The sequence below is a fragment of the Trichosurus vulpecula genome, chromosome 8, assembly GCF_011100635.1.
Source record: "Trichosurus vulpecula isolate mTriVul1 chromosome 8, mTriVul1.pri, whole genome shotgun sequence".
In the NCBI taxonomy this organism is placed as follows: domain Eukaryota; kingdom Metazoa; phylum Chordata; class Mammalia; order Diprotodontia; family Phalangeridae; genus Trichosurus; species Trichosurus vulpecula.
The window spans coordinates 147,648,987-147,776,799 of NC_050580.1; the positions used below are offsets into that span (position 1 = coordinate 147,648,987).

Here is a 127,813-nt window from a genome sequence, read left to right on the forward strand (position 1 = left end):
CATTCAGAAGTTAACCTGATGGGGTGATCCCTTGTAATAACAATGTTAAGTTTGAGCCCACTATCCCCAAGGGGATAGAGCAGTGGACCTGGAGTCAGGAAGACCAGAGTTCAAATCCAGCCTCCGATACTTACTAGCTCTGTGATCCTGGGCAAGTCATTTAATCCTATTTGCCTTAGTTTACATTGGATTATTTACTGTCTCAGGGAGGGGGCGGGAAGAATTTGGAATTCAAAACTTTCTTTTAAAATGTTAAAAATTATTTTAACATGTAATAGGGAAAAAAATTAAAATATTTATAAGAAATGAGCTGGAGAAGGAAATGACAAACCACTACAGTATCTTTGCTAAGAAAACTCTGAATGGGGTCCTGAAGAGTTGGATAGAAGTGAAACGACTGAACAACAAACAATCCCCACAGACTGAAGTAATGAAATGGAGAGTGTGCCCCTAGCTCAGGGGAACATTCTTGTACTTTGTTTTTTGCTATATCTGCTCAGTAATTATCTCTTGGTAAAAGCTAATTGATATTGAGGTGGTACTTAATAGTAGCAAGAATATCAAAGAGATATCTGGGGATTGATATTAGGGATAACTCACCAGAATGGAGCCTCAAGCTGATAGCTCTAGAACAACTCAACAACTCCTAACTCCTTAGGTGTCCCCCTAGAATCATGAGGAGAAAAGTAGCCTTGCTAAGCTCTGGGAACTTGACATGCCAGTGTGATGTGGAGTTGGGATAAAGACCTCTAGAGTTTATAAAACAGGCCATAGCAAGAAAAAAAAAAAAAAGCATTGTAAATGGCCCTGCACTCATATTCTATCTTTAATCTAATAGATATGTGCTTGCAATGATGCATTAAAGTCATCAGCATGAAAAAATGGTGAAGATAAAAATATTGAACTTGATTATTATAGTTTCCTGCAAATAAATGTAGCTGCAATGAATAAGTCAAAAGAGCCTAGAAATTGCTCTAACCAGCAAACCCTTAGTCTTTTCACCAACTAAAGACATGGCAGCCAATGCAAAACTGACAACTCATTTGTTAACTACTACAGAGAAGGATGATGGAAGATTCCAGACAATAGCACTTTCTGTAACAGCGAAGAAGAGTGGAATTAAAAATAGATTTATAGAAGGCTTAGCAAGAGTCCCACCTGAGCCAAATCATCCCAAGGATGTCCAAAAATGAAACTGGCCGGAGCAAAACAGATAGAAATAAAACGGAATAACTTTTCATTATTTGCAGTAAGGGAGCCACCAGATTTGGGCCCTTACATCTCAGTCCCTGATGTGTAATACACACTAAAAGTAAAAAGGGTGAAATTAGAAGGAGCAGCTGGGCCTGGCAGACATGTGAAGGAATCCATGCTGGAGACAGTACAATCCTAAAAGCACTGAAGGATCATTTTACAAGATATCTCAAGGAAGAGAAGATTCAAGAAGAATAGAAACAATCACAGATAGTATTACTATCCCCCAAAAGGCAATAGAGAGAACAGTTACTCCTGACCTATCAATTGATGATCATTGACCAATAAGCCTATTACCTCATCTATATAAAACCTTTCTGAAAATGATCTGTATAACCTCGTCAGGATTTGTTGTTGTTCATTCATTTCAGTCATGTCCAATTCTTTGTGAGTCCTTTTGGGGTTTTCTTGGCAAGGGGTTTGCCATTTCCTTCTCCAACTTATTTGACAGATTAGGAAACTGAGGCAAACAGGGTTAAATTGCTTGCCTGGCACTCTATCCACTGTACCACCTAGCAGCCCCTTTTCAGGATGTCATTGATTAAAATGTGAGAAAAGAACATACAGATTCTTATGAATAATTTTCTTCTGAGGATCAAATCTACTTCATCACAGTATTGACTGAAAAGCTCCAACAGTAATCTGTTGTTTTCTGCTTTTACAAAAAGCATTTGACTTATTAGAACAAAAGGTGGCTTAAAATTTTCTTCCTCCAGGAAGTAGTCTCTGATGCATATGTTTAGCTCATTCAAGATTCCTTGATGAATTGATGATAGACATAACTCTTTTCAATGACCGTATGATTATTAACAACAAGGAAGGCACAAATTTAGGGAGATCTATGCTCAACAACATATGTACCACATCCTACTTAGTGCCCATTTTGAAGGATTTGTTGAGGAGGAACATCCTCCAAAGGGGTCCATGAACTTACTTTTAAGAGATATCTTAATAACTGTACTTCAAAATAATCAGTTTCCTTTGTAATCCTATGAATTTTATTTTGTGCATTTCAAAGAATTTTCCTGTTGTAGGGTCCATAAGCTTCACTAGCCTGCCAAAGGGGAATGCTTAAATACCTCCACTTGCAAATGATTTTGTGCTGATTATATCAATCCCCTAAACATTGTAAGTCCTCCTCAAGAATATACTAAGAGAGAAGCCTACCCATCCATTCAGAAAAATTAAATGGATGAAAAAATGCCTCTTTTCCCAAATATAAGTCCAATAGTACAAAGAAGTTAACATGATCTTAAACTACAGTGAGAGAAGATTAGTGTCAGTAAAAAAAGGAGGTGATAACCCCACTGTACTCTTCCCAGGTCAGACCACATCAAGACTACTGTGTTCATTTTAAGGAGGACATTGATAAATCAGAGAATAAAGAAGATGGTGAAGGGCTTCCTCATTAATCTACATGCGAATTGATTGGAGGAAATTATTTAGTCTAGAGACTTAGGGAGGCTATGACAGGTATTATCAAATATTCAGAGGGCTGTCATGTGGAAGAGGGGTTAAATTTGTACTGCTTGGACCCAGAGGACAGAACTAGGAACAATGAGAGGAAGTCCAAGAGAGGAAGATTTAGGAATGATGCAAGAATAAGCTTCCTATCCAAAAGTGGCATGGGTAGCCTCAGGAGATAATGAACAGTAGAGGCTTTCAAGTGAAGGCTAAATGGCCGCTTGTTGGAGATGTGGTAGGGATGGGGTGCTTGGGTGCTGTGCTGGACCCCAATTCCAAAACCACATCAAGTTCTAAAATGACATCTCTCCCTAGCCTCAAAATACTGTCTCAGGCAGTCTCTCTCCAGTTTAAGGGCAGCATGCCCTAGCAACACACTTATCTCTTCTCCTGATAGGCCAGCTGTGCCTACCTATAGGATTTATTGGTCTGACTCCCTGTGTATTGCTAATTGGCTGTGCACTGGGCCATAACAATATTTACAGCTTACTGACCTTACTGATATGTATCCTAAATATAGTCAAATGTATACTCCCTTACATCCATCTTGTCTCACAAGACATTTGATGGAAGCAACCTGGATATCTCCAGTCAGCCCTGACAGTTAATTGACTTAGTGATATTTCACGGTCAAAATCACACCTCCTCCTAGCCCCCTCTTGGGCTATTTCCCAGTGAACTCTGGGTAATATGCCTGCATAGTAGATACTAAATGTGCATGTTCCTTTAAGAACTAACCACTCCTTAACCACGCCTTAACCACTCCCTAATCCTACCCCAAGACAACTAATCAAGACACTTGGTACATGTTTCCCCCCAAAATGACCTATATAAAATATAATTGTGTCCACTTTTAGACTGCAGGTTCCCTAAGAACTCTTGCCTGCTGTAAAGCATAACAATAAACTTTTGCCAACTTGACTTAAAGATTGCTTGGGTCCGTGAATTCATTCCAGGTGACCTTGCCCTGGGAACTTTAGTTTTGGGATTCCTGAATCCCTGGGTTTTTCTCCCTCAACAGCAGAGCAGTGGTATCAAAGTCAAATAGAAATGGGGGCCACCAAAACATATTGAGAATCCCCGTGAGCTGCATATTGACGTAGAAAACCCTTAGTTGTTGTTCAGTAGTGTCTGACTCTTTGTGACCCCATCTGGGGTTTTCTTGGCAGAGATACTGGAGTGGTTTGCCATTTCCTTCTCCAGCTCATTTTACAGATGAGAAAACTGAGGCAAACAGAGTTAAGTGACTTGCCCAGGGTCACACAGCTAGTAAGTAGCTGAGGCCAGATTTGAACTCAGGAAGATCAGTCATCCCGACTTCAGGCCAGGGAAGGGGGGCAGGGAGCCTCTATCTACTGCACCACCTAGCTGCACCTAGAATACCATATGTTAATATTATACATGTTCTATTGTATTTTTATTTATTTAGTTAAATATTCCCCAATTATTTTTTAATCTAGTTCCAGCTAGGAGTCTTGTAGGCCAGTGTTTGACACCTCCATTGTAAAATGGTCAATGAAATCAAGTATGTAAATTGCAATGCAAATCTTAGAGCTTTGTGCAAAGGTTACTACTATTCTTTTCAACTCTCAGATTCTGTGATTCTCTAAGACAGCCAATTTACCAGTAATTAGATGTTGTTGTTGTTGGATTGGGTAAAATGACAGCACTGAGCACAGAGAAGGTCTCCAAAAATATGAGCTGTCTGATTGGACAAAGGAAAGTGCATCTGTAATTATCTCTTTGGAGCCAATATGCAGGACCTTAGTGTTGATAACAATGGGCAGTAAGGTGGACCCAAAAGTCTACAGTCATCCTGATTATTTAACTATTTAACAAATCTTCTTTCAAACTTTGCCTAATCTTACCCTTAGCCCCCAGTTGTAAATATTTTTCCTTCCTCAAATTATCTGGTATATATGTAGGGATATATACATATATATATATATATATGATATATGTATGTATGTATATTTGTCTGTGTATATATCACATCCTTACTCTTTCCCTCTATGATGCCCCAGGAGAATATCCTCCAAGGCAGGGATGATTCTGTTTTGGGTTAGTATCACCAGAATACTATCTGAATATCAGAATATCACTGTCTCTCACAGTTGGTAGATGCTGAACTAATACTTATTTTCAGACTCCAAAGGCTGAAATGGAAAACATTATATTTGTAATCTTTTGTATTTACAATGTACATTTTCATTAAAATTACTCATAATACAAAGGTAGTAAATATTTGACAATGGAAATGATAGGGTTTTTTTTTTTATCGTTTCCATCAGTTATCATTAGAGAAACTGGGAAGAGAGACCTAGATTTTTGTTGTAATCAGTGGGCAGCATAAGGGGAATGAAATCTTGGGAAGCTGCTTTGGACACACTGAACCCCAGTGATAGTTTCAGGGTAAAAGTAAAATACATCATCTTCATTCATCATCACATTTTTTTCCTTGGACCTAAAGAAATTGGTATTTTAAGAAATAAACCATTCCTAAGTTTGTTGCCTACCTGCAGGAGGGATTTAATGGATAGGAAGGGAGATTTTGACTTTTTGCAACCTGATTTCCATTTCCTTAGGTTTATCACTGCTGTGGGGTTTGCTCTCTTTTGGGGCCATGCATTTGGAGTTTTTGGAAAGAAAACGAAGAAGAAAAATGCTGCTATGTCTCCACCAAACAGTAAGTTTTCTATTTTATGAATAGTCCTTATGCCAGATACAATGATTGATATTCTGTTCCCTGGCATAAAACATATTTATAAAGTGTGTAAAGAATATTTTAAAGGGCCCTCACTCTGCTGCAGAATAATTGTGCTCACTTCTGATGGGCTGCCTTGGGACAAGGCAAGCACATCTCATTAGTTTCACACTGCTCATTAAAAAAGACTGTAACTGCTATTCCTCCAGAACAGGGTAAAAAGGGTCGAATTGCAAGATTAAGAGTCTACTAAACTGCTAAATAATAGTCCTTGGATCCCTATAGCTTCAATTCCTGGGTGGTTCTTAATTAAGAATGTGGTGGTATCCAAAGCAGCTAGGTGTCCAAGCCCTATGGAGAGTGACAGGTTATTTGCAAGTCTTCCTGGCAAGACTGGGGTACCAACTCCTGAGAAGTCCCACTGGTCAGCAAGAACCCCTTCAGCTTTGTGCAGGCAGCCAAGTGAGGAGGAAGTGGGAGAAAGGAGGTCTTAGGAATCACCTATGTTGGGGTGGAGAGTCAGCCTAAATGTAGGTTTCTGTGACCGAATTCCTGTCATATGCTGTCACTGTCACTACTCTGAGGGAAAAAATGAGAGGGGATGACCCCTTCAGAAAGAACCTTGTGAACTGGACAAGTGCGATAGCTGTGTTTGGTTGGTGCACTCAAGAAAATGCCCACAGATGTATTAACTGACTGGAGTCTAGGAACACAACTAAAGGAGATTCATATTTCTTGTGAGTGTGTTTGTTGCAGATACATTTATCTCTCAATAAAACAGAATGATGATACCTGACATCTGGCTCTGGTCATAAAAATCTATCAATTCTTTGCTTTTGCCTTTTTCTCATTTCTGCTCTAGTATGGATAACAGCAATGGTAAATTACATCCCATTCTGATGTTAGAACAAATATTTTTGGTTGGTTGTTTTTTGTTTTTGCTCAAGACTTTTGAGTCCATCAGTGTAAGGAACTTCTAGTGAGGATATCCTCTCCCACTGCAGATAGCAAGCACTCTGAAGTCTTAGAGAGTTGTCTAGGGATACTTACCCCTCCTCATCAAACAACTCATCTGTAACAGATGCAGAATTGGACCTCCAGTCATCCTGCCTGATACCACCTCTCTATCTACTATCCCAAACTGTCTTTCTAGAGTCCAGTGTATATATCTATTTTTTAAGTCTGAAAAATAGAAAACATCATTGTCTTACCAGAAAGTATCCTGGGTAGGGCAGTCCCTAACTAATCTTTAGTTTTCAGGGACTTGGAAAATGGCTTTGAATAACTGAGTACTCAGAAATTGCATGAAAATTTGCATGCAACCTAAAATTTCCAGGTTGAGCACCACTATCTATCACAAGTTCACCTACCCCCTCTCACATGCAGAAACACTTAGATCCTGGCCACATCATTGTCAAAATCCAGGATCAGCGCCCCTAACTCAGTGCTTCTACTCTGAAAGTCTACAGCTAATTAGGATGCAGACATTAACACCCAAGGTCAACCCTAACTTGCCTCTTGCACAAGAGAGCAGAACTTTTCTTGCCCCACTTCTTCTTTTTGCTATGATACGTGTGAATATTTAGCCATTGTTCAAAAGTAGTGGAATGGAGGACAACTCTTTCTAACCAGAGAGGAAATGATTCCCACGAACCAAACCAATTCATTTTAGCCTAACAGGAACACAGGGGAATGAGAACTAGCTCTTGAGTTGGAGGACCTGGGTTCAAATCCTGCCTAGAACTATTACTGCCTGGGTAACTTTGTGTGTCACCTCATCTCCCTGGGCCTCCATTTCTTCACCTGTAAAGTGGTGGGGGGGACCAGATGGCCTCTGTGGTTTCTCGATTTATGACAACAAGAGGGTCACAGACCTTTCAAGTGAGGTTTAAGGGATAAACGCATTCCCTAAAAAATACATTCTTTGTCGTGAGATTTAGAAGGTTTTGAAAATGAGAGCTGTTACTGAAAATGTCAAGTCTGTGATTAAAGTTGGAGGTCTATCCTCTACCTCTTCTAGGGCTTTAATTTTAATACTCTTTAATGCTATGCAGGTAATTAAAGGAAAAGATAGTAAAAAAAAAACCAACAGAATATAACTGCGCTCTATTTTTAAAAGTAGGTGGCAAGAGCATAGCATGATATGTAAATCCCTGATACGTGGTCTAGTGACCCTATAGTTATCCTTAAGGTATTGTAGAGGTTCCTTAGCAGAATGTGGTCGGGCTAATCTAGCTGGAAAGGTAGAAAGCTCTGCTCTGGGCACCAGGGTGTGCCTGGATGTGTGCCTCCAGAATCCGGATCATTGCAATATCAACGGCTCAGTGTTCATGCTTCCTGATAGGAAAACTCTTCCTATTGAAGCTACCAAGAGTGAAAACTTAAGGGATGACTTTTGACGCCTGACTCAGTACTTAAGTCACATCAAGATAACAAGACCAATGGAAGTGTCTGGTGGATCTGCTCTGGAGGATGCCCAGCGGCCCCAAACTGTCCAAGGCCAAGGATCCTCCCTTGGATGAGGGCCTCAGAGGAGTCAAAGGTTCTCAGGGGTTGATATCAGCCTCCTTCTTGACAGCAGGTTTGTAAATGACTCCTTTGTTTTCTTCTTTCTTGCTGCTGCAACAAGGAAAACACACAAGTCAAGTCAGCTAAGAGAAGGAGAGCTGCAAGCACTAGGCCGATGTAAGAATGAGGCCAGCATTCTGGGGGAGGCAATGCCCTCTCGTGGGCTTTTTCCACTCCATGACTGGAATGGCTAAGCTTGGCACAGGATGCCCTAAAGCAGGAATGGCCAAGCCCAATCATTACTTTTTACAGGCACCATCATTGTCTCCTGTCAGAGAGGCAGTGGGACAGTTTAAAGTGGGTCAGATTTGTAGTAAGAGGTCTTGGGCCATTTTCACCTGAAAGAACCCAGTGGAATGAGCACTGGAGTCAGAGGACGTGGGTTCAAATCCTGACTCTGCTGCTTACTTCCCCTGCTACACTGGATATAATACCAAACCTTGGGGTCTTAGTTCCTCCTCTGAAGAATGAGGGGTTTGAACTGGATGGCTCTGGGGTTCTTTTCGACCTGAATCTGTTATCTTTTAAGAAATCTGCAGAAGTCTCCTTTATCCCACCCTGTACCTAACCTTCCCTGGACTTCACAGGATTTCTTACATATATTGTAGTGCCAAGATAAGGAGGCTTTGTGGTGTAAGTACCATCTGTGGAAAACAGAATCTGTTTTAGCCTTTCCACAGTATCGGAGCATGATGACACCAAACCAGCTCACCTCTTCTTTCGTCGGAGAAGCCAGATTGATAGTGCAAGGATGACAGAGACTCCTAAAACACCAGCTATTGCCACAGATACGATGACTCCTGGTGATGAGAGAATCAACACACAGCATTTAAACTTTGTCCTTCCCTTCCCCTCCACTTAATCTTATTGTAAATAGATGTGAAGATGAATCACAATTGTAAAATCACTCACAGAGAAATAAATTGGGAAAATAACATCTGATTCCAGTGCCTTGTTTTAGCAAGACATAATTAGATATCCTCTAGTGAGGCATTTGAAAGGAGGCAACTACGAATTTAATGATACTATAGAATTATGCATTGTATCTTTTTTACTTTGGCATATTTGCCAGATTCAATAATCTGCAATTTCCATGTCTGATTATTAATAAAAATTACAAAGCAGAATTTCAAGCATCCACAGAACAAGGAGTAGCCCATTCCCAAGGTTATACACCCAATCAACAATTTATCTTTGGCTCACCCAACCGTCACCAGCACATCTTTAGGAGATGGCTTCGCATCCCAGCCAACAGTGAGCCTAGGAGAGAGACTCTTTGGAAATATACTACTGATTAAAACTTTCATTCGGTGAATGTCTGATTGGTAAGTTGATTTTGATTTAAAATGAGAGAATTACTCCACACATAAGATTCAATGCAAAGACATGGAAAGTACCCGTAGCGACAGCACAGAAAAGCAGGTAGAAAAGATAAAAGTTACCACAGACACAAATCACAAACAGAATCACAAAGATCACTCTGCTGGAACATGCACAGTTGGCCAGCCAGCCACATACCCATATTGAGTCCTGCGTGGTCTTGGTCTTAAAAAAGGAGGGAAAAAAGTGGAAATTAACCCAGAGTCAAATCTTTCCTGGTTGGACTCCATGTGTTGAATAAGGCTCTGTCCCACCTTATTTGTGGGGAAGTATTGAGGTCATGCAGATCTCCTAGGAATGTTTCAGACTTAGAGAGGGTTTTACCACTGGTGGGGATAAACATTCTTCCAGGAAGGGGAGAGAGATTATCATTCTTTGTAGAGACTCCACAAGCAATCCCTTCTATTGAGAAATTGCTGTATTACCTTGTTAGAACTATTCTTCAGAGGAAGCTCCCTGCTACTGTCATAAACAGTGCTGTCCAAGAAGGGAAGAGAGATGCTTGTTTGAGATCTAAGAAGAGCAAAGTTAGGAAGCAGGCTAATTTGGAAAGGTCAATTGTCTACTTGTCTAGACTCAACCCCAGGGCTTTGATTTTCTGCTCTCTAGAGATTTTTACACTCTCTCCCTTGCCAGTTTCATCCACTCCTAAGGCCTCTGTGATCACTTTTAGGTAGATGATCACAAGATCTGCAACCCTTCCCCTTCCCCTCAGTTCCTATGCTGGATTAGAGTCCGAAAGGTCAGACTACGACCCTAAGCAAACCTCTTAATCTCTGGGGAGCTGTTTCCTTGTGTATAAGTTGAAGAAGTCTAACTCAATGATACCCAAGGGCCCTCCCAGTTCTAAATAGATGATTGGTCCTATGATCAATGAGGGCCCAGGGCATTTCTACCTGATATTCTGTTAGCAGCTTAAACTCACAATGTCCCCAAACCGAACTCCTGTCTTTTCCCAAACCAATGGAAAGAGCACTGCCCCTACACAGGACCTGGTTTGAAGTGCTACTTCAGATGCTTACTCTCTGTGTGACCTTGCACAAATCCTTTGGCTTCCCCAGACCTATTTCTTCATCTGTAAAATGATGGAGTTGGACTAAGTGGCCTCTGGGGCCCCATCTAGCTCTGCATCTATGATCCCATCACCCTTTCCCCAATACCTGCCTTTTTCTTTTGGTGACACTGCTACTCTTCAGGTCAGTTTTGAAACTTTGGCTCTCCCTCTACTCTTCTCTCCCTCACATCTGATCAACCCATAAGTTCCGCCTATTCTGGCCCTGAAATCTCATAAACACCTCGGACCTTCTCTGCTTCTATGGTCACCACCCTAGGTTAGGTTCTTATCACCTTTCACCTGGGCTACTGTGATGACCTCCCTTTCTCCCTACCTCGAGCCTCTCCAGAATTGCAATCCACACTTCATAGGATTGATTTCAATGACTACATAATTTTCTCTCTGTACACAGAGAGTGTTCACCTTGCATAGTGCTTTGCATATAGTTGGTGTTTCATAACTATCTGAATGAAAGTCTTCTAGACTTTTTCTACTATGACTGCCCCAGAAGCCTCTTCACCCTGGGAGCTCACTCTACCCTGGTCTTCTCACACTGGAAGTTCCTTCTTCCTCTTGATTACCTGGTTCCTCCCAGAATCCTCAATCTAAGGAGGATGCCCAGGCCAGCCACATCTTCACTCCTCTCCAGGCTGCACTCCTGAATCTCCCTGATTTTCTCTACTCACCTCACCTCTCTTCCTTTTTAGCTCCTGAAGGCAAGGTGTATTTTTCTGCTTATATTTGTATTCCTGGTGCGTAGCACAGTGGTTGGCACATAGTAAGCACTTACCAATTGCTTTCTGACTTGACTTGAATGAATTGAATATCCAAGAAAGACAAATGTCCATTTCAGTATCATTTCCCTGGCTTTGTTTTCTTTCCTGATTTCCTTTCTTAGGCTTACTTCAATAACTCAATGGATTTGTGATGTCATTGGGTCAGGGGTGAAGATTGCAATCCATTCCTGCTCATCCTATAATTCCTCTCTATATCCTCTCATAAATCCTCTGAGGATCATCTAACACTTGGAGGCTTTTCTCTCAATCTTTTTTAACATTGCGTGAGTATGGTGTAGCACATGAATTAGTCATCCAATATCACTCTATGAGCAGCCCACCTCATTTTCTTTTTATACATCTCCCAGATTGTATCTTTTATGCCACTTCTTTCATACAAGTCATTGTTAGTAATATGCTACAGCCTTGTTATGCCCACCATAAACCTCCAGACCCATGAAGGAAAGAAGGAAGGAACAAGCATTTATTAAGCACCTACCATGTTCCAAACGCTCTGCTAAGTATTTTACAAATATTATTTACAGATATTTTACAAATATTATCTCATTTGATCCTCACAACAACCCTAGGAAGTAGGTCCTGTTATTGTCCCATTTTACAGCTGAGGGAACTAAAGCAGACAGAGGTTATGTGACTTGCCCCAGAGTCACACAGCTAGTGTCTGAAGTCAACCTCAGGTTTCTTTGACTCAAGGGCCAGTGCTCTGTGCAGTATTGCCTCAAGATGAAACAATATTCATTCTCAAACAAACTGGAGACACACCTTTCACCCTCTAGAGAAATCTGAGAGGTAGTCAGTGACTTTGGATTCAATTATGTACACAAATACTTTACTCTTTTGCTTGGCCTAATCAAACCTCCACAGATTATGACTTTTCCCTTGAGAACTTTTTGCTACGGGGCTAAAAAATCCTAAGGGACCACATTCCTCTTCTCCCTGAAGCCAAGTTATCAAGATGAATATCATAATACTCAAAATAGCATGGATCCCTTTAGTGAGGATCCGTGAAGCAGACTGATTCATTAATCCAACTGAGTATCAGTTCTGTCTGCTGCAGGGATCATAGTCATAAAACTCACCTAGGGCCACCCTGATTCCTCCTGTCATACTCAGCCAAGCTCTGAGACAAAGTCATCTATTTAAGAAATATGGAGGCTTCAATTCAAGTCAAGCACACACTAAAGCGAGGCCCTAAAGAGAGGGGCTTCCTCCCTTCTCTTCCCAACACTGGAGTCTGACTGTCCTGTCTTTACCAGTGTCCTCCTCCCAGAGCTGTATCTCTTTTAATCTATGAATTCTCCCTTGTCCTAGCCTATTCTATGTGATCTCCTGGCCAGTTTGTGTTCCTCTAACCCAGTGTTTGGCTTTTCATTATGATAAGCAGAGATGCTGGAGAGAGATGGTATCTAAGGGACAGCCTGGCTCGTTTACCATTCAGTCCACATCTGCCACAGCTAATATTCCTATGTAACAGGCAAGAGAGAGTCAGCTCCTTTGCCCAGATCTGCTGCCCCTAGGAGTTCTTCCCACCCCTGGACACAAAGACCTCACTATGGCTTAAGGAGATGCTGTTCCTTATGGGGGTTTTATGCTATTTGTATCACCTGTGCTCTGACCCTTTGTGGCTTGTGGCCCTGAGGTAGTATAATTTGGGTTTTAGACTTGTTTTAGGGTATCCAGAGGTTTCTAGTCATAAGTCATTCTGGGGGGAAAAAAAACCTTACTTGTGGTTTCCATTTCCCATTTCTTTGATGAAATAGCCCTTGTTCTTTGTTCCTCAATCCCAGGATCACTATTATTGCCAACCCTCTTCTCTCCACATACAACTATTATTGGCAAGTCTGACTGCTCAGCCAAGTCTTCCAAACTGGAGAATTTCTAAAGCTGTCACTCTAATAATCACCTCAAATGCCACAGAAAGTAGAGCAAACAGCTGAGAAATCCCAATCTTGGCTGAACAACATAGTGCTTTCCATCCTGTCACCATGGGGGCATTAAATGATCTCTTTTCAATGGGAATCAAGCTTTTTTTTTCATATGTGAAGAAACCAAGCCCCTGGGAGATGAGGGGATTTTCGTCAAGAACACACAGTCAAGACTCCATGGCTTATCAAGAAGAAGAGTCCCTCTTTATTAATCCTCCATAAGGAGATCTTTACCCTCAAGAGTTATAATCAACCAGGTGATACATGGATAGAGCGCTGGACTTGGAGTCAAGAAAATGTGAGTTCAAATCCTGCCTCAAATACTTATTAGCTGTGTAATCCTAGGCAAATTACTTAAATTCTCTCTGTCCCTGTTTTCCCTTTTGTAAAATGGGGATAGTAATGGCACCTATCTCCCTGGGTTGTTTTGAGGATTAAGTGAGATAATATTTGTAAAGCACTTTGCAAACTTAGAGCACTATATAAAAGCAAGCTATTATTATTGATAGCAGTATTATTACTACAACTACAACTACAACAACAACTACTACTACTACTAGCACCATTACTATTACTACCACTGGTATGTAGCATGTGTATGAATACCTGACAAAGCTGCCCAACCTTAGCCTACAGCAGAACTGTCCAACCTTAGGTTTTTATTGAAACAACAGACAATATATTTTGATTTGCCATTTTAGTGAGAGCTCTGCTGTAGCTCAGCTTCATTTACTAAAGCATCTATGTAAATTTCTATGTTGGTAGGCAGGCCACATAAACCGCACTTCGGCAGCATTTTGGACAGCCCTGGCCTACAGGAAGCATTTAGAATGTAAGTCCCAGAGAAGATATAAGGAATATCAATAGAGAGACAGAGCTAAAAACATAAATTTTCAAATTATAGCAATATTTTCTCCCTCTCCAGGCTCAAAGCTAAGCAATACTCGCGGCAATCTGGATTCAGGAATGATGCCAGATCATTTCCTGTCAAAAACCTTGAGATAGAAGACCAATCTGTGATTCTAAGACTTTGGCTCCTTCTAAGATTCCAAGAAGCAAGGAGAGGAGACAAGCAGTTGTTTTTTTTTTGAGGAAAATAGGGTAGCTGGAAAGAAAAAAAAAGCTAATTCAAGAGCTGGTTTACTTATATGACCTATGAAATTAGGGAGTTTGGAAAGGAAAGAACACTCTCAATTCAGCAGAAGGGCATGGTAGAGTTGGTTGGTCAAAGCATCAATGTCTTGAAGATGCAGTACGGTGGGAGAGTTGAGGCTAAGCATCCTTAAAAGGCTACAGGGCACAACAGAGACGGGACCATACAACACACAAAAAAGGAAAGCTGTACACTGAAAAATACATGACCAGCTTCAGAAAAGCTGCAATCTCAAGCAAGCTGCAGAACTTTTAGGAGTTTGGATGGGCCTACCACTTTCCACAAGAGCACACTGCTCACTGCTGTGTAAAACTGGCTCCATGGTTACAAGAGCTGAGTTCTTCCACTGGCGTCTTACTGGACCAAGAGAAACTGGTTAATTGGTTTTTAAGGATCTTCTACAACTTCCAAGTGCAAACACAGAAAAATCCAAAAGGAGGGACACGCACCTCATTTACACAGCATGTAGTTCCTGGATCAATCTGGAATTCTCTAAGAAGATCTTGTATTTGGTTTAAAGGCAAAACATGGTCCTTTTGCTTTCAGAGAAATGTCATAAACCCTTCTACAGATAATGTGTGACATAGTGATGATGGGATATGATGAAAACAACAGGATAATTCTCAGTGACTTCCAGACATATCACAGAATTGGATGAACTGAAGTCTGAGATTTTCAAACATACCTTTTGCCAACTTAGTCTGCAAAACCTTTGGAGAAATAGATCAGACATAAACCATGGCTACCAAATGCCTAAAATATTGGTTCTCTCTTTGGATGAATTTTTGCCAGAGCTAAGTCCATCTCAAGGAAAATTAGACTGGGTGAATATGGAATGCACAGAACAGAACTGACTTTAGAATTTATATTGGGGAGCAGTAAGGTCTTAGTCACATGCTGCTCCTTCACCATAATTCCACTGTGATGCCCTATTTGACCCTGGCCTCTTGAAGCCATGTGAACAGAGTACAAGCTCTATAAGTTCTTTACCAAATTGGCAAAGCTTTGCAAACAGCACCAATAGTGGATTGTACGTCTGCCATTATAGAACCAGGCTTGCTAAGTTTGGAGAGACTCATCACCATAAGACTGGCCACCTGTTGAATTTTTCTTCAGCTGCAGGAATTCATGAAGAATGAGGCATATATAAGCTGTGGTTTGCATCAGTGGACAGATACCTCCACCCATGAGGGCATGGATCCTTGAAGTAGTGACATGTTGACCATTTTGCTACTTTTCAGGTAAACTATTCTATAGCATGCTACGTCAAAAAGGTTCCTAATTCAGTCCCAGACTAACTCATTTGCTTCCAAATTTTAGGAAAACAGACCCAGAATGGGACTAACACTTCTAAAAAGAAATTCTCCCTATTGGAAATTTTTTTTAAAAAAGAAAGTGAATGCCATGTTATTCTGTGGGACTTAGTTCAAACTAGAAGCACTTTAGAATTCCCAACAAGCTTGGGTCTCTGAGGGTCGATGATCTCTATAGACACTAAGATGTTTGTGGTGGGAGGATTGATGGATGACAGCATTACAGTCCTTTTTTTCCCTCTTTCCAAGTCAAAGCAACAGTAAAACATTATAATGTTAGTAGGAAAATATCTCAAATCTGTAAATCCAATAAAAGAGGATTATGTAAATATAAGAGCCTTATGGAGTTTCCACCTATTTAGATCTTTAATTTTTCTAAATGAATGGGTCATTTTAACACCATTAGCAAATTAATACTCCTACAAAACAACACTTATATAAAGACTAAAGTTTGAATATTGAAAAAAAATTGCATTTAAGATCAATTTTCCTCAAGGATACAGATTAGGGAGTTGGGTGGCTCTTGGAATTTAGTCTACAATGTTTATCCACCTGTCTCTGCTATTCAGTACCTACTTTGACAATACAGAGCAAGATGGCCAACAATTGAATGGCTGTCTCAGGGCATCGTCTCCACTCACTGAGTTTCATTTCCCTGGAAGTGCTAGTATGCATAATAGGTGCTCAGGAAGTAAATGTAACATTCATTTACATGAACTGATTCTTCCTTTGCCTCTGGGAGCATTTGTCCAATGCTCCCTGACTTTTGACATTCTACTTCCTGGTTTAAGTATCTGTAATGTGATGATTACTACATGGAATATCAAGGACTTTGAAGTAGATCCTAACTTCTGTCTAATTTATAATCTCAGGGAGTTCCCTGAGGCTTAGGTGACTTCTCTATGGACACACAGCTAGTGAGTATCAGAGATGGGACTGGAGCCCTGGTCTTACTTATTCTGGGCAAAGTTAAGAAGTTATATATATTTATAATGGACCATGCCACATTGCCTCTCTAGTTTGAACTAATCCAGAAAAAAACTGTGATGTATTAAATACCATCAAGTGTTCTTTATTTACAAATGATGAAGCTTCAAGGCACACAGCTTCAAAAAAGTATTTAACTCCACAGACAAAATACGATAACATTGATTAAGGTGATTAAGTTCCCTGACAATTCCAAAATTAGCCATCTTAGCTTTTTTAGGCTTTTGGGGGAATTTTTTTGTGGTTAGATTTTTAAGGAACTGCAAGATTGGTTAGAGCTAAGCAAGACTGAACTTTACTAACTTTTACTAGGCCAAGCTGCAAACTAGTTCACTCTGAAACCATCTCTCACCTCATTTTCATTCTCCCCAAAAGTTTCATCCCTGAGAACTATGTTGAGAATGAATTCCTCTTTTAGCAAGGTTTTGTGACTTCTCTCATAAACTCCAGAACACTGAGTGTAGAATGGTTGGCCGAAGTCCACTGGGTAATTTGAGCATTAACATTCTAACTGCTGTTTCACAGTTTTGGTTTTGGGAAGAAATGGGTTCAAATGCAGCTGTGAGACTGTGAGTGTGATAAAGCTGGGCACTAGCCTCAGCTGTAGATTACATTTACCAGCAATACCCAGTAAGCAAGCTTAAGAATATGGTTATAGAAACTATTGGGCCCACTCAATCATGTTAGCTCATCTACTTAATATTTTGCCTGCTCCTGACATATGAAAATAAAGCATGATATTACTATCTTTTAAAGTGGATAGTTATTTTGCTTTGTTTACCTTTTTTCATTTAGACCTAATGTTGTGGTCTTTGGTTCAAAGAGTCCATTGGAATTTGACGAAAGTACTGAACACTGGGCCCCCAATTAAGAGGCAAGTTGTATATTCAGTCCCTGCCATCTTTCTTCCACACAGTATAATAGGGTTTTTAACTTACAGAATCTGGCTGTAAATGAGAGCCAAAAATATCAGAGCATACACCTTTTTATGGACCCTACCTTGACAAAAACAAATCTTATTTCCTTTTTTTCAAATCCTACATCCTACTAATGCCTTGGGAAAGGAATACTTTTCCAGAGCAAAGAAAACACCTAGAATGATTCTTACCTCCAAAAAGGTATTGTCTATAAGCGGGAAAGGATTTGGTAGAAAATATATAAAGAATAAAAATGAGAAGGGAAAATTAGTTAGAATAATAGAAGATTTAAAATCCTCTGAAATTGGGCTCTGTGCTCTTAGAATTATTATAATTATTATTATTATTGATCCAGACCAGGAAATTCCTTATTATGAAGAACTCTCAGTGTAGAAACTCCTCCCACTGATATAGTCAATTAGTCTATTATTTATAGCCTTAGAGGTTTGCCTAGGGCACTGAGAAGTTGTGATTTGCTTATGGTCAAATAGCCAGGATGAGTGAGAAGCAGAAATTGAACCCAGGTCTCCCTGATCCCAAAGCTAGCCCTCTATCCCGTTCTCTATTACCCATTTGTCTTACAGTTCTGTGGACTGGATCTCTTCTTATTACTTCTTTACCTCCACAGTCTTCTCCAACTATATTTTAATTTTTTTCAATCTTTCTCATTGTTTTCAGAACCTAGCACAGTGTTTGACACATAGTAGGCACTTAAGAAATGCTTTTTGATTGATTGAATGGTAAATATTACCAGCCTCTCAATTTTACGCCACAGAAACATTAAGCATCTGTACATACCAAGGAAAATTCTAGATTTTTTTTGTGTGTGATATTTGATTGGCTCCTTGTAACTGAAAATTTCTAAAAATGAGTTTTGGGAAGCCAGTTTATGAACAATTCCCCAAATTAAACGGCAGCTAGGCTGTAAGCTTCTGGAGGGCAAATTTATCATATCTTCTACTTCTGTATCCTCAGTTGAACCAAGCACAGAGCTGGGTACCTTGTGGGCCCTTGTTGATTAATTAATTTATACACTAGTACTTCAGGCTTTCACCTTCTATGGATTAAGAAAAAACAAATAAAAAAATTAACTCTCTCTCTTCTAGGGACTGCCCTTTATGACCAATTACTCTCACTCCAGCTCTTTCCAGGGTCTACAGCTCTTACTTAGTACTTTAAATGAATCTAATTATAACTGTGAAATAGTTCTTGGTTTAATGGTCCAGGCTGCTGAACTCTAATAGTTTGTAATACATTTCTATAAGTAAATTTGTACCATAAACATAAAATTGCATGGGGGCTTGTTGCTGGATTTAACTGCATTGAATGACAGGGAGACTCCTGAATATAAGCAGCTTCTAACATATCTTGGATTTCATATTTCTGATACTGCTTCCTGATAAATACTGGGAAAAAAACAGCCCTTCTCCTAATTCTGTCTTTGAAAAGCAGAATACTTGGAGAATACAGTGTCTGGCCAAGTTTCTATAATCCATCTTCCACTGTCCAGGATGGTTAGTTTCCATCCAAAGAGAGTTTAGACCCAGCCTAGGTTTTCTGAAGCAGCATTCACAGCTGAGCTATGCATTAGCAAAATTGGCAAAGCTGCATTGAGACCGTCATTTTGCTGCTGTTCTCAAGAGCAAACCTGATTCCTTGGGCCTGGTGCCTCAAGGGTGTCCACCTGTGCAACAGAGTCACCCAGCAGAACCAGAATAGGATACTAACGCACTAATCTGCCTGCATTTACAGCAATGACCTTAGACCTAGGTCAGGTCTAAGAAGATGGCTAATTTTTCTCAATACATCAATTCAGCATTACAGATCAACGATTACTTTTAGATGGCAAACCCAAAGTCCTGCAAGCTTTCTTCTGATCCTCTGTATTTGCCCTCATAGAGTGTCCCTGAAATGTAAAATCAGGTTTGGATTCATAAACATCCGATTTGCCTGCCCACATGAGGTTCAACATGCAAGATATCTCAGGGAGGGAAGTTTCCTGATGGGGGCAAGGAAGATAAAGTAGTTTATGCTGTTTCAATTATCTACTGCTGGTTCAAAGAATGAGTCAGGATCCTATTTCATCTAGCTTGGTATGTTCCCCTATCTCAAGGGAGAATTTTAGTTTTTATTTAATTAAAAGGTGAATAACTTAAATTTTAACACTTAAAGACACTTGGTGAAGTGTCATTCACTTTTTTTTAAATGGAGAAGTCACACCCTGGCAGGAGCTAATGCCAGGTAAATAAAGCCCTTTCAGTTTCCCAAAGGACCCCAAACTCAATCGTTATGATGCAGACTCACTTTCTTAGGAACCACTAATGTTGGTAGATGGAGTTTTCCAGTGGAGGAACAAAGAGGAGAATATAACTGCCTGAGGTTAGAGACATGAGAACTTAGGAAACCAGAACACAGGCACTCTGCCTGCCTCTTAGGAAACCAAAATAGGTTTTCTTAATATACCTTAAACAGAACAAAAATATAATTGATTAAATAGAACCTATTTAGATAGATCCCAAAGCTCGTATTTTAGAACATTTTTCCAGAAAGTGCTTTTTGAAAAAAACCCTCATCTGTTCAATTCAACCCAATAGGTAAATGTGATCATCTCAATGTCAAAGAAAAGACTGCTGCCAAGTGAGAAATACATTAAATCTGAAAAGAGGGGCCTGTTTTCTGACAAAGGATGGATAGTGTCTTTTTGTGTATTCAAGAAAGCTCCACTATTCCACAAGGTGAGTTGGACAGAAGATGAGAATTATCCATGAGAATTGTCCTGCTAGTGTAATTCCAAAGTAGGAAGATTAGTTCTCAATATCTTCGATTAGAGAGGGAGATGGCAAAAAGACACATGAGCCCCAGAAAGACCCTACCCCTATAGCTTTAGGCACTGGGGGAGGGGAGATGGGACAATGTGTAATCTTCTACATTGGTGTGTCACTTTATATGAAACAGATCCAGCTAGAAAGAACAATTGGAGGGACACTTCGGGACAGAAACATAGCGCCCTTGTCTGTAACAGACAAATAGATTCTGACAAAAATTACCTTTCAAATCTGAGGTAGCATAAACAACAGCCTTCAAAAAATAAGTTTCTCTGCTGTAGAACATGAGAGGAATGACTTAATTCCATCAGTGTTCTCTCAGAAACTGCAGGATGTGAGTCCGGGAGGATAGGTCCAGAGAAGGCAGGGATTCTTAACCTGGAGTCCATGAACTTGTATTTTTCTTAATATTTTGATCATTGTATTTCAAAAGAATTGGTTTCCTTTGTAATTTTATGGACTCATTTTATGCACTGAAAAAACATCATTCTGAAAAGGGTTTTCCCAGACTGCCAAAGGGGTCCAGGACACCAAGAACTGTTGGTTTTAGATTTTTTCCATCAAACTTGGACACTATGGTTGGATGCTTAAGAGGAAAAACTGACTCCCCTTCATTACAGCATCAGAAGTAAAAACTATTAAGCTTCCTTAAGTTTAGATATAGATGTTTTAAGTATGCATGTGCTTGTGAAGGAGCTCAAAGGAAATTTGGTAAGAGAACAGCAAATGATGGGCCTTGTTGGTTTGGAGGACCATACTAAATATTATTATCATCTTTGCTTTCTGTCAGTAATCTAGCATGTAGTACACTGTGAGCACCTGAACACACATTGTGGAGAAGATGGTGGTGAATCTCAGCTGGTGGTGACAGCAGCAGAAGGGCATGTGGGGCAGAAAGAAAGAATCTCAATTCAAAAGCCAGCCTTTATTTCATTGAATATCTCAGGAATTAAAAGAATTTCTTGGCTTTCCAAGACAGAATTATGACTTCAAGGTCAGCCCTTGAAAGGAGGGGCATGCCTAGAAGGCTCCATTCTGATTTACCCAGGAAAGACTTTCTGACTTAATGAAGGCCTGGGGTCCTGAGCCATTTACTTGGAATTCCTGATTTATGCTCTGTTAACATCAGCTGGAAGGTGGGCAATCGAGAAAAATGAAAGGGAGATATCAAAGATTTCTAGGACCTCACAAAATTGTCAGTGTACAAAAGTCTTCTGAGGCACCCCCACTTTTCTTAGCTCAACTTCTAATGAGATCAGACAGCTGTGGAAACAATAAGTTCTTTGCCTTCCTAGGTTCATAAAGGTCTCTTCATCATTCTCCCTCCCCCACCTAAAAAGGGTTGCATCCCCTTACCTTGGCGGAAGGAGACACGTACACGCTTTTCATCAAACTTTTGGACTTTTCGGAAGTTGTCGATCATTTCCAGAGGTGAGGGGTCATCTGTATAGGTACAATACAGAGCTGTCTCCAGAGCCATCAGCTGTGAGGGAGTAGAGAGACACACATTCTCAACTTTACTGCTACTATGAGGAACAAGAAGTAAAGTGACTCAGGCTTTTCTTCTGTTGCATGAAGTGTGATACCAGTTGCACTTGTGTGTACATAATGTCCTCTTTCAAAGTTGGAAACCAGAAATAAGAAGGATATCTATTCTCCCAAGCTCTTGCCAACTCTGCCCTTTACATAGACATGAAGCACTCTGAATAATCATTCTTTCTACCAGTGAGGAAATGCACTGGTATGAAAATGCACTAGGTTTGGACCCTAAATTTCATTCAGAAGGGTGGTAGTTCTTAGCCCCCAAGGGACTCAGGAAAACAACTTACAATCCAAAGTATTGTGGAAGATCAAGTCAAAAGCAAGCATTTTTACTCTAGGAAATCAAAGAGCTGTTTCTGCCCTTCTACATTTGGCTGCCCCTCAATCTTACCAAAAATAATTATTGATTTGGTATTCTACTTGCTTTCTCATCTCCCCTGTACTTCCCAAGAAAAATTGATTTTTTTATAGTTCCCTATTATAGTTGAAATCAGACCTGACTATGGATGGCTTTAGGTGATGTGGAGAAATATACTCTAGTTATGGGGTTATAGGTCACTGAAGATCATGGATTTAGATCTAGCAGGGACATTAGAGGTCACCAAGTCCAAGCCTATTTTACAGATAAGGAAACTGAGGATCAAAGAGATTAATTGATTTTCCCCAGGTCATACAGCTGGTAAATGTCTAAGGCAGGATTCAAATTTAGTTCTCCTTTACCTATATGGAGGGCAGAAAATGCAGAATGGTAACAAAAAGCTCTAGATGAGATGTTCCCAGCAGGTTTTTCCAAATGCCACAGTAAATTATATGAAATAGTTAGGAGGGGCTCAAGCAGGTGTGTGCTGGAGCCAGCTCAAACCGAGAACCAGTGTTTAATGTTCAATGTGAGCATTCACAGCTTGGAAATTGGCAAATGCTACAAATCAAGGCTTGCTTTACTGTTCTGTTAAGTGTCTAGATTAGAAAAAGTGATGGAAAAATGTAAAAAAATGCAGATTAAACTTAAAAGTACGTCACACATTTTTTTGGAGAACCAGTTGTTAAACATTTACTAGCATACCACCGGACACAAGAGTTTTTTTATGATTTAATGAACCCATGAAATTATGCAGCCTCTTTCAAATCAGTGTTTGAGTTGCAAAATTACTGTTTTACTACAGAAATCACTTATTTTTTTTCTATATTCCTTCCTGCCAACCAAGTTAATTCAATGAACACTTATTACCCATTGACAGAGACCACTTAAACCAAAAGCCTACATCAGAAGAGAGGCAGTGAACCGGGAGAAAGCAGGATTTGAACTTGGGTCTTTCAGATGCTAAGGCCAGCCTTCTATCCTCTAGACCACTGAACCCTCCAATGAAGAGGTGTCCACTTATTTCCCTGGACTATAAACCCTTTATTTTGTTCATGAAGGCAATGGTTAACCTAAACTAACCCTGTCCTTCCCTTTAATCCAAAACCTTCCTACCAGAACGGATAGAGTTTTACTTTCTCCTGTGAAATAAGTCACCATTCACTCCATTGACATGAGCTATGTACTGAGTGATGTTTCGTTAAATAAAGAGGCAAGGCAGGGCCCTTGGAGGATAAGGACTGCCAGGGCCTTCTCTGTTCTATATGTTTTCCCACTTCCTTATGATCACTTTTTAAGACCTCTGGCGGTAAGCATTTATTATTTTCATTCTTAGTATCTCCCCTTCCAATACCACTTTTGTGTAGGGAATAAGAGAGGCATGAGTGTTTTGCCTCTGATTTTTCTAAACTTACTCAAATGATGCAATATATCAGTTTGGTAAAAATTGAAGTGTGACATAGGCTCCTGAGTAGCCACTAAGTTACCTGGTCCTGGGAGATTTGGACAGGGTTTCGGAAAACTGTCCAGAGCACGCTGGGGAAACAAGGAGGAGTTGTCAGAGAACCTTGGTAGCGGTAGAATTCGTCTAAGTTCTGAGGAAGAAGGTCTTGGATATTAAAACCTGGAACTCGAACTTCCTGATCTGAAAGAAACACAATGGGAGGGGGAGGAGGTGATACTAGCATCTCTGCAATGTATAGAAATGTTCTTCTAATAAGAACTGTAAGCATGTTTCTGCCTCCACCACCCTAAAGCTGCTCTATCACTGCTGATCACCCCACAGATTCACCCCTGCCTTTATAATAATAGCTGATATTTACAGAGCACTCGCAAATTATATCATCTGATCCTTATAACAGCCCCGTGAAATAGGTGTTATTATCTCCATTTTACAGATGAGGACACTGAGATTCATAGAGGTTAGGTGGCTCACCCAGGGTCACACAGCTAACAATTGTCTCAGGTAGGATTTAAACCCAGGTGTTTCTGACTGCGATTCCAGCACACTTATACACCAGAGGCGTCCAACACCAAGGCCAGAAGGCCACAAGCAGCCTCAACACTCCCGAGTCTAGCCCAAACCAGACTAAAATGTAATTGGGAAATATTTAACAAAACATATATAATAAAACAGAGAATGTCATTATGTGGCCTGCTGTCATTTGAGTCTGACACCAATGCTGAATACGGTGTTGGATAGTTGCCTCCCTTCACAATATCTCACAAGCTCCCCATTGCCTCGCTGCCCAGCCTCCTCACCACAATGCTGGACTCTGTCCCCGCTTCTGCCAGGAGAGCTTTTTTCTTGCCAGGTCCTGACGGCCGAGCTTTTACCTTATCTTGTCAGGAACCAGGCCTCTCTGTTCTTCCCTGGCCATCTCCACCTCCAGCTGCTGCATCCCCACCCTCTTTCTAGCTCCCCTTCATGCCTTGTCTTCTCTCCTTAGAATGTGAACCCTCCAGGGTAGGCAGGGACCAGTTTTGTCTATTTCTCTGCCTCTCAAACTGTTTTCAACTGCCTGGCATCTACAAACTTCTGAACGTGGACACCACCACCTGTATTTTTCTTTGTCACACAGAGGTGGTTGCATTCTGCTCCCAGAAAAGACTGAAGGATCAAACAAGGGACCCTTTGGCCACTTACCTTTGTACTTAATAGCTTGAAGGTGGCTGAAGATGTTATCATAGGAAGGACTAAAGGAACCCATCTGCAATACATACAACATGGTTGAGCTACTTGGACTAAGGGAGGATTCCAACTGTGGTTGTTTGAGTTATCAGATTAGAGCAGGGCTTTTTTTTTTTTCATGGACCCTTTTGACATCTGGTGAAGCCCCTGAAGACCCCTTCTCAGAATCAGGTTTTTAAATGCATGATAAAACACATAAGATCACACATAAAACAAATTGTGTTGAAATACAGTTATCCAAATATATATATGTATGTGTGTGCATATATATATGTGTGTGTAAATATATATATATATATGTATTTTTAATATGTTCGTGGACCACAGGTGAATTACTCCTGGATTAGAGGAAGCTCTCAGTCATTAGCAGGCAATATCCACTCAGCTTTTTCTTAGCAACCTTGATCCCCTGAAAGATCCAGTTTGATAGAACAATTAAGAGGATCATTGTATAAGATTGTTCTACTATTAGAGCATTACCACTGAATAACTGCAATTCTGCATCCCTTCGAAAGTCACTGCCCCTTGAGTTTCTAAAATAGGGGTGGGGAACCTGTGTCCTCGAGGCCACATGTGGCCCTAAATTTAGGTCCTCAAATTTGGTCTTTTGACTGAATCCAAACTTCACAGAACAAATCTCCCTAATAAAAGGATTTGTTCTGTAAAACTTGGACTCAATCAAAAGGCCATACCCATGGACCTAGAAGGTCACATCAAGGCCACATGTTCCCCACCCTGTTCTAAAGCATTGTATTCAGTGCTAAATTATACTGCTTTATTTTGCTATAATACTGTAAAAATGGAGACCAAAAGGAAAATCTTGAAGGGCTATATTAAGAACAAAAGTTCATCTAATAATGTCCAATTTAAGAGGTTAAGTAAAGCTCTATTTATTCTTTGCCCCTCCCAGTATAAAAGGATATCATCATTACTGTACCTCCCCTCCCCCAAAGAAAGAAAACATTGCTTTCAGACTAAGAAAATCTGCTAGGAAGAAGCACACTATGCCTATAGGCCTTTTTTTATGTGAAGAACACACAACACAGCCAACTGAATCTTTGAGGTAGCAGTCCAGGGACAGAACTGCCAAATTCCAGCTCTGATGTATACTTAAAATCATATTTGGAAACCCTTTAAACCAAAAGATGAATGGGGAGGGGACCAGTAAACTTCTTACCTCAATAAGAACAGCCAGAACAGCTAGTCCTTCTGGTTTGTCCATGGCAGTGGACTTATTAGGGTAGTTGTCCGAGTCATAATGGACAATATGTAACTACAATGGAGAGAAAAGACCAAAATATCAGCGTCAAAGGAATACACAACTTTCGTTCCTGTAAGAAGTCATGGAAAAGCTAAACTATTTTAGAGGAATTCCACTCCTTCCTTCAAGCTATGACCAGGTATTCTTGATCCCATGGCAAGGTTATATTTATTGTAGTCCCCTTAAGCTCAGTAATTCCTAAATACCACTCCATCTAGAAATGCTCAAGGGCTGAGATGAGAAGCCTCCAACTACCAGCTTATTTTCATCTAACCTACAAAGCCAACATTTTGCCTGTAAGCTATGAAAACATGGTTTTAAAAGAATTTGAAAGTCTTTATCAACAACATTCTAAGATGCCACAGAAACAGAATATTACTCCATGAAAAAGATGTTTTTCTCTATAAAATGAACTACAACATTCTCTAATTTCCAGTGGAGAAAAATATTTTCCCTATAAAATGAGCAAAAGATATTTTTTATAGCACATTCTGAGATTTTTACCCTCTCTGTGGCTGCATTTTATTCACAATTATGATTATTTTCCACAAAAATTAGTATTAGTAAATTTATTTAGATCTTTGTCTATTAAGGCTTTGGTAAACATTGAAATTGTGTCTCTCAGTCTTTATTTCCCCACCACCCTATCTCTTCTCTGTATCTCACCATAATTGACTCCAATATGGACATTTAATGTGTGTGTAAAGGTTATATTCAGTAAATACAACGTTTCTTATTTTAAATTTTAAAACTGGATAAATAGAACATGAAAGACCTAGGTGGTATCGTGAATATTATCCTTGGAGTCAAGAAGACCTGAGTTGGAATTCTATCTCACATTTATTAGCTATGTGACCCTCCCCATTAACAATCCTCTTTAATTCCTGCATTCCCTCTAGTTTATCCTTATAAATCTTGTTTGTACCTAGTTGTTTGCATGTTTGTCTCTTCTGCCAGATGGGGAGCTCCTTGAGAGCAGCCAGTGTCATGCCTTTCTTTGTATCTTAAGCATTTACCACAGTGCCTGGCCTATAGCATGTAATTGCTTAATTAATGTTTGTTGACCGACTGACCTCAGTCTCCTCATCTGCTAAATGGCCATAGAAATACAGTCATAATATAGCTATATAATACATATTAATAGCTACATTAGCAAAATATATTAATATGTTACTACTTAATTCATATAATATATAGCTACATAGTAAGATCGCATAATAATAGCACCCATCTCACAAAACTGTTGAGGACCAAATGAGATAATATATGTAAAGCACTTTGCAAACCTTAAGATGCTATGTAAGTGCTAGCTATTGTTATTATTATTAGAAAAGGGTTGGAGGGGCAGCTAGGTGGCGCAGTGAATAGAACACCAGCCCTGGAGTCAGGAGGACCTGAGTTCAAATGTGGCCTTAGACACTTGACACATGTACTAGCTGTGTGACCTTGGGCAAGTCACTTAACCCCAACTGCCCTGCCAAAAAGCAAAAAAAAACCAAAAGGGTTGGAGTAGAAGATCCCTAAGACACCTTCTAGCTCTAATAGTCTGAGTCTTTGAGAACATTTGACCTTATCATCCCTAAATTAAAAAAATATATATATGTGGCCCTAATTAACTTTTTTCTCTGGGTCAACTACTCAAGGGAAAAGTGGTTTTCCACTCAGCCTAGGAGTTCTTCACCCCAACTACCTCCCCTGTGGCAAAGCCCTAGACCTGCTCAGCCCTGTTTCTTCTTGATTTCACAAAACAGAATTCTGACTGCTTCGGTTCACTGGGCTAAGAAACACAAGCTTCTGTCTGCAGCAATTACATTCTGGATTGAATACTATAGGGGTCCATAAAAATCAAATAAGACAAGAAAATCTTGTTAAAAATAAAAAGAAAAGGTTAACAAATAATACTAAATTTATTTGGGCTTTGTTCCTTCATTAGGCTTACTTCTTTATTTTTTTTAATTGAGACTGCTATGGTTAGTCTTGGGTTCTGTGTCCTTGCATGGGTGGCTTAGTAAGCCTACAATTTGATATTAATGGTATTTAGATAAGATCTGGAGCTTATGTGAGAATCTGCTACAGGCATCATGAGTTTTTTAATTTTAGAAATAATCTTCACTTGAATTTAATCATGAAGATTAGGTTTTCTCTTAAGGAATTGCCATAAAGAATAACTCACGTTTGCAGAGTCCTTTAAGGTTAGTCAGTCAATTCAGCAAATATCTATTAAGCCACTATTCTGTGCCAGGTACTGTGCTAGGTGCTAGAAATACAAAGAAAGGTAAAAACAGTTCCTGTCCTTAAGGAGCTCATGTCTAATGAGGGAGACAATACACAAATAACTGTGTACATATTATATGTGTGCGTATCTGTGTGTATGGATATATTAAACTTAAACATGTGTGTATATAAAGATAAAACATATATGTGTGTATACATACACATAAATACACACAGGGCAAACAGAAGATAATCTTAGAGGAAAGGCAGGAAGCATGTTTAATGCTGTACAATGACACTGTACAATGCAGATTATATCTAATAGTTTAGAGCAGGTCTTCTTGAACTTTTTCCATTCTTGACCCCTTTGGCACTTCTTAAACTGTGGGTCGTGACCCAAGAGCTTCTTCCAGAAAATGTCCCATGCGATATATATTATCTACACCATTTGCCCATCTCCCAGTGTCCCAGGGGTGGTGTTCCTATGGTGTTTTCCTCAATACTAAATTTTCTTAATCTAATAATATACTTCCAGAAAGAAAAAAAGAGTTAAACAGAGCAGCCTTTTAGTCTGTAGGTTCCTTTTTTGATATAAATCTGTCTCTCAGGTTAACATATAACAAAACCTTGCAATCCTTTATAAGTGGTTTATTTGTCATTTTTTGGTCACACAAACAGCTACCTAATTTCTGCATCAAGGTAGTTTCCTAAATCATCTCAGGAATAAAATACAGTCTTTAACTCCATATCATCAATATGACCTGTCCTAAAACAACAATTGAGGGTCAAAGGGATGAGATGGAGCATAACTTAACCCCTTCTGTGCCTTAAGATGTTGGAATTACAAGGACACTTAAGGTCCTCTAGTTGAATTTTATTTAGTTTTTGAGCCTTTTTAAAGGTACTTTACGTTTTTGGGTTTTTTTTGGCAGAGGGGGAAGGCAGGGCAATTGGGGTTAAGTCAAGCGTCTGAGGCCGGATTTGAACTCAGGTCCTCCTGGCACCAGGGCCAGTGCTCTACCACTGCGCCACCTAGCTGTCCCTTCAAGGTACTTTAAAAAAGATAATCCTGGCTATGAAAGACAACTTGGCATTTAATTTAGTTAAAATTAAATATTTTTGAGGTTTCTTTTCCACCTAGAAAGCTGATTAAGAATCATATCTCTGTACTATTAGTTATATATTTGTTACCTTTACTGTCACAATGTCTCAGCTCTAAACTCAATTAAATTTTTTACTTTACTTAAAATTTTTTTAAGTAGTGTCTTACAACAACCCTGTAAGGGAAAGTAGCATAAGAATTATTACCTGCATTTTACATATAAGGAAAACTTCCACATGGAGAAAATAACTTGCCCAGGACCAGTTGGCACTTGGCTAATGAGTGTCCCATTCAGGAATTGAACCTAGTTCTCCTGACTCCAAAGGCAGTAATGTTCCTACTACACCACAATGCTTCCCTTTACCAAACTTTTTCTTCACGCGTGCGCACAGACACACACACGCACACACACACACACACACACACACGCAAACACATATATACACACATAGATATATACACACATGCATATACACATAGATATAAGCTAGATATAATAACTTGAGCCTTCATAGCAGAAAGAAAAGCAACTAGAATGATCTGCAAATGCCTAAACCCTAATTCCTACCTATACCCTAGCTTCCTTGTACTCCCCTGAGGAAGGGAAGTCTCCACTCAACAATTAGCTGGAAATAATTGCAGTGTATGAGATTCAGAAAGGGGCATGAAAATGTGTGAGCTTCTAATAGTACCATCATATACCAGGTCCAGGATTATACCCCACCTTACTTGTAAGTAGACCTATAATTAGCCTGAGACATGAAACCGTTTAGCGGTTATGAATAGTGGAGAATCGACACATAATTATTCACTGTAGGATCCATTGCCTGATCTGAGGTATTTATCCCTTGTATTGCACTATAAACATTCACAACTGTCCCCCTGTGTTCTGGCTCGTAGGAACTAAAAAGTGGATAAAAAGCCAACAATTACACAGTTGTCGCTAAAGGAATGATGCTCTGCCCCTCCTCCTCCCATTCTCTGTTGACACTGTGGATTTGCACACCAGGGTTACACAGTAGGACATAACATAGGGTGGTATATTATCATTCTAAGCTACCTCTCAACAGATCTTTAAGCAGAAAACATGACACCCTCTACCAAAGTTTAAGGGAGTTTTGTGTTTTTCCCTTTGATATTCTGATACTGTTCATTATTATCTTCTAAGAGTCTGTTGTGGTAAAGCAGGGATAGGAGAGAGAAACAGAGGTGGGGGCTCACCCCAACCCATTCTCCCATTCTCCATCACTAAGGCTCCAAAAAATCACAGGGGTGATAGCACCCTCCTGAACAGGTCTGGCATAATAATAATGGGCTATTCCTGGCAAGGGAGGCTAACTTTCATGATGCTACAGAATTGTGGAGTGTAGAGGCTATGGGGACTATTAGTATCTAATGCGATGGTATTCAATGGATCATTATAGACTTTGAACTGGAAGACACCTTAGAGGTCATCTGGTCTAAGCCCCTTATTTTATGTAAGGATACCAAGGCTCAGATTCATTTGAGACCACACAAGTAGTAAGTGGCAGAGGTGAGAGTTGAACTCAGGGCTTCTGAGTTTGGAGGGACAGTAGGAAGTGGTAGAAAGAGCACCACATTAGACTGTAAGTTCCTTGAGGGCAGGGACTGTTTTTTGCCTTTCTTTGCACAGTGCCCTGCACATAGTAGGTACTTAATAAATATTAGTTGACTGACTCCTTGAGAGCCAGAAGCCTGGATAGCAGATCTGACAATTGCTAGATATGGTGCCCTTGGCCGAGTTGCTCAATCTCTCTTTGCCTCTAATAAAATGTGGACGACCTGCCTCCACACTCTCTGAAGTAGTCCCACCCTACCTGGGCACCCTGAAAGACTGTAACATAGCTCTGTTGTCCTGCTGGGAAATGGGCAAATCACAAACCTCCATGAAGCATTCACCCTGAGTAATTTATTTAACTAGTAAATATAGTTCCAAGTAATTAAAATGAAGAGAAACTCATGCTTTGTCTGTATGATGGCGTACCCTCCTTTCATCCTAACCTGATTTTTAATTAGTCATGTGAAGGAATCAGGACAGACTCCCAGAATATTCTCTAGAGTATTTCAGCTTAATTGGGGATGGGAGAGGCAGAAATAGAATGAATTTTCAGATATCTCCAACCCATCAACTGTGGCTAGATTGTTGCTCAAGACCTTCCACTTATCATTCATGTAACTAGGCAGTATAGGGGTAAATAACATTAACATTTGAACTGTATGCCGACAATAAGCACAACCATTAGCCACTTAAGCATGTGCCCATCAGAGGCCAGATGTAGTTCCAGACCAGCATCAGGGACAACCTGAGCCATGGCCTCAATCTTCCCTCCCGCTCCACTTACCTCTGCTGCGAAATGCTTCCCATCAACTGTGTGCTCAGAGCCATGGGGATTATTCTGATTGCCCCAGTGCAGGTGAAGTTCTGTTGCTGTATATCTGGGACCCAGGCCTTTAATGTACATATTTGGAGGCAGAAATAATTTCACTGTGAGAAAAAAGCAGTAGATTCATTAGCATCAATGCAGGGAACAAGGGTCTAAAAATAGTGAGATAAGAAAACTCGGAGACCCAGATAAGTAGAGATAAAAGAGATTTGGGAATCAGAGTCCTTGGCTTCTTCTTACTCTGGTAGGATCGCCAAACTGTGTAAACCCTTAGGGCCTGAATTTTTCCATTTGTAAAATGTATTTGATGGTAGTGAACCTACTTCACAGGAGAATTTAGAAGGTTTTATTAATCTATGTGCTTAGCACCTCAGTAAAATAATATACTCTCAATTAGGCATCTGGTTAATTAACCTTTTGTATCGTTAAGCATCTCAGGTTGTCAGTAGGAGCCAGGACCTGGTGTCAGTAAGTCATCTAAGCTGGGTGGCTGAAATGCAGAAGCCCATTTCTTGTTACTGCTGCTGTTGCCAATATAGCCAGAAGGTATAAATGCTCCACACTAGGCATTTTCCCAGAGACACTCTGCAATTCCTGGTATAGTTCTTGGTGAAATTCTAACTGAAAGCAGTGAGAGACCCATGTTCATCTTTTAAACATCTTTTGTTAAAAGCAACAAAACTGGTAGAGATGTGGGGCAGTCACACTTCTGCTGAACAGAACAAAGGCACCACAGACACAGAAAACATAGACATCTGGGAAGAGCACTTGAGAGAGGAGGGAATGAGGAAAGAATGGGGAGGGGTGGTGGTAATTATATGGAAGTTAATTACAACAAATCCCAACATATTTTTGTTGATTAGACTGACCACTGAAGTTCTAGGGAGATGGAACACTGACTACATCATTTGAGCCGTGTGTACTAAAAAAAGAAATAGGGTTGTGGTTCTGGGCTTAGAGTGAAGACATAGCTCACTGTGTTATTAGGAATGCTAGGTCCTAACTGTACTGGATAAGTTTTATGGATCCCTGGGGATCCTAGAATCAGAAGGGACACTGAGAGACCATATGGTCCAAACCCCAGTGAGGGCTGGGTGCTCAGTGATTGGTAGCCATCTGTCCCAGGGCCCAACTATTTATGTTACACCTTCAGCTCTGTGTATAAGATTGGGATAAAGGATTGAATACGTGTAGAATTGCCAACCTATAACATACATGCCAACTACTGCTTCCATACAAAACATTAATCCTGCCCACTACCCAATGATACACTGATAGTTAATTTTTTTTTAATTTAAATTTATTTATTTGACATATTTAGTTTTCAGCATTGATTTTCACAATAGTTTGAATTACAAATTTTCTCCCCATTTCTACCCTCCCCCCCCACTCCAAGATGGCGTATATTCTGGTTGCCCTGTTCCCCAGTCAGCCCTCCCCTCTATCACCCCACTCCCCTCTCATCTCCTTTTCCCTTCCTTTCTTGTAGGGCAAGATAAATTTCTACGCCCCATTGCCTGTGTATCTTATTTTTTAATTGCATGCAAAAACTTTTTTTTGTTTGTTTTTGAACATCTGATTTTAAAACTTTGAGTTCCAAATTCTCTCCCCTCTTCCCTTCCCACCCACCCTCCCTAAGAAGTCGAGCAATTCAACCTAGGCCACATGTGTATCATTATGTATAACCCTTCCATAATACTCATGTTGTGAAAGACTAACTACATTTTGCTCCTTCCCAACCCATCCCGCTTTATTGAATTTTCTCCCTTGACCCTGTCCCCTTTCCAAAGTGTTTGTTTTTGATTACCTTCACCCCCATCTGCCCTCCCCTCCATCATCCCCCCCTTTTATTTTTTTTTCTTCCTCCCTCTTCTTTCCTGTGGGGTAAGATACACAACTGAGTATGTATGGTATTCCCTCCTCAGGCCAAATCTAATGAGCACAAGGTTCACTCATTCCCCCCTCACCTGCCCTCTCCCCTCCTCCCACAGAACTGCTTCCTCTTGCCACCTTTATGTAAGATAATCCACCCCATTCTATCTCTCCCTATCTCCCTCTCTCAGTATGATGCTCTCTCATCCCTTAATTTCATTTTATTTCTTTTAGATATCTTCCCTTCATCTTCAACTCACCCTGTGTCACACATATATATACACAAAGCTATATACATACATACACATTCACTTATATATATACATAAACATATATATATGCATATTCCCTTCAGCTACCCTAATACTGAGGTCTCATGAATCATCCATGTCCTCTTTCCATGTAGGAATGTAAACAAAACAGTTCAACTTTAGTAAGTCCCTTGCAATTTCTGTTTCTTGATTACCTTTTCATGCTTCTCTTGATTCTTATGTTTGAAAGTCAAATTTTCTATTCAGTTCTGGTCTTTTCACTGAGAAAGCTTGAAAGTCCTCTATTTTATTGAAAATCCATATTTTGCCTTGGAGCATGATACTCAGTTTTGCTGGGTAGGTGATTCGAGGTTTTAATCCTAGCTCCATTGACCTCCGGAATATCGCATTCCAAGCCCTTCAATCTCTTAATGTAGAAGCTGCCAGATCCTGGGTTATTCTGATTGGGTTTCCACAATACTCAAATTGTTTCTTTCTGGCTGCTTGCAGTATTTTCTCCTTGATCTGGGAGCTCTGGAATTTGGCGACAATATTCCTAGGAGATTTCTTTTTTGGATCTATTTGAGGAGGCGATCGATGGATTCTTTCAATTTCTATTTTGCCCTGTGGCTCTAGAATATCAGGGCAGTTCTCCTTCATAATTTCTTGAAAGATGATATCTAGGCTCTTTTTTTGATCATGGCTTTCAGGAAGACCAATTATTTTTAAATTATCTCTCCTGGATCTATTCTCCAGGTCAGTGGTTTTTCCAAGGAGATATTTCACATTGTCTTCCATTTTTTCATTCCTTTGGTTCTGTTTTATAATATCCTGGTTTCTCATAAAGTCACTAGCTTCCACTTGCTCCAATCTAATTTTTAAAGTAGTATTTTCTTCAGTGGTCTTTTGGACCTCCTTTTCCATTTGGCTAATTCTGCCTTTCAAGGCATTCTTCTCCTCATTGGCTTTTTGGAGCTCTTTTGCCATTTGAGTTAATCTGTTTTTTAAGGTGTTGTTTTCTTCAGTGTATTTTTCAGTATTTTTTTGGGTCTCCTTTAGGAAGTCATTGACCTGTTTTTCATGGTTTTCTCGCATCCTTCTCATTTCTCTTCCCAATTTTTCCTCTACTTCTCTAACTTGCTTTTCCAAATCCTTTTTGAGCTCTTCCATGGCCTGGGACCAGTTCATGTTTTTCTTGGAGGTTTCTGTTGTAGGCTCTTTGACTTTATTAATTTCTTCTGTCTGTATGTTTTGGTCTTCTTTGTCAGCAAAGAAAGAATGCAGAGTCTGAGACTGAATCTCGGTGCGTTTTCGCTGCCTGGCCATAATCCCAGCCAACTAACTTGACCTTTGAGTTTTTCAGTGGGGTATGACTGCTTGTAGACTACAGAGTTCTATGTTCCACGTTTGGGGGGGAGGTGCCAGCTCTGCCGCACCAGCACTGCTCCTTCCCCAAGGACCCCCAACCCGAACTGGGCTCAGATCTTCGGCAGGCTGTGCACCCCTGCTCTGATCCGCCACTTAATTCCTCCCACCAGGTGGGCCTGGAGCCGGAAGCAGCAGCAGCTGTAGCTGCCCCACCTCCGCTGCCCCCGGGGCTGGAAGCCGAACCGCGAACTCCTTCCACTCCCACAGCTTTTCCCACTAACCTTCTCAGCAGTCTTTGGTGTTTGTGGGTTGAGAAGTCTCGTAACTGCCGCAGCTCACTGAATCAGGGCGCTAGGGCCCCCTCCGCCCGGCTTCTGGTCTGGATGGTCCAAGTTGCTCAGGCTGGGCTCTGCTGCACTCCGTTCCCAGCTCCCAGCTCCGTGCCAGATAGACCTCACCCAGAGACCATCCAGGCTGTCCTGGGCTGGAGCCCTGCTTCCCTCTGCTGTTCTGTGGGTTCTGCCGTTCTAGAATTGGTTCAGAGCCATTTTTTATAGGTTTTTGGAGGGGCTCGGCAGGGAGCTCAGGCTGGTCCCTGCTTTCCAGCCGCCATCTTGATAGTTAATTTTTTTAAAAATCTTTATGGTCAAGGAGAAACCATGTTACTTTGCTGACAGTACTATGAGATTAGATCCTGAAGCTGTGGTCTGCTTCTGGGACAACTTTGTCATAGGACTCAGTTTTCAGACTTTGAAGGTCCTGGATGCATAGTAAGGCAGTGTATGTATGGTGGTAGTGGTGCTGGTGGTCTTGGTGGTGGTGGTGGTGGTGGTGGTAGTGGTAGTGGTGGATGCTGTTGATTGGTCCTTTCAGTCATGTCTAACTCTTCACGACCCCCATTTGGTTTTTCTTGGTAAAGATACTGGAGTGGTTTGCCATTTCCTTCTCTAGCTCATTTTACAGAGGAGGAAACTAAGGCAAACAGAATTAAGTGATTTGCTCAGGGTCACACAGCCAGTAGTGTCTGAGGCCAGATTTTAACTCAGAAAGATGAGTCTTCCTGAGTTCAGGCTGGGCACTCTATTCAGTGTGCCACCTAGCTGCCCTGGGAGTATATACTGCTAGATATTTGGTCTTTCAGTCTGGCTTGCTCTTTTTCCTCACCTCACTACTGGAAGTTCAGCCAGTCTTAGACTGTGTGACTCCATGGCAGAACTGGTTCTGGAGAGTTCCACTTGAGTGTGAGTGTGTGTGTGTGTGTGTGTGTGTGTGTGTATGTGTGCATGTGTTGGAAGGGGAAGGAAGAGGCCACCACTGTCCTTGGGAAAATGCCCATGATGATAAGCCATTCTCCCCTGGGGAGAGAACCCCCATAGGTGGTATGAAGTCTTTGCTACTTTGGTTCCTATAGTAGATCCTACTATGTTATCAGGTGGGGAGATGGGGGAGAAACAGTGGGAAAACAGACATTTCCTAAGGTTTCCAACTCACCTGAGTGTCCATTGTTAGTCAGAGTAAACCGCTCATTAGAAGACATGTTGTAACCTTCTAATACTAAGGGTGAGAGGGTAGAATCATATTCAAGGTTGTCACTGTCAAAATCTATGGGAGACTGGGACATTCCTCCACAGGAAGGGAAGGATTTTGACCAGGCTTTCTCTCCATTATCACCTAGGAAAAAGAATTAAAGCAGACATACTTTGATCACTGTCTTCCAGTTTTTCTTTCAGGATGTTTGCAACAAGAAAGCACTGAGCAAATTCTTCAAAGACAACAGCTCTCAACCTATTAACTTTCCATTAGACAATACTCACTGACTGTTTGCGTTTAGCAGGATGGCCATAGGAGGAAGCCAGGTCACATACACTCTGATACCTGTTCAAATACCAAAGCTGCTGACTTGTTATATTGGGTTTTTTAATGTTTATTTGAGGACAGAATATACAGAAATCTTCCCAACCACTATTGACAGTTGACATTTACATGTACTTTATGATTACAGTGTACTTCACATACATTATTTCATTTGGTCCTCACTATAACTCTATGTATCAACCCCATTTTACAGATGAGGAAACTAAAGCTCATAAAATTTAATTGAATTTCCCAAGGTCACACAGCTGATAAAAAGCAAAGAAATGAGTCCAGGTCATCTGATGCTAAGTCTAGTATTCTTTCTGAGATACTGTGTGCTGCCTCCATAGTAAGCTACTATAATACTCAGTCTACTAGAGGCAGCTAGGTGGCACAGCGGATAGAGTGCTGGGTTTGGAGTCAGAAAGACCTGAGTTCAAATCTAGCCTCAGACAATTAATAATTATGTGACCCTGGATAAGTCACTTATTTTCTCTATCTCAATTTCCCCACATATAAAATGGGGATGATAATAGCACCTACCTGGAAGGGTTGTTGTAAGGAAGAAATGAAATATTTGTAAAGTGTTTAGCACAATGCCTGGCACATAGTAGGTGCTATATGAAAAGAATAGTGACGATGATGATAACTGACATTTATATAGCATTAACTATAGGCTAGACATTATGCTAAGTGTTTTACAATTATCTCCTTTAATCCTAACAACAACCATTTGATGTGCGTACCATTAGAAAGGAAGGGGGGAAAGAAAGAAGGGCAAGAAAGAAAAAAGAAAGAGAAGGAAGGATGGAAGAAAGGAAAGAAGAAAGAGAAGAAAGAAAGGAAAAGAAGGGAGAAAGGTAGAGAAGAAAGAAACTTATTCCTGTCCCTTCCCCGTACTATGTGTCAAGCACTGTGCTCCATGCTGGAGATACTGAGCCAAAAGTGAAATGATCTCCTAGGAGCTCACATTAGCTATGGACTTTTGTCTCCATTAGCCTTCTGGTCATGAAGGTTCATAATCTCAGAGTCCTCCTTGGCTCTTCACTCTCACTCACCATTCATATCTAATCAGTTGCCAAGCCTTGTCACACTCCATATCTATCCCCCTTCTCTCTACTCAAACTACAACCATTCTACTTCAGACACTGGTCAACTGTCTTCTGGGCTGCTATTAATATCTTTCTGCCTCAAGTCTCTCCCATCCACCCTCCACACAGCTGCCAAAGTGATTTTTCTAAGACATAGGTGACTATCTCATTCCCCCATTCAAGCAACATCAGTGGTCCCCTATTGCCCTTGGGATCCAATGCAAACTCCTGGGCTTACCACAGTTAGCCTTTCACAGCTTGGCTCCAAACTACCTTTTCAACCTTATTATACAGTTCATGCACTCTACATTTTAGCCAAACTTGCTGTTTCTTACTCCATTTCCTATTTCTCTTTCTTTGTACAGCCTGCTCCCCTTTGCCTAGAATTCATTCTCTTCACCTCTGCCTCCTTAGAATCCCTAGTTTCTTTCAAAACTTAGCTCAGACACCACCTTCTACTTAAAGCCCTTCCTGATCCCTTTCCCCAGCTGCTTCCTCTCCCAAACTAGCACTAATTAACTTTGTATGGACAGGGTGTCCTCAAAGTCTTAATGCAGTTTTAGACTCTGGGGACACCCTATATTTTGTATACTTAATATGTCTCCCTTGACTGAATATAAGCTCCTTGAGGGCAGTCTATGTCACTTTGATTTTTTTGAATCCTCAGCACCTAGCATAGAGCCTGGCACATACTTGTTAATGGATTGATTTGTTAGGTCAGGTTAGGCTGGCTGACTTGTGTATTCTAAAGTCTGGATAATTTTGACTGTGACCTTAAAGTCTTTGTAGGTTGATATATTTTTATGCTGCTTGTGTCATCTAATTTCATTGAATAGAAACCCTTAGATGTGCCATTTGGATTACATACAGAATCCCTTACTATGTGGATGCTTGAAGAATATAAAGTAATTAAAATGTTAGTGTTACAAGATTAAGTGCTCTGGTTGAGCCAAGAAGAGAAAGAAAACTCATTGAAACAATATATCTGTAGTTAATAGATGACAAGTAATACCTGGGTATGAAGAAATTTAAAAAAAAATCCTTCAGGGCCTGGGCTTTTATGCTATTTATTAGATAATATTCTGTCCTCTGGAAATGAAAATAAACTGCCCCCAAGTTCATATAAACTTTCTTATTCCTGCAGGGAAAAGTCTTTATGGAATTTAAAGCATATGTTTAAAAGATTATCTTCCATGGCAATTAAATTGCAGCTGATTTTTGGTTTGAGGCATTTCCAGAGTATCAAGTAATTGGCATGTTATAGCTCGTTGGGTTACAGACACGGATGCGTGGTAGGCTTTATTAGAGCTGGGAATAGGCCTTTATGATCTGGGGCCTCCTTAGTATTGCAGAAAAGGGGATGATGTGAAATAGAATGTAGCATATTCAATAGAAAGAATGTCAGTGTTGTTCATCCAAATCCACATTCTCTAGAGAGGTGATCACCTATTCATAGGATTTTAGAACTGGATGAGAACTTAATGTTTATCTAGGTCAGTCCTCTCTTTCCATAGGTAAGGAAACAAGTCAGGAAATATAAAGTGATATGCCCAAGGTTACACATCTAGTTAGCAGGGGCTAGAACCTGGGTTTGGTTCAAGACTCCTTTTCATTACACTCACAGCGTCTTTTTTCTCAAGTGCTCAAAGCACCAACCTCATAGCAGCTCCATTGTATCAGGCCTGACAGGTCCTGAGAGTGGGCGGCCCTCAGACATTACAATTGTCATACTCTTGTGGCCTGAAGCAAGGTAATCGTGGGGGCAGGGAGCGGTGTGTGTGTGTGTGTGTGTGTGTGTGTGTGTGTGTGTGTGTGCAGAGGAACAGGATTTCAGGGATAAAGGGGAAACAGAGTTTGACAGACTGATTTACAACTGGGAATCAATAGAATGAAAAACAAACAAGCATCAGGTAGACCAGGAAGCCCAGAGACATAAGCAAAACTGACAGGCCTTATATTCTGGGAGATCTTTATTTTGTGAAAGTGGAGAAGACAATTTATTCATAAAGGATAAATTGGGCACATGGCCAGGGTGACAGAGATGGCAACTCAAGCACCAATGAAAGGCTCACTTAATAAACTGTAGCAAATCATTTGTTGCTAACATGTAGTAAAGGGTACAGAAGAGTTTTAAAATGTTTCATTTGCTCTATTATGTCTAATTCTCATCCTCTCCCCCAATTTTTAAAAGGTTACACCAATTTTAGGTATCTTAGTGACTCAAATGGAGAAATTATTTGAAGGGGACAAAAATATTATTACAAGAAGGGAGATAGTATGATATAGTAGAAATAGGGGATGGAGAGAGAAATTTACATGATAACTTTATTATATTTAAAAGGAATGGAAAGTTGTACATAAAAATAGATTTGCAATTTCATGTGCAATCATCTTTTTAAAAAATTATGCTATATTATAGAAATGCTTGTTTTATTCCATAAATTTAAAATAAGATAATTTTCTAAAGTGACAAATTTAAAAAAAAAATAAAGAGGAATGGATCTAGAGGAACTGGGTTCAGATCTTCCCTCTGACATTTACTACTTGTGTGACCTCCAAGAAATCTCTCACACATGTAATGAAGGGATTAGAGTAGACGTCCTCTAAAATTCTTCCCTACTCTATATCTGTGATCAATTCTCTAGGAAAGTCTGATTTAGTCTTACTTTCTTCAAATCCTGTCTGCCATGCTTGAATGTTCTCCCTTCTCATGCCTGTGTCTTGGCTTCCTGACTTTCTTCAAGACATAGCTCGAACTCCACTTTTTGCAAGACACCTTTCCTCCAAGATTACCTCCTGTTCACGCTATATGTATACAATTATATACACAGTTATTTGCATGTTGTTTTCCCCATTAGAATATGAGCTCTTTGAAGGCAGGGACTGTTTGCTTTCTTTGTATCCCTACCAATTGGGGACAGCTAGGTGGTGCCATAGTGCTGGGCCTGGAGTCAGGAAGATTCATCTTCCTGAGTTTAAATCTGACCTCAGACTTACTAAACTGTGTGACGCTTACCAAGTCACTTACCCCCATTTGCCTCAGTTTTCTCATCTGTAAAATGAGCTGGAGAAGGAAAATGACAGAGTATCTCTGCCAAGAAAACCCCAAATGGAGTCATAAAAAGTCAGTCATGACTTAACAACAACAGAAATTAATCACCAGTGTTTAGAAACATGTCTGGAACATACTAATTGCTTAATAAATACTTGTTGATTGGTTGATTGGATCAGAAGCCAAGGGCCATATAAAGTATTTTAAAGCTGCATAAAGTGTTGAGAATATTAAAGACAGCAGAATTGATGGGTGGGGGGCGGGAAGTGGGAAAACCTCTCCAGAAACAGTTCAAATTTTGGTTTATAGTACATATATATCCCTCCTGGCAGTAGAGAGGTGGGGACTATGGGAGTGTAATGTTACATGTGCTGTCAGACATAGTCATTTGGTTTTGCTTATCTGTTTTTCATTGTTATAGGGGAAGATTCAGTTTGGGGGGAGTGGGGGAAGAATTATACCAAGAAATAACTGTAGTGTCAAAAACAAAGGGCATCAATGAATTTTTTTTCTTTTAAAAGATGGCTGAGAAAGGAATTATTAAGGATTGAAAGCCTACTATTTTTGTAGGTTTACAATTAGGAGACAAAGATACTTCCTAAGCATGCACTAAAGTCCTTGGGCAGAGAGAAAACTTTTTAAAAGTTCAGAAGTCCCTCCATTCATGGGACTAACTGAGGTGCATCGAAGCACTCAAGTTACAAGTGTTTTCCTACCCAAGGGCAGGAACCTGAGACAGCACCCAAAACTCTGGAGTTTTGTCACACGGAGACAATTACCCCAAGTTGGCTCTAAAATTTCCTTTGCTCTTTGTCCAGAGTTGAGGCAATAAATACAACTCGATCAATATTGTGTTGTAATCAGAGGTGCTAAGAGCAGCCATTCACTAATTGTGTGATTTTAGACAAGTCACTTAACATTTCTGGCTTCTCTTTCCACATGTGTAAAAGAGGTGTTGGACTATGTGACCTCTGAGGTCCTGTCTAGCTCAAAGCTATGAAACAACCCTGAAGAGTAGAAAAGGCAGGTGTTATTACTTTCATTTTACAGATGACAAAACCAAGGCACTAAAAGGTAAAAAAAAAACTTGCTGAAAGTAACACAGTGAGAAAGGGATATTGAGAATTATGCTATACAGAGGTCCTAGTCTGTTACGGCAACTCTTAGATGTCAGAGGGCTTTGGCAGTAGGGTTAGAGCAATCATGATGTTAAAAGCAATTAGCCTTTATTGGGTCTGTTTTGACTCACACAAGGGAAAATCTGAGGGTTGGGGGGGTGGCACCCAGTGTTTGTCCCTTGTTTCGAAGAGGATCAATGACATCATGGGGTAATGTCAACTTGTGTGTGAATTGGAGGACACCTAAAGGTGGGAGCAAAGAGGGGGAAGCAGAGACAGCAAGAGATAGATAGAGCTAGGAATTCATCTGCCCTCTTCAGCTGGCATCTCCAAAGTAGGGCATGGAAGGGACAACTAGGGATGTTGCCAGGAAGTCTGGCACAAGATCATGGTAGCAAAAAGGAAGGAGTCCTGTAAGAAGACTTGGTATGTTGAATTCTCACCGTTCATGGTTGTTCCATGCATGTGATGCCTCTATTGTCATTTCATGCATCTGGATAGGTCAGTAGAGGGCAGGGGCCCTTGTGATTTGGTTTTCTACTTCTAATGTCCCAGGTGGGGATGCCTTAGGGATTGTCAGTCACTCAACAAGTATTTAATTGTGGACTGGTCCATGAATCCCACTGTGGGGTATGGAAGATTCTAGCACAGGGAAGAGGGAGTCCAGAAAAAGGGCAGAGTGATAGGGAGGAGTGTATCTAGAGGAAAGACAATCTACCTCAAGATATACTAGGCTGCTGCCCCTACCTCCCCAACAAAAATGCCAAAGAGTTTGTTTTGTTTTGTCTTTATTGTCATACTAGGTCTTATTCTCACTCTTAGAGTAGTGGTCTTTCATCTCAGGGGAGTTTCTCTCAAAGCTGGCTTTACAGCCTAAGGGGAAAGATCCCTGGATTTGGAGTCAGCAAAACTGACTTTAACACTTACTAGCTATGTGATCATGGGCAAGTCACGTAGTCACAAGCCCCATAGTCATGTCTAAAGTGCATTGTCAACCTTAAAGTCATAAGTCATAATGATGATAATTCCTTTTATGGAAAGAAGAGAAACTACTTGCTCAGGTTAAAATTGATTCTCTCTACCCCCTGATGTTGGCTTTAATGTGGAACTATTGAGGGTATTACTGTTCTTGCCAACAACTGAACTTTTGTTTATGGACCTGAAGTTGATAAACTGTACCTTTTTAAAAAAAAACTATTTCAATGGTATAGAGGTAAAAAGTGGCCCACTTTCCTGATAAGGGAAATTCCTGGCAAGGAAATTTTCTGGCTGCCTCATTTTGGAGTTGTTTAAAGGGGAGATTCTTAACAGAACTGCACCTGGGTGTTTAGGAAGAGAAATTCCACCCTCTGGAATGGTGTTAAGCAAACCACGGGGAACAAAAGTGCCAAAAGCCATACCAGGCATTTCAAGAAGAGAGCAAAGATTCCAGCTTTGTTAATGTAAAATGATCACTGGGCCACATAGAGTGGAACCAGGCATCTTAATGGCTCCGGTCTTAAGATTTTCTAGCTCTTTAATGAAATATTAAAAAGCTCTGCAGCAGAGAGCAGAAGGAATTTCAGAGAGTGATCTCAGAAATTAATGCAGTATTAGAACTAGCATGTCAACTATTCCTGGGGCTCAGTTTCTTCATCTGTAACAATGAGGGGGCTGACTTGACAATGTCTAAGGTCCCTTCTAACTATCTGATCCCATGAATATATTAAGAAAAAACCTCCATCTTTACATAATAAATAACCACAGTATAGATAACCCTCCTTTTCTGTTTTTTGGAGAAAAGTACGAGATAATGGTAGGAAGAATTGGGGAGGAGCGATGGGAAAGTCATGGTGTACTTCCCTCAGTAGACTTTTAAATGATAGTTGGTAAAATCTTTCCGTCATTTCTTTGCCTAAGAAATACATCACCCAGTGATCAGAAACTAATACTAACCCCTTTGCTAAGAGTTTCCTAAACTCTATTCCGGGACCTCGAAATTCTATCCTATGAGTAAAGCATACTCATGGCAGAAAACTTATGTTGGAATTGGCCTTTTAAGTGGGCCAGCTAGTATTTTAGATAATTTTGGCCACCCCCTCCCCAGCTCAGGCCCCACCCTACAAATCAACTCTTCCACAGTACTGAAGAAGTCACAGTTCTTTTTTCCAGATAAAACCAAAAGTCAGAGTTTTTATGACTATTAAAAATTGAAAGAGCTCCTTGTTCTGCAGTGTACTATATTAAATAAACAAGGTAATTCCTCAGTGCAAGGCAGCTAGGCATTGAAGTGGATAGAGCACTGGGTCTGGAGTCAGGAAGACTTGAGTTCAAACCTAGCCTCAGACATCTAGTAGTGACCTTGTGACCCTGGGCAAGTCGCTTAACCTTTATTTGCATCTGTTTCTTCACCTGTGAAATGGGGATAAAAAACAGTACCCACCTAGAAGGATTGTTGTGACAATCAAAAGAGATAATGTTTGTAAAATGCATGTAGTATAACGTCTGGCACATAATAGGCATTTAATAAATGCTTATTCCTTCCCCCCCCCTCCATTTTTAGTATTCTTGTCAAAAGTATTGTGAGGCTCAGTGAAAAGGGTGATCTGTGCTTTTAACTTGAATTTGGCAGTACATTACCTCCTCAAAAAGCAGACCTGCTGGTTCTACCATTCTTCTCCTCTCCAAGCCTTGGATCTATTTTTATGTCCTCCCCCTCCTTCTGGGACTGAGCACTCTAGATTCTGCCTTTGAAATCTCTTTTCTATCTGTCTATTCCTGTTCATGACCACTGCCGCTTCCCTAGTTTAAGCACTTAACACTTCAGAATGGCATCAAAGCACCGTCCTTCTAATCGGTCCCCCTACCTCAAATCTCTGCCTGTTACCATCAACATGAATTTTGTAAGGCACTACCTTCATTGTTTCAGGCAACTTTTGGTGGGTACTCCTCTGTATTCTTAGGTGTATTCCAAACTTATGGTGGTTTTGAATGCCCTCCATAAATTAGCCTCTTGCAACCAACTATCAAACTTTATCTACCCCTACTCCTCAGATCTCCATTCCATCCAGACCAGTCTCCCCTCGGGTTAACATCTCTGAATGTTAACATGGAATCAACAGCTATTAAACACATACTACATGAAAGGCACTGGTAATAGAAACATGGAAGACCAAATAGTTCCTTTTTCCACAAAGTAGCTGACAGAACATTGATCTCAGAATTAAGAAAATAAGAATTCGAATCCTACCTTGGACACTTATTAATTGTGTGACCCTGAGGAAGTAACAACTTTGTTGAGCCTCAGTTTACCCACCTACAGAATGGGGATATAATAGCACCCATCTCACAGGGTGGTTGTGATCATGTTATGCAAATTATAGTACTGTTGAGTTATTATTACTAGAGGAAACCTAGAGGCATTATCATTCTAAGAAGTACTTTTATTATACAGATTATGGCTGTTGCAGTCTGTTTTGGAAGGTGAATAAAAAGTATGCCATTTCTCATAAAAATCCAAAAAGTTTAGCAAGTTAGCAGTCCCAAGTTTCTGTGGTATACATCTTAGCTTAGTCCTGACCCATCCAGGAGACACAAGCTAAGCTAAACTCTGCGTGACTCTTTTTCTTGCATTAAGCTTCAAAGCTATAACCATAAAGGCCAAGATCCTGCCCAGGAAGAAATAGTAGTCACTGGAATGTGGGTTAATTATTTGTGGATAAGATTTTATTGCTTACAAATCAAAGGCAGGAAAGAAAACTGGTATTAGAAATAAAGCCACGCTGTTCTTCTTTCCCCTCATGAGCACCTGAAAAAATGAATGGACGTCTTTCTCATTTCCTGTATATGCTTCAGCTCTGGGAAAGGCTTTGTTTACAGTATGTGACTGTTACTAAAGTCACAAGAGCAATTCTCCCTTAACTCTGTTCCGACTTCCATCCACTCCATCTGCTACTGTTGATGCTTCTGCACCATCCAGAGGGGGCCTGCCTTGCCAACATGTATTGGGAGAAGAGCATGGGGAAGCAAGCTTCTTGAGGCAGGACCAAGTTGGGCTTTCCCTGGGAACTGAAATGCAGACCAAAGCGTCAGCTAGAGCAGAGCTTCTTCTTGATGAAAATCTACCTGTTCCAAAGCCAAGGTACATCAACCTCCAAAGATGATTCCTGTAATGTTAATAAGCTTCCAAACTGACATTCCTAAAACATAGAGCTATGTCACACACACACACACACACACCCCAACTTGACCTCTTCACCCTCCAATCAGCAATCTCCAGTGGCTCCCTTTCGCTTCTCAGATAAAATACAAGATTATTAGTCTGGCTTTTAAAGGCTTCCATAATCTGGTTCCCACTTATCTTTCCCTCATTTCTTCATATTACTCCTTTTCATATGCTCTTCATTGTAGTCTTGCTGGTCTGCTAGCTGCTCTCTTTACATGACATTTCTTACTGCTGCTTTGAACAAGAGGTCCCCCATGTCTAGAATGCACTTCTATTCACCTCTGCCTCATTGAATCACTAGCCTTTTTTTTTCTCCAGTTTTAAAAACATTTTTATTTAAAGTTTTGAGTTCCAAATTTTATTCCTCCCTCCCTTCATCCTCTTCCACCTCCCTGAGGATGGTAAGTAATCAGATCTAGGTTATACATGAGCAACTATGTAAAACATTTCCATATTAGTCATTTTGTACAAGAAGACTCGAATAAAAGAAAAAAATGAAAGAAAGTGAAAAATAGCATGCTTCTGTCTGTATTCATTCAATATCAGTTCTTTCTCTGGAAGTGGATAATATGCTCATCTTTAGTCCTTTGGGATTGTCTTGGATCAATGTATTGCTGAGAATAGCTAAGTCATTCACAATTCTTCATTAAATAATATTGCTGTTACTGTGTACAACGTTCTCCTGGTTCTGTTTACCCCACTTAGCATCAATTCATGTAAGTCTTTTCAGGTTTTTCTGAAATCATCCTGCTTGTCATTTCTTATAACACAATAATATTCCATTACAATCATATACCACAACTAGTTCATCCATTCCCCAACTGACAGACAGACATCCCAATTTCCAGTTCTTTGCCACTACAAAAAGAGCTGCTATAAATATTTTTTGCACAAAGAGGTCCGTTTCCCTTTACCCTGTGTGTGTGTCTCTCTCTGCTTCAAATGTGTTTCTTGTAAATAGCATATTGTAGGATTCTGGTTTTTAATCCATTCTGCTATCTGTTTCTGTTTTATGGTTGAGTTCATTCCATTCACATTTATAGTTATCATAACTAACTGTATTTCCCTCCATGCTATCTTTTGCTTTTATCCACCCCCTTACATCCCATCTTTCCCTCTTCATAAGTGTTTTACTTCAGATCACCATCTTCTCCAAATACCTTCCCTTTTGTCAGTCCCCCCTCCGCCTTCTATTATCCCCGTCCTTTTTTACTTCCTTATAGGGTAAGATAGACTTCTATATCCAACTGAGTGTGTATATATTATTCCCTCTTTGAGCCAATTTTGATGAGACTGAGGTTTAAGCATTACCCACCACCACCACCCCCTTTCCCCTCCATTATAATAGCTCTTTCATGCCTCTTTTATGTCTGATAATTGACCCCATTCAATCTCCCCCATTCTTCCAGTGCAATTTTCTTTCTCACGTCTTTATTTTGCTTTTCGGGGTATGATCCCACCAAAGTCACCTTATATCCACAATCTGTCACATGTACTCCTTCTAATTGCTCTTATGGTAATAAAGTTGTTAAGAGTTACAAATTTTAGCTTGCCATATAGAAATATAAAGTTTAACCTTATTGAATTTCTTATGTTTTCTCTTGTTTCTTTTTTTTCTCTTTTTATGTTTTACTGAAGTCTTGTATTTGGAAGTAAAATTTTTTATTTAGCTCTGGTCTTTTAATTAGGAATGCTTGAAAGTCCTCTATTTCATTAAATATCCATTCTTCCCCCTGAAAGATAATATTCACTTTTGTAGGATAGGTGATTCTTGGTTGTAATCCTAATTCCTTTGCCTTCTTATATATCATATTCCAAGCCTTCTGGTTCTTTAATGGGGAAGCTGCCAAATCCTGTGTAATCCTAACTGTAGTTCCGCAATGTTGAATTGTTGGGTTTTGGGGGGTTTTTTTGGTTGTTCACAATACTTTCTCCTTGATCTGTGATTTCTGGAATTTAACTATGATGTTCCTAGGAGTTTTCATTTTGGGTTCTCTTTCAGGCAGTGTTTGGTGGATTATTTCAATTTCTGTTTTACCTTCTGGTTCTAATATATCGGGGCAGTTTTCTTTGGTAATTTCTTGAAAGATGTTTTTTGGGCTTTTTTTCTGATCATGGCTTTCAGGTAGTCCAATAATTATTATGTTATCTCTCCTGGATCTATTTTCTAGATCAGTTGTTTTGCCAATGAGAAATTTCACATTCTCTTCTATTTTTTATTTTGTTTTATTGTATCCTGATGTCTCATAGAGTCATTAGTTTCCACTTGTTCAATTCTAATTTTTATGGAATTGTTTTCTTCAGTGAGCTTTTGTACTTCCTTTTCCATTTGGCCAATTCTATTTTTAGGGAGTTATTTTGCTCAGTAAATTTTTGTATATCTTTTCCCATGCTATTGACTCTTTTCATGATTCTCTTGCATTATATTTCTTTAACCAAATTTTCTTCTACTTTTCTAATTTGCTTTTTAAAATCCTTTTTAAGCTCTTCCAGGAATTCTTTTTGGTTCTGAGACCAAATTACATTTTTCTTTGTGACTTCACATATAGCCATTTTGACATTATTGTCCTCTTCTAAGTTTATGCCTTGAATCCTCCCTATCACCATGGTAACTTTCTATAGTCAAGCTCTCTTTTTGTTTTTTGCTAATTTTTTCTGCCTTTTTTGTGACTTGGTGTTTTTATGTGAGAGTTGGGCTCTGGTCCTGTACCATCCCAATCTTTTTGTGCTGGGACTCTGGATTAGCTGGCTTTCACTGGGCTTCAGGGCCTAACTGCTTGCTTTCTCTGGAAGGGAGGCTTCCCTTCTGGCTTGTACAGGGGGGTGGAGCCTCCCTGTTGGCCTCCCATGGATGTGGGGTTTAGTTGCTGGCCTCCTCCAGGGGTAGGGCCTCATTGCTGGGTTGCTATGGTAATAGAGTCTTTCTGATGGCTGGCCCTGGAGGAAGGGATCTTGTTGCTGGTCTGCCCCAGGGGTGGGGCCCTGCTGCTGGGTTGCTGTGGAAGCAAGGCCTCTCTGCTGATAGGCCCCAGGAATATCTAGTTGGCAGGCCTGGGATAGTCAGCAATGGGGTCAAGGCCTGGCTGATGGCTTGTGCTGGGGGTGGTGTTGCTGGGGTGGGACCTTGCTGTGCTGCACAGATTGCTCAGTTGCCTAGGGGGGGCTACTGGCTTGCAGGAGGGCAGGGCTTTGATCATGGATGTTCCAGATTTGTAGCTTATTGTAGGCCCCCTTCTGTGAAGATGGCTGCTGCTGCTGCTGCTGCTGCTGGACCTTGTTCCCCTCCCACCAGAGTGAGATAGACCTTTACTGCCAGGCAGGTAACCTGCTTCCTAGATCAACTCTGAGGTGGTTTTCTAGTTTTTTGGAGGGGAATTTAGAGGGGCTTCAGAGGGTTCCTTCCTCAATCTGCCACCTTGGTACCAGCAGTACTGACTTTTTTCAAAATAAACTTCACCACCTCTTATATGGGAACTTTGCTGATTCACCCAGTTATCATTCTCCTCGCTTGCCCTGTCTTCCTCTTTCTCTTTCCTTTGTATTTATTTATGTACATGTTACCTCCTTTGATAGAAGGTAAGCTTCTTGAAGGCAAGGGCTATTTTATTTTTTTACACATTATCTTTCACATAAAAGGCACTTACTAAATATTTGCTAAATTATAGAATCATAAAATATGAGAGTTAGAAAAGATCTCAAAAGCTTTCTAATCCAACCCATAAACAAAAGGAATTTCTACTGTAACACTGAATCAACCCAAGTTCATTCTCTGTTCATATCCTTTTTCTCAGCTCTGCTTTCTTATTATATCACCTTTTCAAAAGCAAAGTCTAAAGATGTGGCTCAGATATGTATCAGTCCTGCCTCAGTCCATTTTGTTCAAATGCATTTAACTCAAGCATTCTCAGATGCCATGACTGAATAATGCTCAATGGGCCAAGACCACCCAAGGGAAAGGGTACTCTTTGCAACCCATCAAGAAGTAAAACAAAGTCCCAAATGGGGAAGTCCACTTCTACCAGGAGAGAGCTCTTCCAAGCCTTGTTGTCTAACCTTATTTTCCAAAGCTATTCTTAAATGATTTTCCTAAAACACTGATCTGACAGTATCACTCTCCTATTCAAGAAACTCCACTTGCTCCCCTATCACCTACAGGATCAAATAAAAAATCCTCTGGTGCTCAAAGACTTTCATAAATTAACCCTCTCCTACCTTTCCAGGCTTCCACTACTTTATTCCTCACCATATACTACTCCTCAGTCCAGTTCTGGGCATTTTCTTTAGTTATTCTCCCCTACCCCTAACCTTCCCCCCACCTCCATCCCTGTAATGCTCTCTCCCCTCATCTCTGCCTACTGGTTTCTCCAGCTTCCTTTAAGTCCCCATTAAAATCTCACCTTCTGCAGGAAGCCTCTACCAAGCCCTCATCCATTTCCTCTTTTAATTATTTCCTATTTATCCTTCATACGGTTTGTTTATACATGATTGTTTGTTTGTTGTCTCCTCCATTAGAGAGTGAGCTCCTTGAGGCCAGGAACTCTCTTTTGCCTCTTTTTGTATCCTCAATGTTTAATGCAGGACTTGACACGTAGTAGGCCCTTAATAAATGTTTATTGATTTATTGACTAGGATACTTCTATTTAACTCTCTTACACAATCAACATTATTAGGCACCCTAATATCTTCCAGGTACAGTGTACACAAAGACAAAAATCAACAGTCCCTGTCCTCTAGGAGTTTTGAATTCTATGATGGGGGTGGGGTGCGAGGAGAGGTCCTAGTAGCTAGGGGTGGTGGGGGAGTAAGGAAAGACTTGATATAGAAGGCAGAGCTTGAGCTGAACTTTGAAGGAAGCTAAGGGCTTTAAGGGATGGAGGTGTATAGGGACAACATTCTAGGCATGTCCAGTCAGGGTCAAAGGGAAGGCAAGAAAAGGAAAATGGAATGTTGTGTGGGAGGAAGTGCCAGTTAGCCTGTCTACATGTGACTATAACCCACTGTAAATCTGAATACTGCTCACATTTCTGGATCCCTATAAAACATAGGTCAATAAAAATATATCAAAGTCCACACCTTATTTAGTTTAGTGGAAATTCTTAGCTTAATAGAATTCAGCACCATACTGAAGCCCTTGGTTAGTCTTCATTTACCAATTCCATGGCTGAATTTTTTAAATTATAGTTTAAATATCTAAATGTGGTCACACTGTAATTAATTTTTGTTTAACTAAAAGGCCAAAATTGGTTTCATTTGAATATGAGTTTTTCTCCTGTTTGGAGTTTAGGAAGTATATTGTAAATTTTTTTATAAGAAAGAAAAAATGAAAGTACAGTCCTACTTCCTGGAAACAAGGGACTAGGGAAATATGTGAAAGAAATTATTATTTGCACCTAGCTCCTAAATGAAAAGAGAAACTTTCAAGTAACAAAAATAAAGATATCTTCCAAATGAGATGCACCTCAAAATACATTTGCATGAAAACAAGCGTGGCAGCCAGAAGATGACTTTAGGACTTCTCCTTTTATTACAAAGAGAAATTAGGGAGATTTTAATTATTGGTACATTCTTGGAACAGTACGTCTCTCTTCTGACAAGAGGTTGCTTGTTTCTTCCATTCTACCTGTCCACCCCCAGAGCACTAACCTGGGGGATGAGAAGCTCTAGCTGAGTCACTAGAATTTAATTGCCAGGGGAAAACTTTAATTTCTTTAAGTCTATACCATATTCAATTTAGACATTTAGTTGTATGCTTTATTTTTCTTTAGTTCTTTAAGGGTTTTATGATTTTATCAGTGTGGGCACCTCCCTCCAAAGGAGAACTCAACCCTTTAATAACTTAGTAGATAGTCTGTGTTAGTTACTACGGTGAGAAGCTACAAGCATGAACCTCTCCAAATTTAGGTAGGTTCTTGTCCAACAGTTTGTCTCCAGGGCTACATAAGAAGCCTTTCTAGCTTGACAATACCTGCCAGGACTTGTGTTCCGCTGGCTCACGTAGCCTTTGAGGGTCACCTACACACCCAGGTGAGGCATCGGAGTAACATTTTAGGAGAACATCTTTATTTTTAAGCTTTTGTATAGTAAGAGTCGTGTGAGTACTGAGTTACCGTGAGTTACAGCAAGCACAAAATAAGGTTAGCCACTTTATTATTAATAATCCTAATAGTCAGGAAGTTTCCTGATATCTGCCCTATACTCCTCTTTCCTTCATTTAAGCCCATTTTCCCAGTCTTTCTTACTGTGGGAAAAGAGCCAATAATTATTTCATCCTTAATAACCCTTGTACTTGAACACTATTATTAAATTTACCTTTCAGTAATTTTTTTTAGTTAATCCCAATTCTTCCAACTTTCCTCAGAAGTACTATTCTCTAGTCTTTTGGCCAAATTTTCCTGTTTACTTCTCTAGAAAATGAATTCTAGCATTCCTTATACGTATCTTTTTTGCTTCTAATGGGGGGTGTAAGTGATATTACTTTTTAACTTGAAGCTGATTTTGCTTATCAAGATCAAATTCATATTTAAGACCTAGTTCTGGTGTCCCCTCTTCCTTGTAACTTTTCTGAGTCATCCCATCTAAAAGCTAAACATCCCTGTTTTGCAATACTACAGCTGTTCACAGCACACATTTTTAAAGTACCTCTCACATTCTGCCTGATTTTGTAGTTATTTACCCATATGTTTTAAATCTACAAGTAAATCTTAAGTTTGAAGACAAGAACATCTTTGTATTCCTTTTCAGTACCTAACACACAGTAGGCAATCAATAAATATTTTTTGAATGAATGAATGGAGGTTTTCTCTAAAGACAAAAGATGTATATTTTCTAATTTAACAAATAAGCCTGGGCATAGAAGGAATCCCTGAGATGTAATTTATTTATTCATTCATAAAGATTTATTAAGTGCCCAATATGTGCCAGTAACTTTGCTAGTACTAGAGATTGTCAAAGAATTAATATGCTGCTGTTTTAGGCACAAGTCTTCCAGAAACAATTTTTATTAATTCAACATTAATCTAATATCCAAGCATTTCTACCTTAAAGAAAGAAATACTGGAATAGGTCTGTCCTATCCCACATCACTCCACCATCCTAGATATATCTCTACCCTAAGAAAATTTGACATAACACTCATAACAATATTGAAGAAAGAAGAAGTTATAATATGATAAAATACAGTTTGGAGTTAACATTCCAAAATAATAGTTACTTAATCTTCAACTACTCAGTTTCTGCCTTGGCCTCAAGGATTGAAAGAGCCTCCTCCCTGAAATCAATATCTATATTGCAATGCTTTCTGAGTAACAGAAGAGGGCACTTCCCTCAGAGTGAAAATGATGATATTTCCCTTAGGTGGGTCATAGCCCAACCCCTTCTAAAGATGGGAAAATGGCCAGAGGTACTTTTTGTTCAAGATTTGGTTTCCACCCTTAATACATTTCCCTAAGAAAGACCTTTTGTTCTACCCACTTTCCTAAGAGGAAAAACTGAAAAGTGTTTTTAAACTAGAGAAATATTTATTTCTTATTTTCTATAGAGGAACTAAAAAGTTTTTTGTCTTTTTTAAACATCCTTCCACTGGATAAAAAACAAAAATTGAAAAATGGTGTCTCTCTCAAGCAGTTTACATCCTGGAATTATTCTTTAGATGGCAAGGCAGTATGCAAAAGATCACTAAATTGTCCCACAAATTCATATTGCACCGTAGTTCTTAAACTGGATGGGATCTGAAAGTCATTCTAGTTCAACCCATCTGTGAAAGGATTATTCACCATAATAGAGCTGCCAAGTGGTTGTCTGGCCTCTGCTGGAAGACCTCCAAGAAGAGGAAGCCCACAACCTCTGGAGGCAGTCCACTTTGGAAGCTCTTCCTGACATGGCATCTACATCTGTCCATTTGCCACTTCTCCTGGTTCTGTCCTCAAGGAAGAGACAGAACAAACCCAATCCCTCTTCCATATGACAGCTCTTCAGATACTTGAACCACAGCCATCACGCCTCCCTAAGTCTTTTCTAGATTAAACATCCTCAGTTCCTCCAACTGATTCTCACATGATGTAGACTCAAGACCCTTCAGCATCCTAATTGCTTTTCTCTAGATGCAAACCAGCTTATCGATATTGTTCTTAAACCATGGCATGCTGGACAGAACATGAAACTCCAGATGAGATCTGATGACATAACATAATACAACTCTCTATCGCCTTTCTGTTCCTGGAAACTGCAACTCTCTAAATCCAACAGCTCCAGTTTACAAATGAGGAAACTGAGGCCCATAGAGGTTAAGTGACTTGTCCAAGGTCACACAGGTAGTATCAAAGGCAAAATTTTAATCCAGGTTTTCTGATTACAGAGCCAGTATTCTTTCTACCACACCACAATGCCTCCAGGGCTTTTTTTAAAATTCGCACCTCTACACACAAAGAACTGTGTCAGGTCCAAGATTTTTTCAAATGGATAACCCTCATAAAGTACCTCATACCCTGTTTAGCAGAGATTCTTAGCCTTCTTTGTATTTGTGTCAGATTGGCAAAGCCTATGGATTCCTCATGTTTTTAAATTAATAAAATAAAATACATAGGATTACAAAGGAAATCAATTAGGTTGATATACAGTTATCAAAATATTAACAAGTTCACAGAGCCCAGGTTAAGAACTCCTTCTGTACAGTCTTAGTATCAATGATTGTAACATCCATTTTCTTTCTATGCTAATGGATGTCACAAGAAAACTGTCTTTCCTTTTAAGAGAGTGACTTGATAATAGCTAGCAAATAGCTAGCAAAGTGCTTTATAAATATTATCTGATTTTATTCTCACAATAAACTGAGGAGGTAGGTACTATTTTTATCCTCTTTTTACAGTTGAGGAAAATGACTCAGAGTGAGGTTAAGTGACTTGCCCAGATATAAAAACAAAGCTACTTGCCGCTACTGTGGCTGTGTAGGACCAATAACACCATCACACAGGAGGGCTGCTAGCACAGGTTCTTTGATCTGCTTTCCTAAGGAAAGCAACTTTAAGGGGTTAACAATCTTACTTTAATTAAACATACATATATCCTTCACCTTAGTTCAGGGGAAAAAGTCAGCACCTTAAACTTTCAGAGAAAATATAAACAGAAATTACAAACAGGAATTACAAGCAGAGAGAATAACAGACAGGCTTCTGTCTGACCAAATCACAATACATAGTTACCAGAGAGAGAAGCACCAACATCTGGGTTTTCAAAGCTGGGGGGCAGGGGGCTGGCACTCTTAATGGCTACCCAGGGTCTCATCTGGCCAAACCACGGGACCACTCTTCCAACGAGTGAAACTCCCAAAACAAACTGCCAACTTCAGAGCATATATATATATATATATATATATATATATATATATATATATATATATATATATATATATAAATACACACTTCTCAGGGCCCTGGGGCTAAGCACCTACTTAGCGAAAGGGTGTGGGGCCTGGGGCTTGGGGCTCCCTTCTTTCTTAAGGGGCCATCAAAGGCTCTTGATTCAATCAAAGATTCCTTTGAAACAAAGGCAAGACTCAAAGGCACTTGATTACCTCAGTACTGAGAAGCATTCCAGAACAGACAACAAAAAGTCCCACTTTGCTTGCCATTACATTTGAAAGGCAAGACTTATCAAAGGTACTTGACTGCCTTAGTGCTGAGAAGCACTCCTAAAGAAAAAACAAAGGCAGTCACACCCTGCTTGCCATCACACCAGGTCACACAGTTAATACATGTAAGAGATAGAATTCAAACTCAGGTTTGTTTGGGTTTTTTTTTTTGCAATTATGTAAAACAATGTTAGTCATTTTGTACTAGAAGACTCAAATAAAAGAAAAGAAATGAAAGAAAATTAAAAGTAGCATTCTTCAGTCTGTGATCAAATGATCAGTTCTTTCTCTGGAGGTAGACAATATGCTTCATCATTAGTCCTTTGGGGTTGTCTTGAATCATTGTATTGCTGAGAATAACTAAGTCATTCATAGTTCTTCATCAAACAATATTGTTGTTACTGTATACAATGTTCTCCTAGTTCTGTTCACATCACTATGCATTGGTTCATGTAAATCTTTCTAGGTTTTTCTGAAGTCATCCTGCTTGTCATTTCTTATAGCATAACAATATTCCATTACAATCATATACCACAGCTTGTTTAGCCATTTCCCAATCGACGGATATCCCTTTGATTTCCAATTCTTAGCCACCACAAAAAGAGCTGCTATAAATATTTTTGTACAAATAGATCCTTTTCCCCTTTTTTTGATGTCCTTGGGATATAGACTTAGCAGTGGTATTGCTGGATCAAAGCATATGCAAAGTTTTATAGCCCTTTGGACATAGTTCCAAATTGCTCTCCAGAATGGTTAGATCAGTTCACAACTCCACCAACAATGCATTAGTGTCCCGGTTTTCCAACATCCAACATTTTCCTTTTTTGTCATATTAGCCAGTCTTATAGGTGTGAGGTGGTACCACAGAGTTGTTTTAATTTGCTTTCCTCTAATCAATAGTAATTTAGAACATTTTTTCATATGATTTTGTCTAAAAATTGCCTGTTCATATCCTTTGACCATTTATCAATTGAGGAATGACTTGTATTTTTATAAATTTGACTCAGTTCTCTATATATTTGAGAAATGAGGCCTTTATCAAAGATACTTGTTGCAAAATATTTTTTCCCAGCTTTCTGCTTTCCTTATAATTTTAGTTGCATTGGTTTTGTTTGTGCAAAAACTTAAATTTTACATAAACAAAATTATCTATTTTACATTTTGTAATGCTTTCTATATTTTCTTTGGTTCTAAATTCTTCCCTTATCCATAAATCTGACAGATAAACTATTCCATGCTATCCTAATTTGCTTATGGTATGTAGTCAGGTCTTTTTGACTCCAAGTCCAGCCCTTCCTCCACTTCACCACCTAGCTGCCTCTGCATAGTAGAACTTCAGACCAAACTAAAGGTCTATAAAGCAATAGTACTCTCTCACATATTATAGGGATATAAAACCTAAACAAACCCCAAAGCAGGTGCTGTTCATCACAAACTATTTCTGCTTGGCTGTTCTTAAGACAGTGTGCCCAAAGAGCTGTAGTTCTGAGCCAGATGAAGTAGAGTAAGAACAAGCCAGGGGCAAAGAATTACTTTAAGAATTCACAGAATATAAGCCATGGGGCAAAAACCGACCGTCTGACTCTTGTAGTGTATCAGAAATAGCAAATTCAGATCAGCCACAGTTGGACACACTGTACACTGACCCCGACATAGTGTTGTCAGAAGACTCTGCTGCAGGTCAGGCCCAAATAGCCCATTTGGACATTGAGAGCGGAGATGGCTGTAAATTTGCACGTTTCACATTCTTTTGAGCTAATGCAATTCAGCTTTGCTTATGGAGCACAGTGATTTCTTTAATGTAGGCAGAGGTATGTTGGCAACAGAGAACTCTGGGTAATAGCTAGAGACCCTCAAAGGAGAACCTCGAAGTGCACATGGTGTGGAAAGGGAATTGGTTCAATATTTTTTCTTTTCAGATTTATTTCCATGCTAAGTGCTAATGGTGATTTCTTGGAAAATGTTTCAATTTCTTCAGTGCTGGGAACCCAAGTGAGTAGTTTATTGATACTGATCAGCACCTTCTCTGGGATTTATAGTCTTAAAGGGTGTCCTGGAGCAGTAAGTGATTCACCCAGAGTCATACAATCAGTATGTGTCGGAGCCAGGACTCAAACTCAGGTCTTCCTGACTCTATCCACTATACAAGGCTGCCTCTCTCCTCTTTGAAAACAGGATACATCCCTATCCAATCCAAATGTAATTATTATTTATTAAGTGCCTACACGATGTGCCAGAGACAGGGGATTGTAAAGACAAAATGAAAAATGGTCCTGCCCTCAAGAAACTTGCCTTTTACTGGATGTGTGTGTGCGTAAACATTACTCACTGCCATATTTTAGAACCTTGCTGAGTAACAAGAGACAGTAAGACACAGATCATTCTGAAATGTATTTTTTCTCCCTTCTTTACCATTCTGGGTTTTCTCTTTAAATCTAATACTAAGCCATTTCAAAAATGGCTCTATCATGTGTCTGCATCCATATCCTCTCCTATCCCACCGGTCTCTGCCTTTCTACTTCCTACTCTGGGAACAATCATCAAATCTACATTATCATTCTAGGAAAGGACATAGCAATCAATGGCCCTGTGACTCGTTATGCCCTCTGACTTTGCTGACCAAAACACCCCTTCCTGGCCACTACTCCTCTCTAAGTGTTGTGCTCTACTAGTCCCTTGGAAGCAAGGGACTGTCTTGTTTTTTGTATTTGTAGCCCCAGTGCTTAGCACAGTGCCTGATACATAGCAAATGTTTAATAAAAGTTCATTTATTCATTCACACACTACTGTGGCTATACAACTGATTACTAACTTTCTATTCCTCATTTAAGACCCTATCACTTCAGCCCTTAAATCACAAGGCAGCCCTCTCTCCATGCCCTCCACACCAAATCTGTTGTTCCCAACTCTGATTAGCTTAGCGAAGGGCTTGGCACATAGGCATTTAATAAATATTATTGGATTGGATCAGATTACTGGTTTGGTCAGCTCCCCAAGCCAGCCTCTCTCAGGTATAGTACTGACCTAGCATTGTCAAAACGGGAACCTCCTTGATATCTCTTCCCAATTGTGGACTGATATTGATAATATGGAGGCAGCTAGGTGGCATAATGGATAGAGTGCTGGGACTGGAGTCAGGAAGATGAATCTTCCCGAGTTCAAATCTGGCCTCAAACACTAACTGTGTGATCCTAGGTGAGTCACTTAATGCTGTTTGCCTCATTTTCCTCATTGGTAAAATGAGCTGGAGAAGGAAACGGCAAACCGCTCCAGTATCTTTGCCAAGAAAACCCCAAATGGGGTCACAAAATCAGCCATAACTAAAACGACTGAACAACAACAACAACGTCAATAATATGGAGTGATTTGATTGACTTTTTCAGCAGCCCATATCTTTCTTGACCCACATTTTCCCAGGATTATGTCACAATAAACCACATGAATTCCTTTATTTATGTCAACAGATACTGCCTATTGTGTTGTCTTGATCCCTTAAGCTTTCTATCTTGATTTTGAAAAATCAAGTCTACTTGGCACGATGTGGTTTTTTTTGTTGGCTGGATTTGTTTTGAAACTAGACCTGTGAATTCATAGATGTGTGGTTAGGAGCTCCTTCTACCATGGCAGGTTGGCGCTTCCTCTGTAACTTCCAGTCTCAGAGGAGTGCACCAGGCACTGAGATATTAAGTGACTCACCTAGTGTCACACAGCCAGCATGTGTCTTGAACATGAACCCTGGTCTTACTGCCAGGGTAACTGGCCAACTCTCCATGCACTATATCACACTGCCTCAACTGATTTATTTTTGACCAAATGGTATTATTTATTGAATTTTTATTACTTTACGTTTCTCTAAAAACGCTTAAAAATTAGTTACACTAGTAGTGGGGTGGAAATAGCGTGCAACTAGGACTTCAGAAACCCAGGTTCTCATCTTTCATCTACCACTAGCTAGTTGTATGATTGTGGGCAATATCAACTCAACAAACATTATCTGAACATTTAAAGTGAAAAAGACAATGTGCTATGTACTGGGCTACAAAGGCAAAAATGAAACTCTGTCCTCAAGGAGCTTACATTCTACTGCAACGTTTCTTAAACTTTGTTTGTTTGTTAATGATGCAATACTCTTTATGGGAATCACGGCACATGGAACATTTCAACTGGCAACAGAGAAGGGCTTTGTGGAAATTAGGCCTCCAGATCCACAGTCATTACTCAGAACTTGGGACTCTTGAATAGTTTATATGGTATTGGAATTAATCATTCTTTAAATGTTTGGTAGTTCACTTGTGAACTTGTCTGGCCCTTATCTGGGAATTTTTTTCTTAGAGAATTCATTGATGGCTTGTTCAATTTCTTTTTCTAAGATGGCGTTATTTAAGTATTCTGTTTCTTCTTTTCTTAACATGGGCAATTTATATTTTTGTAAATATTCATCAATTTTGCTTAGTTTGTCAGATTTATTGGCATATAACTGGATAAAATAGTTCCTAATAATTGCTTTAATTTCCTCTTTATTAGTGGTGTATTTTCCCTTTTCATTTCTGATACTGGTACTTTGGTTTTCTTCTTTCTTTTTTTTTAAATCAAATTAACCAATGAGGCCTTGGGATTCCTCTCCTCTTTCCCCTTCCCCACCTTTGAGACTTGTAGGTGATCAGGAAGGCAGATTTGTGCCCCTTCTGTAATGACCATCTTGGTGCCATCCTTGTGGAGGAGAACATGCGGCCAATGGCACTTTGTTTTGTTTGGGCTCTGATGGTTCATAACATTAGTTGCAAATTCAGAAGGAGCCAGACTTATAGTGGAGGCCCAAAATAGTTGGTTTATAATTAATGAAGTTTTAAATGGATATGTGAAGAGCAAAATTTTGTGGTATGCCATTTGTGAGATCCGTGTTCTACTGAGTCACTCATGCCATCGCTCTGGGTCTCAATTTTCTCCTGTGTGAAGTGAAAATTTTTGTCCTAGATGACCTTCAAGCCCTTAGCACTGTTCCTGGCAGACAGGAAGCGCTTAAATGCTTGTTGACTTGACTTGTCCTTCCAGCTCTAAATCCTCAGATCACTCAAAAATCCTTCACTTTAACTGGTGATATTCTGATTTCTCCCTTGCTACCTCCCAACAGTGAGTGTAATCTTTGCCTTTCCTGCACACCTGACTTTGCTTAAAAGTCCAGTGATCAGAAAAAAAAAAACCCAGCAGCCTAAGACTGACTTACACAACATCCATATTCAATAACTCTCACAAAACCAACCCCATCCCTCCAGTTTCTCCTAGCCTTAGGATATTCTCTGAGGAGAAAACAGCCAAGAGCTTCAAGAAAGCAGCCTCCTACCCAGACAGCAACTATTCTTTGCCAACTTCATTTTGACCTTTTACAGCAGGTAAAATCAAATTCCACATTTGTCAAAAACAAAGGAGCTTCCTGAGTCACTGGAGAGAGCATCACAAGACACTTAACCATATTTCTACTAGTATTGTGTTTGGGTAGGTATCTATTTCTGTTCTGTATCCTGAAAAAGGTACAAGGCACATACAACAGCTCGATGGAAAACTTTTAAAAATCAAGACATGTTAAGTCAGTTTTATTTAGCTCTAGGTTTGCACTAGGCTGACCTTTCCAGTGTACCAGAAGTGAAGTGGCAAGCAATGAATGTCAGGTGTGTCATTTTACACAACAAAACTGATCCTGAAAAGTTGTGCACATATCGAGTTTTTGTATGTTGAATATCTAAAATGAAACATGAGCATATACTATAAAGGAATTGTAGCAGAGAATTACATATTAAATTGTTTTGAGGGGGGAAGGCAGGGCAATTGGGGTTAAGCGACTTGCCCAAGGTCATACAGCTAGTAAGTATGTCAAGTGTCTGAGGTCGGATTTGAACTCAGGTCCTCCTGACCCCAGGGCCGGTGCTTTGCTCACTGCGCCCCCAGCTGCCCCCTACACATTAACTTTTTAAAAACCCTTTTTCAATAATCCCCAAATTTATCTTTCAAAACAATAATGACAACCCTATAATTCTTGTTCTCTTTGCTCTTCATACTACCATAACAATGCCAACCGCGGTAATGACAAGCATTCGTGGAGTCCTTTCAGGTTTGTACATCATCTCATTTGATCCGCACCACAGTCCTAGGGGGGTAGCTGTTTATAATGCCCATTATTTTATAGATGAGGACAGTAAGGCTGAAGACATTAAGCGACTTGTCCAGGGTCGCACAGCTAGTGTCTGAGGCAAAGTTCGAACTCGGGTCCTCCTGACTCAAAGTCATCACCAACCTGCCTCCACATAGGACAAAACAAAAAGCAAAGCAAAAAACAGATAAAAACTCCATATATAAGGCACCAACAAAAAAGTCAACCTTCCTAAACTGCGAAAGGAACAATAGTTCTTTTCAGAAAGCTGAAGTTTGTTGTCCAGAGAAAAGACGTTGGGAACTCAATTCCATAAATATCACCCAAGTGATTTCAAAGGGATCTTTCTGAAAAAATCTAAAATCCATTTCTTTCCTCATATTAAACTAATCTGACCCTCCTGTCACAAATTTGTTTTGCTTCCCCACTTCTTTTCTGAAATTCTTCACCGGAAAGTCTTGGGGGTCCTCTTTACACTCTGACTGCTTGTGATGGGGCCTGGGATTACACTGCTGCATTCTACTGAAGGGGCAGTACCCTGCCTTTGCCCCCAAATCTGGCTCTTTACAATTTCCTCAAAACAGAAAAAAAATGGCAAATAAATACTAATTAGCACAGGCAGATAACTGACGAGGCAATATAGTTCTTATTTCTTCCCTATTTATCCTGGACTATTTTTACTCAGGATCATCTTCTTTGCAAAAAAAAAAAAAAAGTTGAGTGATTATGGGACATAGCAAGGGGTTGGGGAAATGGAGTTCTGAGCTCCATGAGATGAGCCAGTCAGTGGTAGCTATGCCACCTAATCATCTGAAAGTATTTAACTTCCTTGTGCCGCTGGTGCTTCATCTATAAAACTGGAAATCATGGTTCCTTTGTGACTGTCAGAAACAAAACCTCCATGCTACCTGTGGGAGAAAAGGGGGCACCGTGGAATCTGCTACCCAAAGGTATCAAGAGTAAGATTGTCTTGGTTAGGAAGCTGGATTCCAGATTCACCCCAGTTTAGAGAGAAAGACTAAAAGAGCAATTTCTGCTCTTAATGATCTGGTTTTTGAAGCCTTAAGACTCTCATTCTCCTTTCTAGTAGATCCTTTCTTAAAATTCCCAATCCTCACCACATTTCTATTCTACTCTCACCCCACCACACACACATACTTGTCCCATGCCATACTATCTTCTTTCAAATAGCTAATTCTCAATTCCCTGTTTTAAAGACAACACCAACAAAAAAAAGAGTAGCAGAGGGACGGCTACCCAGCCTGGTGACCAGCATGCCAAGAGTGAGAGCGAGCCCTAGGGGAGGAATGATGGGCGAACTGGAAGAGAGAGGGATAGAATGGTCGTCATGGCTAAGCATCTTGTTCTCCTCCAGGCATTGCCTTTGCCAAGTCTTGAGTAGCTGGGCTGCATTAATTTTCTTTCAGCTAACCCAAACAGTCTTTGTTCCCGTACTGGAGGGACAGAGAGCTAGGTGCATCTCCATGGAACTGTGCTGATACGGATGCTGGGGACAGCGACACTGATGCAGGTGCTGGGGACAGTGACACTGATGCCTGGCGTCCCAGATGGCTGCCAGCAGACATGGCGCCCCAGAGCATATTGATCAGTTCATTATTTTTGTTCCACTCCCAGAGGATCATCATAGATGAAGATAATGGGTTCCTGGGCCTAGAACTGAAAGGAACTTAAGAGGCCTTCTAGTACATAGATGAGGACACTGAGGTGCGCAGGGATTAAGTGACTTGCCCCAAGCTACAGAGGCACTAAGTAGAAAAACAGGTATTTGAACCAAGGTCTTCAGATTGCAGATGCAGCATACTTTCTGCCAGGAGTTCCGAGCCACCAAAATTTAATTTCTGGGTTCTTGCCTTCCCTGGCTGCTATTGGGACTAAATGAAAGTCTAAGATGGGATATATCTGATCTTAATGTGCTCATGTTTTCTCTTATCACACTAATTAAACACTTTATGACCTTCACAGAGATGACCTGGTAAAGCACATGTAAAACATGGGGAGGATGGGAACTGCTAAGTAGGTGAGGGTATAAGGCCAGAGATTATACACACACACACCTTTAAACTGAAGTCAGAACCTAGTCCAGCTTAATGTAGGGATCCCTATCGGTGGACAACAACTAAGTGCCCTGAGATTCTTGACTAAGAGAAACAGGGAGATTGACTAATACCCACAGTGCCCTGCTGGTTGCAAGGATAACACCCACAGCTCCAGCACCAGGTGTGGGAGCTGAAATATGGTTCTTGGGTCAGTATAGGCAAATTCAGCAGGAATTTCACCATAATGAGTGAAGATTTCTCCAGACGATGCTGCAATCCAGGTGCTTTCAGGAAAGCTAAGAAATAATTACAATTGGGCATTTCACACAGGACTGGTGTGACAGAACCCAGAATAATAGGCTAGAATTTCAACTATAGAGTAACTGAAATTATAGGGTAGATTCAATTAATGATAATGGGTCAGATTACTGTCCTTAAGGGAAATCCCTAGAGCATAGGCCTAGGGGTATATTTACACGGGAGAAAGCATGCCATGACTATTTTGGTCTCTTTCCTAAAAGAGCTTTGCTGACCTCTTTCAATGATTATCAGAGACTACCCTCCTCCTCTGGGACACAGGCAGGGCCAAGAATAAAGGCTGCTGTGTTCTTTTTCAGCTAAGTTATAACTCTCTACCTTTTGTGAAGGCAAGAGTTATCCTTAATTAAATCAGCTCTGTGTAATTGCACTAGCTCCCTAATTGATGTGGAACTGGGATGTGGGGTAACTGCCATTTTAAACTCATTTTAACTCCTAACAAAATCCTTCCTTTAATATAGTGGTTTCTGTTTGAAGAAATACATGCTTTATTGACACAGAAGAAAAGGTAGCAAATGAAGTGGGGGGTAAGAAAAGTGGTTTTTTTTTTCTTTTCTGTTTCTCTCTTGTGTTTCAATTATGATAGTTGGTAAGGGTCTTTTTTGGGGGGTGGAAGGGGGTAGGGGATGATGGCAGAGGTGTGAATATTATAGCTTATTATCTAGCAGATGCAAGACAATTGTGTGCATGTATGTGAGGGGGAGGTACTGAATTGGAGAGCATGGGAAACCTGGGAGACCAAAAATGTGGTTTGGTTTCATGGTGAATTAGGATTCCCATAGGAAATTTTTAAAACAGTGAATTCATCAGTGACAGACATGTTTATAAATGGGGGTTAGGGAGGGAGAAGGGAAGGGAAAGGGTAAGGAGTGAATGTTTCCATCAAGCTAGAATCTTCCCTTTCTGAATATCATTTCAGCTCTAACATAGATGGGACATCGTGGAAAGAGACTATCTGGTAAACATACCTGGAGTCAGAAAGACTTGGGTTCAGATCCTGTCTCAAGGGACTTACTAGCTGTATGGCCCTGGGCAAGTTGCTTAACTTCTCTGTGCCTCAGTTTCCTTAGCTATGTAAGATAAAAGGATTAGACTCAATGGTCTCTAAATCCCTTCTGGCAATGATAATGATGATGATGATGATATTGATACCTCTTTAAGGCTTATAAAGGATCATAGCTCGATGGAGACATGCATTCCTTAACTTTTCCCTCCCCATCTCCCCCTCTAACCTCCACCTCTAAACAGGTCTATTACTACTGGACAATAAATTCACAAATGAGGAAACTAAGGCTCAGAAAGGGCAAGTGATTTACCCAAGGTCACACAACTAGTGTCTGAGGCAAGATTTGAACCCAGATCTTTCTACCTCCCATCTAGCACTCTACCTGTTCTATCATACCTACTATCTTTATATGTTTCTAAAAGCCTAGAATCAAATTTATGTTTGATGTCATTAGCAAAGAACCATCATGTGCATTACTTTTCTATACAATGTGTTTTCAAGTTGTTTTCTCTAATGCCTTGGTTTCTGACTTGGAGAATTCTTGGCATAACTTACTTCACCCTGTGGGCAGATTACCTATTCACACCTAGCTCTTGAAGCAGTGGAAATCTTTCCTTGGAATTTTACTGTATACAGTAACATACTATTAGAGTTGAAAGGGATCTTTGAAGGTCCAACTCCCTCATTTTGCAAGTTAACTGGATCACCTAAGTTAGTAACTGAGTTTGGACTAGAACCTAGGTGGTCTCTTTTCTACTAGCCCTACACCACACCATAGCATTTTCACTGTCAAGCAGCTGCAGCAGAATTCATGTTTGGCTTTTTTTCAGTGGGGATGGCTTGCATAACACCATCCACATTCTCTCATGCCTCAACAGTAATCAATACAAGCCTGATTATCTGCTCTATTACCATGAATAGGCAGCCAGCCATCAGAAGGGAGAGAGTTCTGGCTGCCTTGAAGCTATGGTCTGGAGAGTAGGGCCATCCAAATCTGTGTCCTGGGGCACCACCTTCTGAGGTCAGTCTGAGATCCAATAGTAGATCCCCTCTTCACATACTTCTAAAAGGACATTATTATGCGCTCTAGGCTATAGGAGTCTCCCAGAACAGGATGATGACTCAGCAGTGTTTACGTGACATTCTACAGGTACCATGTCTCAGTTATCCTTGCATCTTTTCTGGAACCTACTCAGCACAGTGCATCATGAATGCCAGTACCCCTTGAGCATTTTCTTGAATGAATGAATGAATGAATGAATGAATATTGGGAAATATGCTATGAGGTATTAGATTTAAAATGGCGCATTGACTAGAAGCCCTACATGTTCAGAAACCAACTGTTCCCAGCCTGTGCTGCTGCTTGCTGTTACCTCCAAGCAATTCTGGGCACCAGAGAAAGGCTGCCAGTCAAAACTTGCTGATTGCCTCTTCTGTAACCCATATCCTTTCCTCTAGCCCACTCTGCTAAAGAGCTTCTCTTCCCCTAATTTACTATTGTGTTCACTACATGCAGTTCTTGTAGCATCTGGCTCTGCCCTGGGCTTTCTCAGCAAAGACCTGCTCTAGTTACAGTGTCTTGACCTCCATAGCAGAAGAGTGATATTAGAGAGGGGCAATGGGTTTTTTCCATTTGAAGGTTTGGAAAAAATGTGTCTGGAAGCTGTCCCCTAGGCCTGGACTGCACCCTTCCCTTACTTCTTCCTCTTGGAGTCACAATTACATAGATTTAGAACTGGAAGTAATCTCAGACATCACTAATCCAAACTCCCCATTTTACAAAGGGGGAAACTGAGACCCTGGAGAGTAAGTGGCTTGCCTGAGGATCCACAGGTAATAAGAGACAGAACTAAGGTCCTCTGGCTACATACCAAGGGATCTGTTCCTCTGTAACATCCTACCTAGCTTTAGAGGCATCTAGGTGGTGCAGGGGACAGAGTGCTGGACCTGGAGTCAGGAAGAGCTGTGTTCACATCCAGCCTCAGCCGCTGGGCAAGTCACTTAACCTCTGTTTGCTTCAGCTTCTTCACCTGTAAAATGGGGATAATAAGAGCTCCTACCTCCCAGGGTTGTTGTGAGGATCAAACAAGATATTTGGAAAGCATTTTGCAAAACTTAAAGTGCTAAAAAACGTGATAGCTACTATCATTGCTGTAGCTCCATTCAGTGCTCACCTCAGAAACCACTTCCTACACCCTTCCCCTCAAATAACTTTGTGTTTACTTTTCTGAGTAAATATTGTCTCCCACTCCTAGTAGGATGTTAAGTTCCTTGAAGTCGTAGACTACTTTGTCTTCATATCCCCAGTGTCTAAAACAAGCCCTTGCAATCAATCAAAAATTATTTATTAAATACTTACTATGTGCCAAGACCTAGAAGTGCTGGGCATATAGTAAATGCTTACTAAATGTTTATTAAGTTGAACTGAGTTGTCAGTATGGTCTGAGGGAGGCTCTGCTTCAGGGAGTACCATAACAAGTCTTCAAGTAGCAATAACGCCTGCCTACATACACACACACACACACACACACACACCGCCCTCCTACAAGGAGAACCTAATTTGTAAATTCTTCTGTTCCAGGGATGGGGAGCCTGGGGCCTCAAGGTCACACATAGCCTTGGGTGTGGCCTTTTGGCAGAGTCTTAAGTTTTAGAGGACAAATCATTTATTAGGGGGATTTGTTCTATGAAGTTTGGATTCAGTCAAAGGGCCACATTTGAGGATCTAGAGGGCCACATATGGCCTCAAGGCCACAGGTTCCCTACTCTTGCATCTGTTCTCTATGTAACAATCTGACTCAGGACATAATAGCTTTACTTGTAAGTCACTTACTTTATTAATCATTACAATATATCGTAGAAACAAGCAGAGGGGAAAAAGCAAACACTCATATTCCCCCTTGCTAAAATATTTTTTTTAACAATAGCAAATACCCAGCAATATAGAGATTTTCTAAAGTATACATTCATCATTAAAATAAACAAATAATGCCCTCTAACAGTTGCAATTCACTTCCAGTTGAGACTTCCTGCTCACCTCTACCTTTTGGAAACCTTGGCTTCAAGACTCAGCTCAAATGCTACCTTCTGTAAGAGGCCTTCCTTTTTCAGTCCCCCAGCTTCCAGAGCCTTCATTTTAAAGGTAACCTTCTATCTGCTCTGTATCTATGTTGTGTGTACTTCTTTCTTTTTATGTTGTCTCCTCATTAGAATGTCAGCTCCTTGAAGGCAGGAGCTGTTTTGGCCTTTCTTTGTAGCCCCAGCAGTTTAGTACCTTACCTTCTTAGTACAGAGGAAGTCCTTAACAAATTTTTGTTAATTAGGTGATAGATGTAACACTGAAAATTTCCCCTGAGAGTTTCCCTTGAGTACCTCCTAGGCTAGAATTTAATGATGTATAAGATGGTCATTTGGATTCCCATCTAAGTGGGTTCTGTTACTGAAGGAGAGAGAGAGAGAGAGACAGAGAGACAAAGAGACAGAAAGAGAGGGAATACAATTTCACCTAAATAGTTACCAGAGAAAGACCCCTAAATATATAGCATTGTCAGTGCTTTGGTGTTCCCTACAACTATCCATCTAAGACAAGGGTTCTTTACCTAGGGTCTGTGAATTAAAAGAAAAATATACAACTATTTCAAAAAATTAGTTTCATTTGTAATCCTATATATTTTATTTCATGCATTTACAAAATTATTCTGAGGAGGGGCCCATGACACAAACAAAGTTAAGAACTCCTGACCCAAGAGAAGGAAAAGGACAGCCGCCGACTAGGATAATGCCAAATGGTCTCCTCGGGGCGACCTCAACTGGTCTAACTATGGTTAAAGACCTACTTCAGAAACATGAGCTAATTTCTCCAGGTCTCACTAAGGTGTTGTTTCAGTCATAGAAAATGCTGGTGCTTGCAGTAATCTACCCTTATCTAGGCCAAGGAAATTGATAGGCTCATTAGAGGCAGGTAATAATTTTCCACTTAAGTGACCCAATAAAAGCCATTTAGAAATCCATTTTGGGCCTGTGGTTGCAGAAGGTTTAGTTATACTTTGTGACTAATGGGCCTGATGCAAAATGAGAATTGAATAGAAAATTTTCAAGCTGAGTTAAAATGTAATCTACTGTTGGACTATTGTTGGTCAAGAAATGGACCCAATGAATGTGGTGAGTAGGAATAGAATATGACTTAACATGATGGCAAAGGATAGAGGTTGTAGCCTACTTCAGACTACCATCACAACAGTGACAACTGACAGATGAACCAGAGACCAAGAGATGGATCATGGTGGCACGCATCACTGCTACATTTAATCATCCTTGTGTGAATGAGTAAGGGTAGCGAGGGGGGAAAGTATAACAGAATTGTGAACCTCTATCAGTGTTTCTGAACTGAGACAAAAAATAATCAAATTTAGAGCTGGCAAGGGCCTTAGGAGTCATCTCAACCACACTTCTCAGGTCCAGAAAAATGAAGTTTTCAGTTTTCATTCCATGAATTCAAACCCAGGACCTCTGATTCCACAGCCAGTGTTCTTGGCACTATGCCACACTGACTCCTGTCTTTTGCTGTTGTTTTAAAGCAAACCAAGGCTAAACTACACATATTCAAAATGTGTTCCAGAATACAGTGTTACCATATAGATCAGGGCTGTCCAACCTTAGGTTTTTATTGAAACAATAGACAATATATTTTGATTTGCCATTTTAGTGAGAGCTCTGCGGTAGCTTGGCTTAGTTTACTAAAGCATTTATATAAATTTCTGCTTGTAAGGCAGGCCACATAAATCGCACTGCAGGCCTCATGCAGACTGTGGGCCAAATTTTGGACAGCCCTGATATACATGAAAGGGAGTTGGGTAAATAGAACACTCGACCTGGAGTCAGGAAGATCTGGCCTCAGACAGTTACTAAATTTGTGATCCTGGGCAAGTCACTTAACCTCTATTTGCCTGTAAAATGGGGGTAATAATAGCACCTACCTCCCAGGGCTGGTATGAGGATAAGATATTTGTAATGGGTGTTGTACCTTCTAGCTGTTGCTATTGAGAGAGCTAGGTGGCACAGGCTTGGAGTAAAGAAGACACGAGTTCAAATTCAAGCTCAGATACATAATAACCATGTGACCTTGGGCAAGTCATTTCACTTCTGTTTCCGTTTCTTCATCTGTAAAGTCGGGACACTCATGACACCTGCGTCCCAGGGATGAGATCGTATTTGTGAAGTGCTTCTCCACCTCTAGAGAGCTACATAAACTCCTGGCTATTATCATTGCAATCATCATCTTCATTATTATTATTATTATGAGAAGTCATGAGAATGAGAGCCTATGGTGGGAACAGGCTGAGGAAGTGCTAACACCATAAGGCACATGAAAGAAAATGCACATGTTAACTGCAACTGTATTAAGAGATTACGTATATGCTCAAAGAACTATTAGCCTCTCATGAATGAGTGTCTCCTCAAAGAAAAACATAAAGGATATTGGACATTTTAGTGTGAGCCAAGAGCAACTAACCTTGAGGGGGATAAGCCACGTGTAAGAAAGAACCTATTCTATGCTCATTTAGAATCAACAAAGCTTTCCTTCAGTTCCTTGGGTTCTTCAATCCTGTCCATTGTACTCTGTGCATACGTGCATGATCAAAGGTTGAGGTTTTGTCAGTTCAGCAGTCACTTGGTCCAATGCCCTTTTTATCCCAGGCAAACACCAGAGGGCTAAGAGACACAGAGAAGCATACTAATGAATGTTATTATGCCACATAAGCCATGAGCACAGAGTATGTGACTGGTTAGGTGACATTGGCCCTGGAGACAGGGAGACCAGGCTAACACTTACTAGCTGTATGACCCTAGGCAAATGAGTTACCCTCTTTGACTCTCAGTTTCCTAGTTTGTAAGATCAGGATATGGAGTAGGCCTGTGATGTCATTGGTATGTGAAACTCTCAGCTGAGGAAAATGCCTCTACCCATGCAAGCCCACCCCTCCTCTGCAATTTGTAGTTGACTTGCCTAGAACAGGAGTATCAAACTCAAACAGAAATGGGGCCACTTAACCATGCAGAAGATCCCTTTGGACTACATTTTGATTTAGAAAATCACATTACCTATGTTCTCCTGTATTTTTATTTGTTAAATAAATACATTTTTTTGATAAATATTTCCCAATTACATTTTAATCTGGTTCAGGCTGCATTCAGAAGAGTGTCATGGATTGTGATGTGGCCTGCTGGCCACATGCTTGATACCTCTAGCCTAGACCACTAAGAGCTTGATGACATACCCAGGGTCATGCCACCAGTAACGTGCCAGAGACAAGACTTAGACTCAGGTCTAATTGGCTCCAACACCAACTCTCTATCCAGTACGCCGTGTTGCTTTTCATCTGTAAAATGGGGATAATCATACCAGTCCAACCTACTTCACTGGGTTGTTTTGAGGTTCAAATGAGATTTTATAGATGCAGGTTGTCCCAAAATCTTTAATAGCTTAAAACTGCATTAAGACTTTGGGGATACTACGTGCATATGTATCTGTACGTATATATTCACATGCACAAACATACATGTGTATATGTACGTGGTGTTATATAAATATCACAGGATCATACTGTCAGAGCTGGAAAGGACCTCAGAGGCTATCCAGTCCAGCCTTTGCATTTTACAAATAAGAGAACTGAGACCCAGGGAGAGACTTGCCCAAGGTCACACAGGTGGTGAGCATCATACATGGGATTTGAACCACTCTCACTCTAGAACCAGTGTGCTTTCTATTATATTAAAATAGGTAAATAAATGTTACAATGGGACTTCTCCAATTTTCAGTCTGACCTAACAGCCTCTGCTGAGGTTTCATTTTGGAAATCCAGGTCAAATATTTCTCTCCCTGGACTCTGCTTCCACTACAATAGTTGGCTACCCTGCTAGAACATCACCATACAATCATGTCAGCCTATATTGTCAACTTCTGCTGCATCAAAGGAAAGAGGTCTTTTTCATGAATCATTTGATCTTGGGTGTTAGCAGATTTGATGCTCCCTGTGCCACTGTCTCCAATTCTGCCCTCCTGCTTTTTATACTGGTGTAACCTGCATCTCTCTCCTCTCACTTCTCTCACCATTTCCAAGTCATCATTAGCAATCCTTGTTCTACAGATAAAGCTACTGTGATTGAAGAAACCTGCCTCCTGTGCCTGTGGTCACAAGGAAAATCAGCGATGCTAACCTCTTTACTTGCCAAATCCTGCTCTAACCATTAAATAACACACCAAGCAAGCTGATTTTTTTTTCTGGCCTTGCAGTTCTGATCAAAGTGGAGATCGAGAGCAAGAAAACACTTTGGCATTAAAGAAAGATTCTATGAAAGCTTCATTGCCTACAGATTAGATGCTGGAGTGACAGGGCAGGACAATTAGCTGATTCCTGTAAATGTAATCACCAAAACTTGGTTCTCAGCCTTGGGCAGGTAAGGTGCCTGAGGACTAAGCATAAGAACTTCTAGCTTCCTTCCCACACAGCAGCAAAATCATCACAGCAAAATCTTTTGTCCTTTTCCTCCTTTAGCCAAAATTTCAGAAAGGATCCCTTTATTCATCATTAAATAGAAAGTAAGCCTATCTCCGGTGAAGAGAGGGCTACCACTTTCGTACATTCCCTTCTAGAGGCTACTTGCCCAGTATCTGTAATTCCAAATACTCCTTTCTCATAGGAATCCTTGTGAGGCTCTGAAAGCCATGACATGTGATGCAGAGCACTGGTTAGCCTGATAACCGAGGTTGTTGAGTCCTCTGGAGAACAGTATGTAACACACACCTCTTGGGCGATAGGAACCTCACAGGGAACCAATCTTTCATAGAAACCTTTGTATTTTCATTTAATAATGAAAGCAGTTTGTGGTTCTCAATAGACCAGCTCCAGGGTTGTTTCATTACACTCGCTGATTGTAACGATAAGCACCCCCCCACCCCACCCCCCCACACACTGTATCTCCCTACTCGCTTCAGAATATCTATATCATTCTTCATTCCTGACATCCTCTCCAAGTTCAACTCTCTCCTGATGAAAGGAATTAAAAGTCACTACTTACCAACATAGGCCCACTTTGATCCTGCAAAACAAAATTAAAACAAGTAAGTACAAGTTAAAAGAAAAGGGAATTTTTAATATTGAGAAAATATGACTTGGGCGGGGGGCATTGTAGCTCTTTTCAAGCATCTGAAAGGCTCTCGCGTGGAAGAGGTTTAGACTTGTTCTCCTTGGCCCCAGAACTAAAAGCAATCGGTGGAAGTTTCACCAAGGTGGCTGTAGGTTTGAAGTGAGGAAAAACTTCCTAAGAGCAACAGAAAAACTCACCATGATACAGAAGTAAAATGTGCTACCTGTTTAGAAAGAAATACTACCACTAGCAACAGCTTACCTTTATATGGCACTTTAAGGTTTGCAGAATACCTGACAATTATTATCTCACTCCATCCTCACCACAACCCAGGGAACTAGGTGTTATTATGATCCCCAATTTACAGATGGGGAAACTGAGGCAGGGAGCGAGTAAAATGACTTGTCCAGAATCACACAGCTAATAAATATCTGAGGTCAGAGTTGAACTTGAGTCTTCCTAACTCCCAAGTGTAGTGCTCCATCCACTCTATACCATCTAGTTTTCCCTTCGCTGGACATCTTAAAATGAAGACTAAAATGACCACTTGCTAGGTAAAGGTAGGAAAGATTCTTGTCCAGGGTTGAATTGGACTAGATGACCTTTGAGGTCTCTCACAACTCTGAGAGTCTATGATTTTGTGAAGTTTCAAGAGCAGGTCAAACATTTACTAAGGGTCTAATAGGTTCAAAGCTATGTTCTGGGTGCTTGGGATTTTCTTGTCTTTTATTCTGGACTTGTGATTTCATCAACACAGGGAACTTCTCATAAAGGAACTCCTTCACTTAACGTAGACCAGCCAATGGTCTGCAGTTTATTGTCTTCTCAGTGCCTGGAGCAATGAAAAGTTAAAAGTGACTTGCCCAGGGTCTTACAGCCAGTATGTGTCAGAAGCAAGACTTGAACTCAGGTTTTCCTAACTCCAACACTGGCTCTCTATCCATTCTATCACATTGGCTCCCAGACTCTAGGGATATAAAGACAAAAATGACACATCTATCCTCAAGCACCTTATATTTTAATGGAGAGGAGGAGGAGGAATTGATACACCATGAATACAACTCTATACACAAAGTAATTCAAAATAATTTTGAGAATGAGAAAATGTTAATACCTGGGGGAAAGAGGAGGAATCAGGAAGTGCCTGGGCTATGCCTTGAAGGAAGCCAGTGATTTTATAACATGGTGAGGAAAGAATGTATTCCATACATGGAAGAGCACTTCTGAAAATGAGATGAAGAACACCTGCCAGGCAAAGTTTGACTAGAATATTGAGTGTGTAAAGGGAAATAATATGGAATAAGACCAGAAAGGTATGTAGGAACCAGATTTGACAATACAGTGCCAGGTTAAGAATCTTTTTTTAAAATTTTACTCAAGGGGCAAGAGTCATTGATGACTCTGTAATAGGGTGAATACAGGTTTAGATCTATGTTTTAGGAATATCAATTTGGCAGCAGTATGGAGGAGATTGACAATGTGGTCTAGTGGATTGAGAACTGACCAGGATGATCTGGCTGATGCTTATTGGGTGTATGACCCTGGGAAGTCACTTAACTTCAGGCAGCTCTCTGAACCTATAAATTGTATAGAAGGTACCAATCTGCATTGTACAAGGAGTTTCCTTACCTGGGAGCTCCCTATACTAAAGAAATCACAGGTCTATGAGAGGATAGACTAGAGAAAGGAAGAGATGACTGGAGGCAGAGAGACCAAACAGGATATTACTGGAATAGTCAAATCATGATGATGGCCTGAATAAGGGTAGGGGGCCTGGGAGAATGGAGAGAAGGAAAGAGATGGTATAGAGGTAAGAGCGATAAGACTTGGTAACTGATAAAAGTAAGGACTGAGAGGGAAGGGTCAAGTATACCTCCAAGACTGTAAAACTAGGAGCCTAGAAAGATGGTAGTGCCATGAACAGAAGTTTGGGAGAAGGATAGATTTCAGGAAAATATGGAATCATTACCACAATTCCACCTTGGATCATGGCGAGTTTGAGTTGTCTATAGGACATCCAGATGGAGAGTTCTAGCAGGCAGATAAAAATAATTTATATATTGTCTCCCTCATTAGAATGTAAGCTCCTTGAGGGCAGGGCTAATTTTGGCCTCTATTTGATTTTCCAGTGCTTAGCACTGTGCCTGGCACAAAGTAAATGCTTAATAAATGCTTGTGGCCTGACTGACTGGAGTCTAGGATAGAGATTAGGGGTGAATAGAGGGACTTGGGAGTCATCTACATAAAGATGAACATTGAACCCATGACAGCTGATTAGATAATCAAGAGAAAAGACTAAGCAGGGCCAACTTAATTTTAAAGTGAATTAAATTAAGATGAAGAGTGATGCTCAGGTGTAGCAAAGTTTGTGTGCTTCTTTGTCAGATTAGCTATTTTGAATAAAAAGGTCTGCTTTACCTGGGCTCCTGAATAGGAACCCTGCATCTATTTGATTGTTTCTGTCTTGACTTGTGAATAGCTGGTTACTTGAGATTTTTTTGAGTACAGCCTCAAAAGGCATTTCAGAGAATCTTTAAGTGGGAAGGTTTTACTTTCTGGTTACCTAGTCCTCCCTTCAAGGATTTTCCAGGAATAGGAGACTCTTAGTTCCACATATTCCCTGTGTGACCTCGGGAAAGTCAATTTACTTTTGTGAGCCTGTTTCTTCATATATAAAATGAGGTGGGACAAGACCAGTATTGTCAAACTCAAATAGAAAGGGGGCCACTAATCCATACATAAGGACCTCTGTGAGCCACATATTGTCCTAGTTTTACAATGTCGTGTTTCCTGTTTTATTTTTATTTATTTTGTTAAATATTTCCCATTACATTTTAATAGGGTTTTTGGCTGCACTCAGGAGTGTTTTGGGGCCCTATGTTTAACACCTCTAGATATGATGATCTCTAAGGTCCCTTTCAGTTATATGAATATAACTAAATGTAACCCCCAATCACAAAAAATACTTGTAGCCTATAGCAAGAAATCTACAGAAAAATCCTCCCTACTACTATTTCTTCCATGAAGATAGCCTTTTTACCACTTTGACTATCCCAGCCTTTAGCCTTTCCTTCCTTTTTCCCCTCATTCTTCTGACATCTATCCTATTGATCAGATTACCTGTGGAAGAAAGCCTTGTCTCTTTCATATTTTAAAAAGTCTTCATATCTTCAGCCATTCTTTCTTCCTTTTCTGTCTTATATTAAGAGGTCATACTTCATTTACTGAAATCAGTCCATATTTTTTTGCCGTTGCTCACATTCTCTAAAGCCTCTTCTCCTTCCTTTTTTTCTTACTGACATCTTTGTTTTCAAATCCTCATTACTTCTTGCCTGGACATTTGAACAACCTCCCAGCTTGTCTCTCTGCCCTAATTTCTCCCTCCTACAAATCATCCTACATGATTAGGATGTTACCTAATTACCAGGTTACTCTTTCTTAAATAGGATCCTATCACTTCCTTGCTCAAAGACCTTCCCTGACTCCCCATTGTTGACCAACTAAAGTCTATACTCTTTAGTGTGGCATTCAAGGCCCTCCATAATCTGGTTCCAACCTACTCTTCCAGCCCCATTTCCCAATATTGCCCCATTATACAACTGCATTCCAGAAAAATTAGATTGATTTACATTACCCCAAACACATCATATACTTTCTTAACATCATAATTTTCCCCTTGCCTAGATTACTCTTATCTCTACCCACCCCATCTCCATCTGTTGAAATCCTAGTCATGGTTGAAGGCATAGCTCAAATGTCATCCTCTTCACGAAGCCTTCCTTCCTCTCCCTTAATTGAAAGGGTGTAAGGGTGGAGGTTAGGTGAGATGGTTGTGGAGGAAAGAGAGAAGGTGGCAGGAGGAGTAAAGTGAAGCCTGGCCTGAAATTTCCTGAAATAGTGTTCCTGGAGAGGCAGTTAGCAACCAGGAAAGCAAAGTTTCTCTTCCTCTTTGGGACAGATACTGGAGTGGCCTGGGGGTTTAGATGGACAGCTGAGTTTTCTCTGTGGATTGGGAATCAAACTAAGTTTCTCTAAGAGCAGTTCTGCAGACTTTGGGGATGGAATGAGACTAAACCTGTCGTTTTATCAGCCACTAGTCCCAGTAAGGACATTCCTATACCAGTGGAGATCTGTATCTTCTTTACAGCTTGTTGTAGAGAGTTTTCTGGGGGAACTGAGAGGTTAAAAAGACTTGCCTAGGATCACACAGGCAATGTGTGTCAGAGGCAGACCTTGGACCGAGGTCTTTCTGTATCCACTGTATCCACTATGCCAGGCTCCCTCATTCAGGCCAGATTAACTGTTTTAGCTTCCCACTGTCATGAAAGAAGTGGTTGGAATTCTGGTGAAGCAAAATTTTTCAAGTGAGTTCCTATGGTTTACTGACTACCAGTTCTCTCTTGAACAAAGGGAAGAAGACTACCTGAGGGCTAAACAACAGGAGACTCCCCTTTACTGTCTTGTCTTGTTCCCTGAACATTTGTTTGCTTGCTTGTCCTTCAAAGTATGATGGGAGTTTATAAAAACATATGGCAGTTATTCTCACAAAGGAAGCTATGCAAAATTCCTATCAGGTGAAGCTTCTAGCCTAAATTTCCATGAATGACAAAGTATTTCTGCCCCATTTCTCCCCTAGAGAAGCACAGTAAGTGCCAGTTACCTGGCCCTAAACCACCAAGTAAACAGCCAATTTTCTAGTCCATCCTTAGCCTGAATGTTTAAATTGCACCTGCCACAAACTAAATAACTGCCAGCAAGAGGATTGTTACTTAACATGTTTGCTGCTAACTCTCTAGAAGTTTCCCAGGTTGAGCCTTTTCTTTTATTGTGGCTCTTAATCAAGGAAGAAGCAACTGAGAAATGCCTAAAAACACCTCAGTGACAGCTCTTACCTCATCTAATGTCAGGGATAGTGAGGTGTCAGCCTGTTGACTGACACAAGGCTGGGGATTGGCTACTGTACATGGGTGGCATAAAAAACCAATCTCTTGAGCTGGAGCTGTCTTCTCTCTGAGGCTTGGTTCTCTTAGGCTCTTGGTGGCTGTGGGAGGGGTAGGGTGCGTGGTGGAGGGAGTGAAATAAATGTCAGTACCTGGAGAGGTTTGGGAGTGGGTGGGGTACAGAGAAGGAAGCACAGTCAGCCTAAAGAAAAACCAAAGTTAATAAGGACTGAGTCAGAAGGGTTTAGGTTTGCCTACTTTTACAGATACATATCAATGCCAAATCCAGCTAGTTAGCTTTCTGAGGTGATATACCAGCCCCAGAGCTGACACACACCTATAGTGTTGAAACAGACTGTTAAGGTTCTTGCTAAAAGAAGCTGCTACTCCTCCCGGCATATAAGATGTTGAAGAATAAACCTGGACTATAGGGGAACTCATGTCTAAGGACAGGGCTGAACCTCCACAAAGCAGGTGAGGCAAAATTCTCATCCTAGCACCAGGTCTAGCTTCTTGAGACTTATTAGGGCCTTCTGTGAGGGAAAGAGATTTTTTTCCATCCTAAAGAAGGTCATCTGAATGATTTAGGAAGGCTTGAGTAACTCAACCTTGAATGCCTGTTTGAACCTGCAAACTTGCTACAGACTGGGCAGGGAAAATGTCCTGGGTGTGTTTTGAAAGAAAAAAACTAATTTGTAAAGATCCAGGTCACAGGGTTCAGAGCATTTGGAGCTTCTTGTACCCACTGTCGGAACTTTCTCGATGTAACCCTATGTTGAGGCTGAGCAGCCCAGCTGCAAACTCATTTCCTCACACTGAAACACAGTACAAACTGGTTTAGGCTAGACAAGATTTGGCTCTGTAGAATTCATTAAAAACCTGCCCTAAACAGCCTCATAAAGCCATAATTCAAGGCATTCTCTGCCCAGGACTTCACATTTCACCTTTATTCACTTCTCTTTCACTCATAACATCCCCCATGCATTTTTCTTTGACATTCACCAATTCTAGCAGCTGGAGGAATTAAAAACTGTGAAGTCTGGGTAGAGAACAAACCACAGTTTATACCAGGCTGCATTTCCCACCCTCCACCCCCATGGCCTGGTCCTACACCACAGGTGGGGTTGGTATTTGGGGGAGAGTAGGAGGGGAGGTACAGGTGTGTTGGACCATATGCCTGGAGGCTTTAAAAGAGCTGAGAAGCCCGGGTGGAGAAGGAGGAGGCACAACTATATAAAAATATGTTTCGTGAACAGGAATGAGTGTAAGATCAGCTAACTACTGTGTGAGATGAAGAGCTCCTTTCCCTAGTCTGCTTCTCCCCCTCCCCCAGGCCCCTAAACATTCCAAATCTTTGGAAAGTTGTTTTGTTGACAAGTGGGGCAAGGAGAGGTAGCTGCCTCTCAAAGGGTAAAGGTCCTTCATCCAAGGGTGTTAGAGAATGAAAAAGACTTATGAATAGCTAGTTGTCTCTGTTGTCCTGGGTTGGTTAGGGAGCAGAAGAGCGGCGGGGGGGGGGGGGGGGGGGGGGGGCGGTGCGGCAGCAAGGGAGGGGAAGGCATCCTAAGCTGAATTTAGATAGATCTAGTTTCCTATTTTTTTCTTGAAGCAGGGGGAAAAGGGTTAACAAGATTTCAACACTCACAATATATTTAAACTTCTGCCATTTTTCATTTAAACTTCTATATCACCTCTTTCTTCCCTCTCCTTGCCATTTCTTTCTTACCGGAAGATGATATGAAGCATGCAATGCCTTAATTTCATTAATGGCAATCTTAAAGTCACTAACAATAGCTTTGGCCACTCAGGTCTCCTTGCTGACCTCCAGGAGAAAAAGAAGCCAGATAAGTTTTCTGGTCAGGGACTGAAGTGATTTTTAGCACCCCTGCCAAGCCAGCAAAACATCCCACATGCCTTAGCTGGGGGCAGGCGTAAATCCTCTGGATTTGTAGCTCCCACAAATGACCAGGGCTTACGGTCTCAGAGCATACCCCACACAGGGCATGAACCATCATGAATTATCCATGAAATATCCATGAATTATCCATGAACTATCTATCCATAAGTGTCAGTCTTCTCCCCCAGAAAAGCACTAACCCTAGGCATTGGAGAGATTCCCCACTACCCCCTTCCACACTTTCCAGCAGTCAAAGTTTGACATTTTTCTCTTCTTTCAAAAATAACTCGAAACCTGTGCCCCCCATCCCGCCACACACACACACACACACGCACACACACGCACACAAAATGTGACAGTTCAGCAAAATTCACTGACCCATACCCAGAGCTCACGACTTAAGCTTCAGGTCCCCAGTCTTGCTTGTAAATGTTATAGCATTGATTAAACCCAGAAAAAATAAAAATGGGGGGGGCGGGGCTCCTTTCAGAGAATATAATGATTGAGGCTAGTATACATTGTCCCTTCATGTTTAAATGAAGTTTGTGGCATGAAAATCTATCCCCTAAGGGAATGAATCTTGTTGCTGAGATCTCCCAAACCAATATGCAATTTTCCTAGTGATCAGAGCATCATAAAACACTAGTCAATTCTCTATTGTCTGCAGGTAGATTATGAATAGCATATTTTAAGTCTCAAAGCAATTTCTTCCCACTGGTCAACACGTTCCCAAGCTATCTTTTGTTCAGTGTACATCCAGCGAATGAATATGAATTCTAACATTATGGATGATTAAAACATAATTAGCAAATTCACTTTCTGCTTTAACCTCCCCTTTCCTCCACCTTAAGTAATGCATTTGAAGTAAAACTAAAAAATAACTTGCTTATTTGCTGTTCTAGGTTATACATTACTATTCTCCACCCCTGCTAGGTGAGGATAAGCGCTCACTGTATTATTTAATATGATATCAACTAATTCATCTGATCAGTGATTCTATCCACAAAATCGAAGAGCTCAAGAAGGTTAATAAAGAAGAAAAGGCAGAAACTTTACCATTAAGTGGTGCTGGTACAGAGGTTTGCACCTTTAAGAAAAGGATAAGCAGAGTGGCTCGAGCTGCACTAACGCTCCGGTCTGGCATGTTCAGGAAAGCTCTGTCTCCCCGTAGGTAGTTCACAGGATTTTTCTTTTCTCACTCAGTGGAAAAGCCTCTCTGGAACAAGCCGAATGCTACCACGTGCTCTCAGCTGGAGCACCGTTGGCGAGCAGGATTGATCTTCAGGCTCTCAACTCTCTTAGGGCTGTTTTTATATAGCACTCCTGGAAGACTCAGCCCCAAACAAATGATGTCATTATGCAGGGTGAAAGCCCTGCCTACCAGAGTCCCAGTCTTTAGGAAAGTTATAGTCCTCATTACCCTCCTATATTTCCTAAGTGATCCATGATAGTACAGAGCAGGAGAGATGAACCCAATTGAAAATGGGGATGGCCATTGTCACTTATACCACCTCACCTCCTGACTATTGCCTGCTTCTGTCTGGATCTAGAGACCTCTGAGTCATATCTATATATGCAAACAAATCATTAAGGACTACTTTTTGTCCCTGAGGCACTATTGAAAAGCAGTACTCTTATGTGGGTGAAGTTTCTATATTCTGGTGGAATTGTCCATTTCTAGTAGCAATGGAAAAATATAGTTTGACCATCTGTGTTGATTATATAAAGCATTATATAAAAGTTAATATACATATAAAAACACATACATATGTAACACATAAGTGTATATACAATATATAATACACACATATGTTTGTATATATGTGTGTGTTTTTGTTTTCATTTCATTCATGACAGCTAGGTGGCATAGTGGATAGAGTGGTGGACCTAGAGTCAAATCAATTGAACAAGCATTTACTAAGCACTTACTGTGTGCCAGGCACCATGCTGAAAGTCAGGAATACCTGAATTTAAATCCAGCCTCAGACACTTACTAACTGTGTGACAGTGGGCAAGTCATTTACCTCTGTTTGCCTCAGTTTCCTCATCTGTAAAATGGGAATGGTAAGAGACCCTACCTCCCAGGGTTGTGGTAAAGATTGAGATAATAACAAAGCATTTACCCACAGTGCCCGGCACATAGTAATCATTATCTAGTTGTTAGCTATCATCACTTTTAGCTGTGTGAATCCTGAGCAAGTCACTTAACCTCTGCCAGCTTCAGTTTCCTCCTCTGTAAAATGAGGTTAATAATAGCACTCCGGTGACACTGGACTACTTGGTCTTCCCCATATAAAACACTGTATACCCTGACTTGATGCATTTTCAGTGGCTGTCCCTCATGCTGGGAATTCTGTCCTTCCTCATTTCTGCCTACTGACTTCCCTGTCTTCCTTTGAGTCCCAGCTAAAATCCAGCCTTCTACAAGAAGCTTTTTGTGATCCCACCTAATGCTAGTGTCCTCCCTCTGATACTATCTCCATTTTATCCTATATATATCTTGTTTGTACATACTTGTTTTCATGTTGTCTTTGAGGACATGTCTTAGAAGTTCCTTCAGGGCAGGTTTTTGTCTTTCTTTATATCCCTGTGCTTAGTCAGTGCCTGGCACACAGTAAGTTCTTAATAAATGTTTGTTAACTGACTGACTGATTACCTCTCCAAGTTTTTGTAAGGATAAAACGAGATGATTTCTAAAGTGTTTTGTAATGCTAATAAAGCATAAAGTGCTAATAAAATATAAAGCGTTATATAAAAGTTAATGAAGTACTTTGAGATCTTTGTAAGACAGCAGTTTTAAAAGGACAATCCTATTGCAGTCATTTCCAGACCACAGCAGAAAATTTACTTGTTGGATAATAACTTTTTGTATCTAGAACTTCTGCTTAAAAAAAGTAAGTGTTTAGGCCTAGGGTTCTTACCTAGCATCAATAGGAATACAATTGCGATGGAAAAGTAGTCTGGTATAATGGATAGAGAGCTAGATTTGGAGTTTGGAATACCTGGGTTCAAATCTAGCGTCAGACACATATTAGCCATATGACTCTGGCAAGTCACTTAAATTCAGTTTCCTCATTTGTAAAATGAGAGGGTTAGAACATATAATTGCTGAGGTCCCTTCTATATCTACATCTATGATCATATTAATTCATCAATGTGGGGGATTCTTAGTTGAGAATCACCCTCTACTGTTGCAGATCAAGTAATCCACAAGCATTTATTATTATTTATTATTATATTCCAAAATTTTCAGATACAAACACAAATTAACAGCTTATCTATAACTGGTAGCCTTAGAGAGTTACCTAGGGCAGTAGTGTCAAACTCAAATAGAAAGATCCCTTTGACAGCATATTGACTTAGAAAAGTACAAATTAACAGTATCTATATTTTTTTATTTTTTTGGTAAACATGTTCCAATTACATTTTTAACTCTTCCTTTCTTTTCTTTTTAGCGGGGAGGGCCAGGCAGTTGTCACTTGCCCAAAGTCACACAGCTAGTTAAGTGTGTCAGGCATCTGAGGCTGGATTTGAACTCAGTTCCTCCTGACTCCAGGCTGGTGCTCTACTCACTGTGCCACCTAGCTGCCCCTTCCAATTACATTTTAATCTGGTTCAGGCTGCTTGGGGGGTTTTGCCTTTTTTGACACTTCTGGCTAGAGCATTGAAAGGCTAAGTGATTTGCCCATGGTGTTTTGTCAGAGGCAGGACTTAATCAGAGGTCTTCCTGGCTCTAAGGTTCACTGTCTATGCACTACTCCAGTGTACCTCTCACTGAATACCTCTGTAATAAGGAAGCAGCTGGTGGTGCAGTGGATAGAGTGCTAGGTCTGGAGCTTAAAAGAGCTGAATTTAAATACTTCCTGGCTGTGTGACCCTGGGCTAGGTACTTAACCTCTGCTTACCTCATTCTACTCACCTGTAAAATGAGGATAATAATAGCATCTACTTCACGGGGTTGTTGTGAGGATCAAATGTGATATTTGTAAAGTGCTCAGCACAGCACCTGGTATATGGTAGGCATCTAATAAATGCCTATCCTTCCCTTCCCTCCCCTAATAATGAGCAATCCATCTAGAAATGTGTATGTTACAATACTTATGTCATTTTGTAATTTGAAATTATGTATAGGTATAAGACCATAGAATGTTAGAGTAGTCAGGAATTGTAATTTTATTTAATCTCCTTATTTTGTACTGTGGGAACTAAAAACCAATGAGGCAGCTAGGCTCTACAGTGGATTTAGAGGTGGTACAGTGCTAGATTTGGAGTCAGAAAGACCCAAGTTTTAGCAAGGTGACCTCTCTTGGCCTCAGTTTCTTCATATGTAAAAAGGAGTTAATAGCACCTATCTCACAAGGCTGTTGCAAGGATCAAATGAGACAACACACATAAAGGGCTTTGTAAATCTTAAAGTATTATATAAATGTGAGTTATTTTAATAATAATAATAACGATGATGATGTGATTTGCCCAGAATCATACAACTGGAAGTAAAACCAGAAGTAGAAGTAAGTTCTCCTGTATTCCGGTGCTCTTTTCACTAGGCCAGGCTAAATATTAAACGTTACCAGTCTTACAACAAAACAATTCAAAGGAGTACTAGAAGAGGAGAGATAGGAAGGAAGTGGTGGTTAGAGGTGGCAATTCAAACTGCCTGTCTGTACTGAATCACAATAAATTCATAGCAATAAAGAGGGGATTAAGAATGTAAACCAAACTCAATTGCCATTAATGTTTTGAGGACATTTTTTTCGTTCTTAGGAAATCACAAAAACTAAAGAGATCAGAGGTAGGTGAAATGATCAAACTTCAAAAGAACATTCTTCAAACTGAATGTCAGGGGACTAAAAAACTATAATATAAAGCTAAACAAGTTTAAGTTTTCAAGAGAATAAATTGACAGGGCCCTCTTTCCAGAGGGATCTTCTTGAGGAATATTTGGCATTAGTCTGAAAGGAAGTATGATTGCCATCATCTTGTGGGAAGTGCTGTGACAGATAAATCTATTGCCATCTTGGGGTAAGCTGGTAAATGGACCTAGTGCAAATACAGACCCTGACCTTGCCATCTGGAATAGTCAGTCAATAAACATTTATTAAGCACTGTGCCAGGCACTGTGCTAAACCCTGAGGATACAAAGAAAAGCAAGAGACGGTCCAGCCTTCAAGGAGCTAACAATTTAACGGGAGAGACAATATGCAGACAACTATGGACAAACAAGCTGTATGTAGAATAAGTAGGATTATCATATGATTTTTAAAGTTGAAAGGCAAGTTAGGGATCATTTAGTACAAACCCTTTATTTTATACATGAAGGAAATAAAGCCCTGAAAAGTAATAGTGACTTACCAAAGAGCATATAGGTAGCAAGGAACAGAACCAGGATTTGCATTTAGATCTTCTGCCTCCAAATTCCATTCAAACTCGGTTGTCAACCAACTCCCCAAATGGCATACTCAGACAGGAGAAGGTGCCAAGAAAACACCTCTAAAATTGAACCCCCAGTAAAAGACTTGGATGAAGATCATGTATCAAAGCAAATAATGTAGCCAGCAAGCACCTGCAAAAGCCTGCTTAAGTTTTATTTTTTTCCATAGTGTCAGAACAGGCTTTGAGATTGACAATTTACACTAACACCTAATATACTTTCTTTTCCTAGTTCTGGCTTGTGTAGCCCCTCACATAAATTAATCCCTGGCATTTCAAGAGTACGTCTTACTTTGGAGTGGGTTTGCTGCCCTCAACGATAAGAATTATTCCTCTGGATAATGTCAGTCCGCTTTAAGTACTACTAATTGCGAGGTCAAATCAAGTGACTATTTTCTGGTTATATCCCTTTGGGTTAGGGAACTGTTTTCTTTTTCCAGATGCTTTGATCATTTGGCTATATAAGCAAACCAAGGACATCCCATCTGGATCCTGACAATGATATAATTCTCTGCAAGAAAACTGCCTGTGTACTTATCTTACCAAGCCGAACTAGGGTACAAAGGGATATTTAAGCCTTATTCAATAAATAGCACACCTGCCAAAATGGCATGGTAAACTACAAAAACCTCACACACACTTTATAAATAAAGTCTTCAAGGAACCAATTAAGAAAACAACCAGAGTTCCTTATTTTAATAATGACTTCCATTTGGTCAAAAAGAAAAATCAGGCAGAAAATATCCATTGAGTATTATTGGAAAGGGGTAGTGGCAGAGGGAGGATCGCTATATCTCCTCATTAATCACTTCCTGTCTCTTTCCAGTATTGGTAACAGTTACTTTTGTTTGTTATCAATGTTAACTTGATGTTCAACACTCATATCTTTGAATTACAAACTGAATAAGTAAGTAGCCTTTTGAAACTGCTACATTGCACAGTATGTCTCTGAAAGGCAGTATTCACATTAAGAAAATTTGGATTTTAGTCCTGGCTTCATCTTGAACCTAATGTGTGACAGGCAAGTCACTTAACCTCTCAATGCCTTAGCTTGTTCATCTTCTAATAGGATATGACCAATACTTGTCCTAAATGCCTCACTGGGTTGTTATGGGTATAAAATTAGTTAGTCTACAAGTATTTATTAAGTGCCTCCTATGTGTTGACAACCTCGGTGTCATCCTCAACTCCTCTGTCTTATTCACTCCACATAGCAGTTGTTAAATCTTGTCATTTCTACCGTTATATAATCTTTCCTCTTCTCTCCCCTGCCATTGTCCCCAGGTTTGTACCATCCCCTTGTCACCTCTTACCATACTATTGCATTGCATCTGGTCGGTTTTACTGCCTCAAGTCTCCCCCTGCCTTAGTCCATCCTCCACTCATCTGCTCAACTGATCTTTCTAACGTGTAGGACTTGACCACGTCATTCTTGTGCTCAGTAAATACCAGCAGCTCCCTTGACCTCGAGGATCAAATATTAAGTTTCTCTGTCATTTAAAGGACTTCACAGCCTGACCTCTTCTTACCTTTCTGGTCATCTTGAATTTTACACCCTTCCACACCCTCCATGATTCAGCTATATTGGCCTATTTTACTGTTCCTCACATATGACACTCCATTTTCCAGGCTGTCTCCTGTCCATAGAATGCTCTCCCTCCTCCCCTCAGCCCCTTGGACTTTTCTGGCTTCCTTTAAGATTCACCTCAAATGGCATATAGTAAATAAATTCTTGTTGTCCTTCTGCAGGAAGTTTCGCACACCCCCAGCCCCTTCCCTTCCATTAAAGGTGAAGCCCTTTACAACTTGGGCCCTTCCCATCTTTCTAGCCTTGTTGCTGAGGCTCACAGAGGGCACCCCATCTTCCAATTCTGTGCTTTTGTACTGGATATGCTACATGCCTAGAAAGATCTCCCTCCTTATTTCAGCCTATTGGCTTCCCTTCATTCCTTCAGGACCCAGCTCAAAACCCATTTTCTGGCTTCTGGGAGTGGAGCCAAGGTATCAGAGTAGAGAAGCTGCTCTGCTTAGCTCTGCTCAGCTCAGCTCCCCCAACATTCCCTTCTAGACTACTTTAAAACAATGTCTCAAATGAAATTCCAGAGTGGCAGAGCCAACAAAAGGTCAAAATGAGCCATTCTTCTAGCCCAAGACTACCTCAGAGGCTGGAAAGAAACATCTGTAACACTGGGTTGGAGGCTGACCTAAAACCCGTGTTCATGAAACATGAATGGTGGGACTAGGTGGTGGTGACAGAAGTGGCAGGAATTTTAGGAGCTCTCAAGTGCTCTCTTCAGGAGCTTACCAGAGATGCTAAGGAGATGTGGCAACTGGTCATAAAAAAATTATAGGAGACCCCTGTGCTAGCACCAGACACAGGATCAGACACTATTTGGCACCTCCATTGCCAACTCCATTGTTCAAGCATGGGGAAGGAGCACTTTCAGTCAAGCAGAAAGTGAAAACCTGAGAGGCAGTATCAATTTTGATTACAAGAGAATCAGGGACTTTGAGGAACAGTATATCTTCTGTCCTCAAGGGATCATGAGCCCTTCCTGGGTAAGGACCAGAGTAAAGACCAGGAGAGCAGTGACAATACCTCTCCCCAGATCATACCACCTTGGAAGCACTGGAAACTTTCAAACTCCCAGACCTACCTCTGAAAATAGCAATGTAAAAAAGCCTAAAGATTGAGATAGTGCCCCTCCCCCATGTCAGAAACAGAGGCCATCTTTCACATAAAATTCAAAATCAAGAAAAAGAGTAGGAAATGAGCAAAGAACAAAAAAAGAACCTGGCCATAAAAAGTTACTAATGATGATAGGGAAGATGAAGACACAAACTCAGAAGGAGACAAGGAAGTCAAAAAACTACAAGCAAAGCCTCAAAGAAAAAAAAATGTGAATTAGACACAAACCTAATGAGAATTCCTGGAAGAGCTAAAATTAATTTTCAAAGTCAAATAAGAGTGGTAGAGGAAAAAATAGGTAAAGAAATCAAAGGAAGAAAATTATGAAAAGAAAATTAACAACTTGGTAAAAAGGGCACAAAAATGCTGGGAAAAAAATAATTTTTTAAAAGCAAAAATTGGCCAAATGGAAAAAGAGGCATAAAAATTCAATGATGAAAATAATTCCTTAAAAAGCAGAATTTTCCAAATGGAAAGGAGGCATGAAAGCTTACTAAAGGAAATAATTCCTTAAAAATTAGAATTGGGCACGTGGAAGCTAACAATTCCATGAGACATCAAGAAACACTCAAAGTCAAAAGAATAAAAAAATGAAGAAAATGTGAAATACAACTCATTGTGAAAACAACTGACTTAGAAAATAGATCGAGGAGAGATAATTTAAGAATTATTGGACTACCTGCAAGCCATGATCAAAGAAAGAATCTAGATGTCATATTTCAAAAAATTATCAAGGAAAACTGCCCCAATATCCTAGAACCAGAGGATAATGTAGGAATTGAAAAAAAATCACCATCTGAAAGAGATCCCAAAATGAAAATTCCCAAGAATATTATAGCCAAATTCCAGAGCTCCCAGGTTAAAGAGAAAACACTTTAAGCAGCCAAAAATAAATGACGCAAATACCATGGAGCCATAGTAAGGATCACACAAGATTTAGCAGCTACCACATTAAAGGAGAGAAGGGCTTAGAATATGATATGCTGGAAGGCAAAAGAGTTGGGAACCAAGAATAACCTACTGAGCAAAACTGAGTATAATGCTTCAGGGAGGAACTGAACAGTATATGAAATAGAGAACTTCAAAGCATTCCAGATGACCAGACCAGAGCTGAGTAGAAAATCTGACTTTCAAATATAAGACTCAAGAGAAGCATAAAAAGATAAACATGAAAGAGAAATCGTAACAGACTCAATAAGATCAAACTGTTTACTATATGCAAAGATGATATATATAACTTCTAAGAACTTTATCACTGTTAGGACAGTTAGAAGGAGTATAGGTAGACAGAGGCCATGGAAGTGAGTTGATTATGTTGGGATGATGTAAAAAAATGGATAGGGGAGAAGAGGGAAGGGAGAGGAAGAGTGGGAAAAATTATCTCCCATAAAAGAGGTGCACAAGAAAGAGCTTTTACAGTGGAGGGGGAAATGGTGGGGGGAGCAGGCAATGCTTGAACCTCACTCACATCTAGATTGGTTCAAAGAGGGAAATATATACACACTCAATTGGTAATAGATATTGATCTTACCCAACAGGCAAATAGGAGGGAAAGGGAATGAGAGAAAAAGGGGAGGGGTGGTGATAAAATGGAAGATAGATAAAAGAAGGTAGTAGTCAGAAGAAAATAGACTTTAAAGGAGGGATAAGAGAGAAGGAGAAGAAGATGATGATCATGATAATGATCATGATCATGATAGGTTGGAGGGAAATGAATAGGTAGTAATCACAACTGAGAATGGGAATAGGATGAACTCACTCATAAAATAAAAGCAAGTAGCAGAATGGACTAGAAACTAGAATCCAATAATATATTGTTTACAAGAAACACACTTAAAACAGAAAGACACACAGAGAGAGAATTGAAATAAGGGGCAGAAGCAGAATCTATTATGCTTCAGCTGAAGTAAAAAAGATAGGGGTAGCTATCATGATCTCAGACAAAACAAAAGCAAAAATAGATCTAATTAAAAGGGATTAGCAGAAACTCTACATTTCCTTAAAAAGGAACCAAAGACAATGAAATAATGGCAATACTATATATGCACCAGATGGCATAGCATCCAAATTCTTAAAGGAAAAGTTAAATGAATTACAGAAGGAAATGCCAAACCTGTACTAGTGGGGGACCTCAACTTTCCCCTCTCAGAGCTAGATAAATCTAACCATAAAATAAATAAGAAATCAAGGAGATAAATAGAATCTTAGAAAAGTTAGATATGATAGACTTCTATAAAAGCTGAATGAGAATAGAAAGGAGTAAACCATTTTCTCAACTGCATATGTCACTTTCACAAAAAATTGACCATGTATTAGGGCATAAAAGCCCCACAACCATATGCAGAAAAGCATAAATATTAAATGTATCCCTTTAAGACCATAATGCAATAGAAATTACATTTAATAAAGGGCTGTGGAAGCATAGATTAAAAATTAATTGGAAGCTAAAGAATCCTAAAGAATGAGTGAGTTAAAGAACAAATCTTAGAAACTCAATAATTCCATTAAAGGGAATGACAACAATGAGACAATATCCTAAAATTTGTGGGAGGCAGCCAAAGCAGTACATAGGGGGAAATTTATCTCTCTAAATGTGTACATCAATAAAAGAGCAGATCAATGAATTGGACATGCAACTATAAAAACTAAAGAACAAATTTAAAATCTCCAATTAAACACCCAAATGGAAATCCTGAAACTCAAAGATTAATAAAATTGAAAGTTAAAAAAATTGAACTAATAAATAAAACTAGGATCTGGTTTTAGGAAAAAATCAATTGAATAGATAAGCCATTGGTTAATTTGATTTTTTTTAAAAGAAAAAAACCAAATTACTAATATCAAAAATGAAAAGGGCAAATGTATCACCAAAGAATACCAAGTTAAAGTGATTATTAGGAGTTATTTTGCCTACTTATATGCCAATAAAATTGACAATCTAAATGAAACGGATGAATATTTACAAAAAAATATAAACTGCCCAGATTAACAGAAGAGGAAATGGAATGCTTAAATAACCCTATCTTGTGGGGAGGGGAAGGATGAAATAAGCCATAAATGAGCTCCCTAAGAAAAATTCAGGACCAGATGGATTTACAAGTGAATCCTGCTAAACATTTAAGGAACAATTAATTCCAATACTATATAAACTATTTGAAAAAATAGGTAAAGAAGGAGTTCAAATTCCTTCTTATGATACAAATATGGTTTTTATACCTAAACTAGGGAGAGTAAAAACAGAAAACTATAGACCAATTTCACTAATGAATATTGATGCAAACAATTTAAATAAAATGCTTGCAAAGAGATTACAGCAGCATACCACAAAGACCATACACTATGACCAGGTAGGATTTATACCAGGAATTCAGGGCTGGTTCAACTATCAGCATAACTGACTACATCAATAACAAAAGCAACAAAAATTATATGACTATATCAATAGATGTGGAAAAAACCTTTCACAAACTCCAACGCCCATTCCTATGAAAAAACACTAGAAAGCATAGGAATCAATGAAACCTTTCTTAAAATGATAAGTAGTATCTATCTAAAACCAAGTCAAGCATTACCTGTAAGAGAGATAAACTTGAAGCTTTCCCAAAGGGATCAGGGGAGAAGCAAGGATATCCATTATTACCTCTATTATTCAGTACTGTGCTGGAAGCAGTAAGACAAGAAAAAGAAGTTGAAGGAATAAAAATAGACAACAAGGAAAGAAAACTATCATTCTTTGCAGATGATATGATGGTATACTTGAAGAATCCTAAAGAATCAACTAAAAACTAGTTGAGATGATTAACAGCTTCAGCAAAGTTGCAGGATATAAAATGAACCCACATACATCATTAGCATTTCTATATACTACCAACAAAACCCAGCAGCAAGAGTCAGAAAGAGAAATTACACTTAAAATAACTGTAGACAATATAAAATACTTGGGAGTCTGTCTACTTGCTAAAACAAACCCAGGGATTATATGAACGCAATTACAAAACATTTTTTCACACAAACAGAGACAGATCTAACAGAGAAGTATTAATTGCTCATGGGTAGACTAAACCAATATTTTAAAAATCACAATTCTACCTAAGTTAATTTACTTATTCAGTGGCATACTAAATTACCAAAGAATTATAGAGCTAGAAAAAATAACAAAATTCATCTGGAAGAACAAAATGTCAAGAATATGAAGGGAATCAATGAAAAAAATGTGAAGGAAGGCAGCCTAACAGTCCCAGTTTTCAAACTATATTACAAAGCAGTAATCATCAAAACAATCTGGCACTGGCTAAGAAACAGAGTGGTGAATCAGTGGAGTGGACTAAGTACACAAAACACAGTAGTAAATGACTAAAGTAACCTAGTATCTGATAACCTCAAAGATCCAAGCTTTTGGGATAAGAACTTAACACTTGACAAAAATTGCTGGGAAAACTAGAAAGCAGTTGGGTAGAAACTAGGCACAGACCAACATCTCACACTGTACCCCAAGATGAAGTCAAAATGGATAAATGATTTAGACATAAAGGTGATATCATAAGTAAATTAGGGGAGCATGGAAGAATGTACCTGTCAAATCTATGGATAAGGGAAGAACGTATGACCAAACAAGAGATAAAGAAGATCACAGGAGGTAAAAATAGATCATTTTTATTTCATGAAATAAAAAAAAAGCTTTTGCACAAACAAAACTAATGCAGCCAAAATTAAAAGGAAAACAGGAAACTGGCGGGGCTGTGGGAGATTTTACAGTAAGTTTTTCTGATAAAGGTCTCATTTCTCAACTATATAGAGAATTGAGCCAAATTTATAAAAAGAACTATTCCCCAGGTTGATAAATGGTCAAAGGACATGAAGAAGCAGTTTTCAGAAGAAATCCAAGCTATCTGTAGTCATATGAAAAATGCTCTAAATCACTATTGATTAGAGAAATGAAAATTAAAATAACTCTGAGATACCACCTCACACCTATCAGATTGGCTAGTATGACAGAAAAGGAAAATGGAGTGCATGTGGAAAAATTAGGACACTAATGCTTTACTAGGGGAGTTGTGAACTAGTCCAACCATTCTGGAGAACAATTTGAAACTGTACTCAACGAACTATAAAATTGCGCATACCCTTTGACCATGCAATACCACTGCTAGGTCTGTATCCCAAAGAGATTAAAGAAACAGGAAAAGGACCTATTTGTATAAAAATATTTATAATGGGTTTTTTTGAGGTGACAAAGAATTGGAAATCAAGGGGCTGCCCATCAACTGGGGAATGGATTAACAAACTATGGTATATGATTGTGATGGAATACTATTGTGCTATAAGAATGATAATCAGGATGGTTTCAGAAAAACCTGGGAAAACTTATATGAAGTCACACAGATTGAAGTGAGCGGGACAAGGAGAACATTGTACACGGTAACAGCAAAATTGTAACAATAACAAATTATGAAAGACTTAGCTACCCTGATCAGTACAATGATCCAAGAAAACTCCAAAAGATCCGTGATGAAAAATGCTATCCACATCCAGGGAAAGAACTGGTGAACTCTGATGCATGTTTTTTTTTAAACTTTATTTTTCTTGGAGTTTTTGTCTATGTTTTCTTTAGCAACACAGCTAAAATGGAAATATGTTTTGCATGAATCCACATGTATAATTGATATCAAATTGCTTGCCTTCTGGAGGGGGAAGGATAAGAAGGAGGGAGAGAATGTGAAACTCAAAAAATTTTAAAATAATTGTTAAAAATTCTTTTAAAATATAATTGGGAAATATTTAATGAAATAAATTTTTACATGTTTACATATACATTTTACATGTATATATGTGTGTGTGTGTGTATATATAATCTTCAGGAGGTATTTCTTAGTCTCTCTCTCCCCCTGAATCACCTGCCATTTCCTACCTAGTGGTTTTCTCCTGAGATCACCTTCTAGATATAGATATGCATGTATGTATGTATATATAGACATGTGTATAAATGTATATTGTGCATATATATCCACAGAGAAAGACATACACACACATGTATATCTCTCATATGTACAGAGTTTTTTCATATCATCTCCCCATTAGATTGTGAATTCCTTGAGGGAAGAGACTCTGTTTTTGTCTTTTTTTGTTTTTCCAGTGCTCACCATAGTGTCTGGCATGTAGCAGGCATTTAATAAAAGTTTGTTGACTGACTGATTGCCAGGCACTGGGAATTAAAAATATAAAAATAAGTCTCTCCTTTGAAGGAATTTACATTTTTTCAGTAATTATCATATATGTGAGGATCTAGTTGTTTCAGTTTTAGTACTTATATTTTCATGGAGTATAAGTTCCTCAAGAGCAGGGACTTTCTCTTGTTTGTTGTTTAAATTATTTTTATTATATATGTGTATATACTACATACTTGTATATGTATGTGTACGTGTGTATGTATATACACACATTCACACTGGATAGTCTTACATATGCTCTTTTTCCCCCATAGAAAGTTAGCTCCTTTAAGCAGAAAGGACTGTTTCATTTTTCGAAACAGCATTGTGCCTAGCACGTCTTCCATATCGTAGCTACTTAATACATTTCTTGATTTTGTTATTGTATTATAACTAGCAGAGAACTTTGGAAGGCAGGGGACTGGCACAATTAAAACACCCATCTTTATTGGGTGTGCAATAGTTTCTTTTGCTAACAAGTCTCCCAACAGACCAATCATGACATTTTTTAATTGGCCATAGGCCAATGCTGGCCAAAATCCAACTTCCTCCTAAACCCCGAGAAAGGTCTGTGATAGATCTAGTGTCCTATGAATCAGGTATAACAGCTATTCTTTGTATTAATCTTGGCAAAGATCAACAAATTTAAAGGGACCTCATTTGAAAAAGTTATACTTTATGTCTTGATCAAGTATGATATGAAATATAAAGGAAATCCTACTTGTATGATAAACTTATCAGTAGTGGCTTTTAGACTATATATCATGCCCAAGATAAATGTTTTGGTTTTACTTTGTAGTAGTATGTTTTAATCCTGAGGCCATTTAAAGCTTTTGGTATGGATAAGGTAGGACTCAGGTTTGAGATTCAGTAATTGTGGGGTTTGCTACTTTACAGGGTAATCTGTAAATGATAGAAATAATGATGAAATGATATTAAAGTCTTTAAAGTAGAATTATGGTCTAATCAACAGAAAACCAGAATTCCAGAAACTTTCAAATCCCTGATTTGAAATGAGAGCTCCTTCACTTAACTGAATTCCACTCCAGCTACTTTTTACAATCTTTACAATCATCATCATAATACTTAGCGCCATTTAATGCTTTTAAAACACTTATATTCCTCAGGGAAGGCAGAGGATTTTAAAAGTGGAAAAGGTAGAAACTATGAGATACAAAGCTCTGCATTCTTTTCACTTCTGGGAAGAAATATAATATAAACTCCTTTGAAATTCCTTCACAACCTATCTCAAACCTGCCCTTCTTGCCTTATTACTCCCCTTCATGCATTCTGCAGTCCAGTAAATCTGGGCTTCTTACTATTTCTCATACAAGATACTTCATTATTTCCTGTCTGTGAACCACTGAATTAGCCACCACTCATTTCTAGAACTCACTCCCACCTCACTTCTAAATCTTAGAATTTCTCATTTCCTTTAAGACTTACCACAAGCATCATCTTTTATGAGAAGCTTTTCCTGACTCTCCTAACTGCAGGTACCCCCCTCTTCTAAATAGCATGTTGTATCTATTTTGTCTAGACCAATATGTATGGGCATATTATTTCCCCCCATAGAATATAAACTCCTTGAGGGCAGAATCTATTCCACTTTCATTTTTGTATCTCTAGTACCTAACACATAGTGCCTAACACATAGCGGATACTTAAATGCTTGTTGGTTGGTTGATGGATTCTAAAAACAAACTGAGTTGAGCAAAATATTTGCATCTCTCTGAGTCTCATTTTCGTTATCTGTAAAGCAAGGTGACTTGAATAGATAGATAATCTCCGTTCCTTTCCAGCTCCAAAATTCATTCTATGATTTTGTAGATTCAACTTAGTCTTTAGAAAAGATTTTAGAAAGCCAGGAAAATTAGTAATAAGAATCAAGTAAAGGTTTACAATCTCTCTCCAAAGCGGAGAAACATATTAATACTATATTTATCTTGTGTGTATGCAAACATGCATACAGGTATATGTACATATATGTATATATACATGCATGTTTGCATGTTCTCTCCCACGTTAGAAAGTGAGCTTCTCGAGAGCGGGGAACACCATAATTTTGCCTTTCTATTTTCAGTGCTTAGCACATTGCCTGGCACATAGTAGGTGCTTAATAAATGCTTGTTGACCAACAGTAAGGACCAGGTTTGAAACTTTGATAGTTTTTGAAAGATCTGTGATTTCAGTGGTAGAAATATTTTCTTCATAGATACAGATCACAGCCCCTCCATCCCTTAACACATGGTCTTTGTGAGTTACTGTGGCCTCATAAACATTTCACTTGGTTGTCAGCTTTTTGTTTCTTAACCTATCCAAACTTAAGCAGGCTGCTTCTTGGGCAATACATGTGAAGCAGATAACCAAGGTCCTACTCAAAGTGTTTCCATCTTTGGATGATCTACCAGAGTTTGCCCTCTGCTGGAATAGATTTCAGGAACCTATAGTCACCTGAACAATCAATCAACCAGCATTTACTAAGCACCTATTATGTATCAAGTACCATGCTAGATGGTAGGGGATACAAACACTGAAATGAAACTGTTCTTGCACTCAAGTTTACATTCTAAAGGGGGAAATAAAATGTGCATATTTAAGTATTTACAAAACACCAAACACCTGGAAAACAGATACAAGGTTTCCTGTAGGGAGGGGGTGGTACAAGGCACATTAACATTGTAGGGTATGAGGAAAAACTTTGAATAGAAGGACACTCTGGAAGGAAACCATGGATTCCAGGAGGCAGAGGTGTGAAGAAGAAGGGCATTCCAGACATGGGGATCAGCTAGTACAAAGGCATGAAAATGGTCATATGTGAAGAACTGTAGGAAGCCAATTTGGCTGGAATGTTGAAGGGAGTAATGTATAATAAGGCTCCATCCTTTAATGTAGCATTGAAATAGGACTTCAAAGAAGAATAGTTTGTGAAGTATGAGAAGATTGTAAATAATAGCTAGAATATTTGATGGCTTAATTATTACAGCAAAAACAACTGGAAGGTGTGCATGAGAATAACCAAAGGTGAAAGTGGACCTTTTGTTGTCTGGAGGGCCAGCCAAGTCAAATAAAATAACTGGGAATACAGTACTTTACAAACCTTTAAATAATTCTTGAGCCTTAGAACTCTTGACAGAGTGATCATGGTGATTTAAGAACTTTAAACTTATAAGGTAGTTTCTCCAGTGACAGAATAAGGTAAAGGTACATCAGGTGGCTGTCCCTAGCGAGGATAAGTCTTCAACTCGTCTCCTTCCTCACTACTTCATTGGTGATCTTGTAGGCTCACAGGGATTTAATGACTATCTCTACACTGATGATTCTCAAATCTACTTATCCTGCCCTAACCTCTCTGTTGTCCTCAAGTCTCACATATCCAACTGACTTTTGGTCATCTTGAACTGGACGTCCAGTAGACATGTTAAAACTCAACACACCCAAAACTGAACTCATTGTTTATCCTAAACCCTCGCCTCCCTCCTAACCTTCCTGTTACTCTTGAGGGTACTGCCATCCTCCCAGTTCTTCAGGTTTATATTCTAGGTATTATACTTGGTTCTTTATTCTCTCTCACCCCCACCCCCAAAACCTATATCTACTCTATTAGCAAGGCCTGTCAAATTTTCGTTTGTAATACCTCTCAAATATACCCCTTTCTCCCCTCTGATACTGCTGTCATTGTGGTATGGGCCCTCATCTCCTCATGTCTAGAAGATTACAATTGCTTACTGGTTGGTCTGCCTACCACGAGTCTTTCCCCACTCCATGCCATCCTTCACTCAGCTGTCAATAGTCTTCCTAAAGCAAAAGTCTGACCATGTCACCCCTTCCCCCCACTCAATAAATTTCACTGGTTCCCTATTGCCTCCAGGATCAAATGAAAAGTCTTGTTTGACATTCAGTTTTTATAATCTATCCCCCTCCCTCTTTTCCAGTATTCTTACACCTTCCCCCTACTACACAGTCTTTGATCCATTGATACTGGCCTGCTTGCTGTTCCAAGAACAAGAAAGTCAATCTCCTGGCCTGGCCATTTTTAGTGACTGTGCCTCATGCATGGATTGCTCTCCCTCTCCAGCTCTGCCTTCTGACTTCATTGGTTTTCTTCAAGTCCCAGTTAAAATATCACCTTCTACAAGAAGCTTTTTGCAATTCCTTTTAATTCTAGTACCTTCCCTCTGTTGATTATTTCCTATTTACCCTGTATATAGCTTATTTATACATGGTTGGTTTGTATGTTGTTTCCTTCATTAAATTGTGAGCTCCTTGAGGGCAGGGGCTGTTTTTTGCTTTTTTCTATATTTCCAGCACTTAGCACTATGCCTGGCATGTGTAGGTGCTTAATAAATGTTTGTCGATTGATTGGCCCACTTTATTAAAAAGCTCATTGAAGAAGCAGGCCATAGCCTTCAACCACAGTAACTTAAATGTTGGAAAACCAAGCAACTCATGGAATCACAGAACCTAAGAATCGGAAGGAAACTCAGAGGCCGTCATGTCTACTTCGTATTTAAATAAGAATTCCCTCCACAATACACCTGGCTAGTAGTTATCCATCTTCTGCTTGAAGATCTCTAGGAAAGAGAATGTACTAGGTAGGCTCCCAAAGCTGCCTATTCCATTTTTGGAATTGTTTTCCCTCATAGCAAGTACAATTTTGCAAATTCTGCCTGTTGCTGTTATATTTGTACTCTGGGGCCAAACAGGACAAGTACAACCTCTTCTAGCCTTTCAAATACTTGAAGACAGCTATCTGATCCTTCCTAAGTCTTCTCATGTTAAACATCCTCCATTCCTTCAACTGATCCTCAGATGATACTGATTCAAGGCCCTTCATCATCCCAGTCAGCTTCTACTGGCTACCTTCCAGCTTATATCAAATCTTTTCTAAAATTTGGCACCTAAATTGAATGCAATATCTTCCAGATAGACACTTATCAGGTCAGAAAACTGTAAAATTATCACCTTTCAAGTCTTGGACACTATGGCACTCCTAATACAGTGTAAAACAACATGGACTGTCTTGATTACCATATCGTCTTAATGACTCACATATATTGAGCTTGCAGTTGATGAGAACGCCCAGATTTTTTTTTCAGATAAATTGTTATCTAGCCAACTTGATTTTTTTAACCCAAGTACAAGACTTTACATTTATCCTATTAAATTAACTGATGCTGAGTGAAATGAACAGAACCAGGAGAACATTGTACCCAGTAACAGCGATACTGTACAGTGATCAACTATGATAGACTTGGCTCTTCTCAGCAATACAATGATCCAAGGCAATTCCAAAAGACTCATGATGGAAAATGCTATCCACATCCAGAGAAAGAACTATGGAATCTGAATGCAGGTTGAAGCCCACTGTTTTCACTTTTTTGTTGTTTTTTTCCTTTCTCATGGTTTTTCCCTTTGTTCTGATTCCTCTTTCACTATATGAGTAATGCAGAATTTGTTTAACATGGCTGTATATGTATAACCTAAAAACGAGCAAACAAAAATATGAATCTCCCTGACTTCAGGCCTGATACTCTGTCCATTGTGGCACCTAGCTGTCCTAACTGTAGCCATAGCAGTCCCCAAATATTCCAGTCAAAAAAAAAAAAAAGGAAGTGTGATTAGTCTGCCATGACTCGCTCTTAATTCACGTCCTTCACACTGGCTCCTTTTGATCACTGCCTCCTTTTTCTAGTTGTTCATTAACCACCTCTCAGAAGGAATACTGTGACCACACTATATACCATGCCAAATACAAGTACATACAGCGTAGTCTGAGGCAAAGAGAAAGTGCTGCCTGCAAGTCTTGAGTCAATTTTAATCCTATACCCTACCTGTTGAGCAGGTGTGTACGCCTCACTTCTCACAATCTTCTCATCTTTCCTGCTTTCTCTTCTCTCTCATTTTCTTTCTTTGACAAAAGCAAAACTCAAAACTTGGAGGGATAGCTAACACATTAGGCAACAGAACAAGAAAAAAATCTTGATAGGCTAGAAAATATGATAAACCTATACAGATGACATAGGGATAAATGTAAATTCTTACTCTTGGGTTAAAAAAATCAATTTCACAAAGATAATGTAGGGGAGGTGTGGCTATACAGAAGCTTATCTGAAATAGATCTAAGACTTTTCTTGTTTATCTTTCTTTTTTGTTGTTGTTTCTGGCAGGGCAATTGGGGTTAAGTGACTTGCCCAAGGTCACACAGCTAGTACATGTGTCAAGTGTCTGCGGCCAAATTTGAACTCAGGTCCTCCTGACTCCAGGGCCGATGTTCTACTCACTGCGCCACATAGCTGCCCCTCTTTTTTTTTATCTTTCAATGATGAATTTAACAAATGTGAGAATTTTAATATACAAAGAATAGAAAAAAGTATATCTATGAGGTAACGAACTTTTATTACACATTTTAAGTATAAATTAAAATTTAATAGTACTAATAATCCTACTTGTCTGAGCTTCCTTCTCTACTCTTCTGAGTATTTTTAAACATTCCATTAATGGTCTTTTCTTTCTTTCCTTGTCTCTTATGACTACCTACCTATCTAGTTCGGTCCCCTCCACAGTTCTCCTCTCCCCCTCAAAAAAATCCCTCCTTTATATCAAAAAATATGATCAAACAAAACAAATCCACATATTTGGCCATGTCTGCAAATGTAAGTATCTTTCTGTATCTCTAGTCCATTGCCTTTCTGTCAAGAGGTGGGAAACATGCTTCATCAGCAGCCTTTTGGAGTCTTGATTAGTCTTGCAGTGATTAGAGTCTTTGAAAATAATTTCCCTTTACATTATTATTGCTATATAAATATTGTTCTCTTGGTTCTGCTCACTTCACCCTGTATCAGTTCGTACAACTAGGTTCTTCTAAATCAATCATATCTGAGACTTTTAGTGTACTGCAAGTTCAATACGAGTCTACACTTAGGCAATGGTAGCCAAGAAAGTGAAGTTCATCCCTTCCTCTCCTTTCAGATTTACCAACCGTTATCTCACCGACACAAAATAACAGACTGGGACATTCTAACTCCTTATTCCCCACTTAAAGCCCTGTCTTTGGGAGAGCTCTACTACCAACAGGGAAGTTTAAAGGGAGAGTAATCCAAGATACATTAAAGGAATCATCAGAGAGGGGAAAATCTATGAAAAGATAGTGCCTCAAAACAACACTAAAGTATAAAAAAGTATCTAAAGAGAAGAATATGGTAAAGGAAAATATTTATTAATGAAGCAGAGGTATCAAAGAAAATGAGAATGAAAAAGATAACTTTTGCTTAGTTAACTAGGAAGACCTTAGTGGAACCAATTTCAATAAACCGATGTGGACAAAACTAGACCACTAGACTGAAAGAGAAAGATGATGTAAAAGAAATTGTACCATAGGGGGTAGAAATGGCTAATTTAAGAAGTTAGTGGAGGAGGAAGATATAGTGAGAGGGGACATTAAGATTCATTAAAGGCTTGAGGAAAACTTGGAGGAATTATTTTTGAAAGTAGGAAGAAATGGTCCAGATAAGACAGGTTGAAATAAAAGAAAACAAGAAGAAAGGTGGACAGTGATGTGGCCTGCAACCCATACATGCCTATCTATTCTGTGCTACTCTTGTTCACATCCTCCCATAAATCCTTAACAGGGGGTTCCTAAAGTGCTGGTATCTTTTTTCTCATTTCTTTATCATTGTAATAGATTTCAGTGAAACAAATAGTCTATCTATTGGTTAACCTTGATCTTGCCAATGACTGAGTTCCCCTTTGCTTCTGTTTCTATAGCTCTCTGAAATCCATCATACCACTTCTCTTGCCTAGTTTTTGATTGACAATGTATCAGCCTACATTCATGTCCACTCTCCACCTCTCCACCACTGCTTGGGTGACCTTCAACTTTAATTCTCCAGATGCTGTGGTATTCCACAATTCATAGGCAAGCAGCATTGGCAGGATAATATTTTTGAAAAGATAGTTCTTTATTTCTGAAAGAAACTTTTGCTCATTGAAAGGACTTTGCAGTTTCCCAGAAACAATCCAGCCCATTCTTTTCCCCCTGTTCAATTCTCAGCCCAGCTTGTTGTCTATTTGCTATGTCTGTCTAGCTCCATGGGTTGTCCATCAAACCACAGTGGTACATGGCCCTGGTCAGACCACGTTAAGGATGTATTCAGCTCCTGCTGTCATATATTAAGAAAGATTTATATAGACTAGAGAACATCAAGGAGATACTTCATTAAGATAATAAAGGGGGCTCAAGATTCTCCCATATGAGGATTACATGAAGGATCTGGACAAGCTGGTAGAAAAGGAGACTTCAGGGAGATTGTCTTTATCTTCAAGTTGAAGGTCTATGATGTGGGAAAGTACTATCAGGGACTTTTTCTTCTGGGTTCCAGAGGATAGACTAGGAAAAATGAGTACAGGTTGAAAAGAAGCAGATGGATAGGTAGGTATTTAGATAGATAGATAGATAGATAGATAGACAGATAGATAGATAGATGTATATATCATAGATATAAATATCTCATGTGTCTATAGAAATATCTTTAGATATAGATGTGGAAAATTGTCCCTAATGAATTAGAGCTTTCTAAAAGTGAAATGGGCTACCTCAAGAAGTAATAGGTAGCCCCATCATTAGAAAATTTCAAGTAAAGCCTAGATGACCATTTGTTAGGATTATTGTAGAAGGGATTCCTTTACAGATGCAGCTAGGCGGCAGAGTAGACAGAGTACTGGGCCTGACACCCGGGAGATCTGAGTTCATATCCAATCTCAGGCACTTACTAGCCATGTGACCTTGGGCAAGTCATTTAACTGTTATCTACTTTGGTTTCCCCACCTGTAAAATGGGGATAAGAGCATACAGGGCTGTGTGATGATCGAATGAGATAACATTTACAAAGTGCTTAGCACAGTGTCTGGCACAAGGCAGGCACTTAACAAATGCTTGTTTCCTTCCTTCCTTCCATCCTAGGTATAGATTAGACTATTGGCCTCTGTGATGCCTTTCATCTCAGAGATTTTGTGGCCCTAAGAACATCAGCAGGAATCAGCAGAAGCATTTTAACTAGAAAGCCAAAGAATACATTGAGTCCTTTGGAATGATGAAGCAGAAAATAGGCTAAAGGTAAGAATCTGAAAAATTTTCTATGCCACCCCTTCCCATAGCCCTTGCTTGAGCACAAAGGTCCCAGTGAGGTCAAGGAGGACGTTCGGCCTCAGAACAATTCGGGACTGAAGTATGTGAACAGGAATAAAGGAACGAGTGATAGTACAAGCACAGAGAATCACTATTATGTGGCACAAATAGATACAAGAAATCATTCTTGGTGCAGTTCGATGCAACAAACATTTATCAAAGAAATACCATGAGCAGGGCTCTATGCTAAGCATGGAGATTACTGTCAAATGGATGTATGATTTCATATATATATAATATATATATGTTTTTATATACATATATACATATAAAATCTTTTACAATGAAAGCCACAAGCCATTCACATCCTGTTTGATTTTTGTCCATGTATTCTCATAAGTACATTATTGGGGTGAGGGGAGTCTATCCAATGCGCTGGTAGCCTTCTTTGATTTCTCTGACATCACAAGGATGTGATTTATTTATTTATTCAGCATCAACTGTATGCCAGGCATTGTGCTAGGTGCTGGGGAAACAGATTCAGAAAATGAAACAAACCCTGTCCTCAAAGAGCTTCTATCTCTTTCAGAAGACATATATCCAATTTTAAGTACATACCAAATAAATATATATATGGAATGCATACAAAATAAATGTGACAGAAAGGGGTAGATCCTCCCTGTTTGGGGAGGGATATGGGATAGGAGGGAGGTTGTTGAGGCAGGAGGATCAGGTAGAGCTTTTTGGGAAAGGTGGTACTTGAGCTGTATCTTGAAGAAAGACAGGGATTCTATAAGGCGAACATCAGGAGGGAGTGCATTCCAGGCATGAGGGATGGCTAGTATAAACACACACAGAGAGGAGTTAGAGTATTGTGTATGTGAGAAACAGAAAAGGCCAATTTGGTTGGACTATAGAATGCAGGAAGAGGAGTAATGCATAATGAGGCTAAAAAGATAGATTGAAGCCAAGTGGTGAAGGGCTTTAAAAGTCAAATATGTTTTATGTGAGAAGCATTAAGGAGCCACTAGCATTTAATGAAGGCATCTGGATAGTGCAGTGGATAGAACACCTGACCTGGAGTCAAGAAGACTCATCTTTCTGAGTTCAAATTTGGCCTCAGACACTTACTATCTGTGTGACCCTGGGCAAGTCACTTAAACGTATTTGCCTTAGTTTTCTCACCTGTAAAATGAGCTGGAGAAGGCAATGGCAAACCACTCTAGTATCTTTACCAAGGAAACCCCAAATGGGGTCACGAAGAGTTGGACACAACTGAATAGCATCAATCAATCAGAGTTTAATGAATTGGGGAAAGACATGGAGCTGTGCTTAAGGAAAGTCACTTTGATGTCTGTATGTAGAATGATTTAGAATAAAGAGATATGTGAGACAGAGAGTCCATTTAAAATGTAGAGACTTGAGGTAGGGAGACTGATTAGGAGTCCTTTGCAGCAGTTTAGGCAGCAGCCGATGAGGTCCTGAACTAAGGTGATGAGTAGAGAGAAAAGGTCAGAGATGAGAGATGTTGTAAAGGTGGAAATAGCAAGACATTGCAACTGATTAGATGTGTGGGATGAAGGAGAATGAGGAGTCTAGGATAATGCCAAGGTTACAAGCCTGGGAGACTGAAAGGATAGTGGTACCTTCAGCAGAAACAGAGAAGGTTGGAAGAGGTCTAGGTTTGGTGGGGGAATATGATGAGATTTGTTTTGTAGATATTGGGTTTGAGATGTCTCCAGGATATCCAGTTTGCAATGTCTAATAAGTAGTTGATAATATGGGATTGAAGCTCAAGGGAGATATAGATACTGGATATGTAAATCGATGAATCATCTACATAAAGATAATAATTAAGCCCTTGGAAGCTAATGAGGTCACCAAGAGAAAGAACGTAGAGAGAAAAGAGGGCACTGGGTAGAGGCTAGAAGAGTACCCAAAGTTAGGGGCCATGACATGGATGATGATTCAGCAAGGGAAAGTAGGGAGTAATCAGACAGGTAGAAGGAGAACCAGGAGAATAGTGTTATAAAAAACCCAGAGAAAAAAGAGTATTCAGCAGAAGGTGGTAAATAGCATAGAATGCAAGAGAGATATCGAGATGGATGAGCACTGATAGAAGACCGTTATATTTAGAAATGAGAAGGATGAATTTAAAAGACTTAATTAAAATGGCAGAGGGAAATCTGTTTAGAGACTACTGCAATAATCTGGGAGAGAGATCATAAGAATTTTTGCTGGAATGGTTGTAGTGGATAGAAAGAAGGGACAGAGGTAAGAGACTTTCTAGAGATAGAAGCAGTAGGGCTTAGCACCTTATTAGATGTGGGTGATGGTGAGGGAGAAGGAAAAGTCAAGGTTGACTACAAGTTTAGAAGCCTACGTTACTAGAATAGGAGAAGCGTTGACAGAGATAGCGAGCTTAGGAGGAAGAAGAGAGGTAGAGGAGAAAGATGAACTCTGTATGACTAGAGAGACAAGACTTTTCTCAAATAAAACCTACTACTTTCCTTGGCTTGTCTCACCTTAAACAACTCAAACGTAGGAGCTCTATTTCTTTTCATGCCATTTGCACTCTCATCAGATCTTCTGGTACAATGTTCTACAATTCACTTCAATTCAACAAAACAGTTCGAGGAGGAGAAGGAGGAGGAGGAGGAGAAGGAGAAGGAGGAGGAAATTAGTTTTGACAAAGGGGGTTTGGGGAAATTTACATAGATAAGTATAATACAAGGAAGAGGATTAAGGGGGCAGAGATGAAGTGCTCTAGGAATATTTGGAGATTGAGAGAACTAATAGGTGGAGTTGTCAGAAAAGATTTCCCAGAAGCCGTACTTCCTGAGATAATCTTTGAATGAAAAGAAAGTATCTCAAAGGTAAACATAAGGAGGAAATTTATTCTAAGCAAGTGGGGCAGCTTGTACAAATGCAGAGGTGAGACAGGTAGTCTGTTGTGTTTGGAAATCACTAGTGAGATTTGACTGGAAGATAGAGTATGTGAAGGGAAGAAATAAGGCTGAAAAGGTAGATGATATCAGATTTCTGAGGGCGTTAAATGACAAGCTGAAGTGTTTGTATTTTGAATCAGAGTCAATAATGATCCACTGGAGGTTTTTGAACAAGGAAAGGGAGGAGACACGGAGCCCCCCGCTAGGAGTCTATTAGAATAATCCAGAAGAGAGTTGATAACTATGGGAACTAGGATGACTAGGTGAATGAAGAAAAGGGATCTAAGATGCTGTGGAGGTCAAATTGATATGATACTAAAAATGATTGGCTTTGAAGAGTGTGGCAGAGAGGAATAGAGAATATCTTTCTGAGGTTATAAACCTAGGTAACTGAGAAGACATGGTATCCTCAATAAAAATAAAGAAACTTGGAGTGGGAGCAAGTTAAGGAGAAAAGATGATGAATTAAATTTTGGACACGTTGAATTTGAGTTGCTGATAGTATCTGATGGAGACATCCAACAGGTAGTGAGAGATGCAAGATTGTACTGTAGTTCAGGAGAGATTTTAAGACTACATTTACCTGAGAGTCCTTCTGAATGCCAGTGAAAACTGAACCCTTGGGAGCAGATGAGATTACTAAGGACATGAAAATGTAGATAGAAAAAGGAGAAGAAGGCCCAGGCTGGAGACTTGGGGGGATACAGATGCTTAGAAGGCAAGGGATAAATAACGGTCCAGTAAAGGAAAGTGAGGAGCAATCTCATAGGTAGGAGGAGAACCAAAAAATAAACAAACTAAAGGAGAAATACTGAAGACTAAAGGGGAGTCAATATTTTCAAAAACTATATTTGGGGAATTCAAAGAGGATTAAGTTCTGAGAAAAGGCCATGCAATTTAGCAAATAAGAGAGCATTGATGACTTAGGAGAGCAATAACTTGAGAGAGCATTGATAACTTTGGAGAGTGGTAGAACAGAAAGATAGATTCCAAAGGACAGAAAACGAATAGGTGTTGAGAAACATAAGCAGTAGTTGTAAATGACCTGAGCCATCATGTAGTTGAATTTTTTCATTTTCCAGATAATATAATGCACATGTACATTTGGTTATTTTTGCCTGACTGAAAAATTGGTGATTTTTATTTAATCTTCGAGGCTTGGTGAGAGATGACTTTCCCACATGGTACACTTGGATGGGGAGCAGAAAGGAAATTGAGTGAATAATTCTTGAATTTACAGATGGTTCTGAAATTCCTAGTTAGCTTCTCTGCTGATATTAAGAAGACATTCTAATTTATCCAGGACATAGTTTTTTTGTAAATAGTCTCCTCTATGATTGTAAACTCCTCAAGAGCAGAAATTGTTTTTGCCTTTCTTTCTTCCCCCAATGGTCAGCACAGTGCCTAACGCACAATAGGCTTTTAACCTTTTTTTCCTGACTGACTGACAAATGTAGCTTTATGGTCTCTTCAGAGACAACTGGAGCTAGCTGCCTTTTGCTCCCTAGCAGACACACAACACAATCTATCACTTATGATTCATGTTTGTTGTGTTTTGGAGGGTACTATGGTTGGAACAAAAGTAGCTTTCATGGTGGGAAGAAAATCAAACTAAGATGGAATAAAAACCTTCGTGGTAATCTAAATCTGAATATCCTGACTAAAAAGGATTTTCATGACAAAGAATATTTTGCTGGTGGTGTAAATAAATGGGCAAAGCAAATAGCAAAATAAATTTATGATACTCTGTGTACTGTTAGCAGAAGAACTGAAAAAGAAATTGACCCCAAAGGGAACGATTATATAATTCTACAACTTAAAAAAAAACACAACTCACTTTGGTTTATAGTGACACCTAGTGGACTATTAAAACTTGGGGTTTGAATGAGAATTTTAGCTCCAGAAGGGATCAGCTTAGTCCCACCACTTCATTTTCCAGATGATAGTAATAACCGCTTCCATGTACTGCTTTAAAGTTTATACAGATTTTTACATGCATATCTTATTTGATCTTTTCAGCCATCCTGTGAGGTAGGTAGCATAAGTACCATCCTGATTTTATAGATGAGGAAACTAAGACCCAGAGTATCTTTGACGGCCATGGTCTTGAAGTCATTCACTCTGCCACTATCGCCGAATAAGGTCCTACAGGGGTGAGGAACCTGCAGCCTCAAGGCCACAGGTTGGCCCTCTAGGTCCACAAGTGCGGCACTTTGACTGAATCCAAACTTCACAGAACAAATTCCCAGACTTTACCAAGCTGAATAAAGGAATACACAGATATTTAATCATGTTGATCACTTATGTGGCTTGTTATGTCCTTATGATACACAAATCAAGTTTACAATACATTACATAACATCCAAATAGAAAGCGCACTGAACTGGAAGATGAGATGTTGTCTACAGTCAGTCTTATTCCTGGTAAAGAGGAAGAAATTACTTTCCTTTTTCTTCTTCTCTTCTTTCTTCCCTCCTGTCTCCCCTGTATTGATGTCAATCCCCCCTCCTCTTAGGATCCAGAATGTTGGTTAGTACAAAAATGTAACTATATTATGACTGTTAGGTTTGTTCTGGGTGCTTTTTTGTGAGCTATCCTATAACCTAACCATCACTTTAATTTTCTAGCTCCACACAATTAATTTATAAATGGATTTTTGGAACATAACTGATTTATTTAAGATTGTACTCTAAGTTTATGACAACCACATCAAACTGTTTATATTTCTTTGTAACAGGCTTTTATGTAGTATTCCTGTAGTATTAGTAGAAGCAGAATTTTAAAAGGAATCAGTACCAAAGGTGTTGCCGATTCTAGAAATGAATACTCTGAGGCATAGATATAAGCAGCAGTTGTAAATTACCTGAGCCATTACACTGAGGTACTTAATTGTCTAAATTGGCTAGCAAATTTAGTTGGAACTGGGTTTAGAAGTCGTAGCTTCTGACTTCTCATAAGGCCACCTAACATCAAAACCATATAATCAAGGGCCTTTGGTGAACTGAGCATCCATGTGTGTACCCATCTAAATAAAACCTAGCCCAGACTTTGCATACCTTATGAGTTGGTTTGTGGTTCATTCTAACTGTAAACTTCTTGTGTCAGCCTACTCCTGGATGGGTTCTCCTAAAAGAGTACTTGTGTTGCTCTTGGACTGCTCTAGAAATTCAGGTATCATTTGCTAATGAAAATATAGTATAATGGAAAGATTATTAGACTGGGAATTAGCAAATCCAAGTTCTGGTCTTGGTCCTATCACCTTTGTGATAGGCGTGATCGGGGAGCCCTTGATAATCAACTTGATGAAACTATAGATAGTATATCTTTGTCTGAAGGCCATCCTCCAATGAAAGTAGGTATGCCCTCTAGCCCCTTTTTGCAGAGATCTCCTCTGATTGGTCTCCAGTGACTGGGGCTCTTTCAAAAGGGATTTGTGATTGAGAAATAGAAGGGATAGACTCTTATGTTGATCCATAAAAACAAGATAGTTCATAACTCACCCCTTTTCTTTTCCCATACTTCCTCTTCCTAGGAGGTCCAGATAGCAGTGCAGTAAGAGGTTAGGATAGGGAATTCTTCTTTCCTCTCACCCCAGAAACAGAAAATAGTGACTTATAGGAGAATCATATGACAAATGGCCTGTACTTGCTCAAAGGACACTGAGAGGGGAATTTCTAAACTTCTAAATTTCCAGTTCCTATCTTCTTTTGTCCTTCTATTTCCTTTTCTGAGTGATTCAGGGAATAGATTTTTTCAATCTTGAGGATTACTTTGGGGGTAATCCAAAGTTTGGCGTATCCCAAGTTCTCTAGATTTTCCAATTGATCAAAAGTTCCTGAGTTTAGCAGCCTCTCTGAGAGAGATTTTCTTAGCAGCAAGCTTTTCAGTGAAGGAGAAAAGGATCCTCCATACAAAGACTAAAACCATGTCATGAAGAGCCAGATCCAAACTTTATCAACTTATTGTGGCCTGCCCAGATGGTTTAGGTCTGAGGTGATTGGGGAATATTTGTTTGCCAGTCCCACAAAATCTCTTTATCTTCCAGGGTAGCATAAAAGTCTAATGAACTGCTTGAGTGCTTTATATTTGTATATTTGTTCATGGGATCCTGAGTTCTTTGTGTCTTAGGTACTTTCTGTGGTAGCTAAAATAAAATCTGCCTCGTATTTCACACTCACGTTGTATGTTGAGTGATTATTCAGAAGTTGGGGACCTTGTTACCCATGCGTGGGGAAACCTAGATGTAAATCATACTTAAACTTTATTCAGAAAATTTTCCCTTGAGTAAAATCCAAGTAGGCACCTGAGACAAATAGAAAAAATGATCCTTTTAGAGTTAGTCCCCATGATTTAATCCCATCTTTGTGAACTCAGAGTCATAGGGGGATGGAGTGGTGAGGCTTGGTCAAGGACAACACCTTATCCTATTTGGGTCCTACTTTCTTCATTTGTAGAATAAGGAGGCTGATCAAGATGATCTCTAAGATCCCCCTTCAGGTTTAAACTGCTACAGTTCTAAAAAGGTTCCAGAGAACTCTAGGTGTAGAAGACTTTGGCTCAGCCAATTCTTGATTCAAGTGGTCTACCCCTTCATCAGAGGTCCCAATTATTGTACCTTGATTACAATCCAGGCAGTTCCATATGTCAGAGAACTTAGAATAGGACAGCATCAGACTAGAACCATCTTTGCAAGTAACCTAACCTAGCCCTCTTTCCACTAGCCCATATTGCTACCCTTCTTGTGCTGTTCCTGCAAGTCCCAAAGCAAAGTTAGTTCTCCTAATCCCATGGAGGGAAAAGGAAATGGTCATCAGCATCTAAAAAGATTGCAAGTACTAGGCTTCTCTATATATGGCACCAGGACAGGTTATTTCTAAAGAACTAAATGGACCTTGCCTTTTCATTAATAACCTAACATGATATCATCATCATCGTAGTCATTATGATCAAATACCATGTATCACTGTGGTGCTGTTCTAGTCACTCGTTTAAAACATGTTTAAATGTTTTCATTACTATGAGCTTCTGATGACTCATTGTGGCAGCAGAATAACCTGGGTTCTTGAAGGCTGGGCCAGAGAAGCATAAATTCTAGCAAGTTCTACTAGATGGGAAAGACTTCAAGTACAATCCCAGCCGCAAATTTTGTTTACTTTCTGAGGACCAGCCAAAAGAAGTACAGAGAAATTCCTCCCCAGAAAGGTAGGCAGCCTGTGATGAATTCTTTGGCCATAACCACTTGTGAAACAAACAAACAAACAAAAACCCTGTAAAAATGGCCTGTAGTCCTGTCTGATTCCCTTACTACAGTGATGGTGACAAAGTGTTGGGAAAGGAAAGCAGAGGGTGAAGTATCAGTTGTTTAGACCACTATAAAATATTAAGTGTTAGTATTCTAAATATGAAGTCCTTGTCCAGTGACTAGGGTGTGGGCACACCATCAGAAGAAAGGAATAATTTAAATCTTGACATTCTTAGTATGAATTAAGCCAAAAAACAAAAGAAAGCTGTAGGTAAATGGACAAAAGGTTCATAGGTTCTTGTTGGAGAAGCAAATAAAGGAGTTGTCACACTGGTTTTATTTTGCATCCAAAGATAACACGGAACCTTGTTTCATAGGATACTTGTCATCTCATGTTTCAGTGCTTAGCATGAGCATTTACAAAAATACCACCACAAATATTATTGTGGCTTATGTGTTGATATCTATTGCAGAAGATGAGAAGGAAGAGGAATTCTATGAAGACCTCAATAAGACCCTCTCATTTCAATCAACATATACCTCAATACCAGGTGACTTTTACTCAAATATTGAGATAGAAGATGATGATGAAAAAAATATGATGGAAACATGATTCAGGAGGAAGAAAAAACATAATCTTTTAAACTATATCCAAGTTTTATGCCTATATGTAATGAACATTTTTATGTAGCATCAAAAAATGCAATTGATTATATTTTAACTGATAGAAAATGACTGGGTTACTGAAGTAGGAGTCATTAGCCACTTGTATACAATCAGATCCCTACCTTGTTATAGCAAAAATCAAAATTAGTAACAAATTAGAAGCATAAAAATGATTAGAAAACATGTGATCAGTTGAAGCAACTCCAACCTTACTTAAAAAGCTTTTGACAATGAAAAATGGTATATGGCTTAAAAAGAAACCTATCACCATTTCCTAAAGAATTTTAACTGATACAAATTAATTCTTACAAGAAAACCAAAGGAATCTAGAAAGTACTTGAGCTACTAAAAACTTTAGCCTCTTTCCAAGTGGCAAGATACAATATGGCAGCCATAGGCATTACCAATAACTGGCCTATGTGACTACTTTTCCTTCTATGCAGTTTGGAATATAAATTTGTCTGGAAAATCTTATAGCGGAAGATGGTAGAATATTATGATCAATATTGTCTCCTTTTTTAAGGCCACTACACTTGGACTCTAATATTAGTCATAATCCCATATGTGCTATATGAGGAAACAAAAATGGTACCAAAGAAAACAAAGACATGGAGAACTACCAGACCAAAATGAGTATATGGAGACGACAGCCAGGCTAGAAGTAACACAATCATGAGAGATCAATTCTCAAGATATCTAAAGAAAGGGAGGGTGCCAAAGACTTGGAAAAACACTCAGATCTTATTACTGCTCCCCACACCCATCAAAAGAATAGACAAAAAATACCAATAACTTACCTATGTGCCTACTTTTCCTTCTATACAAAATTTTTATAAGAATAATCAAAACATGTGTGGAAAGCAACCTCAATAAAAATATGAGAAAAGAACAAGCAGCTTTTTGCAAACAATCTTCTATAGTAGACTACACCTTGATAGTCATACAAGTGTCTGGAAGGTATAGGGATTACAAGGTCCCTTTGGACTTACTTTGTTGATTAGAGAAAGGAAATGATTCAATAGAACAAAATGCCACCTTAACATGTTATGTCACATGCCAGGAAGAAATAGTTCAAATATCAAGGAGCCACAGTTGGGATTACACAGGATTTAGCAGCTTCTACATTAAAGGATTAGAGGGTTTGGAAAATGATATTTCAGAAGGCAAAGGATCTTGGATTACAACCGAGAATCAACTACTCAGAAAAATTGAGTACAATCTTTCAGGGGAAAAGATGGACATTCAATGAAATAGGGGAGTTTCAAACTTTCCCGATGAAAAGAGCTGAACAGAAAATTCAATCTTCAAACACAAGACTCAAGAGAAGCATAAAAAGGTAAACGGGAAAGAAAAAAAATATGTTATTCAATAAGGTTAAATTGTTTGGGAAGATGATACTTGTAACTCTTGAGAACTATTAGAGCAGTTAGAAGGTGTAAACAATGACAAAGGGTGTGGGTATAAGTTGACTTTGATGTGACAATATTAAAAAAAATTAAGGGGGGGCAGCTAGATTGTGCAGTGAGTAGAGTATTGGCCCTGGAGTCAGGAGGACCTCAGTTCAAATGTGACCTCAGACACTTGACACACTTACTAGCTGTATGACCTTGGGCAAGTCACTTAACCCCAATTGCCCTGCCTTCCCCCCTCCAAAAAAAATTAAGGGATGAAAAAAAGAATTGTACTGGGAAAAGAGGAAGGGAGAGGCAGAATATGATAGATTATATCACATTGAAGAAGTGTAAAAGATCTATTATAGTAGAGGGAAAGAAAGGAGGGGGTAAGCATTGTTTGAGCTTTGCTCTTATCAGATTTGGCTCAAAGAAGGAATAACATACACACTCATTGGGTATAGAAATTTATCTTATCCCATAGAGAGGTAGAAGGGGAAAGGGGAAAGAAAAGGAAGTCATGCTGATAGAAGGAAGGGAAGTAGGAGGTGGTGGTCAGAAGCAAAACACTGGGAAGGAGGGACAAGGTGAAAGGAGACAGAACAGTATAAACAGGGGAGAAATAGGATAGAAGGAAATACACAGTAATCATAACTGTGAATTTAAATGGGATGAACTCTCCCATAAAATGGGAAGTGGATAGCAGAGTGAATTAAAAACCAGAATCCTACAGTATGTTGTTTACAAGAAACACATTCGAAGCAGACAAATAAACACAGAGTAAAGGTAAAAGTGAAGCTGAATATATTATGCTTAAGCTGAAGTAAAAAAAAAAAAGTAGTGGTAGCAATCCTGATCTCAGACAAAGCAAAAGCAAAATTAGAACTAATTAAAAGAGATAAGGAATGAAATTATATCTTATTAAAGGGTACCATAGACAATGAAATAATATCAATACTAAACATATATGCACCAATTGGTAAAGCATCCAAATTTTTAGAGAAGTTAAGTGAGTTACAGGAAGAAATAGACAGCAAAACCATACTAGTCAGGGACATCAATCTCCCTCTCTCAGAACTAGAAAAAACTAGCCACAAAATAAACAAGAAAGAAGTTAAGAAGGTGAATAGAATTTTAGGAAAAGTTAGATATATGATAGAAGTTTGGAGAAAATTGAAAGGGGATACAAAGGAATATACCTTGTTCTCAGCAGTACATGGCACATAAATAAAAACTGACCATGTATCAGGGCATAAAAACTTCACAATCAAATGTAGAAAGGCAGAAATATTAAATACATCCTTTTCAGGTCATGATGCAATAAAAATTATGTGTAATAAAGGGCCATGGAAAGATGGACTAAAAATTAATTGGAAACTAAATAATCTAATCCTGAAGAATGAGTGGGTCAAGCAGTAAATCATAGAAACAATCAATAATTTCATAAAAGATAATGACAATAATGAGACAACATACCAAAACTTGTGGGATGCAGCCAAAGCAATTGTTAAGAGAAATTTATATCTCTAAATGCTTACATGAATAAAATAGAAAAAGAGGATATCAATGAATTGGGCATGAAATTTAAAAAGCTAGAAAAGAAACAAATTAAAAATCCCCAATTAAATACCAAATTATAAATTCTGAAAATCAAAGGAGAAATTAATAAAATTGAAAGTAAGAAAACTATTGAACTAATAAATAAAACTAAGAGCTGGTTTTATGGGTGGGAAACTAATAAAATAGACAAACCTTTGGCTAATTTAATTTTTTAAAAAAGAAAGAAGAAAACCAAATTACTACTATCAAAAATGAAAAGGGCGAATTCACGACCAATGGAGAGGAAATTGAAGCAATAATTAGGAGCTATTTTGCCTAACTCTATGCCAATAAATCTGACAATCTAAGTGAAATGGATGGATATTTACAAAAATATAAATTGCCTAGGTTAACAGATGAGGAAATAAAATACTTAAATAACTTCATTTTGGAAAAAGAAATTGAACAAGTCATCAATGAACTCCCTAAGAAATCTCCAAGGCCAGATGGATTTACAAGTGAATTCTACCAAACATTTAAAGATCAATTAATTCCAATACTATATAAGCTATTTGGAAAAACAGGCAAAGAAGGAGTCCTACCAAATTCCTTTTATGCCATAAATATGGTACTAATACCTAAAGCAGGAAGAGCCAAAACAGAGAAAGAAAATTATAGATCAATTTCCCTAATGAATATTGAAGCAAAACTTTTAAATAAAATATTAGCAAAAAGATTACAACTATTTATCACCAACAAGTTGTGATATATGAATGTAATGGGATACTAGCGTGCTATAAGAAATGATGAGCAGGCAAAATTCAGAAAAATCTGGAAAGATTTCCATGAACTGATGCAAAGTAAAATGAGCAGAACATTACACACAGTAACAGCAACACTGTGTGATGATCAACTATGATAGACTTAGCTCTTCTCAGCAATACAATGATCCAAGAAAACTGCAAAAGACACAAGATGGAAAATGCTATCCATATCCAGAGAAAGAACTATGGAGTCTGAATGCAGATTAAAACATACTATTTTCACTTTTCTGTTTATTTTTCTTTCTTGTGGTTTTTCCCTTTTGTTCTGATTCTTCTTTTACAACATGACTAATGTGGAAATATATTTAACATGATTGTACGTGTGTAACCTATATCAGATTGCTTGCTGTCTTGGGGAGAGGGGAGAAAAAGGAGGGAGGTAGAAAAGTCTGGAACTCAAAATGTTATAAAAATGAATGTTGAAAACTATCTCTACATGTAATTGGAAAAAACAAAATACTATTAAGTGGAGAAAAAAATAAATTTAAAAACAAGTGGATCAAGATGCGTATTGCCCTGACCATTGGAAGGACAACCCATAGAGTTGTTTCATCAATAGATATGTTGTGGACAGATACTGTGGATGGATAATTTCGAATGGGTTCAGAACTGAAGAGCAGGAGGAGGAGATGGGATTTAATTGCCTCTGGGGAATTGTGAAAACCCAGATAGAATCCAAATTCTACACTAAAATATATTTGTGACACACGTGTGTGTATATATACATATATAGATACATACAGACATATATATGTATATGCATGGATGTATGTATCTTGTAAGTTGCTAGAATGTTTACTCTTTGTCTTGTAGATGGACAAAAACCTAGTTCTCTGGTGGCTTACATTAAGCAGTTATACACAACACACACACAGATACACACACATCCTAATTTGATATTTAAATTTGTATGGTTAATTTAATGAAGATATTCTTGTTTTTCATTATAGAGTTCTCTCACTTTGGTATAAAGCTTCTACTGCTAAAAAAATGTACACCATCACCTTCAATTTTTTATTCATCTTTTATTGTATCTAATATTTTTGCACTATCTTTTCCTTCCTTCCTCTCTTCTGTTCTTCTCTTTTTCCTTCTTAATCTCCCTTTCCTATTCCAGCATCCTGTCTTTGTCTTTCTGTCTCTCTTTCTTATAAAGAAACAAAGATCTAGCAAAAGAAAGCAGCATCTGTTATCATTTTAGAGTTAACCATTTAAGCCCCAAATATTTTATTGTAGTTAGGACAAATAACAAACCATTATTTTGTAGTTTGTTTCTTTTTATTAAACCACACATCCTTGTTCCTAATTTTATAAGTAGTGTGGAATTCAGTGGTACTTGAGGAAAATTAAAATAGAAAAGAAAATAATGGGTAGGCAATCAAAATGGTAGAAAGGACGAAAGAGCAACAGGAAAACTGAGATCTCAGAGCAGAATAACAGATGGTAGGGATTTTTGCATGTTTTTGAATATATGTTGGATATTAATTAGATGTCATTATTCATTGAATTAAAATAGTCCCACAAATGTTTTTTTTACAACATGCAAAATGTATGAAACAAAAGGAGGAGGAGAGGAATGCAATTATGATAGAACAATCAAAGGTTAAAAGTATAATTTCGTGAAAGATGTGTTCCAAGGAAGAGGGAAAATGATTTTATTGCTGGGAGAAAAAAAAACCCCTTCCTCCAATTAATTGTTCTAATTCATGAATCCTGTTCCCAATCTGCAGGAGCTTAGTTAATTAAATAAAAATATGCCTTACAAGTGATATATAGATTTAGGCACTGGGGAAAAGGAACTGAGAAAGGGGAATGTGTGGTTTTCTTTAAGGGAAACTACTTGAAGCTTCAAATGCCATGGAATACAACCAGGGGCTCAGTGAACCATGTTTAGTACAAGAGAAAACTGTGAACAAGGAAAAGATTGTTTGAGTCTCAGGTTGAAAGACAGAAAGATATTTGTGCTGTCATGCATTTCTTCTCTCTTAACTCCTTCCCTCTATAGCAGCTGAGAGGTAGGAAAAGATTTAGCTGGGAAGGGGGGTGGGGCGGGAAGGAATGGAGTGGGAGACAGAAGGGGAAAAAAAAGATTAAAGGTGTCAAGGCACTGAGCAAATTGCAAATTTATGATATAGTAGTGGATGTCTGTTATTGCTATTCCCCACGGACAATTTTAAAAGGACCAGGGTTTCAGAACAAGCTCCAGACTTTTCCTACATGTGACATTTTATCAAATTTCTTTTATCATGCATTGATCAGACCCTCTGACCTTTAAGCTGCTAAAAATGCAAGCTGAGGCTCTAATAACAGCACATAACAGATCTTAATTAGAGGCATGAATAGTTAAATCCTGGGCTGGGGTCCAATTCACCCTGAGGAGCATACCTTACCCTGATTTTAAATTGTAAAGATGTTGTTGGCTTAGTAGAGTGAGGTAAATGAGTCCCTGGGGACCCTAGGAAATTTCACAGGCTGTTCATATGCCTTCTTTCTTAGATCTTACATGCAAAAAAACATTTTGGGAGAAAAAAAAAAAGAAATGAGGCATCCTCCTATTTGTTAGATGCCTATCTATCTGGAATGATTTTGTGTTGTTTCAGATAGAAAGGGAACAGATAAATAATCTGTCATTTCCCTTTTAAACTAATAAAAGCTATAGTGGAAATTTTTGTGTGCTTAATTTACATATTTCCCAGTGCTTTATGGTAGTGCAAAGGGAAAAAACTGGAATAGCCTGCTACTTCCTGAAGAACTAAGAAGATTATAAGAGCATTAGCACCAGAGTGAGATCACCTTGCCTAAGTATGTGGCCAGTTATAATGAGTCCTCACAACAGGGTAAAATAGGGATGATAGGAGGATGCCCCTGACAGGAGGAGACATTGGGGGTAAATAGGAAACATGACTTTGAATATAGTGAAAGGGAATCGTTGGTCATGTGATTGCCCCCAGGAAGCCCCTGAAGGGTTATTTCCCAAATTCAAAGTTTCTGAGGGAAACTCCAGCCAAGAACAATGTTACATCCCCAGAGAGTTAGTGGGCCCTCCACATCATAGATGCCTCCGCTACCAGGGTTAACTTGTGATTCTATGAGATCAGAGTATTTTGTCAGCACAAACATCTGACCCAATAGCACAGCTTGTAATTCAGACTTTTTCTCTTTTTGATTTCCTTTCATCATCTCCCAGTGATCCTTGTTCCTTCCTTCTTTCTCATTCTCTTGATTTCTCAGCTCCATGGTCTGAGCAATCCATAATGAGGTCAATACTGACATTGCAAAAATCTAGCTGACACCCTACCAGACACTACCATTCCTGAATTCTGAATGGAAGAAAATGTGTCTTGAGGATCCAAAAGTTCAAAGTTCTTCATTTGTGCTGTAACTTTTCTGTCCAAACAGATGATGAAATGAAATGAAATCTTGTTATCCACACAGATAACATCCTTCTCCCACCCCCCACCATCCTTCACTTTCTAACTGAAGGCAAGTAGGCAAGTAGATAGATGGATAGATAAATAGATAGAGCATTTATTAAGCACTCATTAAGTGCCAGGCACAGTGCTAAGGGATGGGGATGCAAATACTAGAAAATAGGATCATCCCTATTCTAAACGAATTTTTAGAATTTTTTTTAATTTTAAATTTTAAACACTTTTTAAAATTAAATTTTATTTTCAGTCCCAAATTCTCTACTCAATCACTGAGAAAGCAAGAAAAGCAAAATACGTTACAAATATATGTAGTCAAGCAAAATAAATTCCTATAATAACTATCCTCTTCTACCCCTCCAAATATATGCTTTAATTTGCACTCTAAGTCCATCATCTGTCTATCTGAAGGTGCATAGCACCTTGAGTCCTCTGGAATTGTGGTTAATCGTTAGGTCGATTAGAATTTCTAAGTCTTTCGAGTCATCTGTTTTTACAATGTTGTTGTTATAGAAATTGTTCTCCTGGTTCTATTTACTTCACTTTTCTTATAGTATCTCCTTCATCATTTCTTACAGTATAATAGAATTCCATCACATTTGTATGCCATAACTTGATCTGCCATTCTCCAATTGATGGGCATTCCCTTAGTTTCCAACTTTTTGTCACCATAAAAAGAATTGCTATAATTATTTTTGTACATATGGGGTTTTCCCCTCTTTCTTTGATCTCTTTGGGGTATAGGCTTAGTAGAGGTATCTGTGGGTCAAAAAGTTTTTGTTGTTCCCTAGTTGTTTAGAGTTTCATCTGACTCTTTGTGATCCCTTTCGGGGTTTTCTTGGCAAAGATACTGAGTGGTTTGCCATTTCCTTCCGAAGTAGTCTAAGAATATTCACAGTTTAATAGTTTCTTAGGCATGGTTCCAAATTACTTTCCAAAATGGGTGGCCCAGATCACAGAGGAGCTTACATTCTAATAGTAGGAGATTAGGGGATTTTCAAGAAAAGGCAGTCCCAGCCAGGGCCTCCCTACTAAGAGAGCAGGCCCCAGAAGTCAGCCTGAGGCAGAGAAATAGCTGCTGAGGAGGTGGAGCAGCCCAGAGAGTGAGTGAGCTGGCACTAAGAGCCAGCCAGCATTTATATAGCACTTTAAGTAGCAGTAAAGTAGATGAAGTAGAGGCACCAAGGGGTCATAGTGGATAGGGTGCTGGACCTGGACTCAGGAAGACCTGAGCTCAAATCCAGCCTCAAACCCTTACTAGCTGTGTAACCTTGGGCAAGTCACTTACCTTCTATATGCCTCAGTCTCCATCTGTAAAATATGGATAATAATATCACCTATCTCCCAAGGTTTTCATGAGGATCAAAGGCAATAATGTTTGTAAAGCATTTACTACAGTGCCTGGCACATGGTAGACACTTAATAAATGCTTGTTCCCTTCCCTATTATTAACTTTATTTTACAGATGAGGAAACTGAGGCTGGGAGAGGTTAAGGGCTTTGCCCAGGGTCACACAACCGATTGAGCATTGCCATATGTCTAGGTGCCAGATCTCCAGATGTAAGTCCCTGGGAGCCCCTACATCTCAGTTACCTAGATCATGGGACTTGGGACCAGCCTAGGACTTGGCTGGTCTTTGTTGTCTTGTAAGCATACCAGTTTCTATAGTTAACAATGTTTCTGAGAGCTTTTGCTGATTGACCCAGCATTGATGATAGATGGACTATATTCCACCATGAACCCTCCTTCAACTCAACACTCAAAAGATAACTTATACTCTTTAAATGGTCCAGAGGTATAAAGGATGTGGGCATGTTTAAGCACCTTGTGCCACTTGGATCTGAGCAGATTCAATGATCTCTATTCTTAATACGATTCAGCTATTATTTTGCTGTCATTTGAAGACTAAAATGTATGTAATCTGCTTTCACATGTGGTAGAAGGATCAGGAATCAGAGTGATTTCTAGCCCCTTGTTCTTTAGAAGCAAAATTTAAATTGACTTGTAGTCACATCTAACTAATGGGGGAAGGACAGAAGTACTTGTGCTTTATAAAAGCAGGAGTGACAACAGTCCCGATAAATGTTCTCAAGCAGATTCAGGATGGTGCTATGATAATGAGGTCAAACAAGCTCAGGATTGTGTGAACTTGGGCTAATCATTTAAACTCTATGTGCCTCAGGCAGCTTCTCAGGATTTATCTACCAAATCATAGTCTAATCCATTGGTAGAGGGAATTTTCTGATCTCAAATTACCAGATCTTTTGCATAATTAATATTTTAAAATGTAGACATTATTTCAGCTGTAATACCCATCCACAATCATCCAGAAAATAAGTTATGCTCACATTTGTATAGCTTAGTACAATTTACTCAAAGGGCAACTTCAGATAAGTTGACCTCTTCTTTACTCTGATTTTGAGATTCAGAATTGTGGCTGAAACACAGGGCTGGCTAATGATTCTTTCAAATCTGGAAGTCCCTACTTTCAGTACTCCTGTATTCCAATTAATAAAACAGATCATAAATAATAACAATACAATTATTTCCAATTAATAAAACAGAATTCAACCGGAAATCTCAAAGCCTAAAGCAACTAAATAATGTTTCATGGATGGAGAAAGTGAGGGTCTTAGAAGAGTCCTAAACAACAAATTGACCCTCAGATTACTAATTTCAGTCCATTTCTCTGCTTACAAATTATCATTGATCATTGAAAGCATGATAATAAATACTTTGGGCAGTATATATTTTGGAAGGCACTTGGAATATTCAAATTCTGAACTGGTCAGATTTGGGGTTTTAAGAGACATGGTTTTCAAGAGATAAGTAATGAAAGCTTGGGAAGAATGATTATTGACAAAAATTAAGGTTAGAGAATTTTAAATGAGCATTACCTACCTGTCTATCCTCAAAGTAGCTAGAAAAATTTGCGATTAAATGAAAGAGTTGAGAGTAGAGGAAGTCATTTGAATTCACTACTGACCTTTATACCTATTTTTTCATCTACATAAAATTTTTATGGCAATCATCTATACATACACTGAGAGCATACTTAATGAAGGTATTAGCAGGGAACAGGCAGGATTTTGCGAGGGATATTCTACACTAGACTGCATCTTTGCCATCACAAAATTGACTGAAATGTGTAGACTACAATTTCCCTCTGTGCTTATTATTTGGTGATTTGTATATTAAAAATATTTAATCTGGTGGAACAAAATATTTCCTTAAAGGTTTTATTCCAACAGGGTCTCCTATCCTTACCTCCAAATTATTCAAGATTCCTTTTAAATTCTCTCTAATCAAAGACATCAGGCAAAGCCAAAAACAAGGAAGCAAATATTTGTCAAAAGGTGTTTGACACCGTGATGGAGGAGATCCGGTGCATAATTGAATTTGAAGGGAGATTCTCTAACAAGGAACCTGGGAGGTATCAGTGCTTATAAATGCTTGTGGATTGATTCCACTTGTTATTCCAATCCTTGTTGATTCCAGTGCTTGCTGATTAAGTTCTCAAAGGAAGAATCGTAAACTAATAATAGCCTAATGAAAAATGCTCCAAATAACTTAAAGCAATGCAAATCAAAATAACCCAAAGGTTTTACTTTCTACCCAGAAAATTGGCAAAGATGACAAAAGGTGGGAATAATCAGTGTTGGAGAGGTTGTGGAAAGATGTGTACACTAATGTATTGTTGATGGAGCTGTGGATTAGTACCACCATTCTGAAAAGCAATTTGGAATTAGACAAAGAAAGTGACTAAAATGTTCATACCCTTTGACACAGATTCCACTGCTAGGCACACACCCCAGGGATGTCGTTGACAAAAAGAAAGGCTTCGTGTACACTAAAACATTTATAGCAGCATTTTTTCCCTTGTGGTAGCAAAGGACTGGAAACAACGTAGATACTCATTAGTTGGGCAATGGCTTAACAAATTGTAGTCCATAAGTGTAATGGAACATTACTGTGATGTAAGAAATGACAAACATGAATATAGAGAAGGGCAGAAATACAAAATGGAAAAAGCAGAAGCAGAAAAATAGCACACACAGTGACTATGATAATGTAAACAGAACAACAACCTAACACAATTGTAATTTAATGTTGCAAAATTAAAATGACCAAGCTCTACTCCTCCCCCTCCAGAGAACACAATTTCCCTCACTCCTTTGCAGAAGGAGAACATTACATAAAACATCAGAATTTTTCAGTGAGTCAGTTTGTTTTGATAACTTTTTTCTTTTATCCCTCTTTTTTAAAAAAATGCTTAGTTATAAGGCATGGCTCAGGAACAGAAAAGGGCAGGATGGGAAAATTAGTTGATACAAAACCAAAAGAGACTAACAAGTATCTATTTTTAAAACAAATATTTTGATAAATATAAGATCTTATCGATGTGAGGACTCTTTTCAAAGACACAGATAAAAATCCATCTACATCTGCCCATCGTATGTAGTTCTTATCTATATCCTCCTGTAAATTATCCACAGGGAACCCACCCAAAATGTTGAGAGTCTTCTTGTAGCTTCTTGAAATTGTGTGGATAACAATGAAGCACATGGGTGGTTGGTCAGTTAAACTTTGCTCTTATCATGTGATTAGCATATCTTCTCTGCTTGTCATCCACATACTCTGTGATCCAGTGATTCTGGCCTTCTTGCTGTTCCTTATACAGAACACTTTATTTCCTGACTCCTCCCTTTCAATTGGCTTTCCTCCTGTGCCTGGAATACTCTTCCCTCCTTATGTCCAAGTCCTGGTTTCCTCAGCTTCTTTCAAATCTCAGTTCAACTCCTACCTTCTGCAAGGAACTTTTCCTAGTCCCCTTCAATGCTAGCATCTTCCCTCTGAGACTGCCTCCAACTTGCCCGGTACATATCTTGTATGTACTTAGTTATTTCCGGGTTATCTCCCCCATGAGCAAGTTAGCTCTTTGCCATTTTTGTATCTTCATCACTTAATACAGTGTCTGGCAAATGGGCAGCACTTAATAAAATGTTTCTTACTGTGGTGGTCATACAACTCTCTAAGGACAGCCTAGGGAGGTAATTAAACTCTTTATGCAATTGGCCTTAGATTTCTTTATGCAGGCATTTAGACAAGATGAGGTCTTTAACATATCAAGGAAAAACAGTGAGAATCACACAAGACTAGGTATTCATCAGTCACAAGGAATAAAATAAAAGCCAAAATATTGCATGCTAAAAAGCAAAGGAAACTGGTTTGTGACCAAAAATAGCAGAGTATGTGAAGGTGATTGTCGTTAAAGATAAATTTCCAGCAGAAGGGAATAAATTTAATCATTCCTAACTGAAGAACAGAGGTAAGGAGGGAACTTGACATGCAAACTCATCCAACAAAACAAACTCAAACTCAAGAAAGGTAAAGGAGTTCTTTGTTGCTGTTGTTTATTTTAATTTTTTTTTCTAGTAGGCCTATGAGTTTATTGATTTGGGAAACTCCTACTATGGAAATTCTCTTCACTAATGCAGATCAACAACTCATCTGTAACATATATTCTTAGAGAGTCATCTGGGGCACTGAGATGTTAAATTACTCACCTCTGGCCCCATTTTTAGTATGTGTCAAAGATAGCACTTGAATCCAGGTCTTCTGGACTCCAAGGCTATTTATTTATTCACTGTGCCTCTCTGCCTCTATCTTGTCCATATAATCTAAAGAAAAAAAAGCACATAAGCCATTGTTTACATGTGCAAAGACACAAAGATAATATCTTTTAGAAGTATTGCTCTATCTAAAGATCATAGGGAAAATAAAGAGAACAATAATGGGTTAAACCATCAGTACAACCATTTGTGACAATCATAACAGTATCCTAGGGGAGGGGAAAAGAGAGGAAAGGAGAAATAATCAAATTTATAGTTCTTGAAATTGGTTGCCATTGATGGAGGTCGTTCAAACAAAATGAGAGGGAAAGGGGAGGGGTTAGAGGGGAAGGAGATAAGGAAGGGGAAGGAATGAATATTTCTTGGAATAGGGTATTGCAGATAAAGGCAATTCAAACAAAGAGATATGATAATAGAAGGAGATTGGGGTGAATCCTAAACCATACTATCTCTTATCCAGGCAAGGGAATCATATGTTTTAAAAAGAGAATAACAATAAAAGTAAAATAAAGGAATCTAAACTTAGATTGGCAGTTGGAGGAGGTGTCTGTGGGAGGAGACTAAGACCAGATTATCATAAGCAAAACAACCCATAGGGACCAAATGTAGAGCTAAGCCAGAATTAATATTATACAATTTGATTTAGGGAAACTCAAGCTTAACAGTTATAACCTTGAAAGTTAATGAACTTATACAATAGCCACACATTATGAGAAAGAACAGACTTCTTTTTTTTTTAAATTGTCCTCCAGGGATTCTAGCTATTTATTGTTCCCGCTGGTTGTATCCATCTGTTGACCACCTGTGACCTTTGGTTTGATGTTAACTTGGATTAAACTTCCTACTAATGATGGCAACGGGGGATGTCTGTTTGTGAATAGGCTAACCATATTGGCATCTTGCCAAGAATGGCCTATGGCAGCTTGGATTCAGTGACAACCTCAGATTCCATCTAAAAGGGAAAAATTAAAGCAGGACCTCATTTATAAACTAGTCTTACATATGGTATAGTCCCATAGTGTGGACCAGGTAGGGAATGGGGAAAGGAGATGGTGATATAGTGAGGTGCCCAAGAACAAAAGGAATTTGTTTTTCAGTACTAATATTACTAACCATTTATTTACTTTCATTTGGACTGTGTTGCTGTTTTCACCTATTGTAGGAGGTTTGTAATTAAAAGCTTAGTTAAATAAACACTTTATCTCCTGCTCTCCAAAAAGTTAATGAATTAAAGTACTACAGTGGATTAGAAAACAAAGCCCAAAATTTGCTCCATACAAGAAACTTGGAAACCATAAAGACACATATCAGATTAAAATAAGGGTCTGGAATGAAACTTATTGTGCTTTAGGAGAAGCCAAAGGAACAGAAATTGTTATCTTGATTTTGATAAAACAACAGTTAAAATAGATAATGTCAAAACAAATAGGGAAACTATATTATACTTAAAAACCTCATAGACAATGAACATCCCCTACCCTCCATTTTGTTTGAGATTTGAGCCCAATCTAGGAAATATAAATCCAGTTCTCCTTCCTCCTGCCCTCAACTCAAGGTATGTTTACTTGATTCTCCTTTTTGGGCTCAATCTACCTCTTCCAATTTGGCCTACTAGTAGACAAAGGGTGCATTTAATATACTCTAGGCAAATCAAAATTAGTTTTGATTTCTCACTATTGAACAGCTAGCTAGCTAGATATGAACCAAATGACATAGCACTTAGTACTTGAAGAGATAATTAACTGAAATGTAAAAATATCTTGATAATAAGGAAATAACTGCAGATGTTTATAACATTCTCTTTTGGAACTTAATAAATTTAAAAGAAA

At 39.2% G+C, this 127,813-nt stretch overlaps 1 protein-coding gene across 1 annotated transcript; it reads right to left on the bottom strand.

The window, feature by feature from the left end:
• Positions 1-7,523: 7,523 nt before the first annotated feature.
• On the bottom strand, positions 7,524-82,005 carry CA12 (carbonic anhydrase 12). The gene is made up of 11 exons (XM_036734211.1): positions 81,918-82,005; positions 73,956-73,976; positions 36,898-37,077; positions 31,874-32,016; positions 26,111-26,206; positions 24,889-24,952; positions 23,729-23,886; positions 21,698-21,824; positions 9,509-9,535; positions 8,703-8,790; positions 7,524-8,041 (listed from the first exon to the last, which is right to left on the bottom strand). The coding sequence occupies exons 1-11, from the start codon at positions 82,003-82,005 to the stop codon at positions 7,969-7,971; spliced, it is 1,065 nt and encodes a 354-aa protein (XP_036590106.1). The 3' UTR covers positions 7,524-7,968.
• Positions 82,006-127,813: the final 45,808 nt, after the last annotated feature.

What these genes read in the sequence shown, in the direction of transcription:
- CA12 (XM_036734211.1), bottom strand. Translation starts at nt 82,005, where the DNA reads ATGCCAGACCGGAGCGTTAGTGCAGCTCGAGCCACTCTGCTTATCCTT. An exon ending in TCCAAATCTCCCAGGACCAG is followed by an intron (nt 21,825 to 23,728) that starts GTAACTTAGTGG and finishes ACTCCCTCACAG; the next exon opens with CTGATGGCTCTGGAGACAGC. An exon ending in ACGTGTCTCCTTCCGCCAAG is followed by an intron (nt 9,536 to 21,697) that starts GTAAGGGGATGC and finishes TCCTTTTTTAAG; the next exon opens with ACCAAGACCACGCAGGACTC.